Source organism: Lepisma saccharinum, chromosome 13 (assembly GCF_977018435.1).
Source record: "Lepisma saccharinum chromosome 13, izLepSacc3.1, whole genome shotgun sequence".
Classification (NCBI taxonomy): domain Eukaryota; kingdom Metazoa; phylum Arthropoda; class Insecta; order Zygentoma; family Lepismatidae; genus Lepisma; species Lepisma saccharinum.
In genome coordinates, this window is record NC_139241.1 from 56721623 (window position 1) to 56865491 (window position 143869).

At 39.0% G+C, this 143869-nt stretch overlaps 1 protein-coding gene and 1 long non-coding RNA gene across 5 annotated transcripts; both read right to left on the reverse strand.

The window, feature by feature from the left end:
• Positions 1 to 15948: 15948 nt before the first annotated feature.
• On the reverse strand, positions 15949 to 33113 carry LOC145997310 (uncharacterized). Its single transcript, XR_014442888.1, has 2 exons — positions 32713 to 33113; positions 15949 to 16375 (listed from the first exon to the last, which is right to left on the reverse strand). It is a non-coding gene; the product is annotated as an uncharacterized LOC145997310 (long non-coding RNA).
• A 15730-nt stretch (positions 33114 to 48843) lies between these two features.
• On the reverse strand, positions 48844 to 116656 carry LOC145997308 (uncharacterized). Of its 4 annotated transcripts, none has more exons than XR_014442885.1 (2): positions 70723 to 71060; positions 48844 to 49292 (listed from the first exon to the last, which is right to left on the reverse strand). XR_014442885.1 is itself a non-coding variant. In XM_083134210.1 (2 exons), the coding sequence occupies exon 1, from the start codon at positions 116476 to 116478 to the stop codon at positions 116056 to 116058; it is 423 nt and encodes a 140-aa protein (XP_082990336.1). In that variant the 5' UTR covers positions 116479 to 116656; the 3' UTR covers positions 48844 to 49292; positions 116025 to 116055. The 4 variants fall into 4 exon arrangements, 1 of the variants encoding a protein (XP_082990336.1); XR_014442887.1 differs by lacking the exon at positions 70723 to 71060 and adding an exon at positions 53090 to 54731; XR_014442886.1 differs by lacking the exon at positions 70723 to 71060 and adding an exon at positions 53086 to 54731.
• Positions 116657 to 143869: the final 27213 nt, after the last annotated feature.

Consider the following 143869-nt stretch of genomic DNA (forward strand, 5'->3'; position numbering starts at 1 on the left):
GCGAGCTACAGTACTCTCTACTTTATTTCACCGAGCTGAAATAAACAATCAGTGACGCGGAGCAACTATCAGAAGAAATACGGCATCTTCGCACGGCTTTCAAACAGAACGGGTACTCTGAACACAACATCAACAAAACAATAAAACAAGTACTGTCCAAGAAGACCAGCACATCAGGGAATCCGGACACACCGTGGAATCCGGACACACCGGGGAATCCAGATCAGTGATGTGCGTCTACGCGTAAACAACGATAGTCTACGTTCTACACGTAGACTATTTTATACACGTAGGTTAAGTAATCTATGTAAAAAACATGGCGAAAGGTTATAACTTAGCAAAGGGCGCCGTGGAATTAAAAGGAAATTATACTGCATATCAGTTGCTGATGTGTGAAGAGAACTTTTCATACTCTTTCTTCCAAATTCGAACAATTTCTCACCTTGAAAGAAACCTAATATAGGAAATATTCTCGTGCTTTTTGGGGAAAAGACCACTCTTACCTCACGACTGCCATCTGTTGTTATTTTTTGCATACTATTTATCTTCTTCCATAGTTGATAATAGAAGAGAAGAGAAATTTTATTGTAAACAGGATTCTTTTCATTTCGTTAGGAACCAATATAGTTGAAAATGTCACTTTCCTTTCATGAAACCCTTGAAAATTAATTTTAATGCACTTTAGATTGTCTACGCAGTCTATGTAAACTACAACCCAATGTAATCTACGCGTAGATTACGTGTAGACAACGCATGTAGACGTCAACTTAGTCTACGGCACATCACTGATCCAGATACACCGGGGAATCCAGACACATCAGGGAATCCGGACACATCAGGGAACCCGGACAAAGCTGACCAGAAGATAGCCACCCTGCCTTACACCGGAAATCTCTCAGGAGTTATAAGCCGAATTCTCAAGAAACATAACATAAAAACCATTCACAAACCACCTCCGAAGATCAGAAACCTACTACGAAACCCCAAGAATTAGTTAGGACTCAAAACACAAGGAGTCTACCGTATTACCTGCAAATGCGGGAAAGCATACATTGGGCAAACGGTAGGACAATAGAACAGCGCTGTAAAGAACATCAAAGCAACATCAAGTATTTCCATTCTGAAAAGTCGGGTCTAGCAGAACATTCAATCAATAAGGGACATAGACCAGATTTCAGCAATATAGAGATCATAGCCAAAACTTCAAACTACTGGGACCTCATCATCAAGGAAGCAATAGCCATTCATGAAGAAAAAGGTCATCTTAATCGCGACACGGGGCTCGAACTGGACCCAGCTTGGTTAGCGTTAGTTAATCAGGAGCGCGCACCCAGCAGACACGTCAACCGATTGGTCCGCCATCTTCACGATCCACAAACGTATATACACCTGGTTGACGCTCGTATCTGCACTTTAACCCTGAAGATGAGAGCGACGTCAGCTCTCGAAAGCTTTGAATATTTTCCACAACTCACCTGGTCGATACCCCGAGAGAATCTATTCATCAACTTAACAGTCTGCCTTTTTATTGGATTTTCTTTCATAGCTGGAAAGAAGAAGTAAGTTTTAATTGGTATGATTTGATTTATTTTTTACGCTTTTGTGCCACTTTTGGCTAACGGAGAAGGTGAGAATGAGTGATGGTATAATACAATTAATGAAGGGACACTCTCAAAGAACACCCATGGTGAAGCCAGGATTCAAACCCTTGACCCCCTGCGCCATCCACTCCGCCAAGGCGGAAGGGGTAAGTCTTCATCTCTTCCCCTGATCAAATATCTGACAGCGACAGCAACGAAAGGTTATTGTCCATTGTCTAACATACAGAGGTGTCGAACATCAAGAGAAGAGTTCACGTTGCCTCTGTGAACGCAGTTTGATGGATTGTCACTCCCCGACGAATTCTGTGAGGCTGCTCATTTGAGTAAACAGCCGCATCACTTACAACCCGTGTGGCAGCGAACTAAATCGCGAAGAGTTAGTACACTCATTGAGATCCGTCTCGCGCCACGGGACGATTGATCCCGTCCCTCAATTCCACCTCGCTACACTCGGATGCCGGGAATGTTTATCAGCGAGAGACACCTAGAGACATCTAGCGGTCGGGCCGCGAACTTCATGCCCGGAGGCGAAAGTTTGCTTGCATCTGAAGGTTTTTTCCTTGGTTGTCGAAATTAGACCGATAAGGAAATATCCGCAAAGGAGGTAACACTGAAAGGAGTGCTCAAAGGAGGGGAAGCTGAGGCATTTTCCCCTTTCCTTTATATTTCTTGTTCGGTAAAATTCGGTTCCTCTCTCACTCAGGGACGGAGCTACAGGGGGCTAGAGGGGCGGGGGCTGAAGCCCTCCAAACTGAGCCTCAGCCCCCCTAGATTTTTGTAGTATGGTAGACGCATTTCAACCGAAAACGTAAAAAGTAAAATTTCAATTTTCCATTATGAAACTTCCATTGGGTCAAGTACAATGTTCAAGTACATTTTCTAGTTGGGGTACATCGCAATTATTTTATTATGTGTTCTGAAATCAATGGTCATTCGATACTAACAAGTAATTTGCCAATCATGGGTCGCCAAAATTGCTACGAAATCTGCTGCCTGCCTGGAAGATGGGCGTATTCAGTGGCTGTGAGATTGTTCTTTGATTGTCGTTGGCAGCCTTTGTAAATCTTATCACTATATTTCTGAAAGGTCTAACAAGTGTGACAAATGAATTTTTGAAAGTAGGACTACGTTCAAAATCTAAAGAAGCGCTATGTTTCCTTTCTGTTTGTTAGTTCCTCATTGGAGTACCGACAATTGCATGAGAGTTAGAGATGTTCTCTCATAGGTTTCATCGTTATATCTATACTTAAGTAACTAATTCTCCAGCATTCTTAATCCCGAAGGTTTATGGCTGCAGCAACACAAGCCTTCCTCTCCTTATCACTGCAAATATTCGAGAGGGAGAAATACGAAGTTAAAGAATGAAAAAGTACACAAACTACCGAATTCCTATATATCGACCACAAGGAAAAAAACCTTGGGACGAAAAGTCCCCGCGCAGGTTTCCCTTCTTCCCTCCACCTCGGGCCATAAGGAAGCATGCTCCACTGTCCCCCTCCCCTACTCGCGGGAGTACGGTGCACAGGAGTCGTGGGTCTGCGCAGGTTGTTTTGCTCGTGGTTCCACTATAAATGCTAAAACATTGGAAATATTAAAATTGACCTCCCAGCCCCCATGCGATAGATTTGCTGCCTTGATATCAAGGGTCCCAGGTTCGATCCCCGGTGGAGGTAACATTTCATTACGTCATTCAGATTCCACTAGAAGGCCTTCCCCTATGGCGTAATGGCAACGTCGTCGACTTATAATCAAGGCGTTCAGAGTTCGATACCCGGAGGAGGCATATTGCACAATGGTTCGGATCCCACTTTAAACTGTAGGCCTAGTCCCGATTAACCTATCTTTGCATATAGTGGACTTTAAAAAACAATTCAATTCAATTCCACTAGAAGCTGTAACTCTCGTCCCGATTAGTCTCTGTGCGTATAAAGACCTTAATTCAAATTGAATCAAGTAATCATTGACATACGGTGCGAATATCAGCGGTCTTTGATAATTTTCTTGTTCGCAGTCCTAGTCCTACATGATAATTAGCCTAATTATAATTTGCTAGGTTAGGGAATAATTGTTGCAATACTACCATACTGGCCAAACTTGATACTGTGCAGAAGAATCAATCTTTGAAGCACTTCTGAAACTATTGATTCAATTCTGTTCAGTATCTATGCATAATATATTCTGAAATAAAATTTAAATCTTCAGCAGTTATTTTCACTAATAAAAATGCCTAGTGCAAGAGCTGCAACTATACTCATTGCTTTTATGTCAATGTATTTGTCTCCTAGAAGAGGTGAATTTGTAGTGAAAATATGTTTGTTCCTTGAGAGTGGCGCCTCTTAAGTGGACGGATTTCTCGCATTCTCCCCATTTTTAGCCCTAAGTTCTGAATTCCAGTTGTTGAACAAGAAAAAGGAAGATATTTCATCATGGCAGAGAAAATGGTATCATTAACATACTTTATATTCAAGGGTGGTGTTGTTTATTTGATGCCTACTTTATTAAGTTAGTGCCGCTTCCCTGATGCACGAAAAGCTACAATCTTTCGCCGCTCCCTACTGTTGTGATTTGAACAGTTTAGAGTTATGGCACACTGAGGCAGAAAGGAACTCAACGTAAAGACCCTTCAGCAGCTGCTTGCAATGGTTGAAACATTCAAAATTACCTTTTACGAACTTTAAAAGCTTTGTGTTATTGAAATGTGCACACCCCCACCAAAGGCTGCTTACGGCAAATCAGTGTTGCCTTCGTAATCGAAATGGTATTAAGAGGTTGAGTGCTATATCTATTCTGTCCTGTGAGAAAGAGCTTGCAAAATGTTTGGATTTAAACAATATAGTAACTGCTCATATAAACAGACGTATCTTATCGTAGTTTCTTGCTGTGGTTATTTTCTTATTTTAATATAGAAAAAGGTCCGCACATTCTTTACATAAAAAGCGTGTTACGTGTAGTATTTATACATACCGGTATATCCAGCGAGTTGATAATATGACCAATCAGCATTGGGCATACATGCCCACACACAAATAACCACAGGCCAACCTAAGTACAAGGGCCATTAGGTTGGCATCAGGGAAAGCTTGTGAGAGCTATTTTCCCAGAAACTTATACCCCCCACCCCCAATTAGAATCATGGGTCATGTTTACCAACCAGTTGTCACTCATGGGAGGGGTAGAAATGCTTTATTTATAAAGAACAAACCATTGTTAGGCTAACAGCAGCCATTTTGGAGAACAAAAACCATGTGCTCCAAATCACATGTTTACTAAATCTTTTATTCTTTACTGAAAATCAGAGATAACACTCACCCATAGGTAAAATAATGCCTAATTTATTAAAAGTAAACTCATTTGCAATTATCTGGCATAACTAAGCCAGAAAAGCTGAAAAAACACTTTTGTTTATGCTTTTTAAGCAATTGATAACTCTGCCATCTGGTGGGAGAAAGTGGCAATTCTCCCAAAGACAAGGAAAGATCTCAAAGGACTCCAGCTGGCCAATGAGAAGCCGTCAAGGCTGTGACGTCACAGAGGAGACTTTCAGATGGCCTATTGTGTTCTGAGCTTGCTAGTCAAGCTCACTTGTATTACAGACCCACCTGAGAGCAGGTCAGCTTGGAAGTTGCTGGTAAAATCCAGTGTGTGAATGGCCACCTGTGCCAGCAACAAAGGATACATAAAGGGAAAAGGGATCTAAGGTCCTGTTACAGTAAACACAGGCCTAAGTGTGTGTGACCAAGTGGGATATTGTGTCCACAAGTGCATTTAAGGATCCCAGTAAAAATTCAGCAAAATAGCGAGTTTTGTGTCCCTCATCCCACGTGGAAATCCAGACCACATGGTCGGCAGAACTGACGCCATAGAAGCATCCATAGGATATCAGAGAATATCCAAGTTGTTCTTAGCCATCCATCCAAGAAAAGCCAGGAAAACTCATTTATCACCCCCCAAAGCCTTTGTTATACCAAGGAAGCACATAATATTAAATTTTTAGTGTGGTGTACCACAAAATTGTCCATGTGTCGGGATGTGGCGATAAAGAGTGAAATAGCGTGTGAAGGCCCCAGGTATGATTGATATAGTGTGAAAACGGCTGATATGTAAGTACAAAATCTTTTGTATATCTTTTTTGTGTCTTGTACAGTGAAGTGCTCATGTTTGGTGGCAGCTATGCCTACAAGCGATGTTCTTTTCAATGAATAAATATGTCGTTTAAAGGTGTCTGACCTTCTATCATTTTAGTGAATCATAAGCCTATTAAGCCCTCCTCTAGTTACCGATTATTAAAGTTAGGCTAAAGTTCGTCTGTTGCTTAACAGATATCTCAGGGGATATCTGTTACTATACGGAACACCACACGTGGAATAGGGTCTGCGTGTGGCCGCGTAAAGCGTGGTTCTCTTTTGTTTTTGCTGTTTTTGATATATTATATATTTAAAGTTAACCCTTTGTAAAACCAACTTTAAAGCAAAGCAATATAATATAAACGTCAGTCGGTAACGCGTCTGACTACCATGCTCAAGGTCCCGGGTTCGATCCCCGGCCGGTTCAAATCCGGGAACTTTTCTAACGGTGGAAGCGGCCCCGGCGCCTACCCAGCGTCGAATAACATGGGTACCTGGGGGAAACCCTGGGGGGTAAAGGCGGTCAGGGCCGTGATGCTGATCACATCACCCCCACTCACGACCGGATCAAGAAAGTGTGGGGTGTTACCCCCACACCCCCTATACGCCTTCATGGCGTGGTGCTATGCACAGGGGAACACTTTACCTTTACCTTTACCCAAAACCAATCCCCTTATAATAATGAGTGTATTTTTTACAGTGTATTTTGTTTACCGTTCATATGAATAGTAAGCATGTGATATTATTTCTCTTGATAATGGCTTAAGAAAAGAAAACAATACAATTATTGCATTTTATTTTATATAAAATATTCGTGCCTGTAGAACCAAATGCAAAATAACATCTCAGTGACTTATCTTTGGATCAGACTGTAAAGCATGTCACTGGTAAAATATATCGTAGTAAAGTATTACATAATTCCCTTTTAGCCGGTATTAGTTAGTCCCCCGAGAATTTGACTCCGAAATCCGTAGCCCCCCCCCCCCCCAGTTATTTTAGGCTGACGCCGTCACTGCTCTCATTGTATGTTTCCTCATTAGTTTCTTTTATTGATACTGGTAGCACTTTATCTAGCATAACGTGAAAAAGATTGATTTGCTTTATTTTACTTTGCTTTTCTGCCACTTTCGGCTAATCGTGAAGATGAGGATGGTTGGTGATACGATGAAAAAACACCCAGTCCAGGATTCGAACCCGGGACACCTGCCGTCGTAACGCGCTGTACTAACCACTCTGTCACGAAGATCGACCACAATGCAAAAATAAATTACAGAATGTTTGAAAACATAATGCATTACTATTCAAATAAGATATCTTGGTACTACTTTCGTATAGGTGAGACACCTATAAATAATTTATTTTGCACTTCTTTACATTGCTAACGTACTATTCTGCATTGCGGAACATTTCTTTAGGTGAAATAATGAATTTCTAACGAAAATAATGTCTATTTCTTACATTAACGAGTACTTACTGTTCTTCCTCATTTCCACACACAATATGGCGATAGCGTACCCGTTCATCGCGCGTTGTGCCAGTGTTTTGTCGATTTGGAATGTGCATGCAGTGCTGCAACCTTGTTCACCGAAAAATACCTACTTTCGTGCCCGGATTTGAAATTGTGCTAATACCTAGCAAACCATTGACGTTAGCCCCACAAACCATTGACGTTAGCCCCGCAAACCATTCACGTTAGCCCCACAAACCATTCATGTTGGTCCCATAAACCATTTCCCGTAAGGTTAGGTTAGGTTAAGTTAGGCAAGCATAATTTTTTAAAAAAAAAAAAAATATAAATATACTCGACACGTCATCTTATAGTGAAAACACGGCGTGGCTTGAAACACTGACTACGGGGTTTACGTCATCTAACACACGGAACATTGTGCTCTAGTGCAGAAAGCAAATGGCGGCAGCAGCAATGGCGTGTCGGAGAGAGATTTTCGCAGAAAAACACATAAATTCGCATTAAAATGGATCAATACTACATTCCCGAACTTCAACAACGCAACGCTAAAGAAAATGATTTGCGTAAGTACTTTCTTCTGTAAATAGTAAGAAATCCGTCTCCGCTATACGAAAGTGTTACCGATATCTTTTCATGTTCCTAATTTCTACTGATAAAATAATGTTTTTAGAAATTATAATGAGATGTGGTAAGACCGACGAAAGTACCATCAACATATCATCAAAAATGAAAACAATAAAATTTCAGAACAGACCCTAAAATCTCGTGAAAACATTTTTTACATGAAAACTTACCTTTATAACTCCATGACAATTTCTTCATATACCTGGCATAAATGCTGGGCTGCGTTAAATTCTTGTACTGGGTTAACTTAGGTTAAATTCTGGATTGATTTGACTTTAGTTCGCATTTCTGACACTTTTGGCTAATCGGGAAGATGAAAGGTGATACGATGAACATGGTGAAAGGACAGTCATAAACATACATAGGCAGGCCATAACACCAAACCCAACTGACTATAAGTTCAAATACCAGATCCTCGCTAATCTACAAAATGAAGTCCAGGGTGTATCACGTGGAGGAAGGGTTGACATTTGCTTGTCTTTAAAAAGGATCACCCCTTCAATCTTACATCCCTCTTAAATTTTGGACTGAGTTAAATACTGGACTGTTAAATTCTGTAACTGGTTTAAATTATGTCAGTAGGTTAAATCCTGGAACTGAGTTGAATTCGTATACTTATAAAAGCCAATTTAGAACAAAAATTCATGCAATAAAAAAAATTATAGCAAAAATGAAAGCATGATTTATCTCTCTGAAGCAAGTGAACTGGGTTAGCAGAAATGTCGAAAGGAAATTTTAATTCCAGTGCGTCGATGAAAGTGGGGTTATGGGGCTTCAGCCCTTCCAGAAAATATTCTCGAACTCAACACAGAAATGCCTAGTTTGTAAAGTACAATTTGTTTTGTGTGTGGTATACTGTAGATCAGTGGCGTATCAGGTTGCCAACTCATAAGAAATCAGGTTGCCAACTCATAGGAAATCAGATTGCCAACTCATAGGAAATCAGGTAGCCAACTCATAAGAAATCAGGTTGCCAACTCATAGGAAATCAGGTTGCCAACTCATAGGAAATCAGGTTGCCAACTCATAGGAAATCAGGTTGCCAACTCATAGGAAATCAGGTTGCCAACTCACAAGAAATCAGGTTGCCAACTCACAAGAAATCAGGTTGCCAACTCACAAGAAATCAGGTTGCCAACTCACAAGAAATCAGGTTGCCAACTCACAAGAAATCAGGTTGCCAACTCCAGAATTACATATCCATCCAAAGTACCATCATCACTGTTATGAATAATTTTATTTACAATTTCTGATCGATTTTTCTCCTGTATTTTATTCTCTAGGCTTCGCAGATAGCCTAGCTCGCCTAGAATATACGCTCCTGCTGTAGATCCATTACTCCCTATAGAGCAACTGAAATAGAATAGAGAGCACACAGCTGCAGTTGTTTGTGGCCCTTAATTTCAGTACTTGGAGCAACCAAGCTACCGGCTTTGTCGTTTTTTCAGATATTTTTGCAAGTACGGGTACTTTTTTGTAATTTGTAAAAAAAAACTCACGTTTTCGTATTTAATGTAACTTAATAGACTATTTCCTTCTAAACATTTTAGCTCGTTAACTTACGAGCCCTGACAAACGAATTTGCACAGAGAAAAGAAAAACAGCCCTTTCTCGAAAGGAAGTAGTAAATACACCACTCTTCCCAGTCGAGTGGGAATATTTAAAGGTGATTTCTTACGAAAATGTAGAGATGTTTTTTTGGAAATTACTGGCCGACCCACGAACTTTACACTGATGGTTCCAGGTTCGAATCCTTGCTTGTCCCTTCATCAGTGGCCTCCCCGATGGCGCAGTCGTAGCGTCGTCGCCTTGTAATGAAGGGGTCCCGGGTTCGATACCCGGTGGAGACTCAATGGTTCGGATCCCACTTTAAGCTGTAGGTCCAGTCCCGATTAGCCTTACTGTGCTTAAAGTGGACTTAAAACACAAAATAATTCATTCATTCATTGTCCCTTCATCAATTTCTCAGATGATTTTTCACTTAATCTGATTATCGCGATAAGCATAAAAGAATTATAATATTTCATAAAATATTTATGTCTAATGAAGATTTAGGTAAACCAGTTCTTGGCGTCTTCCTTATTATCAGGCAATAAAAGAGGACTAACAGCCAGAAGGTGATGGTGACCATGAAGTTTCGACAAAGAAATGTAGCACACGACTTTTGTGAAATGTACTATTATGACATTGGAGCTACTGAAAAAGCACCATACAGGTGGTGCAATAGACCGTACGATGATGCCGCATGAAGGGTGTGGATGTAGGGCATCTCATATTCTCGATGTAAGCCATAGTGGATATGATACGATAAGCACCACGTTACAGTCGGCTTTCTTCTCAGATGCTCACCAGCTAGAGGCTGGGTTGTCCGCAGAGCCAAAAAATATCAAATCAAATTTCTCCGTTATGCCCAGTTAGGCTACTCTGCTCCGGATTTGCAGCTTCAACTCGCACCTGAATCACTGTGCTGTGTGTCACAACCGGGGATCGAACCCGAGATCTCTCGATTACGGCTTTCGTTACCGCTATTCCATCGAGGAATGAACGAGTTACAAATTTTTGAGTTGGTCGATACATTATGCCGTTTTACACCCTTCGAAATATGTGGGGTGAAATTCTCGTATCTTACATGAGAGTTAAAAAGGGTGTTACCCTGCCCCCGTATATTCCATGTATACAGGGTTTTTCCGGGCTGATGATACAAACTTTCAGGGATGATGGAGAAGGGCACATGTTTCAATTTGAGATAAGGAACCCTGGTGGGGCAACGACTTAGTCGAACGTTATAAGCAAAAATGGGTGTATGAAGATGTAATACTTTTATTACCTGCACAAGTTTCACAAGCTGCTACATACACAACAGTTGTTCAAAGGGACGTCCCCCAGCTTCGCTGGAGGCAGGACATCGTCGCACAAAGTTCTGGCGTACCCGTTGGAACAACCCCAAGGTCGTTCGAACAATGTCGCAGGCAGCGAGAATTCTTGCCAGGAGATCCTCTTCAGTCTCGACAGGTGTCTCGTACACAAGACTTTTCACATGACCCCACAAAAGAAATCAAGTGGGGTCAGATCAGGTGACCGAGCTGGCCACGGAACAGAACCCCCTCAGCTTGTGAAACTTTGGAGGTAATAAAAGAATTACACCTTCATACGCCGATTTTTGCTTATAACGTTCGACTAAGTCGTTTCCGGACCAGGGTTCCTTATCTCAAATTTATACATGTGCCCTTCTCCATCATCCCTGAAAGTTTGTATTATCAGGCCGGAAACACCCTGTAGAAACCATGTAGCACTCTGTTCTTTCTTCGTGTCTCGAACGTTCAGGAAAAGGCGGGCGTTTTTACCTGTTAAAAAGATTAAAATTTTGAAAGAAGTGCATTGACAACAGACACCAACCAAACATATATAAACTCCCAGATGAGAGTGGGGGAGGTCGGCTGTCGGAACTGTGACTTGGAAGGGAGAGGCTGTTTTGCTTCGGTCAGCTCGGATCGGAGGACAGATCTTCCGTAAAGGATGTTGTAAGGGAATGGGATTGCCTGGCAGTGCCTTGGTGTCCGAATTACAGGTAGAAGGTAGTTTGTACTGGATGTTATTTGGGAGTAATAACGGTAGCGCCGGGCTTCCTAGTCCCTTGTCACCGTGGAGTGTTGTATAATGTACAAATTGGGCGACTTCGCTCCTGTTAAGACGTTTCTTGAAGAAACGCGAGTCTACCTTGTGACATGCGTACTCTCGATGTAATTCAAGAAATGTAAAGCATCCAGGTACAAACATTAGAGATTCCAACATAAAAAAATTAGAGTTTTGGTCCGATATTTAGAGAAAAGAACGTTCGGATACAACTTGTACAGATTTAAATGTATGTTAATTAAACTTTAGAAAATATCTAAAAATTTCGATTTTTCATTTCACGGTTCGCTGGACAAGATAATTTATCCCCTATAACAATAAGGTTTCGTAAAGGATATCCGTTGTCTCTTGTTATTTTGCAGTTAATTATATAATTATGTTGACTTGTTGCAACCCACGTGCATTGTCCTACAAAGAAAGATACTCCTAGACAAATCAGAGACGAGTACGGAATGCACCGAACCTTGAGTGCGGAGGTAAAGTGTGGGGGCCAAGCAAGTAACAAGGGGTGTAAAAAATTCCTTGAGAAAGGTTAAAACTCGCCCTCAGAGACAATGAAAGTACAAGACCCTTAATTCTGAAAAGCTTAGAATATTTGGTAAAACACTGTCATCACCTACCAGCATAGATAATATAATTAGCATTGAGACGACCCACAGCGCTGCCTTAAGAAAGAACATTAAGATCCCAAATAGAGACCACTCACTCCGAGAATCGAACCAGGGTTTCCTGGGTTGGAGTTAGACGCCATACCGATTGACCAAGCGTGGAGTTTAAAACTCATCCAGTGCACGAGAACACCTCATCAAAATTCAGGCAACAAAAAGGACCAGATTTTCCATCACGTTGAACGGGTGCAAGATCATCTTTACACTCTCTCATCCTAAATGCGATGCATTTTTATCGCAGCAACCACTTCAGTTCCGACGGAGAAAACTTCCCATTCCGTCGGATAAAAATGGTCCAGCCTGCAGCATCCTGCATGCAAGATAGCTCATCTCCCTTGATGGACATGGTTATTTGAATTTTAAAAAGAAAGAGGTGTCGTGTTGTTCCATCACGAGATAATCACTTCTTCAAGTTTTTCACGTCCTGCGAAAACTCTTATATCCGTAGGCAAATAGGATGTGTGCATCACAACAAATTCTCCTAGACTCTTTTGTCTAAGAAAGGTTGAAACTATATTTTTTAGGATAACTTTGAAAAATATTGTCTGTGAACAGGCGGGACATCTAGCGGATATTTTTTAAACATGTGATGCACAGCGAGAGTCATATTCTTGTCCCCATTTACTCTCGACAAACAGTGGTGTGCCGCATGTAAGAACGGCTTGAAACACGGTTGCCACCCTCGGGAGCGACGAAGGGACGTCCTTCTTGAGTAGCGTCAATACCTTACTCCTAATTATACAGGGTGGCCCAAAAAAACTATACCCATAGTGGTCCAAATGAAAATGGAGTCGACCTGTCCCTTCCCTGAGGTCGGTCATTTCCGACACCCGCTGTAGGCAATGTCTTGTACAATATTACAGTAAATAAAACTGTGCTTACTTGATGTTCTCATTTTGTAGTTTTGTTTGAGCCACTATGGGTATAATTTTATTTGGGCCACTCTGTATAAGAGCGTGGATATTTGTTTTAAAAGGAAATGGATTTGTGTAGACAAAAATTAATTGAAGTTACTGCTCCACAACAAGAATATTGTAAAATAAAGCAACAATTTAAGCTAAGAGATCATTGTTATTTTGGCATCATTATGTACGATGGATGAATTATGTATTGATTAAATGAATTCATGCCTACATAAACGTGTTCTTTAATAGTAACACTTAAGGACATTTAAAATTAAGGTTATCCTTTTTCCTCGTTAAAACGTTAAATATATACTAACATGGTCATGTTTTTCATTGAGGTGTGGTGGACAATAGGGAGGAACAAAGTTATGGAAGTGGCAGGGTAGAAATTAGGGCGAGGGAGCCAAAAAATCCATCTCGCTCGGGTGAAAATTTTATCTTGCGCCGTCCCTGGTCGCATGCTCTGAAAGCCTTACAGTTTTGTTATAAATTACCCCTCCTTTTAACGCATGACGTCATAGTACAGTACCTAGGTACTAACGCAGGATGCAGATCTGTCCATACACCTCAATGAGCGCGCCAGCAGACCAAAACTATGTCCGAATTAAATAGAACCAGAAGAGACCGTTGTCATTTCTTCCCACCAGATGTCAGCTTGATTATCACCTGCTGTACTCGTAAATACAAGCGTACAATACAGAACTAGAACTAATCTATTTACTGATGCGTTTGTAAATGTGACAAGTCATTAATTTTCTTATGGTTCTTGTCCGAATTTGCAATTTAGGCGTTAGTCTACATAAAATATTAAGTTTACCGTATGTACTTTTACAAATTACAATTATATATTGCCCTCGCACAATCAATTTTTTAATTGTAGCACAGATAAATAGAGGTTCTTCTATCTACACCAAATTGTACTATTTGAGATATTCAGGATATAACTGCTAAAAGTCCAAAAATTAAGTATTTGCTAACTAGGTTTTGAATATGTTTGGACAGAATTGTATTGTTTCACAGGATGACTAAAAACTTCATAGTTGAATTGTTTGGCTCAACTATCCACGTCAAAATAACCGAGGCCTCGGTTTACGTGCTTGTAGAATTGTAAATGGAGGGAATAAATCAAATATAGAAATAACTTGATTTGATTTGATTTGATCTGCTTTATTTTACTTCGCCTTTTGTGCCACTTTTGGCTAATTTGCGAAGATGGGAATGAGTGATGATATGATGAAATTGATGAATGGGCATGCCCAGGCCAGGATTCGAACCCGGGACCCCTGTATAAATCTACCTACTTCACTGGAAAGCTTCAAGTATCTACTTTTTGATAAGTGTTATCTGAAAGTTTTTCTTCACTCCACTTTCCTATTATAATGAAAATTTCACAAAAAATATATAGCCCTTTCTTCCATTTTGCTAGAATGAGTTTAGTTAGCATCCTAAAGTTCTTAATCAACTGTAGATATAATTACAAGATTTTGCATACTTGAAGTCGAATTATTACAGCAGCTAGTTACTGTAAAAGTAACTTTAAATTACTTTTTAAGTTCCAGTAACTGTAACCGAGTTCCTGTAAAACTCTAACTGAAGTTACTGTCTTAACCAAGTAACTGTCTAGGGGTCAAGGGTTCGAATCCTGGCCTGAGCATGGATGTTTGTGAGTGTCCATTCATCAATTTCAACTCATCCCCATCTTCGCAAATTAGCCAAAAGTGGCACAAAAAGCGAAGTAAAATAATGCAAATCAATACCAAGTAACTGTTCACTAAGTTACTTTAAAAAATAGCTTACCGAATACTGCATAATTTATATAATATACTTAAGCTTAAACAGACTTTAGAGGAATATCCCCATTTGGAAATGTTTAAAATGCCGCAATAAAGGAAAAAAGTTTGGATTAACAAAAAAATAGTTTCTCATAACCAGACATTTGATTAAATCGGAAACAAATAAATAATTGTATACCAGAGCCAAATTATTTTAGTAATAGTGCACATTTCCTTGGAGTTACCAATATACAGGTTGAGTCAAAAGTCAGGAACCATAGGACTAATGTGTGTTCTCCTCGATTCTCCTGAGTGCACATTGACAGAACTCGTTGAAAGGCCCGAGAGGTTTCCTGCCCTCACACCAATGGATCACTACCTATGGGTCACCTGATGGCAACGGTTTACTCCACCCAGATTCACGAACTACACAATCTGCCAGGGAGGATAACGGAATGTACGGCCTGCCACAATCCTCAGTGTCCTGAAGAACTGGGAGCATCGTCTGAACATGTGCCTTGCTGAAGAGGGTCCACATATTGAGCATATCATGTAGACAATATAAGGTATGGTTCCTGACTTTTGACTCACCCTGTATTTAGTAAAAATTACCAAATTTAATAAAAGCTACGAAATATTTTGTTTAAAGTTACCAAAATGCTTAAACAAACGTGTTTTGTTAATTGAAACAAATGTTTTTTTCTTTATATGTGAATGAGTAACTGCTTCGCTGATAAGTACTTTCCTTAAAGGTAAGTGAATGGAAGATAGTATACGTATGCTAATAGTTTAAACTACAATTCAACAATATTATGCACAATTACTAAGAATTGTTATTCAATGATATATGCTGCAGATTAAATATTCCAGGCATCTACTAAAAAGGAATATCGCAACCCAAGCAATATTAATATCTACTGAACTTTAAAATTTCATTGTGTACAAAAGTTCAATAAGAGAATGAAAAATTAAAGGTTTTGTACTATAAGGTGCTTATACAAACTATTAAACAAAATTATACCAGGTGGCTAAACATATATATAGGCTATATGTGCAAGAACTCTTAAAAATGTACAAATGTTAATATGTACTTCAACTCATTTTCTGTAAAAGAATATAAAGCGTGGTGCACTATAGTAATGTTTATACACAGTAAAGTTGTAATTATTTTATTGTTAATCTTTGATGTTTACATTGTAACAGATTTGTTTTCATGTTTTAAGCACAAGAATGCCAGTCTGGTAGGAAAAGTGGAAATATGCATCATAGTTCTTAGAGAACTATCAACATTTAGAAATCAAGTCATATTTTCGTATCCTATGTTGCAATTAATTTGTACATTTCTTGCATATTTATGCAGCTTAAACGTAGAGATTGGGATTACTTGACATCGTGAAGTTTTGTTAAGCTATGTAGTAAGTACAAAAAATATTAAGGATATATTTATATATACACACACCAGGGTATAAAGAAAGGAATAGCTTTGCAGATGATTGCTCTTATTCTCTCCGAAGATTTCCTTTCAGAAGATTTTCCAAAAATGGTATCCTGCTCTTAGGTCTCTACCCTCTTGATCCCCTCTGTAAAGACAAGAGAATATACAGTTAATACAGGAAAATACAGGAAGAAACGGGACAGAGAATACAAGAATTCAATATGGTGCACCTGAATACACATAATGCATCAAAGGCTGCTCGAAAATGCATCAATTGAGAAGATCAGAAACGATCATGTCAAAGAAAAAAATTAAAAGTTGAACTGTGCGATTTGGAGCATCACAAGTTCATCTACCTTAATCTTGATGCATTTCGAATCCTGCTTGTGTGTAGCTTAGATGTAACATGTGCTTATATAGAGCTTTTCTTATAAGGTTGTAATGATACTTACAGAAGGCTGCAAAGGTAAATTTAGGGTGAAAATGATCGTAAAAAATTCAATTAGTAAAAAATCAAAAATTTGAAGGATGGTTAGGGTGCAGGCTCTTAGCGAAGGGGTAGCCTTGGTGGGATGAATTCTAAAAAAAATCTTAAAAATCACACACATTTTATTTTTACCTAATACCCTTAAAGAGTCGTTCATATAGATTATGATAGGGACTCGAAAACAACATAAGCTGCTTCTTAAACATGCTGTAGCCCCTCCAAGTCCCCCTAAATTGATTTACTAATGCAGCAATAACAATATCCTTTTTGTCTCTTCAAATTGTTGCTTAGCCACCACTGATAACAATATTCCTGATATCTTGACTAGATTACAAGTCAGTATATTGCTTTCCTTATTACAAACAACTACCAAAGTTGGTCATTAGCAATGTTATCTCTTGGTCATAGAAATCAATGAATAAGTGTAGCATTCAAGTACGAGGTGAATACTTAAGGGTATAATAAATTGAGTAGTGTTTTGCAACCAGAGCAAAACAATAAAGGAACAATAAGGTCAAGGTATAATTGATTGCATCAATTTAACTATAGCTACAATATGTTTTGTATTCCTACATAGGCTTAACACATGCTGTTCAAAGGGATCACAGTGGCAGAAACACAGTTAAAACAATAAGAACCATGGCAGACATGGTTTTGTTGGCAGGAATGTTAACACCAATAACAACAACAGTTTTACATTAGATTGGCAGTGTAACACCGCTAAGCAACTATTTTTATTATTATTGGTTGTTATTGTCTCAAATAGAATAACGGAAAACTAATGGAATGTTTCTGCACTCCATTTTAAAAAGTACATCCTTTTTGGCCCTAAGAAAAATAATATATAAAACAGCAAACGTAATTATAATAAACACTATTGTGTGCAGATTTATGCTTCAGAAAAGTAAAAAAATACTATATTATCATTAATATGGTAAGGCAGAATTACACACAAGCTGGTCTCCGCGGGAAAGGTCTTATGTTCTAATCCTGGGTGCTTGCGTGTGAGGATGTAGCTGACCTCCGTGGTGTAGTGGTCAGCGTTAAACGCCACTAAGTCTGGAAGCTTAGGTTCGAAACCTGGTCAGCAATTCTCATAGCCTTTGTCCCAGCATTGGTTGCATCAGTCCATCGCTCATCCTCATCGTCGCGATTAACAAAAAAAACAAAACCAAAGAGAAAGTGTGTGTGTGTGTGTGTGTATGTGTAGAGATGGGTACCTCATCATCGACACCTATCCTTGCGATTAACCTAAAAGGGAAGAAGATGACGTAAAATGTTTCACACACATATAAGTATATAGCCAAAGCTGTTTTTCAGCGTCGCCGCCGCGAAGCCAGAGGTCCTAGCTTCGAAGTTTGGTTACATCACTGTGTTTCTCCGTTTCATGTATTAATCATTCATTCTCGTCGTTGCGGTTAATGCAAAAAGTAGAACAGGGACGTATAGAAAAGAACTAGAATAGAAATTATAACGAAGATATAACTTTTTGAGCTACAAATGTTATAAATTATAATTGTAATTAACACTATTGTTATTAATATAATCTGCAAAAAAGGAAAAAGAAACGTTTAATCCGTTCTCAGATGAACAATAAAATTACACAAGCAAAATTAATTTGAATTGCCACTAAAATAATCTCGTGACTGTACAAAGTATGGGGACACATTAAATTCAACTGTACTAATAAGGAATACAAGCGTTTATAAAAATAATATGCACAGCGTAAATCACCCTTTTCTGCATCCAGAATATCTGCCTGAACTGTGACATCTTGCAACAAAGATTTTTTTTTAGAAATTTCAGTTTCGAAAAACCACTTCCATATTCTGAGAAATTACATGTGTTTAGAGAATTCAAGTAAATCATTGCGTGGTTTGCCTTCGCTATCTCTACATGCCATAAAAATTTGTCAAACTTAAATTTGAAAGACTTTTCTCCGTTTTAAGTCTCAGTGGTGTACTGTATGTGTGTGTGGTGGGGGGTGTACTATTTCAAGTGGTTACCGATGTCTTGTTTGTCTTCTTCTAAACACCGTACAGACCTGTGACGACATAAATTAGCAGTTCTTGTAAATTAACAAGCAGACGGTTAAATTTTAACGGAAGACTATTGTAAATTTAACGGTAACTTTATACAGTGTACAACATACAGTGAAACCCCGATTTTACGTCACCGGTTGCATCTCTGTTCTTTGAAACACGTAAAATCGGGGTTACACTGCATTGATATTGAAACTAACTTACAGTACCTGGTAAAGAAGCATGGCCACGTTCAGAATTCTTAATCAACTTTCCAGATCTTACGACAACGTCCGAGAGAATCCATTCGGTATCCTGTTTCGCAGATTCCCGCAGGAGCATGTCCTGGAGTGCGATCAGGAAAGTAGCTAGGATTCCCCCAAGCGGTGGGGGGACCAAAAAGGCTCAATAGGCAAACTAGCAGAATCGTGGTGAGTACCAAACACCTGAGTGCCATCGCGTTTCTTGACGCAGAGTCCAATGACCACAGTTCGGAAAGCAGTCGGCCAACATTGTGTTGTTGTAGGAACAGCTATAATTAATTCACGGATCTGATACGGTGAGCTGTGTTCAGGAAGTTTGTGGTTTGGTCTTCTTTCCGTCACGGATGTCGTGTTTTGTTACGACAACGGAAGTTTCCTTTTGGGTCATGTTGCATAGATGTCGCTGCTGCTAATTACGTCCGTTCTGTGAGCCTGTGGCAGCGTACTCAATTATTTTGTTGCTATGAAACGGAGGTCTTTAATCAAACAATTACATTTGAAAATCGACAGGAACTTGTTAGAGTTTGAGAATTATACAGATCAACTGTTGAATTCAAGCCCCATATACCATGGTTCCATCATGTCAGTGGTACAACAAATATAATTGTATTAATAAACAGACAGATCAGGTCATTAAGCATTAGACAACAATAACTCAGAATTGGATTCATTTGATTTATTTTACTTCGCTTTTGTGCCACTTTTGACTAATCGCAAATATGAGCACGGCTGATGATGTGATAAGATTGATGAATGGACACTCAAAAACATGCATGCTCAGGTTGGGATGTGCTAACCACTCCGCCACTGGAGCCGGCTATTTAGACATATTTGAAATAATGAACAGTAAGAGACGTGACTGGGAAAGTGCAGACAAGTAACACATAATACTGGAATGCCCAAAATATAATTGAGAGAGAAATATCTTATATAAGACTTTATATAATTTAAAGGTTCAGTTTCCAATAATTGATTGATTGACTGAGTTGGTGTTTTAAGTCCACTTTATGCAAAGAAAGGCTAATCGGGACTGAACCTACAGTTTAAAGTGGGATCCGAACCACTACGTGCCGCCAACAAGTATCGAACCCGGGACCCCTTGATTACAAGACAACGACGCTACCACTGCGCTATCGGGGAGGCTCTAGTTTCCAATAAATTTGACAAGTTTTGATGTCAATCGGGATGTTCGGATGAGTTAAAGTTTATTACGGAAGTGTAACATACAATTGTAAATAGGAACTTCCTTCTCTCTGAATCCAATATCTGTGAAATAGGGGGGGGGGATAGACGAATATTTTGCAATTTAAAGCAATTATGTATCTTTTATACGCATATTATAATGGACAAAAATCGGCTTAAAACTGTTAGGTTTAAAATAAAAGATTGAATAGGTAATGTTCATTCTAAATGATCTTTTACACCTACACAATATTCACTCAACGTTAAGAAATTTTATGTTAAATAGATATGAGGAGGTAAGGTAAGACAAAGTTGCTTATTGCATCGTGACATTTTAAAGGTGAGGAGCACCACGCTTCGCCTACCTTTATCCCTAGGGTTGCCCCAGGTACCCATTTATTTGAGGCTGGGTGAACCCAGAGCCGCTTTTAGAAACAAGAGGAGCAACTTCGCTGGCGTCGACCAAAGGCCCAAACGAGTCTCAAAATGAGAAGAAATGAGTCTTTGAATGGTTGGAAGGAACGAGAAATTAAAAATCAGAACTTACCTTAAGCTTCAAACTAACAGCAATCTCCTGTTTCCAAATCTAGACTTCCAGATTTGCCGACACCTCCTCCGTGAATCGAGTCTGTAACCCTTGGGGCACGAGCGAGTGCGTGGTGAACGGTCAGGAAAGTAAGAAGGGTGCCCAAAAGACTCTGGCACCTGTGCGACAAGCACCAAAGACACCAAGAGGAAAAGAACGTAAATGAGAGCTCGCAAACCCATCTCTTCGGAAAGAAATTTTCAAAAATCTTGATCAAAGTTTGAATCCCAACTTCTTATAAGGGACTGCCCAGATGCGTAGGTGGTGTTCCCGTAGGGATGTTGGCCTTGACGGTGGGGAGACGTTAGTAGCAATTTCCTATGACGTAGAACACTTCAAAGAATGCGTCAGTTGATAGTTCCTGTTGCAGGGGTCTTTGTTTGTCAAGATACCGACAGAATAAAAGAAATCCAGACGGTGTATCTAGGAGCAGTAGGAATTTCCTGGTCGATTATTATTATTTTTATTTTACTTCGGTTTTGTGCCACTTTCGGATAGCGAAGATGAAGATGAATGGTGATAAGATGAAGTGGGTGAAAAGATAATCGCAACACATATGGAAGGGGCACAACAAAAGTTCTACACAGAGCCTCCTGATGACGTGGTGGTAGCATTGTTGCCTTGTGATCAAGGTTCGATACACGGTGGAGACAAATAGAGGTTCGGATACCACTTTACACTATAGGTCCTGTCCCGATTAGCCTATCTATGCATAAAGTGGTCTTAAAACAAACTCACACTTCAAACGCTAGGACCTCGTTAGCCTGCAGAATGCAGCTTAGGATGTAATACATGGAAGATAGGTATGTTTTTGATTTGTTGTTTTAAGTCCACTTTATGCACAGATAGGCTAATCGGGACTGGACTTACTGTTTAAAGTGGGATTCGAACCACTGTGCCATGTACCTCCTACGGGTATCGCACCCGGGACCCCTTGAAATACAAGGCGACGCCGTTACCACTACGCCATCGCGGAGGCTAGAAAGAAGTGTATGTATTTGGAGGTATCTAGTCTCTAGGGCCAGCCCGAACAACCCTCGAGGTTAAATATGTTAGTAATTTTTTTCGACCGAACGACACCTTCAGTCTGAATCATTCATTGCGCATGCGCGACCAGTAGACAGAAGCGACACGATGCACGCTATTGAGAAAACGACCCAGTCCGATCGACACGCAAGCGACAAGCTAATGTGAAGTCACAGATTAGAAATAGGCGTGTAGTGACCCTTCAGAACAAAAGGTTGCATTTAGACCTGGTGGTTTGTTTCAAATTGACACGTGTCGCATGTCGCTTCAGTCTGAAAGCTCATTTAGGTGGAATGATATGCGCTCAATCTTCAATATGGTAGCAAGGAGACAAGTGATCAGGAAGGCTTTTTATAAAATTTCAGTGTGTATGCAGGTAAATATACCCTTATCTAAACTTCGTACTTAAAAGTTTACAACAAGGGGTGTAAAACGTCCCTTGAAAAAGGTTAAATCGCCAGGATGGAAAGGAACCTGCACAAGACGAACAAAACAAATTAAAAAGTATAAATAAACTAAAATTCCCTTCACTTACAGTGGAAGAGTCTAGCTCTTCGTAAAAACTAAACACATTTGTTAAAACACTGTCGCCATCTCCCGACAGCTGAGGAAAGCAACATCACCACATCCCATAAAATATGCAGAACACTTAAAATGACATTACAAATACGACATATTGGAGGTCCAGCCATTGCAGCAAGCGACCATGAGTGAGACGGCTGTGTCCAATACGCAGCCAAGTTAGAGGAACTTCTCGACGAGAGGGACGGGACGAGAAACGCCATGCACCTATGGTGGGCGTAATAACGTAGTTCGATAAATTCATCCATCAGAATAATGGTTCCGTTCAAAATTCAAAAAATGATTTTTTTGATGTGAGATCACATAACTCAACTTCAAGACAAAAAAATCTTATACATGGTTGTAACTTTCGATTATTATTTATCTTGAAGTGTAAAAGTTAATAACAATGCATTTTAGTATTTAGAAAAAACAATTAACATTCCGAATATTGACTCAGGTGTAAAGGATAGAAGAGTCCGTCCAAAAATAATAATATTATGATGATTTTTACTATTACGTTTTATACCAACGTCCTGATCACCCTACAGAAATGTCTGGTGACGTCATGCAAAATCGGACCCGCCTCTGGAGGACAATACTACGGACTGCCTTGAGTGGCTCCTTTCCAATATACCCTGTCCTAGCTACCTCTGGAGCAAGGGCGGCCATAGCAGCAGAGAAGGGAGAGAAATCGAGTTGGCAGTACACGCTGCTGGTAACAGCAGTTGCTTTACCCCCTCCACGCAATCCCGTTCCTCTCGTGTGTTCATTGGTGGAGCCGTCTCGCGTCACTACTTACGCAGAGACTTGTTCTCGTTCGCTGCTCCAGAGATTAATGGGACAGGGTATAGACTAACTGGGATTGGATCTACTGTTTAAATTACACTCAGAGAACTTTTTATGTAACGCGACGTCTACTTATTTAACGTGCCTGACGTCGATCTGGTTCTACATTACAATGGTAATGTCAAACCCACAAAAACAATGAAACAAATAAACAAAAGGCAATCATTAATAACCTATTTACCTTTTGTCCCAGGGTAAGTGCCATCAGTTGGAGCCCAAGAGATTACATAGGGTAGAACAAATCACACCACAGGGTTAGTTCTATATATATACTGTAATTTCTATAAAAGAGCACATGCATAAACATTACATCATTGCCCCTTTATAACGGTCAAATATTGAGTGACAAGTAATTAATCTAATTGCCCGTTAGTAGGAATTAATTGCAATTGGTAATATTAATATCCGTCGCGAATACAGGTGTCTAGCGAACTGTCTTAGCCAGCACTAGCTTGCTCAACCACCGTTTTCCGCCCGAATTCGGATTTACATGCATTCTTATGGGAATAGCAAGAAAAATGCAACTTCTAAACCAATGGACCGAATTGGATGAGATTTTAACCAGCGGAAGACCACATCATGAAAGTACTGATTCCAAGGTTTGAGCCTAATCAGAACAGAAATACGGGAGTTATGAATTATTAAAGATTCATCGCTGGATTGAAAGGGAGAAGATACCCTACTGAGTTGTCCTTGCTTTTCGTGACTGAATACAATGGAGGAAGAGTTAGCCTAATCTCTGCGCGAGGGGCTGCTACCAAGGGTTAAGGACCGGAGTGAGCATTGACTAGGATAGGAGGACAACGGTCAAAGCACCAGAAACAATAAACAAGCACCTGATCATAGAGGGTAGCGCGTCACTACGTTCAAATCTGGAATAAAAAGGATGATTTGGAATAGCGAGACACAGTTTTGACACAGTTTTGCCTACAATCGCCACCGGAGTGTGAGCTACGCGCGACCTAGCTGCGAGGTCTGGATTTGTTTTCCTCGAGTGAGTGTTTCAGAGCCATGGAGTAGAGCAGAATAGAACCAGGGGGTCCTTCTCCCCCTCGCCGTCAACGCATCCGTGCACATACGTGTGGTTATGTGAGAATAACGCCAGACACGTCCACCTGTTTCAATCGTCCGAAAACAACGTCCAAAGTAGTGAAAGTTAATAACATTTGATATCCATGTGAAACCGCGAATGGCTCATCGCGTATGTTCGTCTCGTCGCCCAAGTCACGAATCTGTACTTACGAGTGACCGCGAAGAACTGACCTATTATTGCGCAAGTTGTCGTATGGAGTCGACAGTGAACGTGTACCGTCCGGGACGTCCCTGCGAAGTGCACGAGTGAAGTCAGGATCCGATGATGCCAGATGGAGCTGCCGACTGATCCACTTTCGCCAACCAGGATAACCGCGAGGTGCAACGATGGAGTGTGGGGGCCTTCCAAAACTGTAGGACCACTTTCACCCAACCCAGGTCAGAGGGAATGCAGCGAAGGTAAGATCCAACCATGTGCGTGTGTGAGAAAGATGACGACTATCTACCGCGAATCTGCGTGAATCAAATCATTGCATAATTTAAATCAGTGCTATGGCAACCCTAGACATCGGTATTCCGGCGGAAGTAATCAATGTTTAAGATGAGAGTTTATGTTAACAGCAAACGATAGTTCATTGAATATATTTATACCTTCAGAAAAGATAGAAGGGGTTCGCAGAAGGAACAATTATTCACTTTATACTTAAAATCCTAAACGATAAATTGTAAAAGGCAATGTAGCCAAGACATAGCAAGAGTATGGTCAAAGTAGTAAGTAATCTAACCTTTGTATTTGTCATATTGTCGCAATATGCCATAGAATGAGAGAATGAATGTGAGATCGAGTGAAAGAGGGCAAGATGTAATGTCTATTTATCTGTGCTTTAATATATGTGTATATTCAGAAACACCGTAGTATTATGTAACGTCATTTCAGGTATTTAAAATCAAATCCTCCTAGGTATATTCTCGGTAACTCCGACTGTTAGGCACTTATCCTGACCGTATTATAATTCATGTAATGTTTAATTCGCCCAGCAGGTGAGGCGAGAGATTCTTCGTTGTTGCGTTGCTAAGCTCAGCTCAGTTGAGTTAGTTGAGTTAATTAGTTATTTATTAAATTAGCAGCCCGTGACACCTTTCACTCATACATTCACTCACGCATTCATATCTCGGCAATCCAATAGACATGAGTAATTAGTACAATAATAGTTCGGCGGCATGTTTAAAGTTAGCTACATTGATTAAACTGTTCTTAATTTGACATTTACTTTTGCTTTCCGGGAAAACCATGTTCCGGTAGGAGCTTAACCTGTACGACAAAACACTACTCCTTTTATGTTGTTGTAATTGAATGTTAATCTTTATATTGATACTTTTTGCGGTTAACTAGGATCACTGTTATATAGTTATATTGACAATTTATAGCGTCGTACAATCTGAATGTTAAATACTTTGGATAATTGAATAAATGAAAGCTGTACGGTTTTACATGTTAAAAATATAGTTGATGCAATTTAATCACCGTAATAAGCAATGTCTTGGTAATGTTTACGTGATTTTTTATGTAATTAAGCGAGTTCCTTGGATGTCACGACGGGGCTAACGAAGCTTATCCATTTTCACGTCCATTCCGGCTTACCTTTGTCGGTTCAGGCTAAAGTCCTCGTGGTGGAGTCGTGGATGTTTGCGGCGTGGTCAATAGATGGCTTCCGGGCGATAAGATTGGATCTCCGCATCTTCAAGGATTGGCAACTAGGTCGGACGCCCCCCCCCCCCCAGCAGGGCCTTTCTCTGTCTCTACTCCATCTTGATAGTAAACAGCCACGTGCGAAATAAACACAACACGGAACGGTGCGACACACAAAGCGGATACTGTACGCGGGTGGTTCGCGAGAGATTGTGCACGATAACACGCCGAAGAAAATCTGAGTAAAACTGTGTCTTCCGCTTCTCCGCTCGTCTATTTATTTGCGATTCAAAAGGTTCGTTACGGTACCCTCTCTGTCCAAGCGTTGCTAAATTGTCCTCAAGTCGTAGGCTCTTGTCCTGCTATCTTCGCCCGTATATTTGGAGTTCTTTGACCCTTCTCCAAAAGCACCTCGAAGAGAGGTTACCCTAAGACCGGGCCTATTGTAACCTGCACGTTCGTTCCGAAGACAGTGCCAGGGAGTCTGTAGCTATTGTTATCCAGTCTTGCTGTTTAACCTTTAATATCGGGCTTAATTTATCTCCTATCAAATTCTGCTTTGGGGATTTCGTCGATGATAATCTGCTGCTGGGCTGTCTTTAATTTCAGTTGAATCTGATCATTGGTACTAAAGTTGTATTTTTATGCTTCTTTACCCGAGGGTCGGCCTCTTCTCTCGGGAAACAGGCTAGTCCTCGCACTCTGCCGTCCAAGTCCCGGTGAACAGCCACCATCCAATGCATATTATTGCTTATTACGATGATTAATTGATTTACCTGATAATTAGCAAGATTTTATCGTTATAAACTAAATGCAGCATATCAACTGATGCACCAGAAGGCATCGATTGATGCACTAAAGTATGTTTTATGGCATCTTCAAAGAATCAGATTCACATTTGATGCATTTGGGTGCATTTTTGTATGTCGTGAAATAAACACAAAAGTGCATCATTTGATTCAAGTGAGGACTTATTACAGTCGAGATGCACTTCAATGCATTAGTTGATGCGTTTTGATGCACCTTGATGCATTTTTATGCACCAGAACGCATATTTTACGATGATGCACTTATACGTTTCGTCTGAACTACATAAACTCTGTAGCTCAGACCAAACGTTTAAGTGCATCATCCAAAAAGATGCAGGAAGGTGCTTCGAGGAACTGATGCATTGAACTGCATCTCGACTGAAAGAAATCCTCACTTGAATCAAATGATGCACTTTGGTGTTTCTTTCACGACATACAAAAATGCACCCAAATGCATCAAATATGAATCTGATTCTTTGAAGAAGCCATAAAACATACTTTAGTGCATCAATCGATGCATTCTGGTGCATCAATCGATATGATGCATTTAGTTTTCTGTGTGTAGTAACCGAAACAGTGCACTTGGACACAATCGGCCATGGAACCCGCTAACGCCGGATTACAAGGGGAGACCATTAGCCACTACGCTATTATAAAACAATCATGCCGTACGTAAATCACTTATTAAACTAAGGAAACGTTCAATTTGGCGGAAATTCTGGCCAGACTTTGTTCACGGGAACTTGTGCATCCGGTAGTCCCAGACAGACTATAACCTTGTGTGTAGTGACGTACAACACCCGTAGAATTTCTTGGTACTCTATTTCATGAGTAGCAGTTTCCAATATTCTATTTCCTCACGTTTCCTCATGAACCCGGATAACTTTATCGCGTCTGGATAATCTCTTAATGCACTTGAAACGCAATCATTAGCTGGCACCGAAAGCTCCTTGGGCAACTACAGTAGCTGCTCCAAAAGATCTCAGAAACCTCAAATTGTGTGGATATAAAATTTTCTAAAACTAAAGATATATCAAATATAAGTGTAACCCGACATAATGTTTGATTGCCCGTCTGCTTGTCGATTACAAGCAATAACAGCTTAAAGCTTTTATGAACAAATAAATTATCATGAGAGATTGAATAGGCCCTTCGCAAAGTGACGGCGCCAGGGAAAAGTGACTGGGGCGGGGGAAGGGGGCGCAAATATTGTTGGGGGCAGTCACATTGAAACGCCCGAAAACACTATATATAAATATATAATAATAATACTTATAATATCATTATTATTACTAATAATAATTATTATTATTAGCTATAATCATTATGGTGGTTTGTGATTGTGTGGATGGTTACTGTCTAAATTTACTTCTTGATTATTAGTTTATCTCAATATGATTCGCTTTAATAAAGGCATTAATTCCTTTTTTTTATTCGTGGGAACTGTTGCAAGTTGCGTTGTTTCTAGTGGCCTGCAACATGCCTCCACTTTAACTCCAGGGTATGGAGATCCGATTTGGCAACACACTGCTCCTTGCTCCGGCTGGTCAGTTGGAAGCACCAGTTCTCACCCAGGGATCGGGATTAAGACGATCCACATTCCTCCAGGAAGGAAACCACCGAATTGCGACACGTGACAGTAAATAAAATTCAAATACTTTATAATTAAAATGTCCAAAATAGCGCGTACATACTGATTCGCACAAGATAAAATTATAATTTGTTGGGTCATGAACGCTCGTAGGCAGTGATAAGCAACTTATTTAACACGAGAGTCCGCGCATCGCCTTCACAGTTAATTGCAAGACCTCAACTGCCTACCTCAAGCGCGTGGCGCAGCATAACAGATTGTTCTAACTTACAATAATATAAACTCATAACATAAAATAACACAAGAAAAACTGATAATTTATATAACACATCAATGATAGTAAGCTAAAGTTAAGGTTGGCAACAATTAAAAATGCCAACGTGGACGTTTTTACATCGCCAAAAACACGTAGCGTGGTTCCCCAACTCCTAACATAAACAGCCAGTAGGAAAACGATATTTTATTGAAAACGAGGGAGAAATACTTTCCTATAATATTACAATATTAAACTATATAGAAATAACTAAACTGATTTTATCAAATAATTCATATTTGCCCTTGCACATAAATATGATTAAATAAAGATTTAGTTTATAACGAAGACAAATTACTTTAATCTTGTACATTGTTGAACAAAAATCGATATTAAGAAGAAATGTATTTCACTTGTGCTTAAACAACAAAATTTGCGTAAAAGATAGTAATAATCCTAGCCATTTTGGATTTGAAAAACAATGAAAACGTTGCATATATTATTTGGAATAATTATTAGCCTATAAATTCTGAGTAAATGTTGCAAACCTACGCGAATAATATTATAACATAAGATAAAACGTAAATATATACATGAATTATGAAAACAATTAAGTATAAATAATTTAATCCAAGTTCTTAACTTAAAAGTATACGAATAAGATAAATGCCAATATACGACTGAAATCTGCCTAACATGGCGGTCGTTACGGGCCTATTTTAGTATTGGAAGACATTTATAATTTTATAATTCATCGTCTCTCTTGAAAAAAAATCGAAGAGTTTAATTTTCTTGCAAATAAACATGACGTTGGCAGAAATTAATCTTCTTAAGTATTAGAAACAACGAAAGTCACTTAGTGAAGGTCTCCTGTAGGAGAATTCTGCTGTATGTGCTTTGGAGAACACATTGCCCACCTTCGGTACGTCCAGGACTTGACATTTCTTCTCAATAGCAAGGACAGCCAAATGAGGCAGCCTGCATCCGACATCCTGTTTCGAGCAAAGCATTTGAAAGGTTTCAAACACGAAATGGTTCTTTCACATGCTGCATTGTAGAGAATACAACTGGAAGTGTGAGCCTTGTGAAATGCCAATTCATACTTTCCTAGCATTTTGAAGATATCTCAATCCATTAAGTGGAGTACTTTCGTTCCATCTTCGTAACGCTGAAGAGTTTTGGGCAAAATCTGCATTGCATTTTTCAGGGAAATGTTATCACAGGAATAAAAATCTGAAAAAGGTTACAGTTATCTCATAATTCAAGAAATATTCTGACCCTGGTGCACCTCTCACTCTACCACTCCAACGTATGTTTGTGCTACACAATTACATGCACCTATGGAGTTCTTGGGAAGAAGTTCTTCGATTTTGATATGTACGAGAAAAAGCGAACCTGCTTCTAATGATTGAAGGGTGGCAAATGCTAAAAAGCGTTCTTTTACCTGCCCGCGATACAAATATCTTTCTTGTTCCTATCTCGCAATGTATTTTGTTTCATCTGACATCAGTGCAAATACTTTCGTCTTTTCCACTTCCTGTATTCAAGGGGTCCCGGGTTCGATACCCGGTGGAGGCACATTGTTGTTCGGACCCCACATTAAACTGTAGGTCCAGTCCCGATTAGCCTCACTGTGCATAAAGTGGACTTAAAACAACAATCAATCAATCAATCTTCCACTTCCTAGTTTATTTTGCGGAAAATAAGTGTGGACATAACGCAGATTAATTTGTTTTGAATATAATTTTGAGTGTAATTTGCATTTTAAGGCGCAAGTTCAATACATTTCCGAATAATATCCCCTCATTTTGAAATTAACTGCAAGAGTATCGAAGAAATTCCCTTTGTTAAGGTTTGCCTCAGACTCATCATCTCGAAAATCAAGTCCTTGAATAGTAAGAAACCGCGATGAATCCACAACAACTGACATGTAGTGGATCACTTTTGGTCCTGGGTTCGATTCCTGGTGGAGGCACTTTAAACTGTAGGTGCAGTGCCGATTAGCCTTAATGTGCATAAGTGGACTAAAAACACCAAATCTTGAATCACCTTTGAATGTATTTTACTAAATAGCGTTGTCACTAACGACCCACGATTAAAATAATTTGCCCGTACTACAGATGTGGTCCTCAGAATGTTCGTGATGTTTTAAAACCATCCACATTCAACGTTTTTTTCCAGTTCTGGTTAAAACTTAGTTTAATCGCGACGATTACAGGACATAAATGAATGAGAATCTTGAACGGAAGTCACAAACACACACACACATAATGTATATACTAAAACAAATTAATATTTGTTAGTCAAGTTCGTATTATATCATGCAGAATACACCACTTAGAAATAGTGAAAATCGTCATACTCTTAGAAATGTACCCTCTTATTATTCTATATTTCATTAACTTCAGTTGGAGGGGGTGCAGACGGGGGGGGGGGCGAAGTGTCTGACTGGGTGGCGCTTGCTCCTCCCCCCCCCCTCTGGCGTCGTCACTGCCTTGGTAGCTCGTCATGTACTTTCAAATGTGAGAAATATCTGTATGGATCGTTGAGCTTGACTATAAACGGTTACGTCCTGTGTCTCTCCCTAAAAATATTCGCAGGAAATTGCTATGGTGAGTAGGTTAGGCAGTTAGGTTCAGCGGCTCCCTCTAAAAATAACAATTATAATGTGTATTTTTTTCATTGGTCAATGTTTTTTGATTAAGTGAGTGAATTTTGATATTTTTCGTCGTTCTTCTGCCACATTTGTCTAATCGCGACGGTGGGGATGAATAGAAACAATGAGATGTATAAAGGGACAAACACACACATATATGCACGACACAATTCCTACAAGGGATTATCCTGGCTTCAAGTCCAGGCACCAGAGCCTCGTTAGTCTGTTAAATGCAGTCCAGGGTGTACTGGGTGGAAGAGATGTTGACAATTAGCTGTTTCTAGAAAGCTTCACGCTATTGGTCCTTGGTATAAAGCACATTTTCACTTCACCATTCCAATCGCCAATCCCCAACCCATATAATGCAGCGCATGACCCACATTGGTCGTAAATGACAGGTTAACATGGTATCTGTCATCAGATGTCTAAATATGACCATCCGATAATTATGTTTCTCACCCAAAAGTGGCATTGTGGAAAAAAATATTAACGCTGACTTCCGCCATTTATAAGATTATAGATTTTTCTGTATGGAGTGAACTGATAATGTTAAGCATTGGATTAGGCTTTATAATGCAGAAAACTCAAAGTAAATATCTTTTACGATTTTCGTGTTACGAGCCATCAAAGTTTGGGTTGAAACACACTGTATAAACACATGGCGTTTGGAAACGCGCTATAACTGTGGCTCCACAATTACACATTTCCGTGCTCTAAAATCTCTAGCATCACCATCTCTAGGTGTGTTTCACCTACGTCACAAATTGTTGCATTGTGATTTCGAGCAACCATGATTGAGGCCAGTTGTTGTAAGCATACGGAATACAGACATTCGCGATTTAAAACAAACGTGCAGTTGGTGCAGATGTAACGAACTCTATGTGATATTTCCTTGAAAACGACAAATAAAATTGGCCGCAAACATGGCGGATATGCATATCACTGACGTCACATGAAACCCACCTATACCGGGTGGGGCACTTAAAAGTACCACAGCGAATAGTTCTAAAACACGAAGGTTTACTACAGTTCTGACGTCACCGATGTAAATGTGGTCAAGGGACCCAGTGGACAGAGCATGTCTGGTCTCTAGTCGCCATCTTGAAGTCCGCCATCTTGGATTCAGCTCATGTTCTTGAAATGGGAAGGGGGTCATATGATACATGATTTCAGGCTAGAATTGACTCAGAAACACAAAACAGAAGTTGTTTTCTACATAACGTCCTTCTGAAGAAAGTTAGTATTGGCCTAAGTAGGATTGTCAGCCATGTAATGGCAGGTTGTTATCCTTGTTCCAGGTGATCCAGGAACTGTGGTACTTTTAGGTGCTCCACCCGATATATTCAATCTTAATGGGGAGGAAGATAGAATATTCAGTAGAAAATCTCGTATACATAACCCAAGAGGCCCTGACTGAGTACGAACTACCTAGCGCAGAGCCCAATGGTACACTGTACTGGACATGACAATACGCACCGAGTGGTTACTCTTCTTCTTCTTCTTAGAGGAGGTGATCACCCGCCTACGATGTCCGGAAGATCGTCTTCTTCCCGACCGAGGTTCTATAGTTGTGGTGAATCTTCGCACAGAAGCCCTCTTCAACCTGGCAACCGATTCCTCCGCGTCTGTGCCAACAGGGTGAAGTTCTGTTGCCGACAGTGCCAAAACACAAGTGCACAGGAGGAGCACAAGCACAATAACGACGCCGTTGCCTAGCCGCTCACTTAACAACATTGTACTGCTTCGTCAACAATGCTTCTGGCAATATACAACTGATAACTGGTCACATCCAATTCCAGCAAGGATCTTTCGGATAGACCAAAGTACGATTCAGTTTCTTGTTGATGTGGAACAAAGCTCAAGAGGTCATCATGCATGCCAGATACAGATTATACACTTCTTAAAACATCTGACCTCCTGGAAATGTTCCTAAAGACTATCTTTGTTCTGTGTTAGCAAAGGATGCTGGGAAAAGATCAAGACCCTTCAGCTGTTATTCAATAACAGTTCCTGCGTCATTAGTTACCAAACTCTGAACAATGTTTAGTTTTTGTGGTTCTCTAAGACTTCCATCAGTGCAAACAAAAAGAGCTTATCAAATTTCTACATTGTCGGTAGTACTGGCAGCGCAGTATTTTGTATAAAACAGATACAGAGTGTTCTTGTAACTCCAAGGCGAAAGTTAGTAACCCTGCACAACTTATTGAATGAATCTACCAAAGCCATTACTCAAAGCAACCTATAGTTCCGTATGTATTAGTTAATTACGTACTTGCTGCTAAAATTCTGGTACGTCAGCACTGAAGCTATGTGCACCCATTACTTAATTTGTAGGAATATTTCATTTGATTTTTGTTATTTATGTCGCTTTTCTGCCAGTTTTGATTAATCGTGACGATGAGAAAGTGATGCACCGACACTCACAAAGAGCATCCATGCCCTGGAAGGGATTCTAACGCGTCAAAGCACTGCGCTAACCACTCCTCCTCAACAATGAGCGAAGGAGAAAGAGTAGTCTTGTAAAATTAGTTTTTGGATGCTTTCTTGTGTTTAAGTCCATTTTATGCACAGATGGGCTAATCAGGACTGGACCTACAGTTTAAAGTGTGCCTCCACCGGGTACCGAACTTCTTGATTACAAAGCGACGACGTTACCACCACGCCATCTAAGATGACCATGATACAGTGTACTATCCGGATGTAAATGACATAAGAGTTTGAATTACACGATATGTAATATGTACAGACAGCTGCAATATAAATAATACATCAAGATCTTGATAGAGCGGCTCCCTTTTATGGCGTTATGTGTGTTGCCTAACTCTATGAGAATGAACGAACTTCAGACGGAAGGTTATCCAAAATATCCAAAATATCCCATGGATATAACAAAGATATGTACCGTAGACTTATAGATAATATGTTGACATGCAACGAATATCTCACGTTAGACATATTGTAGACATCACAAAAGATGAAGTGCATATTCAGAAACAGATATCTGAAACCGGACATCTAATGGACATCCATGGATGGTATACATATTGTGGATATCCAATGAATGTCTCTTGGATATTTGTGCTGCATGGGTTTATTGCACACTGCTAACTATAATTGAGTGTTGGAAACACTGCAGTCTTCGTTAATCGTTGTTTTAAGTCCACTTTATGCACAGATAGGCTAATCAGGACTGCAAGATGCCTCCGCCGCGTATCGAACCAGAGACCCTTTCATTACAAGGCGACGACATTACCACTACGCCATCGGAGGCTCCTGCATGTATTCGTGGTTACATATTCAGCACTCCACGCTACTAAGCCAGAGGTCCCAGGTTCAAATCTTATTTAACGCATGATGTATCAAATGTTCCACAATCCATTTCATTACACATCCTCATCGTCGTGCTTAACTCAAGAGGTAGAATATCGACGTAAAATGTAGTTGCGTTTAAGTCCAATTTATACATAGATAGGGTTATGGGGACTGCCCTATAGTTTGAAGTGCTATCCGAACCACTATATAGACCTCCACCGTATCGAACTCGGGTCCCCTTGATTACAAGGCGACGCCGTTACTGCTACGCCATCGGAGAGGCCTCCATGTAAGCCGACACAGTTGTACAGTGTCTCTCAAAAGTTTTAGGACAACAACATTTTAAACTAGGCAACCCAATTTACACAAGGCATTGGCAGGTTGCGTGTAGAGTTAGGCTCAATTTCTGGGTTGCCACATGCACAATATACATTTATGAAACACGCGAGAGAAAAAAAAAACAAGCAACAAGAGCTGAGAGAAAACGAAAGGTTACAAAGAAGAGGAGAAAGAGAAAGCGAAAGGAGAAGAGAAAAAGTAGAGATGAGAAGAAAGAGAGGATAGGCGAGGAGAGGAGAAGTAGTGAGAAGAGAGAAAAATATTCCAGGAGAGATGAAGAAAATGGAGCAAAGAAGAAAAGGGAGGAGGAAAACAAGAGGAGAGGAGGGGAGGAGACGAGAAGAGAGGAGTGGAAGGTAGAATAATAGAGAAAAAAGAGAAGAACGAAAAGAAGAGGAGAGAAGTTCAGTGGAGTCGTAAATCGAAGACAGAAGAGGAGGTAAGAGGAGTGGAGAGCTCTAACCATTAGACCACGCCCTTACCTTCCGTTATAACAACAATTTTTAAGTATTTTGTCCCTCCAATATTGTAACTGTCGTTGGGTATACATGTAGTTGAACTGTTATTTTAGTTTTGAATTGTTTTTTTGTAGTATAGCAGCTATCTCCGAGAAATAATTTCCGAAGTGATGAAGAAAGACGAGAATATTGGTAGTTGTGAAAATGCGAGTTATTTCTTCTAACTTATTATTGTGATTAGTCACTATTAATGGAAAATATCTAGAGGCTTGAACATTGCAGGACGATGTTCTCTTCCTGTGATACTGCAACAGACGAAATGCTTCTTTATTGTCGCAGTCTCGTCTCCAGAACAGTCTTATGAAATGTATTTGGTGTTGCGTAAGGTAGCACGAAAAAATTACACCGCTTTAAAACTTCCAAATGTGCGAAACGTTATACGTAAACAGGTGGAAAACACTTTTCCGGTTTTATCAGTGGTGCGCAATTCTGGATCTAAAGTGTGCGCAATTCGGTTGCGGCGTATGTTTCATCATCGATACCTATATTTGTGATTAACATGAAAGGGCAGAAGATGACATAAAAGGTTTCACAGAAGAGTATGAACACACACACACACACATGCATACATATATATAAAATACATATGTAGCCTATACAGCTTGTCAAGCGTCGCCGAAGCCAAGCAGGAGGTCCTAAGTTCTAATCTTGATTACCTCACTCACTGATGTATCACTATGTTTGTTCGTTTCATGTATTTATTATTCATTCTCGTCGTTGTGGCTAACATAAGAGGTAGAAGAGGAAAGTTGTAACGTGTAGCAGTGTTCACGTTACAAAGATGCATATAAACTTAATATTTTTCTTTGTTTGGTACTTATAAATTGTATGTGTTAATGTTTAATTACCAAGGAATGTGGAACACACCTCGTATATAAACTATATATCCTGATGTTAAATATAAGTTCAAAGAGTTTGTTTCTTTCTGCCAGCAAGGTGAGCTGGAATTTCATTATCGGTGACAACAATGCGAGAAAGCAATCGCTATTGTGTAGAAGCCAGGCAGACTCAACTTTATGTAAACGTTGAAACCGGGGAAAAGACGAAAGATTAGGCTGTCTTCCCCACGCTATATCTGTCGTGTCCCTTGGCGGACAGTAATTTAACTAATATCATATTAATCCCTGTTTCTTTTACTGCAAGACGGTGTAATCAGAATTTAGTTACGTTAAGGTAAACGAAAGTTATGCCCGCGCAAGACAAAACCTGTATTTAAATAATTTTTGCTTAACATTTTGACGTTGTAAATTTTCTTTCTTTTCTTTGTTGTCTTTTCGCGGGGCTGTTGCAGGGAGAGAGGGGAGTTGGAAGAAGCCATACTCCCTAGTCAAATTAAATGCTGAGTGTAACAATTAAAATTATATTGCCTATTTAATATTCACAAAAGGTTAAAAATAGTAATTTTTACATGTAGCTAATTATGTTCCTCCTTGATATTTTATTAATATGTATTTTATTGTAATGTAAAATTGATGTTAAGATAAAAGTTGGTAAATCCTTCACGGCACCGAGAAATGCTATATAAGCAGCGAAGCTCGGTGGCCCGTGGCCTTTTGTATTCGAACTCCAGATAAATACGGAACTCGTATTACCGTCTTTTCTTTTCACACCCGTATTTCTGCGCTTACTTCCACGTCGCTACTAGGAATTAGTTTATTCTGGATTACCTTAGGACAATTACTTAGCTCTTCTGGTCAGAAGGCTTATGTTCTCTCGGTTCTATGCTCCTGGTCAGGAGATATAATTGAGAGGATTGTGATTGTCTTAGGATATACCAGAATTCGGGATCGGTCGATAGACTTAGTAGTCAACGTTTGTGTCCCTGGTCAGGGAACACCTTTTCTTATTCTGTGGTCACGGATTAATTTTCAGTTCTCTGGTCAGAGGCTGAAAAGAGAAAAGGAAGTTGGATACTTAACCGAATATCGACAGAACCTAGTGGGAAAAAGGATTGTTGATTGCTTATAGAATCTTGGTCAAGATCTATAAGTACATTGAGAACCTTTGACCTAGAATTACGAGGGACCTTACATCGAGGATTGAAGAAGCCGGAATAACCCGAACCTTGAGCCGAGGAGACTCAAGCCCCGAAGCGATACTGAGTGTGAAGCCGAGGCTCAATAGACCCATCGAACCAAGTACGATCCAGGGCGGCTCGTTACAAGTGGCGCTGCAACGTTTGGGGCTCGAAGTATATATCCGGTGGTTCTTCTGATACTACGAAACATCGAGATGGCAACAAGAAAGTCTAAACGCAATTCATTGCCAATCATTGTAGAGGAACACGGAATTTTGCACTTTGATTGTTGCTCCGATGAAGATGAAGATAAGGGGGCATTTAGGTGAATTTCCTGCAGCCAGTGGAAGCATTTCGTTTGTGAATTTGAGTCTGAATCCGTGGAAGGGCAAAATTTAGATGCCGTCCGGTGTAAAGGTTGCCAGGGCGATGAAGATGAGAATAAGGAACCTGCTATTGAACTTCCTCCCTGGTTGACGCTTTGGTCCGAAATGGAAGAGAAGAAAAGAAAAAAAGAAAAAGCAGAAGAAGAAAGAAAGCGACATGAAGAGAAAGTAGAAGAAGAAGGAAAACGTCAAATAGAAAAGGCTGCAGAAGTGAAAGCTCGGAAGGCGGAAGAGAAAGCTAAAAAATCGCTGAAGAGAACAGGTGGCAACAGTTCTGGAGTATGTTAAGAGAAGAGAAAGCAGAAGAAGAAAGAAAGCGGCAAGAAGAGAAAGCCGAAGAAGAAAGAAAGCGACAAGAAGAGAAAGCCGAAGAAGAAAGAAAACGACAAGCTGATAGATCTGAAAATGAAGAACGGTGGAAACAGCTACATGAAACTCTAAGCAAGGAACTGTCCCAAAATAATGAGAAGTGGGAGGTACTCCACACAACGGTTACAGTTGAGCGAGAGCGTGAAATAGAAGGAATTACTCGTTCCATGGACACTCTGGGAGTGAGTGTAACCGAGATTAAGGAACAGATGACTGCTTATCTAGGGAAAAATGAGGAAGTAAATTCTAAGGTTGCTGAGTGCTTTGAGAGGTTAGAGAATTTTGGTGAAGAACTACGTCAAGGAGAGAGTAAGGTCTCCTCTTTCTGTGAAGAGATAAATACTAGTATTTCCAGCTTCCGTGAAGAAGTAACCCACAATATAACCAGCGTTCGTGAAGAAGTGGATAACATTGCAAAGAATAACACTTGTGTGGCCACCGAGTTACGTCAGCTAAAATTAAACGTGGAACAAAACATAAGCTCCCTGAGAGACAGGCTTCAAGGACTTCACGTAGATCCATCTCAACAGGAAACCGCTGTTAAGTCACCTTATGGCTTTGATAACCATCAGTCAGCTGGAGAGACGTCAGATTACGTTGAGTGTGAGGGTGCACTCGGACCTCCGAGTAAGAGAAAGATCTCGAGGAAGAATAATGTTAGGCCCACAGTGGAAGATCTAATTGTTCGAGGTATGGAAGAAATAATTAATCACAGTAAAGTTGTGACCTCCATTGGAAACTCTGATGCTGGTAGGTTTGGAAAAACCTCGAAGACAGAAAAAATCGGAAGAGACCTTCTTGTGATTCCTCTTCCGAGGACGAAAGACCACCGGGAAGGATTCGTCGGAAGAGACGGAAACCTGGAAGGAACTCAACTCCATCTTCAGATTCGGAATTAGATAAAAAAAAATCGGAGGACGATATGTCAAATTACCTCGAATATCTGACTTAAATCAACTCCCTAAGTTCAGTGGTAACATTGAAGCTCAAAGTGCACAGAAGTATTTGAAGGAACTAAATGTTAACTTTGAGCTTATGCAAGTTCCAGAGAAATATCGTCTCCAGTTACTATCCAGATTGTTTACCGGACAAGCCGAGCATTGGTTCCAGGCCCATTACGAAGAGTTTAGGGACTACAATGGATTTTGTAAAACGTTTACTGCTACATTTGCTTCAGAGGAAGCAAAACAAAGACAATTGGACGTCTTGAGAAATAGAAAGTACACTAAAGGCTCCAATCAAACCATGGAAGAGTATGCGTGGGGAATCTATGCTGGTTTTAAGAATCTTTCTCCCGTACTCATAGAAAGTGAGGTCTTGAATTTGATAATTAAACAGATGTCTTATAAAGTCAGACAACTTTGCCTCGTTAACCCACCGAAGACAATGGAAGAGTTAGCAGCGTTCCTGAAAAGATATGAAGTGAATGAGGAGGCCGAAAGCTGGAGAGCAGATTGGTTCGAGAGAAATGAAGCTGGGAACAGTAATAATGGAAGGTTTAGAAATCAGCAACCAATGCAGAGAAATACAGCAGTGAGACAAGTCGTCCGAGAAAACCACGGACCTGCGGAGAGAAATATTAACAACAACGTCCGTAACCATCAGGAACCAAGGACAGGTAATAATGGTTACCGTCAAACTAGGGAGTTTAGAGGAAGGACGTGGTATAGAAGTCGGCCTAATAGACAAGAACCCAGATCTGATCCCGAGACGAGAGCACCAGAAGGAGGTTACGTCGAGAGAAGAATAAACTCAGCATCTCCTCCTCGAAGAAGAGTCTATAATTCTCCTAACCGGCAATTCGTGACTTCAGGGTCTCAGACATATGAATCAGAGTTACCGAGGACCTTTGAGCAACAACAAGCTGTTGATCAGACTCGTCAGTTCTATTGGAGCGCTCCAGTAGTTCCCACTAACCAAGGTTTAAATGGGAATCTTGCTTAAGTTCCGTTCCGCTTGGGCAACGAAGTAGTAAGGAACGATTAGTATTCAATGGCGAAACTTTTAACAGGGCTTACGAAATCCATTACAGCTACTCTTTAACCAAAATAGAAGAGAAAGCTGTGGAAGAAGGGATTAAGAGGTCTGTTGAATTAACTACTTTCCATAGTACGCCCAAAGTTAAAGTTAAAGTTGCAGACATTCCTGTCATTTGCTTACTCGACACTGGGAGCGAGGCTTCGTTGTTAAATTTCGACATTTGGATGGAACTACTTGAGAAGTACAGAGGAATGAAACTACAGAAGGATCCAGAAATTCGAATAGTTGGAGTAACCGGTTCGAATCGGATAAGGATTTGTGGGAGGAGGAATATTAGCATTAAATTTAGGGACCAGGAGTTGAACACTGAAGTATTTGTGATAAAGAAGTTAGGTGTTGATGTTTTACTGGGCATGCCGTTCCTTAAGCCCTATGGAGCCAATATCTGTTTGTTGGAGAACGAGTTGACACTGCAAAGTAGCTGCACCCCGCTCACTGTTAATATAGATTACGACGGAGGCAAGGAAGCCAGAGTAAACGTCGCTGTGTTGGATAAGTGGAGTGCCAGTGAAGATAAAATTAGGGAAAAGGTTGAAGAAAGTCAGTTCTTGTCCAAGAGTGAACAGGATAGTTTGTTCCATTTGCTTATGAAATATCACCATGTATTTTCAGAAAGACCTGGCTGTGCTAGAGACGTTCAGTGTGAGATATGGTTGAAGGATTTAGAGCCAGTGTTTAGGAAGCCTTATCCGATCCCTGTTGCCAAGCGTGAAGCTTTAGAAAAGGAACTAAATCTATGGAAGGAATGGGGAGTCATTCAACCTTCGAATTCTGCCTATTTGAATCCTTTAATTGTAGTGGATAAACCTCAAGGACAAATACGCCCGTGCATTGATTTTCGCCAGCTCAACAACAAAATGATAGTTCCAAGAAGTTCCGTCGAACCCATCCATGAGTCTTTGCAACGTTTCCGAGGATCCAGGTACTTTTCCAGCTTGGATCTCGCGTCTGGCTACCTGCAAGTAAAAATACACCCCGGCCATAGAAAATACACCGCTTTTTCTTATCGAGGTCGCTTATATGAATTTACTCGGATGCCTTTTGGACTTTCGAATGCGGTCAGCACTTTTGTCTCAGTCATGCACAAATATTTTGGTCCAGAGAGTGAGGAGTATCTTACCGTGTATCTGGATGATTTACTTGTTCACTCCAAGACGCTTCTAGAGCATTTACAGCATTTACAATTGGTCATAGAACGATTGAGAAAATGTGGAATGACCATTAAATTAAGGAAATGTGAATTTGTCAAAAAGGAGATTCGCTTTTTAGGGCATATAGTATCAGGAGAGGAAGTAAAACCTGACCCCGCTGGAAATGAAGCCATTTTGAGATTTCCTCGACCGACTTGTAGGAAGGACCTCCGGAAGTTCTTAGGTCTTGCTAATTGGAGAAGAAAATTCTACCCTGGATTAGCACAGGATGTAGAACCCTTAAGTCACCTCCTAAGGAAGGATGTTAAGTGGAGCTGGAGTGAAGAGGAAGAACAGGCGTTCCAGAAAATTAAGATTACGTGAGTTACTACTGGTGCATTGTCTCAGCCAGACTTTAATTTAAGCTTTTGTCTACAGTGCGACGCTTCTGCTAAAGGGTTAGGCTGCATATTGTTCCAAGAACCAGAAGGTGGCGAGAAAATTGTAAATGTTATCCAATATGCAAGTCGACAGTTGAGAAACAATGAGAGACACTATTCCATCCATGAACTGGAGTGTCTGAGTATCATTTTTGGTGTGGAGAAATTTTCGGTTTATCTAAAAGGCCAATCATTTAAAATATACTCAGACCACAAGGGACTCGTCTGGTTAAAAAACTCTCAGGATCTTAATAGCAGGTTAACTAGATGGGCTTTGAAACTACAGGCTTACCAATTCCAGATTATTTAAGTCAGAGGAAAGGATAATGAGATAGCTGACACTCTTTCCCGGTATCCTGTGTCGGATTCACCAGAAGGAGAGAGTCCGAAGACACTTTTTAAGGTGAACTATATTTGGCAAGAACGGGAAGAAACTGAGGAACTGGAGAAGTGGATTGAAGCCCAGAGGGAGGACTTGTTTTGTCAAAGCATCTTGAGCATCTTGGAAGCTCCAGAAGAGACTGATACCATTACTCAAGGTAGAACTAGGAAGAATTATTGTCTACATGGAGGTTTATTGTTCAGAAGAGTTCAGGGTGAATCCATTATTTGGAAGCTTTGTGTGCCGGCAATATTTGTTTCCCAGATACTTAGAGAAAATCACGATAACCTAGGACACTTTGGCATTACAAAAACCAAAGCTAGAATAAAATATAGATATTTTTGGCCCAAACTATCCGGAGATGTTACTCGGTATGTTAAGGATTGTGAGATGTGTGCCAAGACAAAAGTGGATAAGATAGGAATCCTGAGAGAGAAGCTTCACATTTCACCCAAGGATCCTCATGAGATGCTGTCTATTCATATTATAGGCCAGCTACCAACTTCCCATGGGTTATCCTACATTTTTACCGCCATTGACATTGGCACGAAATTCGTTTCGGTCTATCCTCTGAGGAGAGCTACATATCAGGAGATCGTGAACTTATTGGAGAAGACGTATTTTGCTCACTATCCTCGAGTAAAAGTCATCCTCTCAGACCGAGGTACCCAGTTCACTTCGACAACCTGGAGCGAGTACATGAAAAGGAAGGGCATTACTCATGTCTGCACTACAGCCTATCATCCCAGCAGTAATGTGGTAGAGAGAATTAACCAAGAAGTCGTCCGTCTTTTGCGGCTGTTTTGCTACAGAGAGCATACTCGTTGGGCCACCTTCATCAATGATGTGGTTTGGTTACTGAACAATTCCGTCTCCTCTGTTACGGGATATGCTCCTTCTGAACTTTTCTTCAATAGAGCCATCCCGGAGGAACCTCATGAAAGGTTTTATTGGCCTGTACCACAGGATGAGAAGACGACTTGGGCTTTTAAATTATATCAAGCTCAAGGGAGAGAAAAGGCCCAACAGAAGAGGAGAAGAGTGAAGAATCAAGGACAAGCCCTGACCATGAAGGAAGGAGATCTGGTCCTAGTGAAGAACCGTAAGCTGAGCTCCAGTCGTCTCCAAACCATTTCCAAACTCTTCGAGGTGTACGTCGGTCCATACATCGCTACCCAGATGAAGGACAACTCCGCACTTCTCCTGCAGCCGTGTACAAAGGAGCCTGTAGATCGGGTTAACTACCAGAACCTAAAGAAGTTCACCTGTTCCCAGGAACGACGGAGAGAAATACTCGGAGAAAGCCAGATTTCTTGTGACTAGTGTGGAACCTCAAGACTTGCCAGTGAATTGTTTATGAACATTAAGTGAAGTTTTGAAAATTTTCACAATTTTTCTGTGAAAGAGAAAATTGTTCAAATTTTCTCGTAGGAAGCGGGGCAATTGTAACGTGTAGCAGTGTTCACGTTACAGAGATGTATATAAACTTAATATTTTTCTTTGTTTGGTACTTATAAATTGTATGTGTTAATGTTTAATTACCAAGGAATGTGGAACACACCTCGTATATAAACTATATATCCTGATGTTAAATATAAGTTCAAAGAGTTTGTTTCTTTCTGCCAGCAAGGTGAGCTGGAATTTCATTATCGGTGACAACAATGCGAGAAAGCAATCGCTATTGTGTAGAAGCCAGGCAGACTCAACTTTATGTAAACGTTGAAACCGGGGAAAAGACGAAAGATTAGGCTGTCTTCCCCACGCTATATCTGTCGTGTCCCTTGGCGGACAGTAATTTAACTAATATCATATTAATCCCTGTTTCTTTTACTGCAAGACGGTGTAATCAGAATTTAGTTACGTTAAGGTAAACGAAAGTTATGCCCGCGCAAGACAAAACCTGTATTTAAATAATTTTTGCTTAACATTTTGACGTTGTAAATTTTCTTTCTTTTCTTTGTTGTCTTTTCGCGGGGCTGTTGCAGGGAGAGAGGGGAGTTGGAAGAAGCCATACTCCCTAGTCAAATTAAATGCTGAGTGTAACAATTAAAATTATATTGCCTATTTAATATTCACAAAAGGTTAAAAATAGTAATTTTTACATGTAGCTAATTATGTTCCTCCTTGATATTTTATTAATATGTATTTTATTGTAATGTAAAATTGATGTTAAGATAAAAGTTGGTAAATCCTTCACGGCACCGAGAAATGCTATATAAGCAGCGAAGCTCGGTGGCCCGTGGCCTTTTGTATTCGAACTCCAGATAAATACGGAACTCGTATTACCGTCTTTTCTTTTCACACCCGTATTTCTGCGCTTACTTCCACGTCGCTACTAGGAATTAGTTTATTCTGGATTACCTTAGGACAATTACTTAGCTCTTCTGGTCAGAAGGCTTATGTTCTCTCGGTTCTATGCTCCTGGTCAGGAGATATAATTGAGAGGATTGTGATTGTCTTAGGATATACCAGAATTCGGGATCGGTCGATAGACTTAGTAGTCAACGTTTGTGTCCCTGGTCAGGGAACACCTTTTCTTATTCTGTGGTCACGGATTAATTTTCAGTTCTCTGGTCAGAGGCTGAAAAGAGAAAAGGAAGTTGGATACTTAACCGAATATCGACAGAACCTAGTGGGAAAAAGGATTGTTGATTGCTTATAGAATCTTGGTCAAGATCTATAAGTACATTGAGAACCTTTGACCTAGAATTACGAGGGACCTTACATCGAGGATTGAAGAAGCCGGAATAACCCGAACCTTGAGCCGAGGAGACTCAAGCCCCGAAGCGATACTGAGTGTGAAGCCGAGGCTCAATAGACCCATCGAACCAAGTACGATCCAGGGCGGCTCGTTACAAAGTATGAAACAAAATTAAACTAGAATAGAAATAATAACGAACATATAACTTTTTCAGCTACAAAGGTAATAAAATATAATTATAATTACCTATTATTGTTAATATCATCCGTAAAAAGGAAAAAAGAAACGTTTAACCCGTTCTCGGATAAGCAATGAAATCACAAAAGTAAAAAAAAATTCAACTGCAACTAAATTAATATCGTGACTGTACCAAGCATGATCACATTAAAAATGCAACATTAATAAACAAGTGTTACAAACGTTAATAGGAATAATATGCAGATCGTAAATCGCTCTTTTCTCCACCCAGAATACCTGCCTGAACTGTGGCCTCTGCAACAAAGACTTTTTATCGAAATTTTGACCAGTTTCGAAAAACCACTTCCATCTAGAGGCTTGAACATTGCAGGACGATGTTCTCTTCCTGTGATACTGCAACAGACGAAATGCTTCTTTATTGTCGCAGTCTCGTCTCCAGAACAGTCTTATGAAATGTATTTGGTAGTTGCGTAAGGTAGCACGAAATAATTACACCGCTTTAAAACTTCCAAATGTGCGAAACGTTATACGTAAACAGGTGGAAAATTGGCTACAGTCGGATTGCGCACACTTTTTCGGTTTTATCAGTGGTGCGCAATTCTGGATCTAAAGTGTGCGCAATTCGGTTGCGGCGTATGTTTCATCATCGATACCTATATTTGTGATTAACATGAAAGGGCAGAAGATGACATAGGTTTCACAGAAGAGTATGAACACACACACACACACATGCATACATATATATAAAATACATATGTAGCCTATGCAGCTTGTCAAGCGTCGCCGCCGCGAAGCAGGAGGTCCTAAGTTCTAACCTTGATTACCCCACTCACTGATGTATCACTATGTTTGTCCGTTTCATATATTTATCATTCATTCTCGTCGTTGCGGCTAACAAAAGAAGTAGAAGAGGAAAGTATGAAACAAAATTAAACTAGAATAGAAATAATAACGAACATATAACTTTTTCAGCTACAAAGGTAATAAAATATAATTATAATTATCCCTATTATTGTTAATAACATCCGCGAAAAGGAAAAAAGAAACGTTTAACCCGTTCTCGGATAAGCCATGAAATCACAAGAGTAAAAAAAAATTCAACTGCAACTAAATTTATATCGTGACTGTACCAAGCATGATCACATTAAAAATGCAACATTAATAAACAAGTGTTACAAACGTTAATAGAAATAATATGCAGATCGTAAATCGCTCTTTTCTCCACCCAGAATACCTGCCTGAACTGTGGCCTCTTGCAACAAACTTTTTATCGAAATTTTGACCCGTTTCGAAAAACCACTTCCGTATTCTAAGAAATAACATGTGTTTAGAGAATTCAAGTAAATCATTGCGTGGTTTGCCTTCTCTATTCTCTACATGTCTGAAAAATATTGAAAGTTAAATTTGAAAGACTTTTCTCTCCTTTGCATGTCTCAGTGGTGTACTGAGTGTGTGCGTATGTATGTAATATTTCAAGTAGTTATCGATGCCTTGTTTGTCTTCTGCTAGACACCGTACAGACCTCTGACGACATAAATGCGCGTTTTTGTAAATCAACAAGCAGACTGTTAAATATTAACGGTTGAATATTGTAAATTTCACGGTAACTTTATACAGTTTACAAACATGCAGTGAAACCCCGATTTTACGTTTCCGGATTTCATCTCTGTTCTTTGAAACACGTAAAATGGGGGTTACACTGTATTGATATTGAAACTATCTTACACTACCTGGTAAAGAAGGCTGACCACGTTCAGAATTCTTAATCAACTTTCCAGATCTTACGACAACGTCCGAAAGAATCCATTCGGTATCCCGTTTCGCAGATTCCCGTAGGAGCATAAATATCGTATATAAGACTTTATATAATTTAAAGGTTCAGTTTCCAATAAATTTGACAAGCTTTGTTGTTATACCGGATGGGTTATAGTTTATTAACATTTTTACGAAAGTGTAACATAGTACAATTGTAAATAGGAATGTTTTTCTCCTTGAATCCAGTGTCTGTGAAATAGAGCGGAAAGACGATTATTTGTAATGTGAAGCAATTATGTATGCTTTTATATGCATATTACAATGGACAAAAACGGCTTAAAAACTGTAAGAATTGTACAGGTAACAGTGGCACCACACATTTTGCTTTGTTTAGAGCTTTGAAAAGTCACCATGGACTCGGAGGAAGGGAAATCGACACAGAGTTGGTTACAAACACGTTCCTCATTGAATTTTTTCATGACCAAACAAAGCAAATGCCTCTGTGTGACATAAAAATCCTGTAAAAACCTTTAAAAATATATAAAAACCTAAAAAAGGCTTGATTTAGGCTCACAAACCTAAAATAGGTTCTAACAAGCAAAATAGTTTTTTTAAACACTATAAAACTTCATCAGTTGTTGCGTTTTTTTTAACGAAACGCTGACAGACAGAACTTATTATTTATTACATATCTGTAAAAAAATATATAGGTTAGAAACCTAAAATCCGAGGTCTAGACATCACTCATCCTCATCTTCGCAAATTAGCCAAATGTGGCAAAAAAGCGAAGTAAAATAAAGCAAATCAATAAATCAATCAATATCAAGTAATTGTAATTGTCACTAAGTTAGTTTTAAAAAATAGCTTTCCGAATTCTGCATAATTTTTATAATATACTTAAGCTTCAAAAGACTTTAGAGGAATTTCCCCCTTTGGAAATGAATGAAATGCAGCAATGCGTACAGAAAAAAAAGTTTGGTTAACCAAACAAATTGTTTCTCATAACATACATTTGATTAAATGGGCAACAAATAAATAATTGTATACCAGAGCCAAATTATTTTAGAAACAGTGCAAATTTGCTTGGAGTTACCAATATACAGGGTGAGTAAAAAATCAGGAACCATAGGACTAATGTGTGTTCTCCTCGATCCTCCTGAGTGCAGATTGGCAGAACTCGTTGAGTGGCCCGCGAAGTTCCCTGACCTCACACCAATGGATTACTTACTACCTATGGGTCACCTGAAGGCAACGGTTTATTCCACCCAGATTCGCGACCTACAGCATCTGCAAAAGAGGGTAACGGAATGTGCCGCGCAAATTCCGCCTGCCACAATCCTCAGAGTCCTGAAGAACTGGGAGCGTCGTCTGGACATCTGCCTTGCTGAAGAGGGTCAACATATTGAGCATATCATATAGATAATATAAGCTGACGTGAATAACACTATGGTTCCTGACTCTTGACACCCTGTATTTAGTCAAAATTACCAAATTATTAAAACCTACTAAATATTTTGTTCAGTTACCAAAATGCTTAAACAAACGTGTTTTGTTAATTGAAACAAATGTTTTTTTCTTTATATGTGAATTAGTAACTGCTTCGCTGATAAGTACTTTCCTTATAGGTAAGTGAATGGAAGATAGTATATGTATGCTAATAGTTTAAACTACAATTCAACAAAATTATGCACAATTACTAAGAATTGTTATTCAATGATATATGCTGCAGATTAAATATTCCAGGCATCTACTAAAAAGGAATATCGCAACCCACCAATATTAATATCTACTGAACTTTAAAACTTTATTATGTACAAAAGTTAATAATGTGTGCATCTTTCAATAAAAGAATAAAAAAATTAAAGATTTTGTACTATAAGGTGTTTATACAAACTATTAAATAAAATCATATATATGCAAGGACTCTTAAAAATGTAGCTACAAATGTTAATATGTACCTCAACCCATTTTCTGTAAAATAATATGAAGCATGGTGCAGAATAGTAATGTATATGCACAGTAAAGTTGTAAATATTTTATTGTTAATCTTTGAAGTTTACATTGTAACAGATTTGTTTTTCATGTTTTGAGCACAAGAATACCAATCCCGTAGGAAGAGTGTAAATATGCATCATAGTTCTTAGAGAACTATCACATTTAGAAATCAACTCATATTTTCGTATTGCATGTTACAATTAATTTGTACATTTTTTTAATATTTATGCAACTTAAACGTAGAGTTTTGGATTGCTTGACATTGTGAAGTTTTGTTAAATTATGTACTAGTTAAGTGCAAAAAATATTAAGAATATATTTATATATACACACACCAGGGTAAAAAGAAAGGAATAACTTTGCAGATGTTAGAAGTAGTTTCTTCGAAGCCCACTTATTGTCTTCGAAGATTTCCTTTTAGAAATTCCAAGAATAGTCTCCAGTTCCTAGGTCTCCACCCTCTGGATAGTCTCTCTAAAGATAAGACAAAATACAGTGAATACAAGAAAATACAGGAAGAAATGGAGCAGAGAATACAAGAATCCAAAATAGTGCATCAGAATACACATAATGCATCAAAGTCTGCTTGAAAATGCATCAATTAAGAAGATCAGAAACGATCATGTCAAAGAAACCAAAAATTAAAAGTTAAACTGTGCCATTTGGAGCATCACAAGTACATCTACCTTAATTTTGATGCATTTCAAATCCTGCTTAGATGTAACGTGGGTTATATAGAGCTTCCCTTCTAAGGTTGTAATGACACTTACAGAAGGCTGCAAAGGTAAATTTAGGGCGAAAATGATAAAACAAATCTATAATGGGGTGTTGTCAAAAATTGGAGGGGTGGTTAGCGAAGGGGTAGCCTAGGGGGAGATGATTTTTAAAAAATCATAAGAATCACACACACATTATTTTCACCCAATACCCTTAAAGAGTCGTTCATATAGATTATGATAGGGATTCGAAAACAACATAAGCTGCGTCTTAAACACATAAACATACACAATTTCAGTTATAACTTGTAGGTCAAGTTATGTCAGTATAATTTCTATATTTTACCATATTTCAATTATCTCATTGTTTAAAATTGTTTTATCCTTCTCAGAACAATTTTTCCTCAGTCTAGTTCTCGTTGCAGAGGCTCCAAGTCTCCTTAAATCCAGGCCTGCCAGTTACTAATGCAGCAATAACAATATCAGTTTTGTCTCTTCAAATTGTTGCACTGATAACAATATTACTGATATCTTGACTACATTACAAGTCAGTATATTGTTTACCTTATTACAAACAATTACCAAAGTTGGTCATTGGCAATGTTATCTCTTGCTCATAGAAATCAATGTATAAGTGTAGCATTCAAGTACGAGGTGAATACTTAGGGGTATTATAAATTGAGTAATGTTTTGCAACCAGAGCAAAGCAATAAAGTTACAATAAGTTCAAGGTATAATTGATTAAATCACTTTAACTATAGCTACAATATGTTTTGTCTTCCTACACAGGCTTAACACATGCTGTTCTAAGCGATCACAGTGACAGAAACACAGTTAAAACAATAAGAACCATGGCAGACATGGTTTTGTTGGCAGGAAAGTTAACACCAATAACAACAACAGTTTTACATTAGATTGGCAGTGTAACACCGCTCCGCAACTATTTATATTATTGTTGGTTGTTATTGTCTCAAATAGAGTAACGGAAAACTAATGGGATGTTTCTGCACTCCATTTTAAAAAGTACATTCCTTTTGGCCCTAAGAAAAATTATTATTATTATTAAAATAATATATAAAACAGTTAAACAGTAACTGCAGTTACCAGCAGCGTGGTAACTTGCTCCAGGGGTAGCTGGGACAGGGTATATTGGAAGAGAGCCACTCAAGGCAGTCCGTAGTATTGTCCTCCAGAGGGGGTCCGCCTTTGCATGACGTCACCAGACATTTCTATAGGGTGATCAGGCCGTTGGTATAAAACTTAATAGTAAAAATCATCATAATATTATTCATATATATGAATTTTTTGATGTGAGATCACATAACTCAACTTCAAGACAAAAAAATCTTTTACATGGTTATAACTTTCGATTATTATTGATTCAGAACTATAAAAGTTAATAACAATGCATTTTAGTATTTAAAAAAAAATATCATCAATATGGCAGTTACACACAAGCTGGTCCCCACGTGAGAGGTCGTAGGTTCGAATCCTAGATAACACCAATATAATTGAGAGAGAAATATCTCCTACAAGACTTTATATAATTTAAAGATTCAGTTTCCAATAAATTTGACAAGCTTTGTTGTCAATCCGGATGGGCTATAGTTTATTAACATTTTTACGAAAGTGTAACATTCAATTGTAAATAGGAATGTTTTTCTCCATGAATCCAGTGTCTGTGAAATAGAGGGGAACGACGATTATTTGTAATGTGAAGCAATTATGTATGTTTTACATGCATATGCACAATAACGACGCCGTTGCCTAGCCGCTCAGATAACAACATTGTACTGCTTCGTCAATTGCTTCTGGCAATATACAACTGATAACTAGTCACATCCAATTCCAGCAAGGGTTTCGGATAGACCAAAGTACGATTCAGTTTCTTGTTGATGTGGAACAAAGCTCAAGAGGTCATCATGCATGCCAGATACAGATTATACTCTTTCTAAAACATCTGACCTCCTGGAAATGTTCCTAAAGACTATATTTGTTCTCTGTTTTAGCAAAGGATGCTGGGAAAAGAGCAAGACCCTTCAGCTGTTATTCAATAACGGTTTCTGCGTCATTACTAATTAGTTACCAAACTCTGAACAATGTTTAGATTCTTGTGGTTCTCTAAGACTTTCATCAGTGGGAACAAAAAGCGCTTATCAAATTTCTAAATTGTCGCTAGAACTGACATTGCAGTATCTTATATAAAACAGATACAGGGTGTCCTTGTAACTCCAAGGCGAAAGTTAGTAAGATACTAATCCTGCACAACTTATTGAATGAATCTACCAACCCCATTACTCAGAGAAACCTATAGTTCCGTCTGCATTAGTTAATTACGTACTTGCTGCTAAAATTCTGGTACGCCAGCACTGGCGCTATATGCACCCATCACTTCATTTGTAGGAATATTTGATTTGATTTTGTTATTTACGTCGCTTTTCTGCCTGTTTTGACTAATCGTGACGATGAGAAAGTGATGCACCGACACTCACAAAGAGCATCCATGCCCTGGAAGGGACTCGAACGCTTCAAAGCCCTGGGCTAACCACTCCTCCACGCCGGTCGACAGTGGGCTGAAGTCCATTTTATGCACAGATGTGATAATCAGGACTGGACCTACAGTTTAAAGTGTGCCTCCACCGGGTACCGAACCTCTTGATTACAAAGCGACGACGTTACCACTACGCCATCCAAGATGCCCATGATACAGTGTACAATCCGGATGTAAATAACATAAGAGTTTGAATTACACGATATGTAATATGTACAGACAGCTGCAATATAAATAACACATCAAGATCTTGATAGATCTTATGGCGTTATGTGTGTTGCCTAACTCTATGAGAATGAACGAACTTCAGACGGAAGGTTATCCGTCTGAAATATCCAAAATATCCCATGGATATAACAAAGATATGTACCGTAGACTTATAGATAGTATGTTGACATGCAACGAATATTTCACGTTAGACATATTGTAGACATCACAAAAGGTGAAGTGCATATTCAGAAACAGATATCTGAAACCGGACATCTAATGGACATCCATGGATGGTATACATATTGTGGATATCCAATGAATGTCTCTCGGATATTTGTGCTGCATTGGTTTATTGCACACTGGTAACTATAATTGAGCGTTGGAAACACTGCAGTCTTCGTTAATGGTTGTTTTGGGTCCACTTTATACACAGATAGGCTAATCGGAACTGTAATATGCCTCCGTCGAGTATCGAACCAGAGATCCTTTCGTTACCACTACGCCATCGGAGGCTCCTCGATGTATTCGTGGCGACATATTCAGCACACCGCGCTACGAAACCAGAGGTCCTAGGTTCAAATCTTAGTTAACGCATGATGTATCAATGTTCTACAATCCATTTCATTATCCTCATCGTCGTGGTCCACTATATGCCTCCACCGGGTATCGAACTCGGGTCCCCTTGATTACAAGTTGACGACGTTAACGCTACTCTATCGGGGAGGTTTCCACGTAAAATAGCCGACACAGTTTTAAAAATAAAAATGTAAAGTAAGCAACACTGAAGTACCTGCCTCCAATCAGCAGCTAGTACAAGGTCCTGCACCGTCCTTTGCTGTCCTTTCTCTGGCCGGGCGAACAACTGGAACTCCCTCTGCTTCTGAGTGGAGCTACTATTACGGCTCCAGTGTTCAACGACTTGACGCTTCGATTCCTCCTAGGAGCGCACTCGACTGTCGACAGCTCACAGAAGAGCAACGTGCAGACGAGGAGAATGGCTAGGACGAAATTCCAAATCTTCATGGCTACTAACCTCTGGATGGAGTCTCCTTAAATTGCCAATCTTCCATCGAAAGCTCTGGCAATTTCCATTAATATCACGTGATGGACATTCTTAAAGAACATGATCAATATTATAGACGGTCCATAGAGGTCGCGTTGGACTGATAAGTGTATTTTGCGATGTGAATTATCGCATGAACTTTTAACACTTCGAAAAAAAAATGGCGGGTGTTTTGAAGGTCATGACGACTTAACGATGAAAAAAGATATATTGATACTCATAGGGATGTTGTAAACAAGTTTGAACTCTGGTTACGACACCGCATTCGAAAGATACCATGTAAAGATATTTTACATATATTTTACTCCTCAAACTAATCATTTACTTTGAAACGCAGGATAAAGTTATTCAAAACTTTTTCAATATTGCGGATAGGTGGCGCCAAGGTCTAAAATTAATACATAAGGTGTTTACAATGGAAGGTTAGTGGCATATGAAGTTGGGAAACAAAAATAAAATGTTTTTTGTTTATTTCCTTTCCCACATTCAATGATTGTAATCAATGAAAATTCTGGTGGACTAACTAGCAAAAATACTGAAATCTCTCGTAAGTGTTACACAATGTATAGCAGTTAAAGAGCCATTTATGCAAGCTCTCAAGTGTGGAGCTAGCCACATTGAGGTCAGCACAAATACGAAATAACTGAAAGGTTCTTGGCTCCACAATCTGTGAATTGTTTACAGCTGTTTCAACAATGAAGGACAAAAAAGTAGGATTGTTTTAGACTACAGCAAACGCGGTCAAAAGCCTTGACGAAATTAGTCGGGGGGAAAACATTCCATTTTGCGATTTTGCAAAACAAGGGTGTACATTTAGAGTTTAGCATATTTAGAATACTTTTAGGCGTAAGTATATACATGTGATACCTCTGATGTGGAAATTGAACTCGTAGTATTTAGTAAATTTAGTAAATAATTATTTAGTAAATAATACGAATTCAATTTCTGCATCACAGGTATCACATGTACTATATACTTACGCCTAAAAAAATATTCTAAGTGTGCTAAACTCTAAATGTACACCGTAAAGGAGAGCCGAATCTAAACTAAATTCACAGTCCATCAAAAACTCAAAGTTTCACTACCTAGGTATACATATGCTTGCGAATTGAATGCAACTAGATTTACAAATATTGGTTGCCTCATGAAACACTATCGGTCTAATATTAGAATGAATTTCTGCAGTCGCTCGAGAAATATCCTATTGTTCAATGTTGGTCTTCGTTCAGTAGGGACAAGAGTTTAAACAGCCCCACATTGTCGCTGACACAACCAACCACTCCAGAACAATGCAATCGGCTTGAAAATGCGTCATCATCTTTCTTAAGAAAACAGCAGCGATAAAATCACTTTACTCTGAATTTCTATGAGTATATTTGAGAGGGCAACTGTCCCCCTTGCCCCCCCCCTTGCGAATACAACCCTCCTATAATTATATTTCTTCTACTACACCCCTCACATTCGTTTCAAAACCACAGAGAGGAAGAAAGATTGATTGATTGATTTGTTGTTTTAAGTTCACTTTATGCACAGGAAGGCTAATCAGGACTGGACCTACAGTTTAAAGTGGGATCCGAACCACTGTGCCATGTGCCTCCAGCGGGTATCGAACCCGGGACACCTTGATTACAAGGCGAAAATTCCTTTCCAAGTCACTCCTCAAAAGACCCCACTCCCTTTCTGAACACAACAGTATTTCTCCTTTTAAATAATAATAACAAGCTCACCGTCTAATTATAGATTGTCCTGCACCGTCCTCTGGAATCAAGCCTTTGACCTTGAGGACAACTCGTCTCTGGAACCACTATTATGTTCATAGGGGCCACTGGAGGATGTGTTGTGGTACGCACCGCTCTGGACTCAACCACAGGAGCTCCACTATGAAGGACCAAGACGACAAGAGTGAACACTAGGACTCGGGTTGAAATCATGGCTCGTAGCTTGCACACACGCTGGCAGAACGAAGCACGCACCGAAAGTTGATTGTTGAGCTCGTGTGACCTTGGGAGTATTACCGGATGCAACAATCGATCAGTCTTGACACCCTGATCGATCTCTTGTCTTGCTGTTGTGACCACTCGTATCTTAATGTCCACTGCAAACTTCAGAGCAGAGTTGCAAACATCTGAGGGAATAATTTCCCTTTCAAGGGACAAAATTTCCCTCTCCATGGGCCAAAATTTCCCTTCATGTTACATTGTTGTTTTAAGCCCACTTTATGAACATATGGTCTAATCTGGACTGGACATACAGTTCAAAGTGAGATCCGAAACAAGGCGGGATGTGCCTCCACCGGGTGTCGAACCCGGGGCCCTTTGATTGGAAGGCGTTACGTTACCACTACGCTAACAGGGAGGAAAAATTTCCCTTCACAAGAAATATTAAGAAATATAATAATAATAATAATAATATGTACGAATAGTAGTAGTAGGTGTCTCAGGTTCTAACTACCCCTGTCAGGTATGAATGTACACTTCTGTTCAAATATAGTGGCATATACTTCAACTGTTAATCCCGAAAAAGTGTGTCACATTTTGTGAACAGGAGTGTACAATTTTCTTTGTTATATTACTAGTTTCACAAGGTCATCATTCATCCTTATCATTGCTATAAACCGAAGATGTGGAAATGTGACGATACATATTTACACACAAATATACACAACAGTAGAGATAAGGCCGGCTACCGTGGCGGAGTGGTTAGCACATTGCGCTACGACGCCAGGGCTCCCGGGTTCGAATCCTGGCCGTTGCATGTTTGTGAGTGTCCATTCATCAATTTTACCATATCATCACTCATCCCCACCTTCGCAAATTAGCCAAACGTGGCACAAAAAGCGAGGTAAAATAAAACAAATCAAGTAGAAATAAGAAGGAACAGCAAGAAATGATGGATACGAAATTAAAAGCCACATATTCTGTAATAATAATGAATCTAATTTCAAATTTCTCTGAAATTTTCGTACCTTTTTATCAAAATTCCCTCCGAATTTCCCTGTGAAATGGGAAATTTACCTTCATGTAGCAACACTGCTTCAGAGTGCACTGTAATCACGGGCATGGAGTATTGACCTTGCCCGTTGACATGGCATCGGTGTTTCCTAAGTTTTGGCTCCTTGCGAAATACCCCGTTGCCGTGTGTCTGACCTCTCGAAAACAGTATACCGGAACGGTATGCTTTTTCAAAAATAGGGCCTTATCTGCAATAAGTACTAAATACGAGGGGCGTTTAAAAATTACAAACTGAGAATATCCGGAAAGGGGGCGTGCCCAGGAAAAAGTACGGGACGGGTTTTGAAAGCCGTAATTATGAATATACACACAGACAGGCAGAGAAATAGAGAGATTGAGTTTTGTATTTTTGCTATTTAGTGTGGTTGAATTCGATTTTTGGCTAATCGTGACGAAAGGAATAAGAGATGTAAAACCGATGAAATAGACTCGAACCCGGGAACTTTGGTGACGTGATTAGGAGCTTTCGGACAGGATGTAAACTTGTCCTATGATACTTTTACTGGCTTTAAGCACAACAACACTTAATAACTAGGGACGTTGATTTTCGCAAATGCATTTAAACTGACAAATGTTAATTGTTGTAAAAATGTGTTTATGTATGTGTACTGTCATGTTCCAAACATATTTTTCGCGCATTTAAAATCGCGAAATAACGCGAATTTCGCATAAAATGCGAATTGTGACCTTTCTCGCAAATTTCAACAAATTTTGTGCTTAAAATCAGAAAAATACACCTCGAAAATTCAACTTTCCTTATGTTCTAGTAGGTTAAAAAAAAATTTTAAATGTACCACATATATACGCTTGTTATACCGCGCAAGTATTCCAAAATTTTATCCGCAAAAAAAAAAACTATGGTGCGTGTTATAGATGGAAAAATACCAACAGTTACAGACAACCACGTGTAAATTGATGTTTCACCCGATTTTCAACTATCTATCGGAATGTTCTTTGGCATCACCGATCAAAGCAACATAATTGTGGCGGAGATCGAGTGCGCATCTACCGTCACATAGGAGCCGTATCATCGGTTTCCTAGAAATAGAAAACAACTTCCTCAACAATCGTTTCCACTAGAGACAGGAGGTAGGCCACGTGACTTACAAATTTAAATACTATATTTAAAAGCACAATTAGGTATATCTATCTATAAAACTGGATGTATGTGTGTATATATGTATGTTTGTTCCGTCATAACTCTCGAACGCCTGGAGCAATTTCAACCAAACTTGGTACACATATGACTTACAATCTGGAAATAACTGCTGTGGGGGTAAGACACACCTGGCACCCCTAGAGCTGGGGGTGGGAAGGGGTGACATGTAAAAATAATCGAAAACGACCGATATTAGTGTGGAATCCACAGCTTTCGGGGTCGCTAAGATGAATGGTGACACTCCCAATGCCGTTCAATTTATTTATTCTTGCTCCTGGAGGTGGAACTGAAAATGTTGTTCATAATCAAGTTCCTAGTGAATTTGTAAAAGATTTTACTTTATGATTTGTATACTGTACATATATTATTAAATACCTGTAAAAAAATTAGTTACATTTTACACTATAGTTAGAATTCATTATTTTCCTGTCTAATAGAAGATTGGGATAAATAAATACCCGAGCAACACCAGGTAATCAGCTAGTTTGGTATAAAACTATTCTAAAATAAAGACGTGAATTGAGGGCTAAAAGTGGTAAGTGCCAAAAGCGAAATTGTTGGGAAATCGCATCGTTCCGCACATCAGCCCGTAAGAACGTGCACACTAAAGACCTCTTTACACGCCATTTGAACTACTTAGAGGGCTACCAGCCACATTTCGCGTTTACCACATTAAAGAGCATGGCACATTTCACAGTTTAACATGGAAAACGGCGTTTGGATTATTGTGGCACTTACAGCGTTTACCAATTTTAGTCTTCAATTTTGAGAAATATAACACCGCAAAGTACGTAATACAAACAATACCACATTTATAAAATAACACCGAAATATTGAAGTACTAACGAACTTGTCTCTGGGTGTGGGGGTGGGGGGGAGGGTAAACTTGTCCTAGGATATTTTTACCAAGAGGTAAGGATGTCCTGTTACAACGGGTCTGCTATACAGACTGTAGCATCACCGTTGTAATGAAAATTATACTAAAACAATTAATAAAAGTATTTCCGTAACTAATTCATGTAAACAACTTTAAGACAGTAGGCTAAGAGAAATTCTGTGATACTGCCTTAGAAGATGTTGTTGATAAAAAAAACAATACAATTACAGAGAGGCTAATGGAGTCTCGATTTCACTTTGGGCATGTATATCGCCACTTTAACTTCAGAAGCCGAGCCAGCCGACGCTAACATCATCCGTTGCGATCGCCACAATAGAGAACGTCCAGCCAACGCCCGAGTTGAGAACGCACAGCCGACGCTTGAGAGAAGGAGAGATACGCGACGTCGAGGGAAAGTGAAAGTGCCAAATATCATCACCACCGCTCTTCGTCGCGGTTGACACCCAGGAAAGATGGACGACCCGACGATGTAGTAGAGTCTGGTGTAGTATTCTTCTGTCGATTCACATCCACGTACGAATATATTGTTTTCTGTCAACGCCCTACCACAAAAGCCGAAATCACATTGATTCGCGATTCTCAATGTTTCTCAGGAATTCCGAACCTAACTTTCGTGTCTTGTATTTTGAGTAATTGTTATATCATAGGTCGTTTCATGTTTATATTTTTTTTATCTGTTAAATGTCAGTATTTTATGATATAGCTCCTTTGTTGCGTTAAATTCCATTGTAACTTTTGAATGTGTGCTTCATTGTAATGTAATCAGCCGCCCAGTCGATTCAATATCGATGGTTGACTGTTTAATCTTTTATTTCTTGAATGTGTATGTCAAATTGCTCAGGTCGTGCAAGTGTGGTATGCTCTATTGTAGAGTGATATTGTAATTTTTGCTCCCACCGATGATTAATTGAAATATTCCGGCAGCTGGAGCCTAAGTAGAGGTGTAATTGTTTTCGAAGGACGAGAGAGGCTTGTTGTAATACCCCCGTCCGAGAAATTTGGGTAAATGTCATGCTTGCGGCACAGATGTTCATTTGAACGAAAGGTTCAACCACGCCGACCTATTTTTGTCGGATAATTGTTTTTTTCCGAGGGCTGGCGCATATTGATAATAATGAGCACAGGACCAGAAAGATTAAACACCTAATTCAAGTTGAATTTACACAAAAAGGAAGAATACGTTGATGAAATACGAGCTTTGTATGTGTACTTTCATGTTGAAATGTCCCAGGAGAAAGAATGAGTGAGAGAATGAAAGAATGAGTCAGGGGGACCTATAAGGTGTTTGTTATGTAAATATTTTGATTCCAATATATACATATTTTACTGTTCGTACGAGTTATCATTGATGTTTACAGGTACCAGGTGTATCAGGTACAATGCTATTTGCTGTGTTTTTTCTAGTGCCGACAGATGTCAGGTAAAATGCAAGGTGATATATTTCTAGCTATTTTATCCCCATTCCCGCATTGCAGAGGGGGCCACTCCGCGACTTGCACGTTATTGGCTAGAGCTTGTGACGTCACCAAGCGGACACGAGAGGAAGAAAGCTATGAGTAGAATGTAACAGATGGCCCATGAAACGCTGTGTTTTCATGCATCTTTTGATATTATACACCAAAGCTGTTAATTTAATTTGACAACAAGAGATCAAATACGCGATAGAAGAATACACTTATTCCGAAACAATGCATAGTTTATGTTTCATACATTATATGCGTGATATCTTGTCCCTGTAGGCTGTAATCCACTGCCAGCTTTTCTTTCCAGCTAACCTATTGCATTTATTTTAAATGTCTAATTCTAAGGAAAGTTCTTGTCCGGGCATATTCTGATATGACTTTTTACTGAATGTCCTGGAATTTCCCTTTAATATTTTTACGCTACTTTTCAGATTCTCCAGTTGATCGCCAAGATGAGGATAAATTTGTTTTTGTTATTTAGTGTCTTCTTCCACTTTTGGCTAATTGCGACGAACAGGATGAGTGATGATTAGTTTAAATTGATGAAGGGACAATCGCAGCAGGCACGTATCCAAGGGGGAGCTTAGGGGGCTTGAACCCTCCGAAAGTTTGCGGTTTACAATAGTTAAAATGAGGTTTTTGGTTTCTTGTGGTGTGAAATAAAATAACGTGACGATAATTTAAGGAGAGAAATAATTATCGAGTCAAGCATGTATGCAAGGTGGGAATCAGGGGACTCCAGCACCCCATTCAGGAAATTACGCTACATAAAATTAGGTTCATGGCTTCTTAAATAATGTGATGATAATTTGAGATAAATAATTTTCGAGCCAAGACACAGAATGTTCTATAACCCTGTTATTGTTAATAGCGCGCACCCAAGGTGGGATCAGGGGGCTGGAGACCCCCCTTAATTTTTTCAGTTTACACTACATAAAATTAGTTTTTTTGTTTGTTTTTTATTTGATTTATTTTATTTTACTTCGCGTTTTGTTCCTCTTAGCTAATTTACGAAGATGGGAATGAGTGATGAAATGATGAAAACGATAAATGGACATTCACATACAACCATGGCTAAGCGGGATTCGAACCCGGGACCCTTGTGCTAACCACTCAGCCACAGGATCCGGCAAAATTGGGTTTTTGTTTTCTTGAATAGTGTGCTGATAATATATAAGAAGAGAAATACTTACGAAGGCATGTTAAAGTTATGTTAAACTTTATATTCTTTGGCAACCTGGAAAGGTCATTCATTATCGAAATATTGCTATTTGATGTTGCTCGAAGTTTTTTTTTTCGTTGCAGTTTCAAGATACTATCCCTTTTCTGTTACTTATAGCTTTTGGGAGAGGGGGGCAAGTGCCTCTGTGTACCCTACCATAATATGTGCCAATGCGACACAATATATTAAAAATTTGCCCCCTCTAGGATTGACTTCGCCCCCCCCCCCCACACAAAGAATTCCTGGCTACGGGCCTGATTGAATAGCTTCTTTGGTCATTATTTACATGACATTTCTTCTCATTGATTGACGAGAAGATTGAAAGGATGTGCAGGGGAGAAACGCCTGTCCTGTAAGTCGTACATTATATTTTCAGCACAATTTCTCAACAAACGCACATAAAGTAAAGTAACAGTGCAATTGTTAATTAGTGTTCGCTACCTACGAGATGTTCAAAGTATTATTTTCGCGGACGATGTTTCAACTTCAAAGCTAATAAATCTTATCTTGCACTCGATATTCAATGAAGCAATACTTAGAAACTGAGTTCCGATTGTGTAAAGGTTTTTGAAAGTTGCATACGTGATGATATGGAAGGCGAGTGTGGAAGATAAGGCCGGAGGCGCATCCACAAATTTTTATCTGGAGGGAGAAAGTACCAGGATAAACGTACCAATAATAATAATAGTAATAATAATAACATTAATAATGGCATTATTATTACTAGTGGTAGTAGTAGTAGTATCAAAGACGTTATTATCCTCATAAATTACGCAAAAGGGAGGTAGATGTCTGTGCTAAAGCATTTATTTTGAACAAACGATTTGAAACCAATAAGTTGCTGACCAAGGCAGTTTATTAAGATAAAAACACTTAACACGTAACGTTAATATGGAAACAAGGCTTAATTATATTACAAACGATTTGAAATATTTTTTCAACACCAGAAATTTTACATTAGCTAATAATTTAAAACAAGTACAAAAACTGTATTTTTGAATGGCAGAAAATGAATGATAAATGCATGCCGAAGATATTTTTCTTGTACATATAACATGTATAACTTTCATATGTTTTACACATATGCAACATGGAGCGACATAAAATAAGAAAATACATATGCAAGATGCTAACACTAAATTATGTACGTATTCAAAGTTTTTTCATTACATATATACAAAACATATTATTTAAATACATCACATTACAAAAAACAATTATATTGCGAGCGAAGCGAGAAAGAAAATTTTTTGATCCAATTTTTGCAATTTAAAACAATATTGATTTAATAAGGAACAAATAATATCACATGGCGCCAAGGCATTCTGTCTTTCACATTTTTTTAAAAAAATAGATTATTTGGCGCCCATGGCCGACTCCCGACGCCCCCTAGCTACGTCTCTGAACTTGACGAGACTGAGAAAAGCTGGCACTGCAAGCAAAGCGAGCAAGAAAATTTTACGAAATGTGTTTTTATTTGTATAAAATTTGAAATAGAAGGGGGCAATTTCTCCTCTGTGCCCCCTGCAGGTGCCTTTGGCCATCAATGTTTGACCCCCCCCCCTAGAATTGACTTCCGTCGAAGGTTGGGAGACAATGCCCCTGCCCTCCCCTGTGGTTGCTCCACTGGGTAAGTCCGAAATTTGGAGGAACAAATTGAATCAATCCTGCTACAGCAAGTTTTTGGGAAGCGATGATCACTTTATTCCAGGCGATTTTCTTCTATTATTATTGCACGTGGCAAGAGCACAAACAAATTGATTTGTTCTCCTTCTACCGGCATTCAAGAAAAAGTGTGTATAAGTAAATAATTGACCCATTTATCTCAAGCTTCCGTATACGATAACGAAGTAAGTTCCATTCTGTCCGCTTAATGACGTCATAGCGCGCACAGAATCATGGGAGAAAATCTCGGAACCTCGGGAATGGCCTACCTTATAAAGGTACCTTGCCCGCATTGAAAGGATAGCGTTACCGTCCAGAACCCGAACTCAACATGAATTGTTTGATATTGCATAATTGGCATTCCTGCCGTTTGTGCGGTGGTGTTAACTTTGACGTTATATCAGGGGACCATTAGAAGCGTAACCTTGGTTATGGGCCGGGAGTCTCACGGAATCGAACTCTGCACTGATCAGGATTTCAGCGCCTCTAGCGGAGAAAAGTGGAGTTTGAGCGAGCACAGAAAATCATACTTGCGAGGTCAAAAGCACCGAGACTAGAAAAATCGTAGCGGTCCATGACTATACAGTTGGATTAAGTGTGTTACAGTGTTTGGAGTCACGACAAAACAAATAAAAATAATACTTTCTTTTACTTATGTGTTTAGTTACAAATTGTGGTTTGCTAAGTTGTTTCATCAAGTTAATTCAACTTTGTATTCAGAGTATCTATATCAGAAACGGATAACAGCTAATATCCAGCCATTAATCTTTCAGAACATTTTAATCTAACGTGTTTGGACGCTGTTAAGATATCTTACGGGATTATATTGTTTAAAGTTGGCAAGCCTGCCCATTTCATAAAGAAGTTGGTAGTGGCAGCGTCGTTGCGGGACTCGGGGACCCGACGTCCCTCTCTCCTTTTATCATCTTAGCCTGCCATGGTTCTTGATAGTCCTTGTTTCGCAAAACAATTCACTGCATATGATCTCACGGAATCAAGCATACGCAAATCAACTCACTGGCAGTCACTCGCTGACGGTTCGCAAAAAAACTAAGTCCACGAAAACAATAAGTATACGGGAGTCTAGCGCGGAGGTGCTCTCGCCACAAAAATCCTGCCAAACTGTCTTGCAATTTTATACCTGATTAAAAAATGTCAGTTGGGAAGACTCTAAAAGGAGCGTCGCTTTCGTTCCACCGGGGTACATGAACCTTGGATCTATTGTTTTTCAGCTCGGTCAAGAGCGTGTCTTCAGGTAGGTGCAGCGGATTAAGTCCTCACCTCACTCGGGTCTGTCTTAGGAATCCGGAGTTGGACTATGAATCGCCTATAAAAAACCAATTCGCCCTTACGTCGTGGATACTCATTTGATCTCCTTTAAATTAAATCCAGACATCATTCATGACGTACCGCTTCGGTTGTCCAAATTTCATGTAGATCCGTCGACGGGAAACGGGAGATATTTCATAAGGTCGATATTCGTACAGGTGCAACGTAAGGATGAACCTTGTTGACGATTCTGTTCGTGACTCAGAGAACCTGTCCCCCAACTCTCGTTGTCTTGCTCGGATTTCATTTTCACAACAGATACATATGAACTATTCAAATTATGGTTAATTATACATAATGAAAAATATTGAACTGCGATTTACATGTCACTGAATACCGTGACAAATGTCACGTTTTTGTGCGCAATGAAGTGTTAGCGGTAAAGTGAATGTATCGCTTGAATATGAAGCCAGGTAAAGGACGGAAAGACACTGTTTCAATATGCACATATTAAACACCGGAACAAGAACAATCTCTAGGCAAGAACGTTTAGCACACCCTGTGGGAAAGGAGATGCAGTAGCCACTAGCACTGTCAAACGGTTGGAACTTGAAGTTACGAAGCCACACACTGCGCTTAAGAAACTTGTAGAGTGATTTACTAATCTTCATCAAATTACATTGTATGGTGTCTATTACTTGTATTACATTTTGTGTTTACATTGAAACATTGAAACAGGAAAACATATTTTTGCTTCTTTAAAACATCGGGAAATACTTTTTATTGCACGTTATGTAGAATAAGTAGCTACCTGTTAGTATATTCATTCTATCTCAAGCCATAAACTGCACATGGGTTTATTGCTTATAAAGGAGAAAACATCTCAGGAAATGCGTATTCGTGTGCTACACTTCGTGTGTTCAGTTTCTGACAATTTTTTCCTATCTGCATATTGCAACACTAGCGCGTAGATTTGCAATTCTTTTCAATGGTTAAACTCACCTCTTACCGTCGTTTCGTAATCAACAAGCTATTGCTCCCCAATTCCGTGTTGGTTCACAAGACTAGAAACTGGAACTGCTGCCACTTATATTGCGAAAGAACACTAACTTACAATTACAGACTTGTGTGCATCGCCCCCTGGAATCTAGTCTCTGTCCCTCTGAACAACCACTGGAAAGGACGTTGATGAGGTAGTAAGGTATGACTGGCGACAGGGTTGTTGAGGCACTGTTCGAATGCGCAAATTCATTAACTTCTGCAGCGAGCATAAACAAAACATTTCTTCTTGGTCCTGTAGTGGATGGAAGTGTAGCTCTGGGGATTTTGGAAACAAGATGGCGTTACTTTCATGTTTATCATTGTTACGTTTGTCCGATGTACTTTGAATGTTTGTTTACAAGACATGCAGAGCTTCTCTCAAGCTCATTATCATTGTTTTGGGGACTAGAGAACTTGACTCTGGGTTGTTCTGGTAATGTTAAAGGTAAGCTGTGAGTGACGTTTCATTCGTATCTTCAAATTATCCTTTAACCCAAATAATAAATGGTTCTACTTGTAAACGAGGTGTGTAAACGTTAATATCAAAATTCAATAATTAGAATTTCAGTACACTTAGCGTATGAAATGTAAGAAAATAATGAAAAATAGAAAAACTGTCGTGCTGGATATTTACACCTGGTGGATCGAGGAACAAAGTCTCCAAATTTATATAATGATGATGATAAAAAATGTGGAAGAAAATTTGTTTATTTTTAATAGCTTATAATAATCATCATTGGAAAATAACAATTACAACTGTGGTAATAATAATAATTATTGTTCTTGTTAATTCTATTAATGATTTTTTTCAATGGCATGCCCCCTCCCCATACAAAATTTCTGACGACGCCCGAGGATCGAAGGGAAGGAATACAAAAAAAAAAACGCGGACACGATGAATGGAACAAACTGTGAAAGGAATGGAAATAAGAGAAAAGGAATTGGGAAACGTGGAATCAAGTGCTGTGAAAAGAGTGGAAAGAAAAAGAACAGAAGGGCACAATTTTCACTAACTTTCATTATTTCTATTGAGCACACGGCGTGACTTGCTTCTTTTCTTTAAAAAAAATAGCCTATCGCTGCATTTTATAATGATTATTGTAAACATTGATTTCGACTCTACCATTCCGACATCGGGGAGGACCCGTAATATTTACCCTTATGAAAAACTCAATATGCTGACGAAAGCAGAAATTTATTTTATTAAAAACATAAACTAAACAACGTTTTAACCTTCTAGCAACTTACAGAAAGGGATGGAGAAGCATCTTAGGAATAGGGAAGAATGCAAACAAGAAAAAGGAAAACCAAGAAGAGGAAGAGGAAGGGATTATCTACGAAGTGAAATGTAAAGAATGTCAGAGTGTGTACATAGGAGAAACGAAAAAGAGGCTGAAAGACAGGTTGAAACAACATAGGGAGTATGTACGACTTAAGAGAGAGAGAGAAATGCGATATTTAAACACACGAGAGAAACAGGACATGACATAGAGTGGAGTGAGGCTAAGCAGATAGGAAGGTAGGACAGAATACTAGTGAGAAAATGGAAGGAGGCCTAGGAAATAGAGAAGAAAGGTGAAGAAGACACAATGAACTGGAATGGGGGACTGAAGATAAACAAAGAATGGAAGAAGGTGTTAGAAAGAGTGGAAAGGACAAGAGAGAAAGAGGAGAGAAGAAGGAAGAAGAATGAAGGAAAATGAGCGTGAGATAAAGAGTCCAACCACATTCCATATGGAAGAAAATGTTTAGATTTTCAGGTGAAAGTACAGTTGACAAGGGACTGCTAGAATGTTCCAGAACAACTTTCTAATAGTCTGGAGGGGAGTAATTTTGTTTATATATATCGTCCTGTTTTGTACCTTGTTACATTTGTACTTAGTACAGAGTCTGAAGAAGACCTTGCTAGAAGTTTATGTTTTATAATAAAATAAAGTTCTGCCTTGGTCAGCATATTGAGTTTTTCATATCATGGAAACAATACTTAATGGTGTTATAATTCAGGCTTCTGGCAGGGAGTGGAATGATTTCAAGGGATGTAGACGACGTACATCTTACCTCTCGGCCAAGCGGTTGAGTGTGGACGTCAGGCGACAATGTACGGAGTCCTGAGTTCGACGGCCCACGGTCTTCTTGCCCGTGGCTTGGCGACGAGGCACACGCTGGTCTTTGAAGTATCGGCCCTAGAAAAGGCGCCGGGACGATGGTCTGACCGACGGCTACAACTTGCAGGCCGTGGAATTAAAGATATTCAACTCGCGAATCTACTGCGGTTGCCTTAGGCGAAAGCTTCGTCTCAGTTTCCCGAGCCAGGCTGAGACCTGAAAGGTGTCGAGGTCTTCGCCTGGTAGCTGGTATTCTTCTGGAGGTTCTTTGACTTCTGAGACTTGACTGAGCCTCGAATTCTGTTGCTTAGCTCTTTTAAGCTGCTGGCAAATACTTCCTAGCTGCTGGATAGCACTTCCGTATTTGCCAGCCGATGACGGGCTTGAACCCGGTAGTATCGAAGAATGCTGTGTCTACTGACGTCAAGTGTTTCCGCTATTTGTGGAATGTTATCTTGTGTATGTAAATTGTCGCTTGACCGAGCACTGATGTCTGGCGAGAGATTTTACCTTTTTTACAGAGTCTCCCTTGAATCGTTCCACAAAATATATATATATATATACAGGGTGTTTCTAAAGGTCGTTTACAACGCTTGGGGGGTGATTCCTCACACGAAAACAAGCAAAAAGTTTAAGTTCCATTTTTACGACTGACGCTTCGTTTCCGAGATAGGAGCCTCGCAAAAGGTGACAAAGTGAACGTCACACCTGACTGGGACGAATACTATAACAGATAGAGAGGCGGTTCCAAGGGAATCATAAAGGAATCGTATGTGCTCAGTCCGGAAGTCACTATGAAAAGTTCACTGCACGCATGCGCAATGGAGTCCTCAAAGGAATTGGGGATTTCCAGCAAGAACAATACATGGAAAGGGTATGTAACGCAGCAAGAAGGACCGTGACAATGATAAATGCGTCCAAGACAACACATCCCGACCTCAAACATCAAAACATGAGCACCGAACACAAAATCCGAAAAGTTGAGCACGGTTGCATACCCCAGTTACACGCAAGGAATGAACGAATCATGTCATGTGGCATACGAGAGACACATTACTCCACCAAGAGGAGGGAAAGAAAAACACAATATCAGATGATTGCGACAACGTGTATTTTTACACGCGACAACTACGTAATATCCCCCCACACACACAACAAACAACAAATGCTACAATATCTTACGCACAGACAGTCCGTGTCACTGTACACCAACTGAAGATGTCACTTTAACCACACAAAGGGGGTGGGGAGCAATACCAAGAGTGTTCTCACTGAGATTTGCCGAGGGCAATAATCACAGACGGTTTTCAAAATATCTGCCGTTTACTTCTACGCAGAGATGACAGCGACGAATCAAGAATTGTCGAGTACGAGCAAACAAGCCAGGTGTATCTGCTTCCGTCGCGGCGGCGATTTTGATGCGAGCAACGAGGTCCTCAGCTGATGTGACATGTGTGTCGTATACATTTACTGAAAACCTGTGCTGGTGATGGGCCACAAAAGGTGCATGTGGGTTGTCAAAGTCCCATACATGACTGTTTCTACTATTGAAGACATCCATCCTGGTGAAAATGTCTTCATCTGTCCACAATACGTTTGCCCCGAAGTGAGGGTTTGTGTCCAGCTGATGCAACAACCATTGGCAAAACTCCATACGAGGGTGAAAGTCACGAGGTAACAGTTCTTGTACTTTCTGCAGTTTAAAAGGGTGCATTCCTTCCTCTGACAACACTCGCCAAACATACACATGAGACGTGTTTCGTGCCCGAGCGAGCACTCGCGTACTGGTGCCAGGATGTTCTGCGACCGCTGTTAACACATCTTCTGCAAACTGATGTGTGCGTACACTTCGGGGTCTTCCGACTTCTTGCCGCGGTGGTAACACTGACCCTGTTTCACGCAGTCGACTGTCCACTAACTGAAAGAAGGTGTGAGACGGTAAACGTTTATGTGGAAAGCGTTCTCCATAAAGACGCCTTGCCTCACGGCTATTAACACGTGACTCCCCATACATGAGATTCATGTCTGCTAGCTGCTGGGTCGTATACGCAGCTATCTGTGTAATAGGGAGCTGGAACTGCAAAGTATTGTTTTTGCTTAACACTGGCACACTGCACAAATTGGCCGTATCACCGTACGAACACCACAGACCAATTGTTGCGATACTTGACTTGCCCACTCCACCACGTCAACTTATTTCAATAAAACATACTAGTACTCTTCAATGCGTATGACAACTGCTGATCATATCCCAGCACCTGCAACACGACTGGAACGACTGCCGGAGAGAACCAACCCTTCGAGCTCCTCTCGCGGGAACAGCAGTCATGAAGGTCAAACGTAGACTACGAGAGCCAGACTTGCCTGTGCAGCGCTTCCAAAACTGGTCTCTTTTACGTCACAATGATCGCGTGCGAACACTTTTGGTATTGCTCCCCACCCCCTTTGTGTGGTTAAAGTGACATCTTCAGTTGGTGTACAGTGACACGCACTGTCTGTGCATAAGACATTGTAGCATTTGTTGTTTGTTGTGTTTGTGGGGGGATATTACGTAGTTGTCGCGTGTAAAAATACACGTTGTCGCAATCATCTGATATTGTGTTTTTCTTTCCCTCCTCTTGGTGGAGTAATGTGTCTCTCGTATGCCACATGACATGATTCGTTCATTCCTTGCGTGTAACTGGGGTATGCAACCATGCTCAACTTTTCGGATTTTGTGTTCGGTGCTCATGTTTTGATGTTTGAGGTCGGGATGTGTTGTCTTGGACGCATTTATCATTGTCACGGTCCTTCTTGCTGCGTTACATACCCTTTCCATGTATTGTTCTTGCTGGAAATCCCCAATTCCTTTGAGGACTCCATTGCGCATGCGTGCAGTGAACTTTTCATAGTGACTTCCGGACTGAGCACATACGATTCCTTTATGATTCCCTTGGAACCGCCTCTCTATCTGTTATAGTATTCGTCCCAGTCAGGTGTGACGTTCACTTTGTCACCTTTTGCGAGGCTCCTATCTCGGAAACGAAGCGTCAGTCGTGAAAATGGAACTTAGACTTTTTGCTTGTTTTCGTGTGAGGAATCACCTCCCAAGCGTTGTAAACGACCTTTAGAAACACCCTGTATATAGTGATTCAGAATTCCTATTACACACTTCTAGGGGTTGTAGAGGGGACTTAGTAGATCAAGTTTTGATAAGGAACCCATGTTCGGAAACTTACCGTTTTGGTACTGTACAAAAGTGTGTAATAGCAATTCTGAAGCACCCTTTATATATATTATTTGTGTGTGTGTGTATGTATGTATATATATATATATATATATATATATATATATATATATATATATATATATATATATATATATATATATATAACTTTCCCTTTCTCATCCTCTCGTCGTCCCAAAATTGACCGATTTTACCTTTACTCCGGATTGAAAATTCCTTTCCAAGTCACTCGACTCCTAAAAACATCCTACTCCCTTTCTGTGAACAACAATATTTCTCCTTTTAAATAAGAATAATAAGCTCACCGTATCATATTTTCCTGCACCGCCCGTAGGAATCTGGTCTTTCACCTCCAGGGCAACGCGGCTGTGGAACCTCTCTTAGTTTATAACGGCCCGGTGGAAAACGTGTTGTGGTACGCATCGGCATAGATTCAACCACAGGAACTCCACTATCCAGGACCAAGACGATAAGAGTGAACACCAAGACTCGGGTTGAAATCATGGCTGGCAGCTTGCACGGACGCTGGCAGAACAAAGCAAGTTGTTTGTTGAGCTCGTGTGGCCTTAGGAGTTTTACCGGATGCAACAATCGATCAGCCTTGACACCTTGATCGATCTCTTGTCTTGCTGTGGTGGCTACTCGTATTTATACGTATCTTCGCTGCAAACTCCAGAGCAGTGTTGCCACCTTCTGAGGGAATAATTTCTCTTTCCAGGAACAAAATTTCCCTTCTAAGGGACAAAAATTTCCCTCTTCAAGGGACATAATTTCCCTCTCCAAAGGACAAATTTCCCTTCATATTGAATTGAATTTCTGCTTTAAGTCCACTTTTTTGCAGAAATAGGCAAATCGGGATTGGACCTATAGTTTAAAGTGGGATGCAAACAACTGTGCGATGTGCCTCCACCGCGTATCGAACCCGGGATTCCTTGATTACAAGGCGACGACTTCCCTTCATATAAGAAATATAATAATAATCATAATAATTGATTGAGTTGGTGTTTTAAGTCCACTTTATGCACAGTAAGGCTAATCACAGCCCAGATACAATTACGTATATACTATTGTTATACTCAATGCGTAAATATCTACATCGTTCTTGTTTTAACTAAATGTTTACGGGGTATAATGACATGCAATTCCTTAGATCTTGCCGTGCCTGTTGTTGTCAATGGAAACGGACGTTGCTAGGGAACTTAAGGAAAGTTCATTTTCACCCCGGAAACTGCTGTAAGGGAATTATGCTAGACTTTTCGAATTTCAAAATACGAGCATCAGAATTTATTACAGAGGCAAGGTAGGAATTTGAGGGGAATGGCGGAAAACAGTTATTATCGAATTGCGTTCAAAAATATGAAAATAAAAAAGCACGTAAATATTACATTTTCAATTTAGTCGCTTTTCAATTCGTTTAAGCAAAACATCCAACTACTTATCTTGAAACGGTTATTACTTACTCAGTTCATTATTAAGAAAATATACAATAATATTTTGAATATTTGTACCTTATTAGAGCCCATACACATATAAAGTTACTTTCTAAACTTTTCAAACTTATACATATGTTCCCCATCATCCAATACAACATGCAGACATTTTCAAAGTCATTAAGATCTATGAAGAACCCCATCTATAACATGATTGCGCCCACAACGTGGCCGAAAGTCACGCATGCGAGCGTACAAGACGTGGCCAAAGGCCACCTATATATTCTGTACTAATAATGAATCTAATGTCGCTAAATTCCTCTGAAAAGTTCATACTTTTTTGTAGAAATACCTTTTGGGATTAAATTCGGTTTTAATTTCCCTACAAAAAGGGAAAATTCCCTTCACGTTGCAACACTGCACCAAAGTGCACTGTAATCGCACGGAGCATTCCATACTTTTCACATGTGGCGAATCATCAACTATAAAAAAATATCCAATATTGATATTTTACTATTCTTAATTATCATGTGCAAAATGAATTTGCGATCTGGAAGAGCTATAACCATGACATAGAGGCTTAACATGTTTACGCATAAAGCAAATTACACGATGAGAAAAGTTGTGTGCATGAGGCACCACACGCTAAGCTTTAATGGTATAACATTATAACAAGTATACTCGTATTAAGTACAAGGGCGAGGCAACACAAAAAAAAATCGTATAACCTCTCAGAGCATAAAACTTAACATGCCTAACCTAATAAAAGCAGTAGAACACAACACTCATTCCTTCACTGTAACATATCTCCGCAAGAGAAAAACAATGGAAATATAAAACTAATTCCTAATCCATGCAAAATTATCCACTTTCTGTCAAGGAGTATTCAGTCACGCAATCTTGGGATTTGGTTAATTAGTGAACCCAGCATGCATGCGAGAGTTTTTCATCAAACATAAAAAATGCCACTTCTTAGGAAATATTTATTTTAACTTAATTAATTTAGTGGAAGGCATTATTTTGCCTTGTACGTACAGTCACGGACACTTCTTGGTTGTAACGACCCCATTGAAGAAGCACTGATGCAAGCCCTGGATGTCTGACCACCAAGCGCCTTCTGAGTAGACAACCGAACCAACATTTCAATTCTACGGCTTGTATACCAGTCACGGGTATACATCTCTGTAAATTGAGCAATGATGCCAAAGAGAAATACGGGATGAAGATCGTCGAAAGAAATGTCTCGTGTTTTCGACATAGAATAATATTCGGTCCACGTTACGTTCCTTTATTTAATGTTTTTTTGGGAACGAACATGACGGACTTGGTTTATATTTTCACTTCTTGCGTTACACTATGTTCCATATTTTACAATTATATTAATGCTTCAACTAAAAAAATACCCAGAACAACATCTAACACACGTTCACACCACTCTTGTCACACACATGCACGTGAAAACACATAGCCAAAGCTAAGTTTTAACTTCCAAGTGAATGTCCAAATAACAGTAAACGGAGAAGGATGATGTGTGAAACATGTGATATTTCACAGAAAGAATGGGTCTATTTTTGACATACGTGGTTTCTATCAATAGACAATGAAACAATTATCAATTAAATTAAGATGCATTTGCTTTTTCAGGTGTTGAGGAAGGAAACAGACTGACTGGAAAAAAGAAAATATAGTGATATTTCTTGTGTGTTGGTTAGCGTGCAGGGCTTTCATTTTTATATTTTTTTAGCAGTGAACAAGTATATTATTATATGTTTCCTAGGAATTTTGACGAAAGGACACACATCAAATTTAATATTTTAATCTGTCGTGCTTTCATTCTTATAATAGGTTCTCTATCACAAGGGATATAAGAGTCTCTATCTTGGCGAAGGATATCTTCTCAATGGTTCCGTAGCTACGATTCTCCAGTCTCTTCCACCCACTTGTCTTATTTATTTACTTTCTTCATATCTACTCACGAAATACCACGAATCTAACGAAAACACACACATATATAGTTAGAACAAGAAACACACCTCTCATCGAAGGTTCAAGGCTCGAGTTCTGGATTTTTTGCGAGAGTGATTATTCCTGAGTGTCTATTTATCATCCTCGTCTAAAAAACATTCCTCAATCTTCCCGTGATTAACCTACGGAGGGACCAAAGCTACTCAAATAACAAAAGTACAGAAAATGCAAGATACACCTGCCAAGGCATGTTATACCTTCGGAATTAGCAATCTGAAAATAAACTTTAGTTTTAGTCGACTATTTCAAAAACGTTTCGTGTTATCTTGTTTGGAGTGTTGGCTATCATGTCGGACTATCATGCTGGCAACCTGAGTTCGAGCCCAGCGTAAATTAAGATTCTTTTTTGTCTAATTTCATCCAACCTTATTTATAAAACTCAGGTTCAAAACCTTTTGAATCACATGCCACTTCGTATTTTGGTAATCTGATAGCAGCAAAGATGATAATTTCTTGTTCTGAAGCGAAGATGTATTTGTGTATATGTTGAAAAATCACAGTTATTAGCGAAATGCGTGCAGCCATGCTATCACTGAGACAACTTCCTATTCGCCAGTGCTAATATGGCAGTAGCTACATTCTGTCAACACACCAATTTTCACGTTCACCGTAAAATGATTACCTTTCCACGTTTCAAAATCGTGCTGCTGTCTAAAGTAAATACTTTGATACTTGCGTTTGTATGTTCGAATTCAAAGTAATACGACTTTTTTTCCCCAGCAAATGACATTGAAACCATTAATAACTGTTTTTGCAGTTGTGATAAATTTCGCTTAAGCCAACTTTTAAATGATCATACCCTGATGTGAAGCCTGAAATGCACGATAAGAAAGCCTGAATGTTAAATTGAAAACTGCAGAGAACAATGACTGACTTATGAACAGTGAAAGGTTTTTCTATGCTTCAATGGGCTTTTAGTTATTGCTCTAAATAAACATGGGAGAAGAACACAGGTTGAATTGAAGAACTAAATTGTAAACTAAAAGATTTAATTAAAGAAAGAAAACACGTCACGATTTAAAATATGGCATTCAATTTCAGGTACATTCCACAAACTCATAGAGTATTGTCAAAATTAATAATATATGGATAACCGACAAATCCAAAATTGACGTTGAGCCCGTAAAGCACTTGCCAATCAGAAATATAATTTTACTTGAGCATGCCCTTAATTTTGTGTCTTGATTGTGGAAATAATGTGTTGCAAGGAGCAGTAGTATGTTTTAGAGAGTGTTTATAATCTCTTGTGTACTGCATGAGAATACTGAAGTCATTTTTAGTTTCCTAATCAAATAAACATTATTCATTGTAATCTTTAAAAAGGAAAGCCTTTGTTTATTTGCATCTCTTCATGATAGAAATTCCATTGCAAAACAAGTTACCAAATTAACAAAAATTTATCTTACTTATTAGTGATTGATTTAGTTTATTTTACTTTGCGTTTTGTGCCTCTTGGCTAATTTGCGAAGATGGGATGAGTGATGAAATGATGAAATTGATGAATGGACATTCACAAACAACCAAGCCCGAGTGGGATTCCAACCCGAGACCCTTGGCATGGCAGCGCGATGTGCTAACCACTCGGTCACAGGGTTCGGCTACATTTGTGGTATGTGTCGTATGCTTTATACAGGATGAGAAGGGAAGCAGATATAAAAGGTAGAAAAATACTGTTCTTGAGTAGCCTGTCCTGCTTTTGTCAAGAAACCTGATCAGCATACTGAACAAAGCCATAACATGAGATAAGACTTCAATAATAAGATCCGTTTCTGTGGCCAAATAACTTTAAAAAAAGGTAATAAAATTGTCCGTGTGAGGAGACGGAGAAATAATTACCTCCTATCTTACATTTAACTCTGTATGTCTAATGTGGTTTTCCAGTCCCAAAATAGTAAGCTGAAGACAAACCTCTGTCGGTTGTAACGCGTGGAACGTTTTGTTCCAGTTTACAAATCACATGAAATACCTTCGTTCGCTTCAGTGTGCTGGTCTGAATGAACACAGTCAAGTTCGACTGATAAGCAGATACCACGTGACTCCGCGGCCAACCGTCGGCATCGCAGAGAACCTTCTGCAACTTTGCGAGGTTCCTTCGAATCCTTGATAAAGCGCATGCTCCGTGTAGTCCCGGCACGTTTTACATAACTGGTTAACTAGCAGTGAGTTTGGACTCTGGATATTTTTTGAACTCAGACAAAAGTAATGATGTGCAGAAAGAAACATTTTTCTCTATGCTTCGATTGTGCGCTCAAATGTTGCAGTAAAGGTAACTACATGACATTACATTAGCCAGTCATTTCCGAGAAAAAAGCGCTTCGAAGATTAGAAACTTAGCAAGCGTTACTCATGAGACGAATATATTGTCCGTTTGTCAGAAGACCCGGTGGTGTGGTGGTAGCGTGTTAGATTGACACCTAGAAGGTACTGGGTTCGATTATGGTTTGATTTTCTCCAGTTTTTTCTTAACTCGAGCAACTATTTACTTCATTTTATTTATTGCGCACAATCTTATTTTATTTGCTGTGCGAATTGTTGAATTTTGAATTGAATTTTGTTTTCCAAACTTTTACGATAATTACTTGTGAATAGTATTACATTTATTTCTGGATCATTTTCTCGAAATAAATGTATTCTTTTCGCCAGGCATAACATTTTTTTAATAAAACACGTGGACAATTTAATATGTAAATGTTTGTAAAATGATGAGAAAAGTGGAAAACTAAGGTAAAAAATCATTTCCATAAATAAAATAGAAAACGGTAAAATAGAGATTTCTAAACAAAAATATAGTAAATATTTCACCTGTATTTAAATAAATTATTAAGTAGAATGCAAAAATGAGTTGTTGAGTTGTTTAAAAAAATTGTGCAGTAGAACCCAAAACCTTCAGGACGTGAAACTTATTCGCTACCACGGGGCCACCTGGCAGCTTGAATGTCATACAATAGCTTCGCCTCATCAAGGCCCTTGGAAACCATCGAAACCTTCAAGCACTTTTCCTCGGATTTTTTTCTTCTTTTTAAGTCCACTTTATGCACAGTAAGAAAGCTAATACCGAACTGTAACTACAGTTTAAAGTGGGATCCAGGTATCAAACTTTTTCTCGGATATTGTTGGCTAGCGTGCGATATTATCAATACTCGTTTCGAGCATAGATGTTTGTGTTTGTCCCAATGAGAATAAAGAGAACATAGAGCAAAATGACATGTGTGACAACTGAGAAAAATGTGAAAAATTGGGGATACTGACGAGTAGGTGTATGGTGTATTCCTTTAATTTAATAATAGAAAAAAACTACAGGGTACCCTACCACTAAACAAAGTCCCGTACCAAACCGTAGCCTCTCCTTCTTAGATGAAATCAACAGACATTCGCAGTTTGTAACTTGTGTGCCTTTTCCTGAAAAATTTATATATTTTATTTTAGTTTACAATTTTAGTTCATCATTAGTTCTCTCTTGTTTATTTATATTAACAACTGATAATTTCACTGATAATTGTTTTAGTCAGTGTATCAGATCTTCCATCACTTAAATATTTAGTTTCTAAAGAGTTTCTAATGTCATTCCGACATTCTATCAAATTAAATAGAGATAAACTACTGGATGTATGTACACAATTATTGGTATGTTCCATGCTGCATATGATATGTAAAGTTAGCCTTGCGTTTTCTGTTCATTTCCAGTTATGATAAATTTCAATTTCTATTGTTAATGCATGCTTTCCACTTACATCGTAATGCCAATCTTCTGTCCAGATTTGGAAAGACAAAAACATTTTACACGGATTCCCTTGTTTCTTTAAAAGTCAACACCACCTTTGCTATTCGCACCCATGCTTTGTAGCTTGATTTTTAAGCCGACGAGACAGCGTTGCCAAATTTCAGGATTCCGGCATTAATAGAACTGACCGTGACTTGACCGTTGACATGTGAGTAAACTTTGGCATCGGTGTTTCCGAACTGTTGGCCCCTTGCAAAATACCCTGTTGCCGTGTGTCTGCCTACTTGAAACAATATACCGGAACGGTACGCTTAAAATAAATACGAGGGGCTTTTAAAAATTACAAATCGAAAATACCCGGATAGGGAGCGTGCCCAGGAAGAAAATACGGGACGGGGTTTGAAAGAGAAAGAAAATACACAGAATGAACAGATATAGACAGCGGATCTCAAACACAAGGAAAGAACAAGGGATTAGACATACTAAATATAATGTGAAACTGTTGATAAAAAAAAATCCAGAAGAAAGAATATCGAACCAGATTGAAACAAAATTTTGAAAATATACAAAATCCCGTAACGATAGAACAAAAATGGAAAAGAATAAAGGAAAACATTCAGAAAACAGCAGAAGAGACAATAGGATGGGGAAAGAAAACTAAAAGAAAGGAATGGTTTGACGAGAGTTTGCCAGAAAGCATTACGTGAAAGAAACAGCTAGAAATAAAGTTCTCCAAAGAAAGACCAGAGCAAGTGTAGAGATTTGGATAGTGAAAAGAAGAGAAGCCAAAAGAGAATGTAGAAGAAAGAAACGGCAGTGGGAGAAAGAAAACCTAATAGAACTAAATGAACTACATAATCAGAAAGAAATAAGGAATATGTTTCAAACAATAGAAAATTATAAGAATGGATTTCAACCGCGAACAAATTTGTGCAGAGATAAAGAAAGAAATCTTATTGGAGATAAAAAGAAAATAATAAGTAGATGTGCAGAATATTTTAAAGAATTATTAGGCTTCGATGAAAATGAAAATAGGATATCAGAAGTAAGAAATGATCAACAATGGGATGAAGAACAAGACTTGCCTGAACTAAAGGATGTCACAAGAGCCATACAAAGCTTTAATAATAACAAAGAACCAGGAGAAGATCAAATGACTGCTGAAATGATGAAATATGGAGGAGCATAACTAAAGAAACAAATCTTTGAGCTTATTAAACAAATCTGGAAAAAAGCTCAAATGCCGAAGCGTCTGTCTGTGTAAAGCGTCACCCTAATTTGGAAAGTCTGAAACGGTCCTTGACGAAAGCAGCTGCTGAAATTCGGATGGAGGTGTTCCGTGCCGCAATAGATGCATGGCCAGACAGTCTTCGGGCTTGTGTCAAGGCAAAAGGTGGCCATTTCGAGTGAATGTTGTGTTACTGTACATCTGAGAGGCACAACAAAGCTCCCTAACCTTTCAGTTGATTTTTTTTCATTGGCATGCCCCCTCCGCATACAAATTTTCTGACGACGCTCATGGATCGAAGGGAAGGAATACAAAGAAAAAATGCGGACACGATGAATGGTGCTGTGAAAAGAGTGGAAAGAAAAAGAGCAGAAGGGTACAATTTTCACTATCTTTCATTATTTCTATTGAGCACACATGCTTCTTTCCTTAAAAAAAAAAAAAAAAACACTTATCACTGCATTTTCTAATGATTATTGTAAACATTGATTTTGACTATATATATATATATATATATCCCTTTCCCTTCCTCCTCCTCGTCTATTTTTAAATAAGAATAACAAGCTCACCGTATCATATTTTTTCCTGCATCGCCCGTTGGAATCAGGTCTTTGACCTGGAGGGCAACGCCGCGATGGTGTCCCGACTACGGTCCTATGAGGCCATGGAGCAGGTGTTATGGGCCGCATCGATCTAGATTCCACCACAGGAGCTCCACTATACAGGACCAAGACGACAAGAGTGAACACCAAGACTCGGGTTGAAATCATGGCTGGCAGCTTGCACGGGCGTTGGCAGAACAAAGCAAGTTGTTTGTTGAGCTCGTGTGGTATTAGGAGTTTTACCGGATGCAACAATTGATCAGCCTTGAGACCTTGATCGATCTCTTGTCTTGCTGTGGTGGCTACTCGTATTTATACGTATCTTCGCTGCAAACTCCAGAGCAGTGTTGCCACCTTATGAGGGAATAATTTCTCTTTCCAGGAACAAAATTTCCCTTCTAAGGGACAAAATTTTCCCTCTTTAAAGGACATAATTTCCCTCTCCAAAGGACAAAATTTCCCTTCATATTGAATTGAATTTCTGCTTTAAGTCGTTTTTTTTTGCAGAAATAGGCAAATTGGGACTGGACCTATAGTTTAAAGTGGGATGCAAACAAGTGTGCGATGTGCCTCCACCGCGTATAGAACCCGGGACCTATTGATTACAAGGCGACGACGCTACCACTACGCCATCGGGTAGGCCATAATAATAATAATAAGTAGAAGCAGCAGTAGTAGTAGCAGTAGTAGTAGTAGTAGTAGTCGTGGGCAAGGTGTTTAAGGTTCGAACGACCCTGGTCAGGTATGAATGTACATTCCTGTTCAGATAAAGTGTGCTAATTTATGTGAACAGGAGTGTGCAATTTTCTTCGTTACATTATTCTATTCACAAGTTCATCATTCATCCTCATCGTTGGTATTAACCGAAGATGTAGAAAAGTTACGCAAACAATTTACACACACACACACAAACACACATACATATATATAAACCGTAGAAATAAGAAGGATTAGCAATAATTAACGGATACGAAACTGGACACTAATCACTTATATATTCTCTACTAATATTGAGTCTAATGTCGTCAAATTCCTCTGAAAAGTTCATACTTTTTATTGAAAACCCTTTCGGAATTAAATTCGGTTCTAATTTCCCTACAAAAAGGGAAAATTCCCTTCACGTTGCAACACTGCACCAAAGTGCACTGTAATCGCACGGGTACCAGCATTTCACGGAGCATTCTATACTTTTCACATGTGGCGAATCATCAAATATAAAACATATCCAATATTGATGTCATTACTATTTTTAATTATCATGTGCAAAATGAATTAGCGACGTCGAAGAGCTATAACCATGACATAGAGGCTTAGCATGTTTACGTAAAAAGCAAATTCCACGCTGAGAAAAGTTGTGTGCATGAGGCACCACACGCTAAGCTTTAATGTTATAACATTATAACAAGTATACTCGTATTAAGTACAAGGGCGAAACAACACAAAAAAAATCGTATAACCTCTAAGAGCAAAAAGCTTAACATGCCTAACTTAATAAAAACAGTAGAACACAACACTCATTCCTTCACTGTAACATATCTCCGCAAGAGAAAAACAATGGAAATGTAAAACTAATTCCTAAACCATGCAAAATTATCCACTTTCTCTCAAGGAGTATAGTCACGCAATCTTGGGATTTGGTTAATTAATGTACCCAGCATGCATGCGAGAGTTTTTCATCAAACATAAAAAATGCCACTTCTTAGGAAATATTTATTTTAAGTTAATTAATTTCGTGGAAGGCATTATACAAAACAAATGATATGGTCATAAGCACATAGTAATTGCAATGTATTGTCTGTTGAATAAATCTTGGAAAATTATGTCATAGACTGCTAAAATGAAGACGCTGTACAAGATACATTTTACGCTCTGTAATACTCGTCAATGCTGGTTTATCGCACATCCTTAACTACTCTTACATCTTACTTTAAAAACTGTAAAGCCAGTGTATTAGATCTTCCATCACTTAAATATTTAGTTTCTAAAGAGTTTCTAATGTCATTCCGACATTCTAGCAAATAAAATAGGGTAAAACTAGGGTACACATTATTGGAACGTTCCATGCTGCATATGATATGTAAAGTTGGCATTGCGTTTTCTGTTTATTTCCAGTTATTTAAAAATAAATTTCAATTTCTATTGTTAATGTATGTTTTCCACTTACATCATAATGTCAATCTTCTGTTCAGATTTGGAAAGAGAAAAACATTTTACACGGATTCCCTTGTTTCTAATACCTTTGCTATTTGCGCCCATGCTTAGCTTGATTTTTAAGCCGGTGAGACAGCGTTGCCAAATTTCAGGATTCCGGCCTTAATAGAGCTGACCGTGCCTTGAACGTTGACGTGTGAGTAAACTTTGGCATCGGTGTTTCCGAACTGTTGGCCCCTTGCAAAATACCCTGTTGCCGTGTGTCTGCCTGCTTGAAACAATATACCGGAACGGTACGCTTAAAATAAATACGAGGGGCTTTTAAAAATAACAAAGCGAGAATACCCGGATAGGGAGCGTGCTCAGGAAGAAAATACGGGACGGGGTTTGAAAGAGAAAGAAAATACACACAGAGAGAAACAGAATTTTGAATTGTTACTATTAGTGTTGTTGTCTCCCATGAAGGGATGCTAGTCCCCCATCGGGCGCCTCCCTAGGTGGCTGATAAGGGAAGGCCTTCCAGATATGGAAGGTACCGGAGAGATCCGGGGCGGACCAAAACTAGCAAACTACTGCCGTGTAGTAAGAAGAGAGATCCTCAAAGGCTAAGGGACAAAACCCTGACAGAAAAGTGGCGATCCTGGGAGCTGTGAGAGGCAATCCCTTACAGTCCAACCCCAGAAAAATCCTTGTTACGAAACCAAGTGATAGCAGCCGGATGGATATGAAGATACGACACAGGAAATGTAAAAGGAAAAACGATTGGAAAATGGCAACATGGAATGTGAGAACCCTTAACAAAGCAGGAGGATTGTATAACCTCAAACAAATAATGGAGAAGTATAATATCGAAGTTATTGCACTACAAGAAATGAGATGGAAGGAAGAGGTATCATTGATACGGGAGACTACACAATATTCTATAGTGGACATGGTCAAAATACCTTTGGAACTGGTTTTTTAGTGACAAAGAGAATTAAAGAGATTGTCATAGATTTTGAACCAGTCAGTGAACGTACAAGCAAAACTCTTCAATACCAAAAGGACAAAGACCACTTTTATGAGCAGCTGGAAAGCATATATAATAAGCAGCCAAAACACGATGTTATAATAATTCTTGGAGACTTCATCGCCAAGATAGGAAGAGAGGATATACCGCGTGAGGCACTTAAAAGTACCACCTAAAATAGCGAAGAAACCAGAAACAGTAGCGATGTGAGGTTTGCGGGAAACAATAATATCAAATGGGGCTCGTAAATCGGAGGTATGGGGTGGGTCGAAAAATATCGACAAATGGGGCATCTGGAGCAAAGTCATATTTCTGTAAATGGAACGATATACTATAACATGCATAATATAAAAGAGCACACGCAGAGAAACACAACGCCGTTGGTCTCATGCATCTACTGCACATAGGAACGAAGATATGGCCATGTGAAAATATGTAAACAAACTAACAAGTGGCCCACTTGACCGTCAGTACCACGGCATGTAAGACTTCTCAGGTGCCTGACAGAACTGCCTTTACGCAGAGCAAGTTTTGATAGCAGGTCCACGAGATCGTGTTAGTTCATAGCAAGCAGTCGTAGTGGTAAGAGCGAAGATTATGGTGTTGACAAACATAGAAAAAGCGGACATGATCCTGATTTCTGGGGAATGCCGAAAGAATGTCTCAGAAGCCTACCGTGTGTACGCAGAGAGATATCCGGACAGACGACAGCCATCTCGACGTCTGTTTGGTAAGTTATTTATTAAATTAAGATACACCGGAAGTGTAACACCACGAGCACGTGTGCGGAACAAGCCAACTACAGTTGAGGCAGATGCAACAAATGTTCTCGCCGCTGTTGCTGTGAATCCGCACGTTAGCTCCCGTGAAATTGCCAGGGATGCTGGGATGAGTCAGCGAAGTGTATTGCGCATTCTGCACACACACAAGTTTCACCCATATCATATCTCCCTCCATCAGGAACTTCACGGGAATGATTTTGTGGACCGTGTTCGGTTTTGCACATGGATGTTACGACACGACACACCCGATTTGTCACGTATCCTCTTCACTGACGAGGCAACTTTTACCAATCATGGAAATGTAAACCTAAGGAACATGCACTATTGGTCGGTGACAAATCCACATTAGCTTCGCCAAGTGGAACGCCAGCGCCCATGGAGTGTGAACGTGTGGTGTGGTATAGTGGGTGAACATCTCATTGGCCTTTTTTTTTATACAAGGGACACTGAATGCTGACCGATACATACAGTTTTTACAACATGAACTGCCTATACTATTGGAGGACATACCACTTCAGACAAGGAGGGAAATGTGGTACCAACATGACGGGTGCCCAGCTCACAGTGCAAGACGCGCTACAGCATGTGTGGAAAATACATTTCCAAATCGTTGGATTGGACGTAGAGGGCCTGTCAAATGGCCGGCTCATTCGCCAGATATGTCACCGTTAGACTTTTTCCTGTGGGGAAAGCTGAAGGACATTGTCTACCGGGATGTGCCAACAACTCCAGAGGATATGCATCACCGCATTACTGCGGCCTGTAGGGACATTCCCTACGAGATGCTACATTCTGTGCAACGATCTTTGCGTGGGCGCCTCGTTGCCTGTATCGCAGCTGACGGCCACCACTTTGAACACACACTTTGACAGGTTTTCGCTTCTTACGCAGTGGTTCTTCGACATACTGTCATGGTCATTTTCATTATGCTGTAACACTGTCAAATACATGGTGCTGACGATGTCTACTGTATTTTTTCTTCCTTTAACAAGTTCTGTCTTCATCTTGTCCAATGGCTCTCCACATCTCATACTTGTACATGCCGGGGTACTGACGGTCAAGTGGGCCACTTGTTAGTTTGTTTACATATTTTCACATGGCCATATCTTCGTTCCTATGTGCAGTAAATGCATGAGACCAACGGCGTTGTGTTTCTCTGCGTGTGCTCTTTTATATTATGCATGTTATTGTATATCGTTCCATTTAAAAAAATATGACTTTGCTCCAGATGCCCCATTTGTCGATATTTTTCGACCCACCCCATACCTCCGATTTACGAGCCCCATTTGATATTATTGTTTCCCGCAAACCTCACATCGCTACTGTTTCTGGTTTCTTCGCTATTTCAGGTGGTACTTTTAGGTGCCTCACGCGGTATATAAGCCAACTATTGGGAAGCATAGCTTACACGTAAACTGTAATGAAAATGGAGAAAAACTCGTAGATTTTGCTACCAGTAAAAATATGATTGTGAGTAGCACGACATTTGCACACAAAAAACATACATAAAGCTACCTGGCAGTCTCCAGATGGTATGACAAACAATCAGATAGACCAGAAGACATGGCAGTGATATATTAGACGTGCGAAGCTACAGAGGAGCAGATGTGGACTCTGATCATTACCTAGTAACCATCAGATATAGATAACGGAACTCAAACACAAAGAAAGAACACGGGATTAGGCATACTAAATATAATGTGAAACTGTTGATAAAAAAAAAACAGAAAAAAGAAGAGAATATCGAACCAGATTGAAACAAAATTTTGAAAATATACAAAATCCCGTAACGATAAAAGAAAAGTGCAAAAGAATAAAGGAAAACATTCAGAAAACAGCAGAAGAGACAATAGGATGGGGAAAGAAACTAAAAGAAAGGAATGGTTTGACGAGAGTTGCCAGAAAGCATTACGTGAAAGAAACATAGCTAGAAATAAAGTTCTCCAAAGAAAGACCAGAGCAAGTGTAGAGATTTGGATAGTGAAAAGAAGAGAAGCCAAAAGAGAATGTACAAGAAAGAAATGGCAGTGGGAACAAGAAAACCTAATAGATCTAAATGAACTACATAATAAGAAAGAAATACGGAATAGCTGGCTGAGGCACGTAGAAAGGATGCAACCAGACAGAGCGGTATATAAGATCTACCAAGGGAAACAGGAAGACAAGAGGAGTGTTGGCAAACCCAGGAAGAGATGGCTCGATCAGGCAAAAGAAGACCTCAAACGAAAGGGCATAAGAGAATGGAGAACTAAAGCGAAGAACCTAGATGAGTGGGCAGCTATCACCAAGGAGGCCAAGGCCTTACATGGGCTGTAGAGCCGTGAAGTAAGTAAGTAAGTGTGGTTGTCTGCCACTTTTAGCTAATAGTGACGATAAGTTTGAGAGATGTAAACCGATGAAATAAACTCAATCGCGGGAACTTCGATGACGTAATAAGGAGCTTGTGAACATGGGGTAAACTTGATATTTTTAGCCCCCTTTCACCACAAATGCAAGAAATAACGAATTTGTTTCAAGGCGGTAAACTTGTCCCAGGATATTTTACCCCCCCCCCCTCCTTCACCACAACAATATGTAATAACGAACTTGTCTACAAGGGGTAAACTTCTTATCCCTTTCGCTGCTAAACCACGAGTTAACAAGATATTGATACGGAGGTTAATTTTTAATGGATATTTAACGAAAGATCATAAAAATTATCGTTTTATTAGAGAGTAATTCTGTCCTAGTATATCTCTCCTAGGATATTTGTACCTCGGAGTAAAAATGATCGTGAGTAAGAATGTCCTGATACACCAGGTATCAAATATGACAGTCAGACGCCCTGCCGTCTGAACCAGCGCGGTTTGAGTGAAAATAATAGTAAAAAATAAAAATATAAGTATTTCCATAACTACCTTATTTAAACAACTATAAAATGTTAAGAAAATTTGTATGCTACTCCCTCAAGGTCTTTTGTTAATAGTAATTGAGAACTAAAAGTGGTAAACGTTCTAAATGCCAAAAGCGAAAGTGTTGAGCTATCGCATCGTTCAGCACATCAGCCCGTAAGAACGTTCACACTAGTGCCTCTTTACACGTCGTTTGAACTACGTAGAGGGATACCAGCCACATTTCACGTTTACCACATTATAAAGCATGGCACATTTCACACTTTAACGTGGAAAACTGAGTTTGAATTATTGTGGCACTTACAGCGTTTACCAATTTTAGTCTTCAATTCAAAAACAATAATGTTGCACAGAGGCTAATGGAGACTCGATTTCAATTTGGATATGTATAACGCCACTATAACTGCAGGAGCCACTTGTAATATAGTAAACTTCTTTCCATATAGTTACTCACAATAGCCCCGTCTAGTTGGCTGCACTTTCTGATACTCGGTGCAGTGCAGGTGTATCCGCTGTAAGGGTGGTGCAAAACAATGACGTTCAACCAACTAGACGGAAAGCGGTGTTCAAGTTCAGAAGATTCAACAAATGCCTGTCTGCTGCTTTAAACGATCATTTGATTAGTTAGTACTCAACACGTGACCTTACACCAAAGATACACCAACCCAGAACGTAGTGCAGACGGTGCAGATACAAAATACACTACTTGACTCCAAATCAACGAACTAGACGACTCGGTGTTGCACCGTGCAACCAACTTAGACGCTTCGGTGCAAAGAGAGTCAAAAAGTGCAGCCAACTAGACGGGGCTAATGTTTTTCTTACAGGGCAAACTTATCGACAGAGACATATTTCGTAAGGAGCATTTACAAAAGGATCAGAAGTTTTGATACAACTTGATATTTTCCGAATAAACCAAAATAAACCTGTACGAATCATATACTGTGACCAGAGTGCGGAGGAAGGCAAATCCGCAGGACAATGTTTCCAATACAACGACCACGGTAAAATATGGTGCAGGATTCATTATGATCTGGGCATGTATGTCGACTAAAGGAGTTGGCAAAATGCAAGCCATTGATGGAATCATTGAGAAACATGTCTGTAATAATATCCTGAAGAATAACGTGAAAAAAATGCCCAGCAAATGGGGTTGCCACGTGTGTTCACATTACACCAGGATAACGACAGCAAACATACTGCTCAACTCAACAGGGAGTGGTTGATTTTGAATGTACCAAACAGTTGAAAACACTAGTTCAAAGTTCAGATCTGAATCCGATTGAGCATTTATGGACATTTTTAAACAAACGCGTCCATAAACATGAGTACGAGTCAAAAGAAAGAGGGCAGTCGCTTTAGAGTGGGAGGAAATCAGCCCAGACATCTGCAAGACTTTGGTCGCTTCTATGCACAAGAGAACTGTACGAACAGAAATGTTACAAGTAGCTTGCTTACACTAAAATGTATGTTTTTTCGTTAGTAATCAAGTTTATGTGGGAACAAACGATTGTAAATAAATCACCACATGTGTTATAACTACATGTAGGGAGATTACCTAATGTACAAGGCTTATTATAATTTTTGCTTTCTTTTCCTTCTCACAATTCATCTGTACGAACAACATTGTGAGTAACTGTATATTTATGAAACTGGCAGGCTTAAGATTATAATTCCCGGAAATTTCTTTACAGTTTCCAAAACCTCTTTGTATTAAAATGTTCTGGATGACTAGTGCTCATGGTATTATCTGTTGTCTGTGGTCTTGCTACAGTGAATACAAAATTGAATCAATTTGACCAAAACAACCTAAGAACCACAATTTGCAACTAAACAAATAAGTCATATCGAGTAATATTTTCATTTCTTAACTCCCGACTCTGAACTGGGCATGACAACAACACGAATACTGAAATGCACTTAATCCAACTCGTGGAGATTAATAAAGAAGTCTGAAGACTTGGGAGCAACAATGTCTTTCTTTTCCCCATCCTGACACTTATTCACACAATGACTCATTTTTCACGATTACGAGTCTTCAAAATATTATTGTGAGTTTTAATTGTTCAGTTTGCATTTTGCAATAACAAATTTCTTCACTCAACAGATGGATACTAGAATACGTCACCCCGCTACGACTGCTGTATACTGACTTCCTACCAAGAAGGGTCAAAAACAAATTAGAAAAACAATGGGACGATTGGTACGTACAACAACAACTCCAATCGGAAACAAATGTCCTTTGTTTCAAAACTCAAATCTACCGCGAGCTGTACTAGTGCTTACTCTTCCAATGGGTATCGATCACGTAATAATGAACAAAAGTTCATATCCAGTGTCTGCAACTTCTTGTCAGAGTGGACATCCTACACAATCAATCTGCATTTGTTTCTCCAATGCCCACTTTGGCAACACCATCGCAATACTCTCTAAAAACATGTCCAACGAGTGGATATCCCATTTCCTATGTCCCTTTCAACCCTACTTTACGATCCAAGGACTGCCGTCATGTGGATATTGTATGGTTCAAGTCCTGATTCGAACTACACTTCAAAGAAAGTTCCGAAAGATTAGTTTCCCTCCGACAACCATATGTCAAGTCCACGTGGAGCCCAGTATATCCTCCCCTCAATCCTTTCCCACCAATAGCGTCCGTTTTAGGAACTGACAGCTCTTGTCAAGTCCACGTGGAGTAAATGCGATGTTGCCAATTCAGTTTCTTTAGAGACTTATTAACGTGAGGTTACAGTTGCGGTTATCTTTGCCAGGTTGTGTTATTGTGTTGTCCTATTATTATTATACAATGTAGAAACCTTGGGAGTTTAACGTCGCAGTGAATGAATTGATGTCCAAACACTGCAGGTAAAAGTGAGAACATAGCTTTTCAGAAAAACAGGTCTTGGCTCGAAACCAGATGCGAGACTGGTGCAACTTATATTGAGAATTAACATTAACTTACAATTGTAGACTTGTCTGCAGCGCCCCCTGGCATCAAGTCTCTGCCCCTCTAGACAACCACTGGAAGGCACGTTGATGAGATAGTAAGGTATGACTGGCGACAGGGTTGATGAGACACTGTTCTGACTGGCAAGTCCATTAGCTTCTCCAGCAGTCAAGCCGCTCTCCACAAACAAAACGTTGAAGATAAGCAAGAAGACGCTAGTGTTGCCCATAGCAAGAGTTTCGCCGCGACGCGAGCATAAACAAAACATTTCTTCTTGGTCCTGCAGTGGATGGAAGTGTAGCTGTGGAGATTTTGGAAACAACATGGCGTTACTTTGATGTTTGTTATCGTGACATTTGTCCCATGTACTTTGATTGTTTGTTTAGAAGGCATGTAGAGCTTCTGTCAAGCTCATTATCATTGTTTTGGCGACTCGAGAACCTAACGCTGTATGGTTCTACGTATATTTAAGGTAAGCTGTGTTCCTCGTATCTTCAAATTATTGTTTAACCCAAAGAATAAATGGTTCTACAGTTTCCAAAATTTAAAAAAACTTGTAGTTTTATAATCTTTATTATTGTCTTGAACGAGGTGTGTAAAAGTAACTAACTAACTTACTAACTCCCTAGCCTTCTTAAACCCGAAGGTTTATGGCTGCAGCAACACAGGCCTTCCATCTGTCCCTATCTTGAGCAAGATCTATATACTCTTTTCCATCTCTACCGATTTCCCTTAGGTCCATCTCAACGTTGTCCCTCCATCTTCGTCTTGGCCTTCCTACAGGTCTCTTACTATCAGGTTTCCTAACAAGAATCCTGTAATCTCTTCTTTCGTCTCCCATTCGTGCCACATGGCCTGCCCACCGAAGTCTTCTTGATTTATTTATTCTAATAATATCTGGACATGAATACAAATTATGTAGTTCTAAATTATGTAACCTTCTCCACTCACCTGTCTCCTCATCCCTTTTAGGTCCAAAGATTTTCCTAAGGATCTTATTTTCAAGTACTCTCAATTTGTGTTCCTCTTTCAATGTAAGGGACCAAGTTTCACACCCATATAATACTACAGGCAAAATTACTGTTTTGTATATTTTAACTTTTAGTTTCTTAGATATTAAACGAGAAGACAAAAGTTTATGAAGAGAGAAGTAACATGCATTTCCTAAATGAAGCCTACTTTTTATTTCCTCTTTAATATACTTTTCATTTGTTAATATTACTCCTAAGTATTTGAATTTGAAAACTGGTTCAAACGAGTTGTTATCAATAATTAGATTTTGATTATTACCTAACATTTAGTTTCGGCCTGTAAGCATATATTTAGTTTTCTCTTTGTTAACTTCCAAACCTATCTCTATTGCAGTTTTGAAAAATATTTTAGCATCATTCTTAATTGTATTTATATCATCCCCTAATAAGTTAAACAAAATACATTAACTATAAATTTAAGTACACTAACTGTATAAAATGTAAGAAAATAATGCAAATCAGTTGTAATTTATATTCACCCTTCTGGGGGATCGAGTACAGACGTTTCCCCATTTATATAAATGTGGACTCGTATAATAGTTATTATTGTAAAATAATGAATATTGCTGTTATTACTTCTTCTAATCAAGTCCATGGATGGAAGGGATATAAAGAAAAACAAACATGGAGACGATTCACAGAAAATATTGAAAAAGGAATGAAATAAGAAAAAAAGAATCGGGACAAGTGAAATGAAAGGTGAAAACATAAATGGTGTTGTGAAACAAGTGGAAAGAAGCGTGGAAGCGGAGGATGGGCATAATTTTCACTACAGCTTTAATTTAATCCACTGACCATTGATCCATGCTACGGATCCTTTTCCAGTAATAATTCTAATTCTATAGATTTCCAGGGTGGCTACTGTAGGACCATCATAAAATTCAAGTAAAATTCAAGGTTTTCAAGGCAAAATTTCCAAAAACTCAAGGCCACAAACACAAGAATTTATAACATATAATTTAAGGTGTAGAATTTACATTTCCATTTCACATACTCAAATTCGAAAGTACATCTAGAAACACAAATCAAAAACGCTACGGGATAAATTAATTTACAACAAAAATTGTTAATTGTATTAGAATTTCAAACTCAAATTTACCAAATCAACTTCAAGATATCTTAGTTTGCAATAATTTTCAGTCGGTGAGATAGATTGTTCTGCTAAGGAAAATAACAAAGTAAAGGAATTGAGATAATTCAGTTTTATTTTTCACACAGCTTTCTTTTCTTTTCCATGCTCGATAAAAATAAAGGCTGAACTGTGAAAAACTTGCTTCAGGCCATTAATAAATATGTATAAATTCAATGGGATTGGAATAATAAAAGTTGCAATTTGTTACGTCTACAGAGAAAAATTCACCCAGAAATCCCGGAGCCAATAATTCACGCATACTTCCCACAATTCAATGAATTCACGGTGGGTTATCACTACAGCGCCTTGAATAACGTAGTGTGGAAAACGACCCAAGAAACTGGTTCCCCGAGACGATGACAAGTAGATGGCAGTGCGATCGACCCAGGTGCTAATTTTGTTATGAAAGTAATGCGGCTTAGTTAGTTTTTGGAATATATTATGTAGATTTGTTTCTCTAGAAAGGCGGTAAGTGAATTGATGGAAACAGTTATATTTGTGGAGTGATTTGCAGTCACGAAATGGCATTAATTTGGAAAGAAAAGTAAAATAAAATTAATAAATAAATAGCATGCGTAACACAAGAAGAAACATCGCAATGTGATTCCGGACGTCAGGTCTTGGACTGTGTATTAGAGTTCATTTTTCTATGTTATTAGAATATAAATAGTATCCTGAGAGATATTTCATACCGAGGCGACAAACCACAAATGTCGCTTGAAAGCGAGCAGTCCGAAATCAATGCAGCCTTTCGAACCGTAGGGACACAAGCTCTGACTGCACAGTTTCCTCAAGGAGATTTTACACCAAAGCGACACGCGACAAACGATACGAGGATTTCACACCAAAGCGACACGGGTCCTTCGGTCCAAGGCAACTTTCACACCGAAGCGACACATGTTGCTTGGAAACGAGCCAATCAAGAGCAACATTTCACATCGTAGCGGCATGACGGGAAGCACAGGCCAGCGTTCGGTTGGTGAAATCCTCAAGCGATAAGTGTCGCGTGCCGCTTGTCGCTTTGGTGCGCAATCTCACTAAAGCAAGACACTCATTGCATCGCGTATGTGCGAACAACAAACCACGGCAACATGTTGCAAGCTATTGAGGAAATGGCCCAGTTTGAGCGACGCAGAAGCGACAAAGCGACACGTGTTGCTTATCGTGTCGCCTAGATCTGTTGTTGTAATGTGCGGTTTATCGTGTCGCCTATCTGTTGTTCGCAAGCAACGCTTGCCAATAGACTGAAGGCACCATGTCGCTTGTCACTTAGTTGGGAACTCCCCCTGTAGCGCGTCGCTTCGGTCTCAGCACCCTTCCTTTAAGGAGCTTTCCGACCGAAGTAACAAGTAGCACGCGAATACGCCATATGAACGTGTCGTTTGCTGTTTGGACCCTCATGTGCAATGAATGCTATTTTACAGTCTGGAAGTGTGTGTCATTAGTGTGACAGTGTGAACATCCCGTGTCGCTTGGCCCATTGGTTTGAAAGTTGCCTTACACTCATGTCGATGACACTAAGAAAGTTTTGTGGGGTTCCCCTTGTCGTTTCATGCAATCATCATTATCATCATCGCCGCGATTAGTTTAAAGCGGAAGAAAAGAGAATAAAAATGCCTCAGTGTGTATATCTTTAAAAGAAATGATGATAATGATAATGATAATAATGAACCTAATTCATACACAAGAATTTAGTTGCGAAGAACATTCCACGCGTATTTTTTCTCCCGTATTATTAACGAAAGTATGACGATAACAGGACGTGGTCGACTGTCTAGAATGTTCGTTAATAACTTCGCGACCACTGTACCAAATATCATAGCAATTATCACATTCATAGAAATGCTTCATGTAAAAGAATCAGACGTTGCAGCGAAAACTCCGTTTACTTCCATTATAAGCAGTCGAACATGAAGCACCGGGGTCAACACCAGCGCCTCTAGCGGATCATTTTCGAGTGGAACCATCCAGAGAGCGCAGAAGCATGCCGTTTTCCACACTACGTTATTCTAGGCGCTGTAGTTATCACTCTAGATTTCACAATATACTATAGTGTCCAAAAGTTAATCGTGACGAAGATATGAGAAAATGTGTTATTGACGAAGTGTCAGAACTGTACAAAACATAGTGATAATTAATCAAAACGTTACAGGAATTAACAATTGTTTTTAGTGTGAACACAAGATGTCCAAAAATAAGAAAATTGAAGATCGCTTCCTTAACAAGAGAAAAAGGTTTGTGTGGGGCGTGATCATCCCAAACAGCTACACAGCCTTGCAACGACGTAAAAAGTGGTTCAAGAGCTCTGCGGACAGCTGGTTCCATTCCCCACGAAGAGCAGTGCGGAGCTCTGGAAATGTCTTTGGTGAAGGCTGGCGGGCTGCAACTCGTCTCATTAATTCACTACAGTATTTATTCCTGGAGACCTCGGAGGCCAGTTCATGCGGTGATTTCTTCATCTTCAAGAAAGGCATCGAACAATTTGGCTCGACGCGCACATGTATTATCTTCCTAGAAGATTACGTGTATATCTGGGTCGACTGCGCCTCTGAAAAGTTGCACATGATGTTGGAGTACCTCGTCTCTATACTTCTGAGCAGTAACAGTACCTCCAGCAAAAAGGTGCAGCTCCTTTCGTCCATTTGTCTGCCCACACTAGTATTCCATCATCACCAAACTGTTCCCTTTCCACGATATTCCTGGGATTAAATCGTTCTTGAGGTTCTCTCCAGATGAACGTGCGACGGGAATCATTTCGCACACTGAATGTGGACTGATCTGTGAAGAGCATGTTCCCCCATTCGTTCAGGGTCAAATTTTGATGGTGATGGCTCCACTGTAAATGTAGTGCTCCTGAACAACCTTCTATGTCGTTGCAAGGATGTGTAGCTGTTGGGGATGATCACGCCCCATACAAACCTCTTTCTCTTGTTAAGGAAGCGATCTTCAATTTTCTTATTTTTGGACTTTTTGTCTTCACACTAAAACAATTGTTAATTCATGTAACGTTTTGATTAATTTTCACTATGCTTTGTGCACTTCATCAATAACACATTTTCTCATATCTTCGTCATGCTTAACTTTTGGACACTACTGTATATTTACGTACTACCCATTGCTGGGGTCGCCGGGGTTAAAATGTTGACCGTAATGACGTCAATCGTCTCTCTTGCGACACATTCCGCAATTCCTATACCCTGTCCAATCTAACTGTAAAGCAGGGCCGCGCATAGCGGCAGAGGAGGGGGGAAATCGAGTGGTGAAAGCGCAGCGTTGTCAACCGTACGGTCCTGACCGTACATGTACGAAACTTTCATGGCATGTACGGACGTTCGGTCCAGAACTTAGTCCGTACGCTTAATGCACGGCTTGTCAAAATTTGCACTTGCTGTTTTATCCCTTAATATTTGCCTAATAAATTCTTAAACCAAGAGTAGGGAACTGGAGACAACAACACGGTCCGTTTGCCAAGTGTTTGAAATGCTGACAGAGAGAAGCAGGGAAATCGGATAACTCCAGTCGCCCATTATGCAATCCCGTTTCTCTCACATTTCATTGGTGGAGCTGTCTCGCGTCACTACTTGCGCAGAGACTTGTTCTCGTTCGCCTGGTCTACAGTTAGCTGGTACAGGGTATAGTTCCTAAGGCGTCGCCATCAGACCACCGTGAAATAGTCTTCGCCCAATTTCTTGCCCACCCAAATAATTTATGTGAGGAATTTTCCGATGGAATGAGAGAAATAAAGAGGAACACATGGAGAAAGAAAGATTGATTGATTGATTGATTGATTGATATGGTGTTTTAAGTCCACTTTATGCACAGTATGGCTAATCGGGACTGGACCTACAGTTTAAAAGTGGAATCCGAACCGCTGTGTACCTCCAGAGAAAGAAAGAGAAACAGGAAGAGAAGGAAGAAACAATGTGTGAAGGAAAGAAAGGTGCATTAACACAAGAAGACAGAAAAAGAAAAGAAATAAAATAAAGAAACAAGAATAAAAGAAAAATACAATAAGGAGGAAAAAGAGGGTAAAAGAGAGATAAGTAAATGTTTAGTGAAAGTGGATAGAAAGGGAAACAGGGGGAGAAAGGAAAAGAGATAAAGAAACAGAACAACAAAGAAAGAGAGAGAAACAGGGAAAATAAATAAGACACAAAGTGAGATGGATAGGAAAAAGAATAAAGAAAGAGATACAGGGAGAAGTACAGAAAAAGAGAGTAAGAAAAAGAAATGAAATAAGGAAACAGGCGAAGAAGCAAACAACTGAAGAAAGGAAGAAATAAATAAAAAGAGAAAGAGAAAAAGAATTTCAATAGTAATGATCACCGCAGTAAAGCTCTCATTTCATTCGTCCTTTACCTTATCGCCAGGAAATTCCCTGGCTAAAACCACTGGCTGGTTCAACACCCTCCACCACAACAGTGAAACTTCAATGGCAGATTTCAAAGTGGGTAGCATCGGTTCACTTTACAGCACAACAGAACAATCAACTCGTGATGCAGTTAACTGGGTACTTGTACAGGTTACAGCACAGGATGTACCGAGTGGAATATTGATTGATTGATTTGCTTCATTTTACTTCGCTTCTTGTGCCACTTTTGGCTTATTTGCGAAGATGGGGATAGGACTCCTGGCGTGAGTGGAAGAGGGGATGATATTTGAGTGCCTTTAGCGAAGGTGAGCCCAACTACCCGAAGTACAAAAAGAACACTTTCATTTGTTCTGTATTCCCCCCCCCCCTTAAGGTTCAATAAGAACCTCTGAAACTAAAAATGTAATAAATTTGTCTAAAGAATAGAGACGCATGGTTTAAACGTGTTGGTGTATTGGCCGTGTATGACTAGAGTGTTTAACGGATCCAAACTACTTCCATTGATTAAATAAAATTGCTTCAACATTTTAATCAATCAGTGCAATATTTTTGAAAATATACATTATAGGTTAGATGTGGTAGCGAGACTTAATCAATGGTCTTAGATTCTTCGTGCACAATAATTTTATTTTATTCATATTTTCGGAATAACTGTATCAGCATTCATTATGTTAAAAATAAACTATAAATTGGCAGAAACTCGTACAAATTATTAAACAAATAATCAAAACGCAGCGATATAATTTAAAAAGTTTGAAAATCAAAGTGTACATTGTGATTGTAAATATAATTCAAGCAAGGCGATATGTACAGTGAGACATTTAGAAATATTGATTCGAAACTGTTTGAAGACAGTAATATGTACAATAACTATTAACCAGTTTACAATTACTGACTGTGTGTAAATATATTTCATAGTAATTTGTTACATGATATGATACCTTTCAGTGCCCTATATGATGTACACTATCCGTGGTCACATCGTTATCTAACGGTTGATAAGGGACGATCGCAGCACCAAACCTGATCTGCCTAACCTATCCACGTATGCATAGAAAAGCAGAAATAAGTATGTAAAGAGGTTAGGCAGGTTGTTTTATTTATTTAAGTTATTGTGTTCATACGTGGATAGGTTAGGTAGGTTAGGTTAGGTTAGGTTAGGTTAGGTTGGGTGCTGTTATTATATATCTTCCAAGTTGCTAAGTCTGTCGTTAGCCGCTCGTGAATAAGGGCTTATAACCAGGATAAGGTTATATATATAGGCACTCAAATCTCTCAAAATAGGCAGGCAAAAGGTACCGAAATTATAAAATAGACACTACAATTAATGAACATCGACAGATTTTTCATCATTTTCCTGGAATATGCACCCAAAACGCTGTTATCTTTAAAATAGACAATTATGAGTAGAATAGGCAAAACCTAACACTATAAAATGCAGGTATTCTTCTCAGAAATGGTCTGAAAGGGTCTTTTAATGTAAAAACCTATATTTTCTGGCCATGGAACAAGAAGGGCAAATTCTGACATGTATATTATTGCATAAAATTATACAAAAAATCAGTAGTTATTGTTAACATTACTATTATCACTAATTATAAATGTTATACTATCCTCGTACTGCTGAAAGTTAACCCCCCCCCCTATCATTTTCCTATTAATACAACCGTGGATGGTGTTAAACATTTTTGTAAGTGACTAACCTTAGTGTTATCTACTTCCACATGAGTTTGCATCGTCCGTCAGGTAACCGCCGATATCCAGATTGGCATCTTGCCCTTCCTGGTACAATAATCACAGAACCTAACCGAAAGATTTGCGCTAGTGATACAGACACAATCACAAGCAACAAACACAAACCGAAATACAGTCTCATCTTCACGCTATTTCCGTTCACAGGGCTTTCTTTGTTCAGAATGATCTTAAAGCGCTGTACGTGGAGGTCGGTGGTACTGACAACTCTCTTGCAAACAGAAGCCCAATTGCTGTAAACAACTACAAATTAGTTGCGAGAATATGCTGAGTCAACAACACCTCTCTGAAACAACAAATTTGTATTGTTATAAGCGCCGACAATTAGTTTGCCGGAGTATATTACGTCAACAATTACACTCAATAACAACAATAGGATACGCACTGTATCAATTATGATGTAGTAACAATGAATTATTTAGGTATGAAATTGTCTCTGTTATCAGGGATTAGTGGAAGGGGATATATTTACTCTTCTCCTGTCGTGAACACTCGCTTAACTTTTATTGTCGTCATAATTTACTAAGAGATTACGTCATCACGCACAGGCTCGTAATAATAACTACGCATATGTTTACCTGTTTTATGGAGGGAAAGTTCTTGGAAACATTTAGCATTTCCTTCTGTGACAATTAGATTTGTTAGAGCTTTTTGTTGGCAACATAACTGCTTATTTTCTTTCAGAAACCAATATTTGGATGCATAACCTTGAAGAAAGCAAAATGAACGCTCACAGGCTAAATCGTGTGAGTCATTTCTTGCAATAGCGTAGTAAGAGATTTCGAAAGAGGCAGGTTGCTGATTATCAGTGGTATTAGATTTTCATGGATCTTATTATTCGTAGTAGTAACTAACTAACTAACTCTCTAGCCTTTTTAAACCCGAAGGTTCATGGCTGCAGCAACACAGGCCTTCCATCTTTCCCTATCTTGAGCAAGATCTATATACTCTTTTCCAACCCTACCGATTTCCTTTAGGTCCATCTCAATGTTGTCCCTCCATCTTCGTCTTGGCCTTCCTATAGGTCTCTTACCATCAGGTTTCCCAACAAGAATCCTGTGAACTCCTCTTTCCTCTCCCATTCATGCCACATGGCCTGCCCATCTAAGTCTTCTTGATTTAATTATTCTAATAATATCTGGACATGAATACAAATTATGTAGTTCTAAATTATGTAACCTTAGTAGTAGTATTTTTAGAATATCACGGTGAATGAGGGTTATGAACACCCAAAACAAAAAAAAGCACTAAGTTGCTGACCAAGACAGTTTATATGAAGATTTGAAAACACTTTACATGTAACGTCTGAACCCTGTACGCAGAGTTCTTAGTCTGAGTAAGAACCTGATACAGGGTTGAGACGTTACATATAAAGTGTTTTCAAATCTTGATATAAACTGTCTTGATCAGCAACTTAGTGTCTTTAAAATGAAAACATGGCTTAATTAGAGTACAGCAAAACAACATCTTTGGAAGCACTAGGGATAATTAGAACCGCATTTCAATTGTCTTACCGGCGCTTAAAAGCTCCAATTTTCCGCTCTGCCCCGAAGACGTTGTCACTGGAGGACTGTAGCCCCTTAGTGAAATAGTCTAACGTCCTGTTCATCAAGATAGCTTACACGAGATATATTGAATGCATGAATGAAGATAAAATGGTGGATGCGTCAGCACTTAAGCTATGCGCACCTGTCACATTTGCACGGTGCCAAGCGCCTTATCATAATTGAAATCAAAACATGTTTCTGAGGACTAAAATGTTCTTATCTACGTATGCTTGAAGCTGAAACTATAAAGGAGCACCGTGCACAAGGACAGAACACAGGACAACACACAGCCTTGGATTACGCTGGCTGTTGGTCTAGGTGCCAGAGCCTAGTTGCAGTGGCGTATCCTCGATTTTCATAAAGGGCATGCTGTACATAAATTTAAAACATATATATTATGGAATGGGGGATAGCATTATACGTATTCAATAGTTGACGATTTGCACATTAACATTACTAAATATTGCATAACGTATAAAGTAATGAAATATGGATAATGAAGTTCAAAACTCACCAGGTTTGATGTCTGATGTGGAAGTCTTCATAAAATTATAAAATCACTTGATATTTATTAACAGTTTATATTTACATTGGGGATTCACAATTTAGGTTTGTTTGGCTTATGCAAATAACATTATAGTAGAGGCCTAAATTTAAATCAGATATTCAGGAACAAAAGACCAGACTTAATTAAAATAATTTAAATGTAAATTCTGCTCTTCTGTTTTAAGTGGTAAATTCCCTTATAACATCTTCGTAAAATGAGGGCAACGCTTTAATTTTCAGAAGCAGCTCTTTTTCAATGGATAAGCGCACATAATCCTTCTTGCGATTGGGTTGCTCTAATATATTTATTAATTTTTCTTAATGCTGAAAAGGATCGTTACACTTATGCAGTTGAAGCTGGTATTGACAAAATGAGTGTAGCCAACTTGTAAGTTTCACTCATAACGTTATGAATATTGTTCGTGTTTATATATGGTACTAGTTCATACACGTATACAGGTTTATTATCAAACTCGGGGGAAGAATAGAGAGGAATCAACTCATTCTTTAGCTTTACAAAGTCAAATAGTAATAATAATCCTGTATCACACCCTCAGTTTCATTTTCCGTCATTTTTTAAAAATATTTCGGGAAAATACTGCACTAAGCCATGTGGAACTTTGAAAAAGGCCCAGACATAAAAATGAACCAAAATTTAAACTAAATGTGCATTGCACTGTACCTCCAAGGGGAAAAAATGATCGCTGCCACCTCTTTGTTCAACGAAACAACAAGCATACTCTTCCCTGTAGCTGTCACCTCACAGCATGCAGCTAACGCGATATTCACGCATTGTGAAGGGGATGAAATGGAAAGGGGAGGGAAGAAGCACGGGAGCAGCGCTTGCCCACGTTAAAATCTTCCTTCGCTGATGCGGTACATCGGACAGCTTGCTCTGTGACGACATTAATGAGCATTTCTACATTCTAATTTCTTCATATAGGAGAAATATTTATTTTACACGAGAGCGCTCAACTAAGCTTATATTACATTTCTTGGATCTGAAGTGAAAGAAAGTAATAATTCTTTTCCCACAATGCATCGCATGCGCCCAGAATACGCCTCTGCCTAGTTGTCCTGCAGACATACAGTTTACCAGTGTGCACTATGTGCAAACGAGGTTGACATTAGGGTTCTTAGGAGAACAGCCTCAGGCTGAACCTCGCCCTTTAATAAAGGAAAATTGAAATTGAAAGTCATCCCGTTACACCCCCAAGACATTATCGCCGTGTACGGTTTTACCCTTTATGATGAAACAAACACTTGGCCCCTGACTAAAGATGACAACGATGTGTTGAAGAATTATGCACATTTTGGCAACGCAGCAGCAGGATTAGACGGCAAGCAGCTGATTGCATCACCTGTTCAACGGCAGCGCCACAGGAGCACTCCTATCTTGGTTAAACTGTACTTTCCCTTATTCACTTTCCCCTTAGTAAAGGGCCACCCCGATGGCGCAGTAGTAATAAAGGGTTCCCGGGTTCGATACCCGGTGGAGGCACATAGTGGTTCGGATCCCACTTTAAACTGTAGGTCCAGTCCCGATTAGCCTTAATGTGCATAAAATGGACTTAAAACACTAACTCAATCAATGAAACTTTCCCTTTACCTGGACCGCTTTCCCCTCCAAACTCTTCGACAGGAGTTCTTGTGATCTCGAAGCGTTCCCGGAGGGCACCAATCAGGAGCGGCGATTGCCACTCTTGTCCTTACAGATATCCTGTGATCCTTAGCAGTTTCTCCCAACGCTACACAGCAGAGTATGAGTAAATACACCTCCAGTAACAGCCATCTTGTACTCATCCCTTTCCGTCACTGTATCAACTCTTCAAGGAAAAGTTGGTGACTTCTTTCTACCAATTCGTGCCTAACATCCGACACAATTCTGAAACTTTCCTGAATTTTCACTTCCGCTCACACAGAGTCCTTCCTGCTTAAACAGTTAGGGCCAAAGGACTATGCTTGAATTTGCCCGGTGGTAAAATATTCAAAATGAACGCATTTACAAATGAGACTGCTTTATACGTAACTCAGTTCTGCGTAATTCAGTCTTATAGGTAAATTTCTGAAGGTCAAGGCAAAATATAATGTAAAAACGTGTTAATTAAACCTTACTTGTACTACAGCGCCTTGAATAACGTAGTGTGGAAAACGACCCAAGAAACTGGTTTTCGAGACGGATGACAACATAGATGGCAGTGTGATCAGTACGGCTGCTAATTTTCTTATGAAAGTAATGCGGCTTAGTTAGTTTTTGGAATATACCGGGTGTCCCAGAAGTCTTTCCCTGATTACAAACTTTATTCATATCCGCTATACGTAAGGTAGAGATGTGAAAGTGGTGCCAAAATGTTGGAAAACTAACCAAGTTTTTTCGTTCCAGGTTTCAGTAACGTGGCTGTAGTGTAGCAGTGTCAGTGCCAAGGAAACCGGAAATGTTCACAAATCAGGCAAAAGCTCAGTGTGTCCCGTGGTATCATTAGGCAACAAAGCCTGTACGATTTGCACTTCGTATGCACGAAACAATAAACGTTTGTGTAAGATATCATAAAGACAATTTTTTGGCTGATGTTTTATATTGTTTGAAATCGCTGAGGTTGATGGTTCGGCCACTTCTCGGTAAGTCGGCAACAGATTCTGTGGTCTTGAACTTGTCATACCACGACTTAATGCTCTCGACATCGGGCGGCATCTTTCCATAAGTTGTTTGAAAGTTCCTCTGCACTGTCATTGGTGACCGGGTCTCGTGACACACTGAGATTTTTCCTGATTTGTGAACATTTCCGGTTTCCTGGGCACTGACACTGCTACACTACAGCCACGTTACTGAAACCTGGAACAAAAAAAACTTGGTTAGTTTTCCAACATTTTGGCACCACTTTCACATCTCTACATTGCATATAGCGGATATGAATAAAGTTTGTAATCAGGGAAAGACTTCTGGGACACCCGGTATTGTGTAGATTTGTTAATCTTGAAAGGCGGTACGTGAATTGACAGAAACAGTATTTGTGGAGTGACTTGCAGTCACGAAATGGCATTAATTTGGAAAGAAAAGTAAAATAAAATTAATAAATAAATAGCATGCGTAACCACGAAGAAACATCACAATGTGATTCCGGACGTCACGTGTTGGATTGCGTACTAGGGTTTATTTTTCTATGTTATTAGAATATAAATAGTATCCTGAGAGATATTTCATACCGAGACAACAAACCACAAATGGAAGCGAGCAGTCGGTAATCAATCGATGCAACCTTTCGAACCGTAGGGACACAAGCTCTGACTGCACAGTTTCCTCAAGGAGATTTTATACCAAAGCGACACGGGTCTTTCGGTCCAAGCCAACTTTCATACCGAAGCGACACGCGACACATGTCGCTTGGGACGAGCCAATCAAGAGCAAGATTTCACATCGTAGTGGCATGACGGGAAGCACAGGCCAGCGTTCGGTTGGAGAAATCCTGAAGCGAAAAGTGTCGCGTGCCGTTTGTCGCTTTGGTGCTCAATCTCCCTAAAGCAAGACACTCATTGCATTGCGCATGCGGGAACAACAAACCACGGCAACACGTTGCAAGCTATTGAGCGACACACAAGCGACAAAGCGACACGTGTGGTGTATCGTGTCGCCTAGATCTATTGTTGTAACGTGCGGTTTATCGTGTCGCCTAGATCTGTTAATCGCACAATTAGCAGCAATAGACTGAAGGCACCATGTCGCTTGTCACTTAGTTGGAAACCCCCCTCTGGTGCGTCGCTTCCGTCTACCGAAGTAACAAGTAGCACGCGAATACGCCATATGAACGTGTCGTTTGCTGTTTGGACCCTCATGCGCAATGAATGCTATTTTACAGTCTGGAAGTGTCTGTGTCACTAGTCACATTAGTATGAACATCCCGTGTCGCTTGTCCCATTGGTCTGAAAGTTTCCTTACACTTATGTCGATGGAACTAAGGAAGTTTTCTGGGTTTCCCCTTGTCGTTTCATGCAATCATCATTATCATCATCGCCGCGATTAGTATAAAGCGGAAGAAAAGAGACAGTAAATATAAAAATACAAATGCTTCAGTTTGTATATCTTCAAAAGAAATGATGATGATGATGATATTAATTATGAACCTAATTCTTATACAAAAATTTAGTTACCAAGAGCATTTTTTTCTCCCGTATTACGTATTAATGAAAGTATAACGATAGCAGGACGTGGTCGACTGTCGAGAATGTTCGTTAATATATTCGCGACCACTGTATCAAATATCATAGCAATTATCACATTCATAGAAATGCTTCATGTAAAAGAATCAGACGTTGCATCGAAAACTCCATTTACTTCCATTATAAGCAGACGAATGCCATGCAGCTGTACCGACACCAGCGCCTCTAGCGATATCATATTTGAGTGGAACCAGCCAGAGAGCCCGGGACAGTGCCGTTTTCCACACTACGTTATTCAAGGCGCTGTACTTGTACGTAATGCATCTATACGTAATTCGGTGTTGTAACAATTTTCATAAAATATAGTTGATTTGTACGTAACGAAGCTGCAACAATGTCACAAAAGTGACAGTTGCTCCTGGTCGGCCATGAAAAGTTACATGCTTGGCCAGAAAGTAAAATTTAAACGGGAAGTTGACGCTAGTCCACATATAACTAAAACTGAAATACAGGGTGGTCACAAAGTGGGCGTACCCCCTTTTATTTTCGACACTAAGATGGTAATAGGTGGATTACTTGATATGAGCACATACCTGTGTCATTGAAGTCTCAAAGTGTTCACTAATAAAGTGACAAATATAGTGTATTTAAGAATAAAACTTTCAGATTCTTTAATTTACCACTTTATGACATGATCCTCAAAGTAGACACGTAATAAAAATACAATGGTATCTAAATCTGATTTGTAAGTAATTCTCAGTTATACGTATAATTTTCTCTTCACCTTGACATACGTATAACTCAGGTTTCTGACCAGGTTCTTCATCCTATCCTAATTCCCATTTTAGGCATCTTTCACACCAAAGTGACAAGTGACATGGATGGGTCCTTTCAGTGTGTAAAGAAGCTTTCACTGCGCAAGCGCAACGACAGACGCTGTTTATTAAGGACTGACGGAACTGCTGATATGTTCTGCTTTCCGTGTCATGAAAGGTTGAATTTATATCTGAAAGGTTGTTTCCAAGCGACACGTATCACTTGTCGCTTGGTGTAAAATCTCCATAATTGATAAGTAAGCACGAAAAAATCATGAGATGAAATTTAACTCAGTGTAAGTTAAAAAAGAAGAACAATTAAAGTCCATTTTATGCACACATCTGCTAGTTCAAACTGGTAAAAGATTAGCGGAACTTGTCCATGGTACCTAATAGAGTTCTGCGTGGAGAAGATTTCGCTCGAGAGCCAAATAGTTCGCACAGACGACGCTAGTCAGCGCACGGAATTGAGAGCTTCTTCGTTCGAGCGAGCGATTAACGCTAGAACAGGCAAAAAGAGCGGTATACACTGGAAACTCAGTAATACAAAGACCGTATACATGTACGTCCGGAAGGGGAGGCACGACCCCCCGCCTAGAAAATGAATGTCCACCTAAAAAGTATATATTTCACACGTAATTTCATTTCAGTCACAGTAATTTATGTTAGTTATTATAATGGTGTTGAAGGAACATGATAATTTCAGACTGAAGCAGTGTTTTTGAGGGGGCATTACTATTATGGGTGAAAATATGCCTCCTTTACCCCGGGAAAAAAATTACCTTGTTTGCCCCTCCCTGGAAAAAATCCTGCGGACGTTCATGACCGTATAACCATATCGTCTATGATAATGGGGCCTCAAATATGGATGGTGAAATGAAAGATGCAGTGAAATTGAAACTTAAGTAAACATAGTCATTATCTCCATGTTAAAATTCGTCTATCTTACTAATACAGTGACATATGAAAATGAAAAGATGATTATGGGCTGAAACTGCCAAGGCGGATATTTTACATACAATTATTGAGACATTAAACTGATATTCCATTGTAAACGATCGAGCATGGCGACTCGAGTGAGTACGAGAGAACGAAAATGGCCCCATGCAGTACTCTAACGCAAGCAATCACATTCTGAACTATCTGAGATAAGCGGAAAGGGTGCTTACAGAATTCATAATGTCAGTATTCCTTAAAAAAACAGGGGTAAATTTCTCGTAAGGGACAGACGGATTCCATCAAATTTACAGGAGAAATTACTTACCGAATGCAGTTTCTTTATATTTCTGGAAGTTCGGGGAAGCGTTTTCTCGCAACGTTCATTGAATTTTGCCGGTAAATCATATATTTTTGGATATAAATGTGTGACCGATGCACGAAAGCTCTTGCATCCATTTACTTCCAGGTGGATGTAGCCTGTGTGTGATGACGTAATCCGGTCAGTGTTTCCAAACATGTGTTTTTGTACTGAAGAAGGTACGTTTCCGCAAATGGTTTGTGGGGCTATGTGTCAATGGTTCGTGGGGCTATGTATCAATGGTTCGTGGGGCTATGCGAGAATGGTTTGTGGGGCTACGTAGGTATTTTTGGGTGCAGTGGGGTGGAAACACTGCATGCTGAGTACGGTACTGAAACTGTGACCGCCATTTTGTGTGTTACCGAAGGCAAAAAGAAACGAAGAAAACTTACTCGATATGTCGCAAATAGAGCTCATTTCCGTGAAATAAGCGAAATGACACCTTCAGCAATGTTTCTCAATGCATAATACGTAAGTACGAATATTCAAATTAAATGAACTAGCAAATTTCAGCTGTCTGTCCCTTACGAGAAATTTACCAAAACAGGAAGTTTGTTCTCGAAAAGATTGCGTCGATAATTTCCTGTTTATAACCTCACAGGAAATATAGAGATTATCGTTAAGTGGTGGCGATAAGGCAATCATCCGGTACTTATCTTGAAGCACTCCTTCTAATAAACAAAATATTCTTTGGACGGCTGCTTACTTCTTAATGCAATTTAATGACACCAGATGGGAGGAGACAATTTAATCCCTTCTTTCCACCTTACAATTGAACTTGATAAATCGTTTCTTTAGTAGTCTTTACTCTAATTATACATTTTTGAAACCGATAATTAGACATAAAATATAACTAAATTTTTACAAAATAATCTTGCTATTATCCTCCAACGTAATTTTCATGACAATTTTTCTGTCCTATTTCCTAATTTATTTTGCTTCGATTGCTATTTATTAATTTGTTAGTGTACAGCTTTACTTACTCATTTACGTTCTGTTGTATGTGTGTTTCCCCTTGAAGTAGTGTTGCTACTTGAATGAAAATTCACGCAAAATACAATTTCGTTAAAAACATCGAATTTGCAGCGAAATTTGACCCGGTTCTAATATTTAACCCAATGTAAATTAATGTGAAATAAATTTTTCTTTCCTTCTCACATAATTCCTACCACAAATGTAGTAAAATATTTTAAATTTCGAAAATTATCTTCCCATTATCGTATCAACCTTTAAAACAATTGTAATATTTCGGTAAGTAATAAACCTTATAAATGTGAAAATTTTTATATCTCATGTTTTTCACGATTTGCTATCAGTTATTTGAGAACCTCCTAGATGGCATAGTCGTAACATCAACGCCTTGTAATGAAGAGTTCCAGGGTTCGATACCCGGTGAAGACATATAGTGATGGGATCTCACTTTAAACTGTAGGTCGAGTTCCAATTAGCCTATCTGTGCATAAAAGTAGACTTCAAATTCAACTCAATCAATCAACCAGGTATTATGAATCTTCACTTTTGCTTTATTTTCATTCATTCAGTAAGTCCTTCAGCGCAAGGAATAATTGTAATGATTCTACTGCAACAGGTACTAACCCTAACGTTTTGTGGTCACGATTTCAATTGATTTTATGTGAAGGAAAATTTGGAAGAGAAAGATAACTTTTGCACCTTTAAAAGGGTACTTTTATTTTCTTGTTGCGGCAACACTGTCTCTAAGCTGAAACACATCCGCTGCAATAAAAGAGATTTATTCTTTTATATATATATATATATATATATATAATTCGGCTATAAAGCAAGAAGGAAGGGCAAAATAACATATACTCGCCGACCCCGGTAGATGAGACTAGTTCGGGACGACGAATAGTGTTGATGTTCTGTACACGACACGGAAGTTTGACGTTTCTTAGTGGCCATGCCCTGTATGCATTTGTATAGTCGCAGCCGTGATCCAGTCGTAAGGGTGCCTGACTGCCAAGCGGCAAACCCGGGTTCGATTCCGAGGCTGGGTGATTTAAAGGGGAGATTTTTTCGACAATGTCCCTGCATAGAAAGCTCTGTGGCTCACCCAGCCTTAGTCAATGCTTACTTGGATTCAGCCCTGGTGGATAAATGCGGCTGAATCCTTTACCTATCAGTATGGCTGTATATTAGAGTTGATCCGATAAATCTTAAACAAGACGTTTCAACTATTCTCAGACTTGAAACCAAACTAAGAACCTGACTGGCTTCTCCGATCCTAGAACTTATAGATATTAACTAGAATATTAACTTTAAAATATTTCAAACGCAACTCAAGCTACATAAGTCATGGACTGAAATAGGAGGAGTAGGACGAACCGACAGGGATAAGAACACCTAGCCTCTGGGGTGAGCAATCTCCCAAACAATAAATTCAAATAACTAAAGGTCCTCAACCTATTGCGATCTGTCCTTGGCGGTTCGTCTTGCGGCATGGATTAAACATACTATAGATTCCGGGAGTCCGGAATCCGGATCACAGTGCATACATAAAACAAGAAAAAGAATGTGAAAAGAAATAAAATAAACATAACTAAATAAAAATGACCCAATTATACTAAAATATAACTATGTGCTGGTATCTGTGAAGACCACTAACAATACTGTAATGTGTAATTTGTGACTTGTAATTTACATATAATAATCAAATCACTGTATTGGGAACCATGTATATGTATGTGTCTTATATATATATATATTTTTTTCTTTCTCTTCTTATATTTGTTTTATATATATATGTGTGTACTGTAGTAAAGGATAATTTAAATAAAGGTAGTGTGTGCAACAATAATGGGTGAACCGTAATACGAGCAACTGCCGTCCCAGTTTATATCAGAGGCACTGGGACATGCGCATACCCTCGAATGTATGCGGGTGGAGGTTAGGATACATTCGGGGGTTCCCCCATTATTGTTTTTTTTTTCTCCGATCCTAGGTTTCCTATCTCCAATTGTTCATTGCTACATCGCCCATTTCCTGACTCATTATTGCAAGATTTTACTGAATCTCCCTGTATATTATATATATATATATATATATATATATATATATATATATATATATATATATATATATATATATGGGTTTGATGCCCTGTGGAGGCACATAATGGTTTGGATCCCACTTTAAACTGTAGGTCCAGTACCGATTAGCCCTACTGTGCATAAAGTACACTTAAAACACCAACTCAATTAATCAATCTATGTATGTATATATATAATATATGTGATAGAAACAGTACATTTCAAAATACTTACAGTACAATTTATGAGTAAAATATCTTTCTGCAGGTTCCCCTTACTAAACGGTATCCTTGAGGACAAACGGAACGTCCAGGGTCCGGGACATCTACGATTTTATGGGTTCTGGAGAAAGACACCTTCGGTTCGATGGAATTTGGCGTGTCGTCAGCAACGAACTCTAGGGGCACGCGAGATCCACTCGCAATGCACATAGACAGCACAAGATACAGCGAAACCAAGCATATCACTGTTCCAAAACTCCTCATCGCTCCTGTGTTGAATCAATCGCACCGACTTGCCGAAAGCTCTTCCATAAGTGTGGTAAGGGAAGTCTCATATCGGGACCATCTTGACTTCCGGCTACCGTTCGGAAATTTTCGTTGTCAAAAAGTACACCAGCGGTAGCTACATGGTTAACGAAGATAGTGCCAGGTGTACATTTCAACTTAGTATTTCACAGGCGTCGCCGGAAATATTTGTAGGGGAACAGGGGGCGGGAGCTCAAGCCATTGATAGAACTTGAATAGCAGAAAATATAACGGGTGTGTAGAGGATGATCCTCTTTCAATCTGGACTGCATTCTTGCAGGCTAACGAGGAACTGGCCTCTGGACTCGCAGCCAGTAGCTATAATCCTCTTTGAGAATTGTGTTCCGTGCATGTGTGTTTGTGATCCATCTTCGCAGGTAGTAAGTCAAATGTGGCAGAAAAGCGAAGTGAAAATTTAAAAATCAAAATGGAGCATTCCATTATCCTGAATCTGTATTTTTTTAAAATTAAATGAAATGATGGAAACCAAAAATTTTTCACGAGCTAGTTATCATTCTGGGAAAGTATTCAAAGGGTAGTTATGTTTCATCAAGTGTTTAAGTAGTTTCAAAATTCATTGTACAGAAACCGTAAGAAAAATATGGCTTAACTTTTGGTCAAATGGTTACATTAATGTAAAAAATTTAGTTTGTGTGTCCCACCCTTGACAATGGAATTATCCTAATCTAGAAATAATAACAATAGTAATAATTATTATAATTGTTATTGCACAAAACTTTATAAACTAATAGAGAAACCAATTTTATTCCTATTGTTATCATTATTACATCTCCCACTACTGGAAGAGACCATACAAATCGTGTCGTGTTCTAGTAAAAGATTTCTATGAACGTCGATCAAACAGATTATCAAATTTCTGAAACAGAAATGAAAGAATTAAAAAAAAAACATGTTTCTCGCGATGGTTATTGTTATGTATGGCAGTTGGCAGTGGCAGAAAACAAGAAAGGCTTTGAAAAACTTTCCTTCCGAATTTGTATGTGCTCTTATACATAAACATTTAAAGTGTATCAATAATTTGTTTCAGTGAAAATTAAAATAACGACAAAGGTTTTTTTCTGTGTTCGAAGTAAAATCGGATAATTTAAAAAAAAAGTAGTTAAATGTTCTGTTTAATGAGCAGTTTCTTTTCCAGGAAAATGTATAACAATGAAGGTGGCTTTTTTTGTTTTTTATAGTTTTGTACACGTACGAAAAACGAATTTGAAACTGTTACTAAACTTTATATCCAATCCAAATAAATTATCGTTATGTTGTGTTATAAATACAAGTACCGGTACTAGTGAAAGACGTATAATTAACAGGTTTCTCAATTATTTTTTTTTAAATATGTGAAAGAACAATTTCATTTTTAAAAAATCTGTTCAGAGGGTGAGGGCGGGAGGTGGCTGTACGAGAAACAATCTTCAGAAAATAATGATTTCGTACCGATACAGTGGTGGAAATTAGGGGGGCAACTGTCCCCTCGAACTTTTTTCTACTTTTGCCCCCGCACTGTGCTAAATCTTATCTACAAAGGGAAAAATACTGTCTTTGGCCCCCAGTTTGGCATCCTCCCCCCCCACACACACACCTGTTTCGGAACCCAATCGCCGCCACTGTACCCAAACATGTAAGACAATTAAAGTTTATAGAATCACAAATGCGACGGGTTGCGCAAGGTTTAAAGCGTCAATACGGATCGCAACTTACCGATATGGTTCAATGGATCTTTCGGCACCTCCCTCGTCCGTCTTTGCGGTAGCCGTCAGGACATCCTCTGTCGGGTACTTTGATGACGTCCCAAGAGGAGTCGCTGCCGTTGAGGACTGTCGCTAGCATGTCCTCGAAGTCCTGCTCCTTCATATTGTAGAAAGCCACGGACATCCCCACCAATAGAGCAAGCAAGAGGGTAACTACTTTTCGAACATTCATGATGGTTTGGACACCAGCCTCGATACAGCTAGATGCTGCGTCTTAAACAGGAGTAATGAGAACGTTCTTCATGTCATAGTTATTTTCTTCCCAGAGCAGTTCCGCTCCAGTTTTTCCTGACCTTATTTCGTATGTTCTACATCCATCTCATCAACTTCCTTCCATATGGATATGGGTATTGTAAGGAGTGAACTTTGAATGTACCAAGCTTTTATCTTGGTACCGGGTAGTTAGACCTTAAGTTCCCCTACACCGAGCCCTCTGGAGGCAGTGACGATGTTCACCCTCCGGAGGGCGACCCTCGTGAGGGCAGACCTCATCCTCTGAGGGTGAGGGCGGTGGAGGGCGAGGGCGACTGCGATCTTGGAGGGTGAGGGCGACTGTGATTTCGGAGGGTGAGGGCGTTGGAGGGTGATTTCGACTGTGATTTCGGAGGGTGAGGACGACTGCGATTTCGGAGGGTGAGGGCGTTGGAGGGTGTGGGCGACTGTGATTTCGGAGGGTGAGGGCGGTGGAGGGTGAGAGCGACTGCGATCTCGGTGGGTGTGCGATGTGGAGGGTGAGAGCGACTTCGATCTCGGAGGGTGAGAGCGGTGGAGGGTAAGAGCGACTTCGATCTCGGAGGGTGAGGGCGGTAGAGGGTGAGGGCGACTGCGATCTCGGAGGGTAAGGGCGTTTGAGGGTGAGGGCGACTGCGACCTCGGAGGGTAAGGGCGGTGGAGGGTGAGGGCGACTGCGATCTTGGAGAGTGAGGGCGTTTGAGGGTGAGGGCGACTGCGACCTCGGAGGGTGAGGGCGGTGGAGGGTGAGGGCGACTGCGATCTCGGAGGGCGAGGGTGAGGTGAGGTTGATTCCAAATTAACACCTCTGGGGACGAAGCGTGGTGTCGCTGGAAGGGTAGGCACAGGCGTGTGGACGGGGTAAGCGGGAGGGCGTAAGCTCATGTTGTTATGGCTGTTGTGGTTTTAGAAGACATGTTAAAATATGGAAAACATAAACACTACAATATAAAATATACCATATTTCCTTAATCTCATTGACTGCGTTCGCGAATAGCCAAGAATGAAAAGCGAAGTAAAATAAACTAAGTATATAATATAATTCTTCTTTAGCTTGCGACTTTTTAAAATTATAATCCGTTTTACAAAATGATAGAATGGTAATGAAAACACTGGCAACACATCGATCACAGAGTTTCAGAAACGCATAAAACAAAATAATATTATGGAATGTAGCCGAAGCCCTCTCAGAAGCCTCACTGCATGCAAAGATCCAGTACCAGGCAGGGATGGAACTTCACTGTAATTATCATAAGACATAGAATTTCAGTTTTCTTGATTTAAGCGTCGTTTGATGATATTGAAACGGATGTAGAGGTGTAAAGGCTACGCAGACCAATGGGAAGCGAGTGCAGAAGAGAAAAGAAATTGAAATGTTTGCCTCCAGGTGGAAATTTGAGTGAAACACATACCTTCTGTTGAATGAGTGAGTTCCATTGGTGGGCACAGATGATAAAGGTCATTGCAGCGCTACTGATAACGCCACTGCAGCCTGTCGAAGTTTGAGTCCAACTTTATGCTCAAATAGGCTAACCGGCACTGGGCCTACAATCTAACTACTGTCTCCACAACGTTACCACACACAAACCTCAAAACACATCAAATGAAGAGTGCATCAATTGACACAGTTTCTTTGAAATGTTCATGTCTAATCTGGTCAGTTGAGTCAATTTTCGGTGCATCGTAAGGAGCTGCAGCTGATAAAAGTACTCTTTGATGCATTTCTCTGAGTATTTTCATGTGTCACAAGTGTATTGTTAGAAGTTTGTGCAGTTGCTGAGACAAAAGATTAAACCTATTTGTGTCGCGTGACACATTTTGTGTTCTATGTCGACTACGTCATCGGGGAAATCCTACGCAAGAATAACCTCTTCAATATCTACGTACTTATGTAAGTTGAGAGAGAGGGGGGAATAGAAAACGATAGAATGGAGCAGAAAAAGAAATAGAGAGGATATAGTTAAAGAAATATAGAAATGTTATAGATGGAGAGAATGGAAGAGATAAAGGAGAGATATAGAGAATGAGAGACGAAGAGATGGAGAGGAAAAGGGAAAGAAGAGATATAGAAATGGGTGAAAGGGAAACAGATAAGCTAGAAAGGAGAAAGAGACAGAGAATGAAATAGAGAGAATAAGACAGAAATAGAAGTAGAGAGAAGGGGAAAGAAAAAGAGATAACAAGAAATAGAGAATATAGAGAGAAAGTAGAAAGAGAGAGAGACAGACAGAGAATCAGGGAGGACAAGAGAAAATGAGAGAAGGATAATAAGAGAATAAATGAATGAGAAATAAGAGAGTGAGAGATAGAGAAAGAAACAGAGATAGGGTAGAAAGAAAGGAGATAGAGAGGGAAGCATCCAGGTAAAAGTTTCCGTAAATACACATAAAATATTTTACAATACAAGGTAGAAGAATGAGGATATGTTATGTACCAATACTATTCCGTTCATTTGTAAAAGTCAATTACATTTATAAAGCGAAACAAACAGAGACTTTCTATTGATTGTGATGCATTGCTGGACAGTCAGGGACATTTCAGGGTTGTAACAATCTCGAAGTCAATAGAATCAGTAACTGTACTACGTAGAAATTTAAGGGAATAACGTACATGTAAAATAGCAATAGAGAAAAATCACGCAGAAGCATCATGGTTGGCTCGGTAGCTCAGCCAGTCGATTTACGTGGCGGAGTGGTTAGTGCAGTGCGCTACTACGCCAGGGTTCTCGGTTCGAATCCCAGGGTAAGATGTGAATCTTTGTTTATCGTGATGAAAAATTGAAAAATACTGCAATAATTGGTAAGAGCTCGAAAGAGAAGATATGGAAAGATGTCTTTGTAAGTTATTGAATCCAAAGCACGGTGTGCAAGAGACCCTGGTTCGAGTCCTGGTTGTTGAAATTTTGGCCACAGTTTAACGTTTTGTTTTAGATTTCGTTTTTTTTAACTTAGTGTCGCTTTTCTTCCACTATTGGCTAATCGCGACGAAGAGGTGATTGCTAATATGATGAAATTCATGAAGGGATACTCACAAGAACACCCACGTCAAGGCAGCGATTTGAAACCAGGAGTCTTAGCATTGTACCGTGTTGTGCTAACCATTCCTCCACGGAGGTCGGCGTTTGGTTTTAGATTTCATAGACTAATTAGCAATACATGATTCTGTAATTCATCAATTCTGCGTCCGCACTAGCACGAGAATTTGTTATTTTGCTACTGAACCGTAGCTATCACAAAGTTTCAGGAAAATCCGACTTCGATTTATTGCGAAATTCTAACGGCAGACAAACCAAACAGTGAACATTAGCATCTTATAAGAAGCAATTCGTATCATCCTTAAGCATTCCTGTGTAGTTCAGTCATTCTACAGATGGCAAAAAAGTTATGAATGTGCCAACTAAGATAGGATGTATTGTACATTGTTAGGAGCGTTGAATGGTAAGAGGAGATGGGAGAATTTAATTGAGGGGTAATGACCGAATGCTTGGATCAGGAGAGAGGTCAAGAAGTGGTGGTTTTGGGGAGAGAAGTTCAGTTGTAGCTTTGGAGATTGAGTTTGGAGTGAGTCTGTCGTTTAAGTTCAGCAGGAACACTCAGTTTTATACTCTCACGACTTTGAGAACAGAGATATGTAATTTGGAGTTAAGTTATCGACAAGCAGTTAAATAGATTTCTGTATGTGTGAGATTAAGGAGCAGCTACATGACGAGGTCTACTGCACGAGACAGGTAAACCCTTTCATTAAAAATTACCGTAAAGGTATTTAAACCAACCTGTGTGTGACACCTTTCATTTCATACCGTGTCCGAAAGATGGAAGACCGTACTTGAAGCGAGCATACTTCGAGAATGGTCTAACAGTGCGATCTTGAAGTCATGGACTGGAAGACTGCAGCGCCAAATACGATCAGTAGATTTAACCGAGGACATATTGGTTTTCCACGATATAAACACTTGTTTTTCACCACAGAAGTTACATAGCATTTGCAAATGTACTTATACATACATTTCCACACATTAGAAGAACTACAACAAACAACTTGCTGACTTTCTACGTCTACCTCCGCGATTTCAAACAAATGAACAACAAGTCCACTTGTCACGTGACCGAGCCTGCAACCTTGGCGTGTTCTGCACTGTGATCTTGATACCTCGTGAACTTAACGCTTTCGAATTGTACTAGGTGACGTCACTTCCGCGAAGACCATACTCCAAGTATGTACTTTGAACATTTCGGACAGAGCCTAAGTTTTAGTTTAGATTATGTTAATTATACATCCTTCGCATGCTCTACGGAAGCCTAAGCTACTTGTTAGGAAGTAACGCATCCCATGGTTCGATCCCGGTACCTTTAAGTTATGTTGACGCACCGTGATTTAGTATTATTCATGGTGGTAAACTGCACTCAAGAGTGTTGTTTTACGAATTCATAACCGTGAGTGACTTTCCCAGTAACTGAAATCCTGTTCCTCTTTCCAATGTAATCTTTGGAACATGCAGGCAGGAATTTGGGTGTTTCCAATGCCAAGAAATGGGTCATAGCGTTACATAATGCCAAATGCGTTATCAACGGGTTAAAAACTAGTCCACAAGGAGCAAACAAATACTTACGTCCAACACATCCGTAGGTGATCTCCATACACTAGAACACTGCGAAAAAGTCAGGTATCCAAATACCATATTCGCTTTCATCATCATCATTATCATCATCGTCATCTTCTTCATCGTATTCTCCAAAGTGGATGACCGCTTCTATATGTTTAGATCCTGGAAACAGTTCTCTATCATTGTCTATTAACACATCCTCGTCTGAGTCACCAGCCATAAAGTTTATATCCAGTATGTTACCTGTGTCTGGATCTATTTCTAAGATCCCAGGGATTTCTAAGGAGAACGCGTCCTGGTTATCCTCATACTCGTTGTCCTCAGGACGAAATGACGGGAAATATTCTTCAGCCTCATCGGAATAATACACCTCGTTGAAGAGGGGATAGCTGGATGATTTCCTGAAGAGGAACGTGGACAGGACAGCAAGAGAGAGGCACAGTATAGACGTGGACGCCATAGTCGAGGCAGAAGCTAGACAAAACTGAAGTTCTCTTCCAGGCGACAAGAAGAGTGACACTCGCTTGAACTTTAACGATAAGAATTTTTACTATATTCTAATTGCTTTATCTCCGAAACAAGGATCCGGAGGTGGCACGGAGGGGGTCTTCTACAACATGCTGATTATGTGGTTTTATGTAACACTGCGTCTGGTTAGTGGGTCTGATGTTTCTTTCATAACAATATTCTGAGTGAAATGTTCTGGTTTGCAGCGGAAAGATAAGTTTGTTTTTTGTGGAAGATATGGCGTGACGGTTGTCCACTGACGCAAATAAGGAATCTAATCGTCTCCATAAATTTTATTGCAATGTCGATAGATCAATTTGTACTTTTTCTTTAACATTCTACATCGTTTTTCAGCCTGTAGATCAAGACGAGAGCAGACGAGAATTGTCAAGGTCTCGTTCCCATCACCTATCACAAAATTAGTGGGCGGCGAAAGATTGTAGCTTTTCGTACTTAAAAAAAATCGGCATTTTCTGAATTGAAACGGCTAACTCCAAATATCACATTACCGTCCTTAAGCTTTCCTTTAATTTAGAAATTAGATGAACAAGAACTGGAAAACAGGTGCAAACTTTAATATCCTCTTCACATATAGCTATTTAGGTTTCACACGCTGTAATCGAAATGGGCTGCTGACACAGTACTGCAGGAATTATTTTCTAACCTCGCAAATGTAATGAACATGTAGGCCTAGGCCTACAAGAATTAAAACTGACCAAGCGTGCTAATTTTTGCATCGTATTGTAGTATTTAGTTGGTTAGATTTGTATTAACATCCACTCCATGTAGACGAGACCTACAGCTTATGGTGAAATCGAAACCACATAATGAAATGTGCCTCCACCAGGGACCACTTGCTTACGAGTCTTACAGCTAGACTATCGTGGTGGAGAGATCAATATTAATATTTCTAATTCTTAGCATTTAAGACATAGGCAGTTTGTCTACTTCTTGATTCCGTAGCGTCGTATTTCTCCGTCTCGGATATTTCCAATAATAAGGATATATAGGCCTACCTAGGTGCACAATATTGCCAATGAGGAACTAACAAACAGAAATGAAACTTGATTCAACGTCCTCCTACTTTTAAAAATCATTTTCTTCAGCATTTTGGCTTTCCCATGGCCCCTATAGCCTCTATACCAAGTTTCAGCGCAATCTGTTGCATCGTACGGGCTCCAGATGGCTCTGAGTACGGCAATTGTGGCTATGCGGTATATCCAACCCTTAATATTATTAGAATGATCACATCGAGAAGATTTCCGTGTGAAGGTCATGTATCATTCAGGGGGGGGGGGAGGAGAAGAGTGTCTATAAGGTTCTTGTTGGATAACCTAATGGTAAGAGACCCGTGAGAAGGACAAGATGAAAATAAGCGTAAAGGAAAATTGGTAAGAATGGTCCAGAGTGGCAGTAAACCTTCGGGTTTAGGAATACCAGAGTTAAATAATTAACTCAGTTACTCGAAAAAGTAACTGCGTTACTTCCAAAGGCAGAAAATTGCCAGAAACTCACAGGTTTCACTGTGCAATTGATAGCGTGTTACATACATTTGGATTTGATTCACGTTCCTTTAATACAGCAAGACTAACCTGGAATGCGTTTTTTGTTTGATGTCCAATAGCTATCAAACTATACATGGGCGTCGCGAGAGGGGGGTTCGATCCAATCGGTACACCCCTCCTCTCCCCCCACAAATGACATTGTTGATTTCAAGTTCGGAACAAAGCAAAATAAAGCAAAAAACATATTGTTACGACAGTTGATAACAGAAATCAAGTGGTCATATAGGTGAACATGGGACGTCGAAAAATTAATGCAAGAAATCGTCTAGTTTTTAAAATTGCAAAATTAGAATTTATTTTTGTGCGAGTTCACAGATCGTTAACTTGACCTCTAAAACTTTTCCAGACTTTCAAAGATTTTCTCCCTCGAGATGTGTAGAAGTTAATAACAAATTAGAGGAATTGTATATTTTAGTACACTAACGATACGAATTGTAAAATATAGAGAAAAACAGCTGTGTCAGAATTTCCCCCATCTAGTGTGCTAAGCACAAGTCTCTTCAAGTATAGGGCTATAATAATAGTAATAATAAGTAAAACTATGCCCTGTAAATTGCAATATTGCATGAAGTCACATGGAGAATGTGGAAGGTACATTCACAATCCCTACTATTCTGATGTGATCAGCACCACTTTCCCTCTCCGGCTTCCTTTACCCCCTACAAGGTACCCATTCATTTGAGGCTGAGTTCACCCCAGAGCCTCTTCATTCACACATTAAAGTCATCCACGTGACAACCGACTATCAATAATAATAATAAATTGTCACTGAAATAGTAGATTATTATTATTATTACCTTCTAATAATAACTGTCATTTTGTATTATTAAAGAGCCCAATGAGGCTATGTAAAATACACAAATATTATGCAGAAGCAAGTTAATAGATCAAAATTACTGTTTGAGTCTTCATGTCTTTCGATGGTTCACATCGGTGCATCTTGATAACGCTGAAGTGGCAAAGGTTATGACAGACCATTGGATTCTTAGAATAACATGGGCAGAAACTAGAACAGGGCGGAAGCGATAAGATTATCGTGATTTTACAAGAAAACGGCACGTGTACAGCGTTCCATATGTGTATTAGAAACAGTGGAGGTGCCATGGCGGAGGCAGAGGGGGACCTCCCCCCTCCAATCAGCCAGTCCTACTTCCCCCTTAGAATACAAAATCAGATGATTTTTGGCTGAAATGTGCACTGTTATTCACCCTCGAGCCCACCCGAACAAAATTCTATGGCGATACCAGTGTATAAGCCGAAACACTTTGATAACAACGCTTTATACTTTTTGGATCACCTGTATTGTATTTCCCAAGGTAGGAAGAATAGGTGTGAAATATCAACGTTAATACTTTCGCTGAACAGACGGTAAAGAGTAAACTAGGACAGACTATAAAATTGGTGGTGTTGCTGGTGGGGCGGCTGCACTCTACTCCCTTCCAAAACGCCTCAAAGAGATATTGTTTGAACGCAACAGTCGAACACAAGAACATTTGCACACAGTCCGTAAATTTCATCGCATCTTCGTAAGAAGAAGGAGGAGGAGTGAGGCCGAGAGAAGACACAAGAAGAGGATTATAAGAGAGAAAACATCAAACACTTTCCATCTCCACTCTCTCTACAGAAATTAGATAATTTCAGAAGTACGTATTAACAAATAACAGGTATATTAAACCAGGTTTAGAAAATAGTAGTTCAACTAGAAACAATCATTACAGTAGGACTCAATAACATTGTAATTTAAGGATTACATTAGTTCAACATTACAAAATCCAAATATAATTTAAATAGGGAACCTTAAACATTCCTCCAAAGCATACAATACCTCATAAAATGTATTCGCTCAACACATAGTACTGGTACTAACTATTCTAATTTCTTATATTCTACTCTCAAATTCTTATATATATTTTATTTTCCCTTAATATATTTCATATTCCAAATTTCTTGGATTCCATATATACAGGGTGTCATTTTAATGGCGCCCACGGACCAAAGCACTCGAATTGCCTATTCAAAAATATAATGACATCGAAGCCTTAGCTGTCGAGGTAACCGTACAGAAGGTGAAGGTCGGGATATTAGTCGCATACAAACCTCCTAAAGTTAAGTATACACATCTAAGCGATATTGGGGATATCGTGCAATATTTTCATTTGAATTATGCTCATTACGTTGCGATTGGTGATCTCAACGTAAATATGTTGAAACAAAATGAACCCAACACGCGATTCTTAAACGACATTATTGCCGAGGCTCACGGTAAGCAAATAATCACAAAGCCCACGAGGGTAACGCCAACGTCAAGGACTTTAATCGACGTTATCATCTGCTCTGATAACCTGAAGGTGACCCACGTCGATCAGAATATAATGTCCGGTATATCAGACCATCACCTAACATACGCCGTGTTCGGAATCAACTGCACCAAAAAATATAACAAATTGGTTCAAGTCAGAAGCTTTAAGAACTTTAACGAAAGCGAGTTTAACAAAGACGCGGGAAATATTAATTGGGAGTTAATATGCAGCAAACACGACGTAAACGAATCAGTTTTTTTCTTGAACAGCAACATTATTGCGTTGGCTGACAAACATTTTCCAGTAAAAACGTTTCGAGTAACTAGACCACCCGCCCCTTGGATATCTGCAAAAGTAAAAGAATTTTGGAAAATACGCGATTACTTTCACCTGAAGTATGTTAACACCGGAGATCAAGACGCGCTTCTCTCTTATAAATATTTTAAAAATCGTGCGAAAAAAGCCGTGAGAAACGCAAAATTCCACCATTATGACCGGGTTCTCAATGAAAAAGTTAAAAACGCTAGAGCATTTTGGCAGACATTAAAACGAGAGGGAGTTGTTACTAATAAGTTTAACCAAAAATTACCCTCAAGTGTACTCAATGCGGATGCAATAAATGACTTTTTTGTAAATTCTGCTTGTCAGCAAACAAACACGACCGAGGTTGAGAAATTAATCGAGTCATATAAAACACGGCAGACAAGCGGAACCTTCAAACTGAAGAAGGTTAATGAGGCCACCGTGTTGAAGGAGGTCAAAAAACTACACTCCAATGCCAAGGGTCATGATGGCATCAGTCTAAAAATGTTGAGACTCTGCATCCCGCATTGCCTAAAGAGCCTAACTCACATCATAAACTGCTCTCTTTCTCAAGGGGTATTTCCCGAAGATTGGAAAAAGGCTGTAGTGACGCCCGTACCGAAAACCACTGTTTCCCTTGATGTTAAAGATCTAAGACCAATAAGCGTACTGCCAATTATGTCTAAAGTTATAGAACGCATAGTAAAAGAACAATTAGTAGACCATCTGATTTTGCATGACCACTATTCTCCACATCAATCAGGCTTCAGGAAACAGCACAGCACGGTAACTACTTTAGTTAGCGTTGTTGATGACATAGCCAAGGGGATGGATAATGGTAAAATTTCGTTTCTGGTACTCCTTGATTACACCAAGGCATTTGACTCCATAAACCACAACCTTTTGGCAGAGAAATTGAAATCTATCGGCATAAGAAATAAGGAATTGTTATGGTTTCGGTCTTATCTAACGAACAGGCAACAATGTGTAAAATTAGTACATGAGAATAAATCGTGCATGTCTAAATGGCTTGATATCAAACAAGGAGTACCACAAGGAAGTATTCTAGGACCTATCCTATTTTCGCTATACATCAAAGATTTTAATGATTCACTAAAACACTGCAAATACCACCAGTATGCGGATGACACACAGATATATATACAAACACCATTAAGAAACAGTGCAATGGCCCTAGAAGCATTGCAACAGGACCTAAATTCAATATCTAAATGGTCTGAATGTAATGCACTCAAATTGAATTCATCCAAGTCTTACATTTTAACTTTAGGCACAACGAGTAACCTCAAAAAGTTAGAACAATTACAACTCCCCCTCCCTACACTGAATAATTCCAAAATAAAGAAAGTAGAAACAGCACGCAACCTTGGCATAATATTGGACGAGAATCTACAATGGGGTTCTCATGTCACACATATAATTAAAAATTCAATAGCCAAACTGAAATCACTTTTTCCATTAAAACATATGCTAAGCAAAGAAACGAAAACTCACCTAGTCAACACACTTGTAATGCCAAAAATTGATTATGCTTCCCCCGTATTTATAAACATCCACAGTGCTCTAAATTACAAGATACAAAAACTTCAAAACAGTTGCATAAGATTTATACTGAATGTCAAAAGAAGAGAACACATATCCCCGTATTTACAGGAACTTAATTGGTTAAACGTTTAGAATAAGAGAACATTTTTGGCATTGTCTTTATTGTACAGGATCCTGAACAATAAGGAACCAAGATATTTATATGATCAAATTTCTTCCTGTACGGAGCCATGAAAACAAATTAACCTTCGTCAAAAAACACACTTCACGATTCCTGTACGCAGAACAACATTCTATGGGAATTCTTTCATGGTCACCGCAATAAAAGAATGGAATGACCTCCCCCCATCACTGACCTCAGAGGAGCTCCACCCTGCAACATACAAAATAAATCTAAAGAAGCATCTGCTGTCCAAATAATAGTGCCTGGCTTTGTCTTTTCTGTAATGAATGGGAATGAGGTATTGGTTGTAGTTTTAGCTGTAATAATTGTATTTTAATTGTGGTATTTAACTCTGTACCTTCAGTACATTAATTGTTTACATTATAAGTAGGAATCTTGTTTTTTTAATTTCTTTTTTTTTGTATTTTTTTTTTGTATTTTTATTCTTTTTATTCTTTCTACTGCAACAAAGATTTTCAAGAAGAGGAAAGTGTCAATTGTAATATGTTTTTTTAAAGGGTTTGTTGTAAGAACGGCCCGCGAGGCCGAAACACGCCCTCTCAATAAAGACGATATTATTATTATTATTATTATTATTATTATTATTATTATTATTATAGAGGACATCAAAACAAACAACTTTTTTCAGTAACATTTTTCTCGTTGGTGCATCGTTTCGGCGCTACAGTCGTTCAAAAAAGCCTGTTTTGCCACCTGAATGCTGGCAACCACGCACAACATTTGATTGCATTTGTGACGTCATATCCCGTCGTGAAACGATGCGTTCCAGGGTTGCCAGGAAAATACATATTCTGTGAAAAATGACATAGCTACAATCAGCCACATTATGTACCGTAAAACAAAAGGAGAAAACACATTCTTTAACCTAACAGGAAGTAAACAAACGATAAGAAAAAATGGTAGATAGAAAATAGAATTCAAGTGGAAGTAGTCATATCGAATTTTGTCTCAACTTACATGTCAAATATTTGCAAATCTGAAGTAAGTCTTGAAGCTTTTCTGGCGAAGAACGATGAAAAGATTCTCTCGGGCTGTCGACCAGAGAATATTTTCATTTCATTTGCAAATCTAGTTACCAAGTTCGTATCTACAATTTAGTCTATCCACTTCGTCCTTCTGATACTAGTTATCTGTGTGACACACTGAACAGATGACAAAATAGAAATGAAAGAACTCAAAATTACAAAGGTGAGCAACACATAATATAATGTATATTCAGGGTATTATGAGGCAAGTGACAAAAATGGTTGAAAATACAGGGATATTAGTAGTAGTAATACAAGCTCTCCGACGATTTTGTTTATCTATGCACCACATACACATGTAATAGTTTGCAACTGTGAACAGAGCAGTATATTCGTTACTGATTCATAATTAGATTGTTACTGTGGTTGTACGTGTTGTAGCCGTAATGTAACAACGTTACCTCGGATACTTCCGTTATCAGCACAAGAGTACCACAAGGCATCTGGAGACAAACCTGTAGATATCAACCTTGCAACGAGATTTGCAAATACATTTGACATGTAGCTGGGCGTAGACAGCCACATGTAAGCTATAAGTCCAATACAATTTATTGTTGTTGATATTTGACATGTAGGCTGAGACAAAATCCGATATTGACACTTCATTTTAAATACGTTTTTACCATTTCTCATATCGTTGGTTCACTCCCCTTCCCCTGAGACGACTTCTGATCTTCTGGCTGGTAGGCTATGATGTTCGCTCTACTGGACGCGTTTCTCGATTCGTTTTACACCTAATCATGGGGTTTGTAGTTTGTTAATTTTCACAAAATTTGTGTGTTCCTTGCAACCCTACCGTGCGCTGTTTCGCCGCAGGAAATTACGTCACAGATACTATCAAATGTGCGTGGTTGCCAGCATCCAGGCGGCAAAACGGGCTTTTTTGAACGGCTGTAGCGTCGAATCGACGCTCCAACGAGAAAAATGTTACTGATAAAAGATGTTTGTCTTGAGGTCCTCTATACGAATCTGTGGTCCGTGGGCGCCATTAAAATGACACCCTGTATATTTTATTATCTTAGATGTAATCTTATCTTACATGTAATCATGATATTTTTATATTTTTTTATTATTCTTAATCTCAATAAAAATACCCATATCATGTAATAATATGTTTCCCAATTAAACCCTGGTTTATTAGGTACTAGGGACCACATACGAACATAAGGGGGTGAAGGAGGTGGCACGAAAAGGTGCACGGGACTGAGGTCCCGCTTTCGGTCTTTTTTTTTAAAAAAAAAAAAAAATCCGTAAATTGTTACCTCAATCAATTTGCAAGCAAGATGTTTAACTGATCAATTCTAGCTGACCATTGTACAATTAAAAGGTATGATAAATACTTAACCTTTAGAAACGTTTCTACTTCTTATTCTCCGTTAGTTTATGTATTAAAATTTAAACGAGTTATCTCTATTTGCTCGTTTCACAGTTACGCACACTTTCCATAAAAAGACACTATTTTGAAAATATATATATCAAATGGAAGAGTATATTCAAATTTTGTAGGTCAATGAAGCTACCCAACCGCGTATAAACATGCGCAGTGGGAGTTCTGTTGCGTTCTATGCATGTGGCTGAGTAACATGGGTGGGGCTTAATCTGCGACGTCATTCAATTTAGACATGTTTCGGGTATGCGTGTAAGATATACACAGGCGTGCTCAAATAAGCTAACTTCATTGATTTGGTTTAATTTACGTCGCTTTTCTGCCACTTTTGGCTAATCGCAAAATTTAATATGATATGATGAACTTGATGATGCTGGGATTCGAACCTGTGAAACCTTGCGTCCTAGCACGCTGTGCTAATCACTATCACGATATGGTTTAGGTTTACTATTCTATTAAAGAGATAAGAAAGATGGAACATTTCACTTCGAAGCTTGTTTCTTCGTCAAATGTTTTCAGGAGGCTTACATTTGTAGTGTAGTGTAATGTTTTGAGAAGGGTATTGAAGGCCTCGACAAAAATATGAAGTAATATATTGAGGTTCAATGTAACTGGTTTTATACAATCAGCTTCCGCGCTTGTATTTCCCCTTCAAACCCTTTCTTTATATGCAATCCACTGTACATGAGTGAAATTTGAGTTGGCCTCAATAGTGCAGAACAAGGAGTTTTCTTGGCAATGTATATGAATTACAACCACATATGTTTCAGTCTGTACAATTATACTTGAACATTGAATCTTATTTGCTAGTAACCCTGTACAGATATTTCTTACCTTTTAGTTAGATTTAGTCCATTACCATTCTACATCTTCCATTCAATAGCCTTTCCCCTCTTCCGCATCTAATTGGGGTGTCTATTAGTAGTCTAGTATCTACCGTCATGCTGATAGTATCTTCCGTAGGATAAACGTCTTCCAGTGTTTGCAGGTCCTTGTCGTCTTCTCTCCGGTTCGGATTGCATGACGTCACAGCGTGCACAGCCAATACGATGGCGACGGACAGTGGTAGCAGAACCGTTCTGCGTGCCATACTGTTTCCCTAACTTCGCGAAGCAAAACTAGATGACAGGATTAAGCAACTGCTAGCCAAATCGTTGCCAGGATGTAGCACAGCTATAAGAGGTGATTTTTTTGATAAACTTTACGCGACCTCTTCTTGTTGTTGATAACAAAGAGCTCGTGGAAAGCTAAAGGATGTGAAACTCTCTTCGCAGGAAGTCTTGGTGCTATCTCGCTTCTACAGTTGACCCAAATCAACGGATTTCCACAGATTTTCAGTTGCAAATCAGCAGAATTTCCTGTTACTTTAAATTTCGCTAGCACTTTTCATTCAAACTAAACTATAACATTACCGAAGTCAATGCGTCGAAGACCGTGTAAAAAAGGGATTATGGTGATTTGAGTCAACCTGTTCGTTTCAGTGCATCGTATTGTCTCTCTCCTCGAATGAGGGGGAATGGAGAGAGATATTTTATTGACTTCATTTCCTGGAAATTGAAATGTTACAATCACGTTTATTGACGCTGTAAACATTTTGATGTCTTGCTTTACACCACACGTAACTCTTTACCATGTTTTCAACGTAAATCATTCTGAAATATGCTTCTTGAACAGCTGCTCACGTTAATTTGGTCTATTTCAGGAATTTAGACAGGTTAAAAAAATGTTAAAGCCATTGTGGTGTCCAGGAATTACTTAAGAGAATAAAATAAGGTCAGTGAAATAGTGCACCCATCTGACGTTCTCTTTGCGAGTCAAGTTGTATCCCGATCTTGTAACGTAACGGGTTTTCGTGGCTTTGATGCAAGTGCACAAACCAATTATTGAAAAAAATAAGTTTGCTTGCGCAAAGATTTTAACCTAATAGTTTAGCATTCAGTTCAATGTCATTGATCCAAAATGTTTCACCATCTCAGTGGCGTGCTGTGTTCAAGATCTCGCCATAAACGGTCTCACGTTCAAATGCTGGTAGGAACATGGGGGTTTCTTTACGAGAGGCCCTTCAGTTTAGCTTCGTTCAAGAGGCAGTAAGGGGAGTAAAATAACAGTTCTTCTTATCCTCTTCTATGTTATCCAAGTTGTGCCTGTTCAACATTCTTATATTGTTTTTATATAGCGTCGCTTTCTTGCCCCTTTTGGCAAATCCCATTAGTGATAATTAAATTAAAATTGATAAAGGGGTTCCCACCAAGGACACCCGTGCCCAGGCCGAGATTTGAACCCGGAAACTCCGGTTGTGAAGTTGTGTTCAATATTCTGTTGTATTAATTCTGTAGTTAACGTTATTGTTTTTCACTTCATAAATAAAATATTTTTTTGCCTTGCCTACCTCTTTCTCCCATACAATCTTATATTTATTGCTTACTATAATTCTTTCGTAAAATACGAAAAATACAAACCAATTCAAAATACTCACATCTTATCAGTCATTAATTTTAATATCTAAATGATAACCTGTCTCATTTCAAGGTAAATGTCCCTTCTAGTGAAAGGTCCATGTTTTATCAATAGATGGCGCACCGTCTTTCATTCATATATCTCAACATTTCTTAAATAAATCCGCACATTTAGATATGAGTTTGAAATAACAGTGCTACTAAATTAACCACTAATTAAAGGTTTTCGAAATTCAATCGAGAACATTTCCTTTAACAGAGGAGTGAATGAGACGTAAAGCAAAACCTATTTCTTAAATTTCTGATTATAAATGTTAAATTACGATAATAGAAATAAAGAGGAGTTACTCCAGTAACACATTAGTGCATCAAAATATAAAGGGTAGTTTTATCAAGTGCTGTTCCTTATGATGCATTAAAATGCATCAATTGAGAAGATCAGACACGATCATTTCAAATAAATCAAAACCACACGTTTCGATGTGCCAATTGGTACCAAAAAAATGCATTAACCTTGATTCGGTCGACTCTGAGGCCTGTGTGTATGTGGGTGAGGGGGTAAGGTATTACTCCCCCATTTTCATAGCTGCCTGGGAGGGGAGAAAGGGGACCATCCCCCCGGAAAATAAATGTCAACCTAAAATTATATATTTCACATATATTTTCATTTCAGTCACAGTAATTTATTTCATTATTAACTTCAAACTGAAGGAGTAATTTTTGAGAGGGCAAGATTATTATGGTAGGAGGTATGTCTCGTTTGTCCTCCCTGGAAAAAATCCTGCACATCACTCAAATATCTACAGTGGATAGAGGGGGAAATAAATATTTCAAAAATATATTCGTAATATTTCTTTCTCATAGGCATCATAGAATACCACTATAAGCAAGCGACTTCAAGTCAAGTACTGAGCAATTAATTTCCCCATTTTGCACTTATTGTTACACTGTTACCCATGGACATTGGCAGGATTTTTTTCTAGAGAGGGTCAAGCAATTAAGGACGCGTAAAGTGGTTGATTTTCAATCTCGCCACCGAAGTTCCCTAGTTCGAGTCCCTGGATGCTCATCGGTGTTGTTTATGTGTCCATCATCACTATCAAATTCTTTGAATACCCAGAGGGAAGAAGACATGGAATAAAGACTTATCTCGTCAACGTTAAAATCCCTTTATACTCGGGCTAAGCTGAACTGGACATATAACTTAAAGTGTAATCCGAACTAGTGCATAATATCGAACCCAGGATCCCACGATTGCAAGACAAGATATAATATTCCACTGAAAGCATTGCTTAAGGAGATAAGAATGGGAGACCAGATGCTTGTATGATAATTCTCGACGTTCATTTGTTATGGTGTTTCATTTTACAATCTGCGTATGCGCAACACAGATGGGTCATTCCACGTGAAATCACACAGAGCAGGTTGCTTCATAGTCATGGATTTGCTTCAATTTTTCTTTGACTGATAGATCCTTGGCCCAATATGACAAATAGCCTATGTAATATTAGACTTGTGCAACAAATATGTCGAAAGTTATAAATTTTTTAAAATAGATTGAACTAAAAGAAGAAACCATTATCAGAGCTGAAATATATTCTGCCAAAAACTTTGGTTGTATGTTTTATGTATATATATATATATATATATATATATATATATATATATATATATATATACATATATGATATTACTTCCGTACTAAAAGAAATCCTAAACTTTGATTTCTGTTCAAAATTGAACATCAATTTTGGTCTTAAATTTCAGACATTTTCATTAAAGATGTTGCCAAAAGGCATACAACATACAGTAATGCTTGAAATGTATTGAAAACAATGTTGTTTACCACAGCATTCTATCATGTTTCTTAGCTGAGCTAGCACAATTATCGCAACTGTCTGCAAAGGCCAAAAATACCCGGAAAAAAATGGCCACCATTTTTAAACAAAGTCAAGTTTTAGAGAAATAATGCCTGCTTTGAACTAGCCTTGCATATGTGTTAGAACAACAAAAATATTGAAAATTTTAAAAGTGGTCAAGCAACAGTGCTGGAACATTCGGTATGGTCTGGCCCAGATACATTCTGAACAAAAATTCTGGTCTTAGTACAATTTCTGTAAACTAAAAGTGGATGTACATCATAGTAATGCTTCTCCCACTTATTCGACATTTCTAAAAATATTATGTGTACTCAAAGTAGTAGTAATTTTTTAGAGTCTTAGGACCATTCTAATAAATATAGCTCTATGCCAGTGGAAAATTGGTTCATACGTCCTATAGTGAAACATGTGATATTTTTAATATATGTTTCATTTTATGTTTGACATGTATTGATTATGTTGTGTAACAATTTTCATTGTGGTAAAACCTGGCACTCCTTATCAAACAATTACCCGAAGTGGAGTGTCTTTTTCATCACAAAATAATACTTTATTTAAAGATTTTTCTACTTTCTGAGTAGGTAAGAGTGGTAATACTATAAGTTTCTGTTAGGAGTGTCCTTCTCCTCTCCAACAATACCTAAATCATCACAATACTCTACATAGTTTCCGAGATATGACATGCTTTGTGTCACATGGTGCGTTCGTTCGTCCACCCAATTTCTGAAAATCTTCAAATTTTCAAACATTCATAACTTTCGACATATTTGTTGGACAAGTCTAATATTACATGATTGTCATATTGGACCAGGTATCTATCAGTAAAAAAATATGAAGAAAATCCATGACTATGAAGCAACTTTCTGTCCTTCAATCCCACAACTTGTAAATGTTGGGAACTTAACGCTCAGTGATGTTAAGAGGATCTGGTGCGGGACACATCCAGTTTCTAACAGTCACTAAAACTAAATGCTAAGATTTTGATAGGAGCCCTAAACGTGGCGCTCCTAACCTTGCAGCTTACATGGGAGGTTATCTAAGTGTCCTTCCGATTTCCATGAAACGTGGCAGGTGTATAGATGGGGACAAAGGAAGAAATACGTGTTTTTTTTTTGTTTCAGCTCAAAAACGGTTTTAGGGGCACCCCCCCAGTGCAATTGTAGAGTGATGCTGAATTCATAGACACCGTTGTTCCCGGATAGGCATGGGCATAACAATAGACGGACCAGAGCAGGGTAACGGAGCGTCGTTAGCCCAAAACAAAAAAAAACACGTGTTTCTTCCTTTGGACCCCTCTATGAACCTGCCAAGTTTCATGGAAATCGGAGGGGGACAGATCCCCACTTCAATTTGTCCTCATCTTGACATTTGAGAGGGGGTTTTGCCTCCTCAAACAGTTTTTTTTAGCCGAAACAAAAACAAACACATATTTCTTCCTTTGGGCCCATCTATACACCTGCCACGTTTCATGGAAATCGGAGGGGGGACACTTAGATAATCTCCCTTGTTAGTTTTAATAATGCATGTGTGGTTAGATTAGAAGGGCCAGGTTTAGAGCTCTAAGCATTTAGATTTAGTGACTGTTAATAGCTGGATGTACCCGGTACCAGACCGATGTTAGGATATGTACCGAGAGCTTAGAATAAGAATTACATATATCGACACTACAAAAACTTTAACCAGAGTTACCTGAAGTTGTTTCAAAGAAGATTTTAAAAATTACGAAGTGAAATTCTTCGTGCACAATAAAATTAAGTATGAAGTAAATATTATTTAACACACTTGATAAAGTAAAAACATTTCAAATCTCGATCAACTTAATTTCAAATTCACTTAAAATCCAGTTTGAATAAAGATTAATAAAAATGATGACTGATACCCCATCTTTGGAGTATCAAATGTACTAACATATTTGAATAACCAAAAGATGAAAGCCGTTTCTTACCTATTTCCCGATGACTTCTCTACACCTCCCTCCTACAAGTCTCTGCCCCCTACCACATCTGCTTGGGGTGCTTATAAACGCCTTCCCCCCACGATGACTCTCTTGTATCAATAATTCCTCTTCATAGGTCCAAATTTCTCTGATGTTCACGCAACATGACGTCACCATGTGCGCAGCCAATAGGAAACAAAGACACAACAGCACCAACCTTTTCATGCTTGTATGAGAACAGAGTACAGAAAACCTCACACACGTATGCTACCACACATGCAATGAAATTATAAATGGCTGTTAGTCATCGGTGAGGTCGTTCATTCAACTCCATGACCTCTTGATAAAATTGTTCTTATTGCAGAAAAACTTGCGTTAACGTGCGTTTTGCAATAAATATTTGCGGTGTTGGCCACTGTGAATTAGTGGTTAGCGTAAAGATGTTTCAAGCAGGGGCGTACAGGTCATAAGAACAAGGGGACTTGGCCCCTGCTGCAAAGTCCATTGTAAGGGCTTACTATGATATTCAAAGTAATGTGTAATAATAGTTGTTTCCTAAGAATTGTTGTAAACGAAATGTGCTGATTACTGTTAATTGACAGTAGAATCCCAATGAAATAGAAATTGTGTAAATTTTTTTAAAAAATAAACTTTACAAATAAAGGGTACTTTCGTCAACCTCCTCAGACACGAGGAGCAAATAATAAAGAGTAATATTTGTGATTTTGCAAATAATTTTGGACGCTATTTATATGGGATGGAAAACTTTTCGACTCTGCACCCCACCCACACACACACACACAAGTTAAACCCAAAATTCGATAGTGCACCCCACCCCAGAGTTAGATCCCAAGTTACGCCCCTACTCTACCAGGTTTTTATATGCAAGATGGCGCCTTGCATATTATACGTCGCTTTTCTACCTCTTGGGTAAATTGCAACGAGACCCTGAATGGTCCATACCAAGGGTTCCCAAACTTTTTCGTTTCGCGGTGCCCTTAATGTTTCACGATTTCTCCTCGGCTCCCAAGTCAGAATGTAGGCCTGTCTAACACTTACAAAGCTCAGTAAGTGTGGTTAAGTTGCTTGCCTTAAGTTAAACAAATAAACGCATATTTCAAATTCAGAAACATTTTCATGTAAAAAGTACTAAATAAGCACATATTTGGAATAAGTGTCAATTCAGTGAAAATACTGGAACATTTCACGGCGCCCACTTTGGGAACCACTAGCCTATACTAATGTATACCCCTAATTTAGAGGTATAATGGCCGTGAGTAGTGTGTTTGGTGCTACTACTGGGTCGATAAATGATGAACCCCCCTCAGGCAGATTTGGCTACACTTAAAACTTGCTCAACATGCCCATATGAGCTTTTTGCTCAAGTGTGGTACTCCGTCTAATCCAAGATTTTTTGTAAAAATGCCCTCGGGAAGTTCCTGTGAAATGATGAGCCCCCTCAGATTGATTTGTCCACACTTACAAAAGGCACTTCTGTCAGATTTTTGTCCATAAGCTTGTTAAAAATATGCCCCTCTTGATATTTTTTTTGGCTACACTTAAAACTAAGCCAAGATACACACACACACACACACCTACACAACCACACACACACACACACCTACACAACCACACACACACACACACACCCCCACACACACACACACACACACACACAAAGCACATTGTTGAAACCCAACTGATATTTTTTATTAAGTATAGAGTTTTGATTTGAACCCCAAGAAATTTTATATAAATACCAAAGCCAAAAATATTCACACACATACATACACACACACACTAAATATACAAAACACACTGTTGAACCCAACTGATATTTTTTTATTAAGCATAGAATTTTGATTTGAACCCCAAGAAATCTTATATAATAAACATAACAAAATTCTAATATTTATTTTTGTTTAACAGGCACAACAAGTTTTGAGCACATAAGCAGTTTCTGAGGAATACAAGGCAGCAGCAGCAGCAAGCAATTAACTTATAGAAGGCAGTGTGTATTTTTTCTAATTGCATGGATAATCTTGACACAGGATTTTTTGAGAGAAGATGTATTTCAAAATATACTGCTGGACAATGAAAACCGGACACCTTAATATTTGACATCCGAATTGCAATGATATATTACAGAATGTATGGCAGATCATGTAGTACCATATGCACCATTTATAGGCCCGGACTTTGTTTATGCATTCGTACTTAATTCAGTTTCTGCAACATTTACTTAGCCTTCGAATCAGAATTTATGCGTTATCCCAAAAAATGCAAGTGTCCGGTTTATTTTGTCCAGCAGTATACATAAAATCTAAGTCACTTGTTGATGATTTAAAGCTTAGATTCTTTGGCCTGTCTGAGTATGACCTGTTTGCTGTACAGAATGAGACTGAGATGCAGTGGGTGCTTGCCAGTGACAGGCCATTCCAATGCCTATTTCTCAATTTTATCAGCAAGTTTGAAAGGCTTGTATACAACAAGTACAAGAGAATTGTTGGATTGTTTGTTAATTTTTATACAGACAGGTGCCATTATTATTTAAGGTTGAAATTGTTTGACAATTATTGGTTCAACAATTGCTATGAGCATTGTTTTGAGTATAGGATGCCCATGATTGCATCTCAGAGTTTAAATTGGAGACATTATAAATATTCAAATAAAATTATTAACAAGATATCTAAAAATAAGAAGATTGAATTTGTTACAACTGATAATGGGAATTTGTACAGTGGTGAAGATTTCAATCCAGAGTTTGTATCTGATTCCAACTATATATATTTGAATGAGCTTGTTATGTATTTTATAAGGCAAAAATTTAGAGATTGCACTTATGATTGTATTGTTGAGGCACTGGGGCAGAATAATTTGCATGACATATGCAACTGTGTGAGAGTTTTGTCCAGCCTCTCAGTGTGATTTCAGGCACAGGAATCTGGCAGTTGGGAATCAACCCGCAGCAGGCAGCCCTGATTATTTCAGCAGAGACAGCAATCAAGGTAAATAAATATTTGCTGCAAGTGTAATTTAATTCTCTTCTCATCAGTGTAACACATTTCCTGTCTTACGCAGTTCCAAATCCCTGCCCCATCAGTGCTGTAGAAATATCAGCCAGGCTCGGGTCTGTATGCAGGAAGAGGCATGACATTTGTTTGAAATCTGTTTTGAAGCCTGTACCTAATCACAGCACAGCTCTGTCAGAGATAGGGACAATGAGTAATATCTGTAATTAATAATTCAGTAATCATTTCTAACAAGTTTAATTTTCAATAGGCTCTTCTCATCAGTGTAACATATTTCCTGTCTTATGCAGTTCCAAATCCCTGCATAGCAGTGCTGTAGCCAGGCTCGGGTCTGTATGTAGGAAGAGGCATAGTTGAAATCTGCTTGGGTATAATTTTTTGAAGCCTGTACCTCATCACAGCATAGCTCTGTCAGAGGATAGGGACATTGAGTATAAAATCTGTAATCAATAAGTCAGTAATCAATTCTAACAAGTTTAATTTTTAATAGGATCTTCTCATCAGTGTAACAAATTTCCTGTCTTGTTTCACATGCAGTTCCAAATCCCTGCCCCATCAGTGCTGTAGAAATATGAGCCAGGCTCGGGTCTGTATGTAGGAAGAGGCAAGACATTTGTTTGAAATCTGCTTGGGTATAATTTTCTGAAGCCTGTACCTAATCACAGCACAGCTCTGTCAGAGATAGGGACATTGAGTATAAAATCTGTAATCAATATTGTCAGTAAACAATTCTAACAAGTTTAATTCTCTTCTCATCAGTGTAACAAATTTCCTGTCTTGTTTCACATGCAAATCCCTGCTCATCAGTGCTGCAGCCAGGCTCGGGTCTGTATGCAGGAACAGGCATAATATTTGTGAAATCTGCTTGGGTATAATTTTCTGAAGCCTGTACCCTTCACAGCATAGCTCTGTCAGAGATAGGGACATTGGGTAATAATTAATAATTATTCTTGTCAGTAATCAATTCTAACAAGTTTAATTTTTAATAGGTTCTTCTCATCAGTGTAACAAATTTCCTGTCTCATGCAGTTCCAAATCCCTACCCATCATCAGTGCTGTAGAAATATCAGCCAGGCTCGGGTCTGTATGTAGGAAGAGGCAAGATATTTGTTTGAAATCTGCTTGGGTATAATTTTCTGAAGCCTGTACCTAATCACAGCACAGCTCTGTCAGAGTGTAACAAATTTCCTGTCTTGTTTCACATGCAGTTCCAAATCCCTGCCCAGCAGTGCTGCAGCCAGGCTCGGGTCTGTATGCAGGAACAGGCATGATATTTGTGAAATCTGCTTGGGTATAATTTTCTGAAGCCTGTACCCATCACAGGACAGCTCTGTCAGAGATAGGGACATTGAGTATGTATTATTACTGCACCTGCCCCATCTAACATGTTGCTGTGTTTCTTCAATACATTAGTCATAATCAATAAAATATTCAGAACAAACCTCTATAAGATATGACAACCTGCAACAATCTGGATGTATGAGATGTTTTATTTTCTGTATTTTTCAGGCTCTCTTGTTACAATCTTGTTTCTTTCTCCAACATTGCCATCACTATAATTCCACATGTTCTATGCTAACAACTTCAAACCTGAAAACATGTATGTAATCAATAATTAATAATTATTCTTGTCAGTAATCAATTCTAATATTTAATTTTTTAATAGGTTCTTCTTATCAGTGTCCTGTCTTGTTTCACATGCAGTTCCAAATCCCTGCCCATCAGTGCTGCAGCCAGGCTCTGGGTCTGTGTGCAGGAAGTTTGTAGTTGAAATCTGCTTGGGTATAATTTTTTGAAGCCTGTACCTCATCACAGCATAGCTCTGTCAGAGATAGGGACATTGAGTATAAAATTATTACTGCATTACATTTTAAAACCTGCCTCATCTAACATTGCTGTGTTTCTTCATAATCAATAAAATATTCAGAACAAACCTCTATAAGATATGACAACCTGCAACAATCTGGATGTATGAGATGTTTTATTTTCTGTATTTTTCAGGCTCTCTTGTAACAATCTTGTTTCTCTCTTCAACATTGCCATCACTATAATAATATCTGCCACATGTTCTATGTTAACAACTTCATAATCGATGCAAAAAAATAAACCTGAAAACATATCTGTAATCTAATCAATTCTAATATTTAATTTTCAATAGGCTCTTCTCCTGTCTTGTTTTACATACAGTTCCATCCCTGCTCATCAGTGCTGTAGAAATATCAGCCAGGGTCGGGGGTCTGTGTGTAGGAACAGGCAAGATATTTGTTTGAAATCTGCTTGGGTATAATTTTCTGAAGCCTGTACCTAATAACAGAATCACAGCATAGCTCTGTCAGAGATAAGAACATTGAGTAATATCTGTAATCAACAATTAATAATTATTCTTGTCAGTAATCAATTCTAACAAGTTTAATTTTTAATAGGCTCTTCCTGTCTTGTTTTACATACAGTTCCAAATGCCCATCAGTGCTGTAGAAATATCAGCCAGGCTCGGGTCTGTGTGCAGGAAGAGGCAAGATATTTGTTTGAAATCAGCTTGGATATAATTTTTTGAAGCCTGTACCTCATCACAGCATTGCTCTGTCAGAGGATAGGGACATTGTATTATAACTGCAAAACCTGCCCCATCTAACATGTTGCTGTGCTTCTTCATAAATCAATAAAATATTCAGAACAAACCTCTATAAGATATGACAACCTGCAACAATCTGGATGTATGAGATGTTTTATTGAATTTTATGTTTCTGTATTTTTCAGGCTCTCTTGTTACAATCTTGTTTATCTCTGAAACATTGCCATCACTATTCAACCCTGAAAACATATCTGTAATCAATAATAATTATTCTTGTCAGTAATCAATTCTAATAAAACAAATTTCCTGTCTTGTTTCACATGCACATGTTCCAAATCCCTGCTGATCAGTGCTGCAGCCAGGCTCGGGTCTGTATGTAGGAAGAGGCAAGATATTTGTTTGAAATCTGCTTGGGTATAATTTTTTGAAGCCTGTACCTCATCACAGCATTGCTCTGTCAGAGATAGGGACATTGAGTAATCAACAATTAATAATTATTCTTGTCAGTAATCAATTCTAACAAGTTTAATTCTTCTCATCAGTGTAACAAATTTCCTGTCTTATGCAGTTCCAAATCCCTGCCCATCAGTGCTCAGCCAGGCTCGGGTCTGTATGTAGGAAGAGGCAAGATATCTGCTTGGGTATAATTTTCTGAAGCCTCTACCTCATCACAGCACAGCTCTGTCATAGATAGGGACATCTGTCTTGTTTTATATGCAGTTCCAAATCCCTGCCCATCCGTGCTGTAGAAATATCAGAGCTATGCTGTGATGCTGTTATTAGGTACAGGCTTCAAAAATTATACCCAAGCAGATATCTTGCCTGTTCCTGCATACAGACCAGAGCCTGGCTGATCAGAAATAGGGACATTGTACTATTACTGCAAAACCTGTCCCATCTAACATGTTGCTGTGTTTCAATCTGGATGTATGAGATGTTTTATTGTTTTGTATTTTTCAGGCTCTCTTGTTACAATCTTGTTTCTCTCTGCAACATTGCCCTGCCACATGTTCTATGATTATATGCTCTAACAACTTTATATGAAAACATATCTATAATCAAGTAATCAATTCTAACAAGTTTAATTCTTAATAGGCTCTTCTCATCAGTGTAACAAATTTCCTGTCTTGTTTTACATGCAGTTCCTGCCCATCAGTGCTCAGCCAGGCTCGGGTCTGTATGCAGAAAAAAGCAAAATATTTGTTTGAAATCTGCTTGGATATAATTTTTCTGAAGCATCACAGCATAGCTCTGTCAAAAATAGAGACATTGGGTATTCCCTCCTTATCCTGTATTTTTTGTTTTATAGCAGCAACAGTGACCCTGGAGGTAAATCCAGAGGACAAGTTTAAACATGACTACTGTACTTATATGTTTTCAAGAAACATAGGATTTTGTTTCTCCGAAACGTTTCAACGTTGTTTTCACTGTGAATCCTAAGGTAACCATACGTCCCGTATTAGACGGGAGAGTCCCACTTTTGATTCTCTGTCCCGATTCTTTTAACGTAAAACGAGAAGCCAAAATGTCCTTTTTCTGTGACAATGACTTATCGGCATAGAATTACTGCAACAATACACTTTTCCTACTATTACTATGAACTGTGTAATTGTTGGGAAGAAATTATTTCAAAATTTCAATGTCAACAATGTGTCATGTTCCAATTGTTTTAAAATATTCGATTTTCTTCTCTGTTTACCTGGAACTAATTCCATCCACTGAACGAGTGTTTTCGAACATGGTTTGTGGCAAGTGATTTCGTACATGAATGGTTTGTGACAAGTGAGAAGAACACTCTTTCAGCACAAACGATGAAAGCTATGTTGATTCCTTAATTACACGTGTGACAATTCTTAGCATTAAATGCCATAGTGAGAGGGCAGAAAGTGAGGGCAATTGCCCCCACGGCCCCCTAATCGCCGCCACTACTAATGGAAATATATTCCGATTCTATCTTCCGATTCTATTTTTCGCCAGCCTCATGCCAAGGTGTCAATTTTTTTTCACTTTCTTTTTCTAGAAAAATATATACATTTTGCATTTCATACTACGTACCGTATTGGCCCGAATATAAGACGCACATTTTATCCAATTTTAAATTGTGGAAAATTAGGATGCGTCTTATATTCGCGACCTTAAAAAAATTATGACATTTCGTTAAAAATGTGCTGATTTCTCATTTGAAATAACGATAATGCAACAATAGCATTGTAGAAACTGGCCGCATTGTAGCTATGTAGATACCATAATGTTATCCAACAATAGCATTGTTGTTTCTAACTGAAACAATAGCATTGTTGTTTCTAACTGAGCATTGTAAAAACTGTCGGCATTTTTGATAACGTACTCTGATATCATTAAGATTGTGTTCGTTCTTCTCTAAGCTTATACAGGTATTCATTTCTACTGAAGTGGATCTGTAGGTTTGTAACCAATATGAACGATCGTGTGGAGAAGAAAGAAAGCATAATGAAGCCTGGGAATAAGGCGTGGTTACGATGAAAGTTTCAAACTTGCAGTTGTTCGTAACGCTAAAGCCACAAGCAACAGAGAGGCCGGTAGGAAATATGGAATTGACGAATCTAATGTCCTACGTTGGGTTGCTTCTGAGCCGAAGCTGAAAAATGCACTTTCAACGAGATCTTTCAAGGGACCAATTTTCTTTTCTTCCCTCGGCTTATAATCGGGTATCATCTTCTTTTTCTTTTCGGTCCTTCAAATTTTAGGATGCAGCTTATATTCTGGGGCGGCTTATATTCGGGTCAATAAGGTATTTTAAGGAAACACTGCCCCCCAAAAGTTTGATGGTGTGGCTCGCGCCATTATATCCTTGATGTTCCTTCCTCTCTCGGAGGAACGTGGCTGGATTCAACATTGCCCTAAAACTTCGTCAACACAACCTAAAATTTTACACAAGGGCCCAATTTGTAGCCATTTAGTACCCTAATTTTATACTTACGCCACCTAAATACGAACTTAGACCAACTGAAATGGAAAATACTGGATAAAACCCTGGTATCAATGGTCTTTTGCGACGCTTTGTGTGAATCTGAAACTACGCCTTTAAGCTTACACTAACGCCGAGAGATGTCGTCCTTAACCTCAGGAAGAGCAAAGATTGACTTTACTCTGTTCCCATTACCACATTAACAATTCCATTTAATCAAAAACTATAATGCTGACCAAGGCAGAATTTATTTTATTTTAAAACATAAAACTAAACATTATGAAACATAATAAAATAAATTCTGCCTTGGACAGCATATATAGTTTTTATTATTATGGAAACAAGGCTTAATGGTGTTAAAATTACATTTAAACATTTTTATAGATCAGTTCATTTCACTTAGTCTATGCTTATGTACAAAATAAAGCTATTGGTTTCTTCTAACAATCATACAACTAAGTACATCACACCTGATAGTAGTTACAAGTTTTGGCTACATATTATTGATTCCAATAGAATTAATTAGCTGGCCTTCACTCGTCGTGCCTTTCTGTACTACATGCAAAAGTGTTACAGAAGAACATTTGTGAGAATGAGTTCCATTTATTTGTGATATGTTTGTAACAACATTTTTAGAACACGAAATAAAATGTAGAAATCCCACGCAATATATATAAAGTGTAAATGTCATTAAAACTGCTTTCGTATCGTATTTTTTTTTATTGAGCTCGTTTACACGCTTGGTTCGAGGCTAGAAGTCTTTGGTTCAAATCCTCTATAATGCAGAGATGCTTCCTTGCTATTGTTTTCTCATTAATATCAAGCATGTTTTAAGTACATTTTATTCTCATATAAGCAAATCCGGACTGGACCTACAGTTTTCAGTAGTAGCTATCATGAAAATCTCAAAAATCCTAGAAAGTGATACAGAATATTGCAAACACATGCAATATGCATGTCTGATTGCAATCGACTTAAATCGAGGGTTCACTGAGGTGGCGTGCCTAGGAATATTGCAATTGCTATATGTGACAGTTAAGGAGGGAGTTATATTATGTTCACTTGTTTAGCAGTCGGTTTTCTATATTTTCTATTCTCGTGCATTCCAGGTACATTTTTTCTAAGTTGGGTAAAATAAAGGGGATATGACCCCAACAAACCTCCGTAATCACGCCACTAGGGCTGTGACATAACGATTTTTCGACTTCGAAGTTCGAATTGCTTGAATATTGATATCGAGTCGATATATCTAAACTTTTAATATCAATACTGAGAATATCACTATATTGATGTCAACATTTTTATGTTATCGACACTTCGATATTTTAGAAATATCGACTCGATATCGATACATCTAAAGTGCCGTATAGTCCGTACACACACTTGGTCTACTGGATCGATTTATAGTGGAGCAGTATTCAACGGTTAGAGCATACTTCATACCGCATGTATGATCTCTGTAAGTTTATCTGAGCATATTTTTTTATTTAAAATTTGCAAAGCAATTTCTGTCTTTAAAGTGTGAGTATTATATTATTTCAAATAGACAGGGGCGGCTCCAGGGGGTTGCGAAGGACTGCTTGCACCCCCTACGTTCAACTGAAAACACTAACCCTTAGAGTGTCATATTATGTCATGTCGTATCGAGCGTCCAATGTTAGGTACTGAAGTAAGACCGTTATTATTGTATGCATCAATTAAGCACTGAAAGAGATGCCGATACACATGGTTTCCTGTACTGGCGGCAGCCTCTATAAAGAGCAGCGGCCATTTTCTTTCCTTTCGTCAGCATTGTTGTTTTGATTTTTTCTTCTGTTTCTTCCTTTGTTTCTTCAAGTGGTCTGTTTGTGGTTTTCGATAATTACCTACAGATTAATGTGAGTTATGTTTTTATTTCGTTTTCTTTTGCATTGTTGATAAACGGTTTATTTCCCGCCTATTTGTTCTTCCTCACACTGGAGCAAACATTTCAGCTTATTGCAAGGTATCACCAAGTCACTGACCAAGTCGTGCTCGGGAAATTATTTAACGCGACGTGAGTTGTAACGTGCAGTTCTTTATACGTTCTGTGTCCACGTAACATGTCTATAGATCGACCACAAGGAAAAAAACCTTGGGACGAAAAGTCCCCGCGCAGCTTTCCCTTCTTCCCTCCACCTCGGGCCATAAGGAAGCATGGTCCACTCTCCCCTCCTCTACTCGCGGGAGTACCGCCCACATGAGTCACGGGTCTGCGCAGGTTGTTTTGTTCGTGGTTCCACTATAGTAAACGTTCACGAAGAAATTTTACAGTTCGTTGTTGGGTATAGTGCGGCAGAAGGGATTTTAACGAAGACGAAGTTGCTGTGCACTTCGCGTTTTGTCCTGAAGTGGCAGACGGAAGGTTACAATGTACTATGTATTTGGTACCTCCATTGGTTACATTGAAAGGATAAAAAATTGTGCTTTTAAAGACAAGGATAATTTCATTTTGTATTTCACTACGTAGTTCAATAAGACTGGAACGTGTATCTGAATGTTTACACTGTACGACCACTTTCTTGGAGTATAAGGGTTAATACATATCATCATGTAAGTCCAGGGGGAAGGCAAGGGGTGCACAGTCTGCCTGGAAAATGAACGTCAATCTAAAGTTATTATTAAGGCTAGAATCCTTATGACTTGGCATATTTTTTTGGTAAGGGTGGTGTGTTCCCAAAACATATAGAAATTCATTTTATGAAGAAACTAATTAAGTTAAGGCGTTTTTAAGGACATATTTTGGCATATTTGGCCATTTCTGCGTGATAGAGCATATTTTGATGGATTTTCTATCATATTCAGCATATTTTTCCATTTTCAAGAAATATACAGTCATTTCCGATTGGATTCGTTCTTGCTCCCATGTTTGCTCGATATTTTTTTTCTTTGGACAGTAGCAAAATCTTTTTCATTTTTATTTGAAAATTTAGAGGAAATATTCATTGTGCATTGCAACTCAAGGCCCGTAAAGTGAACTAACTAAACATGGTACGTATGTGAAAATAACTAAACATGGTACGTATGTGAAAATATCTCAGCATTTAGATAGGGTGACCAGATATTTGTTGACCAAAAAGAGTATAGTCTATAGGTTGAAGGTGCGCATGCATTTTGCTCTTTCACGGGGTCCGCAAAAATTCCGCGCGACTTTGACAGTCTAATTATCCTGGAATTTATGCAAAATTAAAACTTCCTTTTTATTTTACACCAATTTTGCACAGAAAACTATATTTTGTGACTACAAAATATATATTTTAATATTCTGATGCAATTCTTGAATATTCTAAAGCACATTTCTTGGTATTTTGATGCATATAATTGGAGGAGAATATTTACACACCAATATTGATCAATATTTTGAACAAATTTTAATTATTGCAATTTTCAAGTATCGGTATCGGTGGGAATCGGTAAGAGTATCGGTTCAAAGTGGTATCGGCTCAGCCCTAATCATTATCATTAAATTCCAATGAATTTGAAATTGTTTTGCTTGTTGGTGGAATATGAAAATGACACTTGAAACGTTCATAGGAAATTCTTGAGTCAAGAAGTAAATACTTCAGTTTGTTGACATCTTGACGTTTTCCGTTCTGTGGGTTTTAAGGCATTTTTACACGTAAAATAATGAATGAAATTAAATAGCAAGAAAAAGAGTATATTTGGGGATTTTTGCAAATTGAAAAGAGTATATAGTATATGAACCTCTAAAAGAGTATAATACTCTTAAAAAGAGTATTTCTAGTCACCCAGCGTCGAATAACATGGCTGATCACATCACCCCCACTCACGACCGGATCAAGAAAGTGTGGGGCGTTACCCCCTATACGCCTTCATGGCGTGGTGCTATGCACAGGGGAACACTTTACTTTTTTTACCCAAATTTAGCTATTGATGTTTGAAACAGTCCAGTTATAAGGGCATATTTTGTAAAATTATAGGTCATAAGAGCATATTTTATTTTGCATATTTTGGTGATTTTTAGGACATAAAAATCCTTGTCCTGGTTATTATATTTCACACATACAATTTCATTTGTCAGTATTTTTTGTTAATCAGTGTATAAGGGTGCAGTTGCCCCCGCACTATGCTAAACCTTATCTACTAATGGAAAGTAAACTGTCCTTGCCCCTCCCCCCCCCCCCGTTTTAGCAACTTGCTCCCCCAGTTTTG

Excerpts from the sequence above, each read along its gene's own strand:
- LOC145997308 (XM_083134210.1), bottom strand. The coding sequence starts at position 116,478 with ATGGCGTCCACGTCTATACTGTGCCTCTCTCTTGCTGTCCTGTCCACG.